Below are 105,652 nucleotides of genomic sequence, written 5' to 3' on the forward strand. Positions count from 1 at the left end.
GGCGGTCCCCGGGGTCCCTGAGCTTTTAGGTACCCTAAATAATCAGTTGCTACTGTATAAGAATGCATAACTTCGGCATTTTTTCGAGAGAGATTCTCTCATTTTAGGGTTTTTTTTTGCACGGCATTTTTGCTGTTAACTTGGTTCATTCAGTACGTACTACATGCTGGTTTTGAGTTCTTTGAACTTTCATCAGTCAAAAAATACAAAGTGGTGTCCAGAAGAGAAAATTTAAAATTCAGAAAAAACAAACTTAAAGACATTTTAAAGAAAGTGCGAAAATTTAGGGACATTTTTAATTTCTGAGAAACCTAACGTAAGTAACAAAAGTTTTGAGAAAAAGTTTAGGAAGCCAAATTTAATTTTATTTAAATTTCAAAAACCACCCAGAAAAGTGCTAATTTCTTAATTAATTATTATTAAGTGGAAAACAGATAAAGATCCGCTATCTTCAATACGACGCAAAATTGTCTTCATAGGTCTTAACAGCCTTTGAATGGTTTCCACGTCAATTTCTCTAATTTTCTGGTAGAATCTTCTTCTTAATTGTACTTCTAAATTGGCTTCCCAGTCGTTGTTGTAAACCTTTCTACTTAGTATTGCCAGTGACTATGTATTTAAAAGACCGGCAACCCCGTATCCTTATGCGTACCAGTGAGTTAATATTGGCGGTCAGATGGCGCCCCAAAATGCGACAAAAGCCCTCTAACCTTCAATGGTTGTTACTAATACCATTTTACGGGTTGTTGTCTGAGCTTGTACAACACAACTACTGTAAGTGAATCGCTCTTGCAGCCGTTTTAGTTTGAAATTTAACAAGTCGGACGGCGCGGAAAATTACTGACACTTTGCGACTCGAATCAAATAAGGGTGTGGGGACCAAAAATCTGCGCAAGTTTCAAACTAGCATAACTTTATTATTGAATGACGAATTAAAAATGCAACTGTTAACATTTATAAAACAACTGTATAGAGTACGATCTGCAACATATCTACTTGCTTCACAAATTTTTGTTTTAACACGGCGCGGCGCATTAAATTTGTGAAAGCCAATATTTTTTTCTGCCAAATTTTCAGCAATACACACTGCTTAATTCTATATGTGTGAAGGGTTCCTACCCTACATTTTTCACACAAATTCCACTTTAGATTTCTTCAAAAGCGTTCAATTGGTCGCAGTTGAGGGACGTTCGGAACATTTATGTCCTTAGGAATAAACTGAAAATTTATATAAGTCATTTATGCATCAATAACGTTGGCAGTGTAATGATTCAGAATTTTTTTTTAATTTTTGCTTTTGTTCCAATTTTTGTTTTTCTGAACATTTGGGAATTGATTTTCGCTTTGCAAATATGATTTTATTCTCCCTTAGTAACGTACTTTTTGCCGATTTTAAATTTCTGTCCAAAATTTCTAAATGGCATTCCAAGTTTACCGTGGTTAGTGAGTATGGATGTTAAAAATAGGACACACTATTTACACTATTATATTACTAAATTACTAGTTATAATGTTCCAATACATGGTTACTGCCGTGGTTCTGACTGATTAAGGCTTCTCTCCTCTTCTGGGCCATTTTTGTTGCTGGAATTCCACTTCTTGTCTGTCTTTCTATCGAATTACCATTCTCTAGAGTTATAATTTGTCCTTTTTGATATCCCCATTTGGAAAAAGTGATTAAATGTGAAGGGCTTTTTTAAATGCATACGGTCTGTATAAAATTCGGCAAACACATTTTGGCAATTATTTTCATTCGAGTGTTCCATTTTCGCACAAAATATTAAACTTCTAGTAGAATTAGCGATAACAATTTTTGATAAGTCGTCGCCTGGGAACATGTCTGATCCACAGACCAGAGCGCGCTCATGCCAATGTCGATTCTAAGCGTTCAGAATTGAAAAAAGAAATTGAAAAGTTCCCAAAACTGATAATGTTGAAAAAATTGAGAAATCGGAAAATCTATAAATCGAAAAATTTTAAAAATCGAAAAACCACGATGGCAAAATTAAAACTTGAAAAATTCAAATATCGAAAAATTGTAAAATCGAGAAGTCTAAATATAAAGAAATAAAAAAAATTAAAATTTAAAAACAGAGAAATTGAATAATTCGAAACATCGAAAAATTGGAAAATTGAAAAATTAAAAAAAAGTGGAAAATCGAAAAATTAAAATGTAGGAACAACCGTTCCCACAAAATCAGGTGTTCTACCTGAGCGCATTCATAATCTTTCTATAAATGTAAATACGTTCTATCTTTCGTCTACCTGCCCTACGCTCCTACATATAGTGAACCAAGAGCTATAAGGTTATATGGCCATCATAAAATCATCCCATTGTGTCGAAGTTAAGTTGTTTACAATAGAAAAGGTTTTAGGGTCGTAAATAACGTGTCCACTGCAGCTCGACCGGCTCTTGTGGTTTCGTTCAGGGGCGGCTTTCACTAAATATGAAAATCCACCACTCCACTATTTCTTTACTACCTGCAACCACTGAGGGTTCCGAAATAACCACTCGCTTTGAAGGCCGGCCCTGTTAAATATGAGCAAGAAATGTTTAGAAGATGATTTATTGCCAACCGGTAAGCTTAGTGCGAACCACACAAAGGGGGTATTTATTTGCCGTCAACTACTTTTATGATGGCCATATAACCTTATAACTCTTGGTTCACTATACTTTCTCTTTCCGTTTCTAGAATTTTCTAAACTCTTTCTTTACCTACTACCACCTATTTGAAACCGAGCCTACCTGTCGACCATTCAAACACCCTTCGATCTTCTTCTCCCTGGCACTCTCAAACAGTAAAAGGAACTAAATAAAATCTGAAAACCGTAACCGTCGCTTTTTCTAAAAATCACCAACGATACCCACAAAAAAAATGGAAAATCGAAACATTAAAAAAAAAACGGAAAATCGAAAAATAAAAAAAATGGAAAATCAGAAATTTAAAAATTCCAAAAATTGAAAAATAGAGATAGAAGAACTGAAAAGTCGAGAAATCGAAAAACCTAATATTTTAAAAACTGAAAACTAAAAGTTTAAAAAACGAAAAATTGAAAATTCAAACAGTAAAAAGTCGAAAAACTGAAAAATCACAAAATTGAACAAAATATTCAAAAATTAGGAAGTTAAAGAATTGAAAAATTGAGAAATCAAAAATTCAAAAAGCAAAGTCGAAAAAAGTAGATTAATTGAGGAATCGGAAATCTGAAAATTCTGAAACGTCAAAATTTGAAAAATTAAAAAATATTGAAGAACTGAAAAATCGGAAAGCCTAAAATTTAAAACATTGAAGAATTAAAATATCGTAAAATTGAAAAATGGAGAAATCTAAAAATCAAAAAATAAAAAAAAATAAAAATGGAAAAATCGAAAATATAAAAATCGAAAAACTAAAAAATCAACACATCGAGAAATCAAAACTCGAAAACTAAAAAAAATTGGAAAACTGAAAAATCGAATAATATAAAAATCTAAACACAGAAAAACCGAAAAATCGAAAAGTAAAAATCAAAAACCGACAAATCGAAACATCGAAAAATTCAAAAACTGAGACATCGAGAAATCGAAAAATCAAAAGATGGAGAAATCGAGGAGTCGAAAAGTCGACAAGTCGAAAAATCGAAAAATTGAGAAACCGAAATAGGCCAAAATCGACAAATCGAAAAGTTAAAAATGGAAAAATTGATAATTCGGGATCTCAAAAATTGAAAAATCGAAAATTTAAAAATTGGGAAAATAAAAAAATTAAAATATAGAACAACTGAGAACTCGAGAAATCGAAAAATCTAGAATTTTAAAAATGAAAAATTACAATATCGAGAAGTTGAAAAATTGAGAAATCGAAATATAAAACGGTCGAAAAGCTGAAAAATAATAAAAATAACATAATAACTATATCTACTATAATGGCCGTTCATTTTTTTATTTAAATAAAGGATTAAATTCATCCGCATACACCAGGCATCCTCCAAAAATTGAGATTTACTGGCATGTTGTCAACATGTGCTTATCATAACAATAATAATTAAAGAAAAGCTGAAATTTGGTTAAAATTGGACAAAAACCTTTCACCAGTCCACCGTTCATTTGGGGATGGGCTATTTTGCTTTAACGTAATCGCACTGGCCACAAGTCTGATGAGTTGGTGTTCGTCCAGACTACTGTTAACGTAGTTCACAAGAAAAAAGGAGGGAGAGCCACTATCCACTATTACGTTTGTGGATGAAGTGAAGTGAGGGGTAAGACGGAGCATTAGCCCCGCACTTGTCCATAAGGTTGCCTCTCTTTTAACTCTATACTCACTGGTATTGCCCAAAATGTTTCTATTGGTCCTGCTGGGGGCACATTGGAGAAATTATCTTTATTAGGTACAAAATTTATATTATTTATTTCTAAGCAATTCCTGGCCAGCTTGCTAAATATGGCCAAAATATTACATTGTTGTTATTATGATGTTCCCTTATAAAATCTAGTAATTTTGATAGGCATTGTTGTGTATACACATCTGCATTGACCTCTAACACGAGTAACACGGCCAATGAATGGTACTAAAACGCCAGCCGGAGATATAGCACATCAAACTAAAATGTTATTTTCAAACTTTGCCTTCAATTTAAATTTTACATTATTTGTAGTTTCTTCTATATTGTCTGTATAAAATCCATCGTTACGTTCCATCTCTGAATTGGCAAACGTAAAATATTTTTCTTCACCCGGCACAACCACACGATTGCACAGAAAATGATGAATTCTCAATACCCGGCAACATCTGAGAATTCTCTGCGATGCTGTATGTTTTGGACATTTAGCTCTTTTGCGGTATTTTAAGTTGTTTTTGGCTATTCCTCTAGAAACCGTTATATGGGAAACTCTTAAACAATCGATCCAATCTTCTTATTGATGTTCCAGTCTCTTGTCTCAGAATTTCTTTTTAATTTTATTTCACTGAAAATTCATGGCTGGTTACTTTTTGGCAAATTAAAACCAGATGGTATTCGCAATTCAATTTTGTACGACACTGTTTAAGTGTTAGCGTTAACAGCATTTTAAAGTAAAAAAAATATTTGTGATTTTTCTCAAAACTTTTGTTACGTACTAGCGGTGAAAATGTCTTAAAATTGGAAAATCTTACTAAAAGTAAAGACGACTACAGTTACGACTAATATAACCGAGTGCATATATATATATTTTGGAAAATTTTAATTGTATCTATTGATAAATTAAATTCTTAGATAAAAATAATGATATACATACATTTAGATGTGAGTTTTCAAGTATCTTTCCGATGGTACTACATACCTTATTTATAAAGCTAAGTCCCAATATATCCTTGAATACTAAAATATCTACCAACCCAGTTTTGGAAGTAAAAATTGGCATTTGACTCCAGAAAAAATATATTTCGAAGTTTTGTTTTGGTAGAAAAAATTAACAGAAAATGCGTTTCATATTATGTTGGTTTTGAAAAAATATTTTGTTGCAATTGTTTCATATCTGCTGAAAAAACACAATGAGGATCATCTTTCACAAAAATGGACATTTAAATAAAGCTTTAAACGAACATGAAAATTTAAAATACCACAGCCATGCTACTTCGGCTGCATTAAGAAGCACTTTTGGTAGTACTAATAATAATAGAAGTATTAATTTAACCAAATTTTGTAATAAAAACATTATTTTCTCTAAAAATTTATTTGAATTAAAAAAAAAAATACCATTCGAAGGGGGCCCGACTTCCGACAATAGTTTTCGCCGGGGGCCCTGAAACACGCCAGGCCGACACTGTATAGGTACAACTCATTTCATAGAAAGTTACCATTTCCTCCATTCAAAGAAATGCACCGCTCTTTGTTCTGATTGGCTGAAAAATTTAGCATAACGCAAGCGCACTGTAATCTCTCTGACAGAATGACGCGGCGTCTCCCTGAACTTGCGTTTTGCGTTTGTTGCTGTTGTGGCGTGGTGGTTGTTTGTGGAGAAGTTGCATGGTAGTGACCGGGCGCCATTTGCAAAGCTTTGATATAAACCGCCGTTAATTTATTTAAAACCATTTCAAAACCGTAAAAAGAAGGGAGAAAATCATTGTTGGAGTGTTCCACATTAAAAAAAAAATATTAACTGATCAAAATGTAAACTGAACATTTTGTTCACGTGAACGTCGTGACTACCGGTACACTTGAAAATATCTGAAGAAATCCCGGTCATCTGTCTTCGAGGTAAATACATTTAGTTAACCTATGACTCGCAATGGCTATTTATGTTTATATATTTTTTTAAAGTGAAGTAGTTTTACTGTAATTTTATGTGATGCACTATGGTATCTCCTGCACCTACATATAGAGTACGTGCAGGTCGTAAACTGTGCTAAATAATTGGAGACATCGCATCGTTGGCTAAGATTCCTCAATAATTACTAGCCTGGTTTTAGTATCCTACATTATTTTAATCAAAGTTTGCTATCTCGTCCATTTTCGTTAAACTACCCAAACTTCGCAGGGGTCACAATTCACCAACATGTATCTGTACAACATCACCCTACAAAGAGCCACGGCGATAACCCACGCCATCCATGGCAACTTCTCTGGGACAAAGATGCAAGAAATTGTCATTTCACGTGGCAAGAGTTTAGAAGTTCTGCGACCTGATCCAAACACTGGCAAAGTGCACACTCTTCTAACTGTAGAAATTTTTGGAGTAATTCGCTCATTAATGTCATTTCGTCTAACTGGAGGAACCAAAGATTATGTAATAGTCGGATCTGATTCTGGAAGAATAGTCATCCTGGAGTATATCCCCACAAAAAATGCATTTGAGAAAGTCCACCAAGAAACATTTGGTAAATCAGGCGTCAGACGCATCGTACCTGGCCAATATTTGGCCACAGATCCTCGAGGAAGAGCTGTAATGATTGGAGCAGTTGAAAAACAAAAGTTAGCCTACATCTTGAACAGAGATGCTCAAGCCAGGTTAACAATTTCTTCTCCACTTGAAGCCCATAAAAGTAACACTCTTGTATACCACATGGTTGGAGTGGATGTTGGTTATGACAACCCCATGTTTGCCTGTCTAGAAATTGACTATGAAGAAGCCGACTCAGATCCAACAGGAGAAGCAGCACAGAAAACTCAACAAACTTTGACCTTCTATGAGCTTGATCTTGGTGTAAATCACGTGGTACGCAAGTACTCAGAACCTTTGGAAGAACACGCAAATTTTCTGGTGACTGTACCTGGTGGAGATGATGGCCCTTCTGGAGTACTTATTTGTTCTGAGAACTATCTCACTTATAAGAATTTGGGAGATCAGCATGATATTCGATGCCCTATTCCTAGGAGGAGGAATGATTTGGATGACCCTGAAAGAGGAATGATATTTGTGTGTTCAGCCACGCATAAAACAAAATCCATGTTTTTTTTCCTTGCCCAGACTGAGCAAGGTGACATCTTTAAAATCACTCTCGAGACTGATGAAGACATGGTAACTGAAATCAAATTGAAATATTTTGATACAGTGCCTGTAGCAGCTGCAATGTGTGTACTAAAAACTGGGTTTCTCTTTGTTGCTTCAGAATTTGGAAATCAGTAAGTATGAAGTAGCTCTAAAACTAAATGAAACTATTTTTGCATATTTTAGTTACTTGTATCAGATTGCTCACCTTGGTGACGATGACGACGAATTGGAATTCAGCTCAGCTATGCCGTTGGAGGAAGGAGATACGTTCTTCTTTGCACCTCGTTCCCTGCGGAATTTGGTACTCGTTGATGAAATGGAGTCACTGTCGCCAATATTATCCTGTCGAGTTGCTGACTTGGCAGGAGAGGATACGCCACAACTGTACATGTTGTGTGGCAGAGGCCCAAGGTCGTCATTGCGTGTCTTGAGACATGGTCTGGAGGTGTCTGAGATGGCTGTTTCTGAACTTCCAGGCAATCCGAATGCTGTGTGGACCGTCAAGCGGCGAAGTGACGGTAAGTGTATTTTTTCTTTTTTTATTTGATGAAATTCATGAGAATGAATTTCTAATAAAGCCTGGTGGTTGATTATTTTTCAACACCAGTGCTTTTTATTTCAGATGGCGAGGCGTTGCTTGTTGTCCTATACCACATATAAGGTGAGTAAGACGGAAAAGAAGAGACAAAATTCAAATGAACATGATGAAATCTTGTCCGTGTTTCAACTGATGCGTTGTGATTATACTTATAGACTGATTTATTTTTTTTAATCAACTACTCTATAAAAGTAGTGCAAATCCTGTAATGTGTGGTTATTTGTTACAGATGAATATGATGCTTATATTATTGTGTCTTTCGTTAACGCCACTTTGGTACTGTCAATCGGGGAAACGGTTGAAGAAGTGACAGACAGTGGTTTCTTGGGAACTACGCCAACCTTATCTTGCTCTGCTCTCAGTGATGATGCTTTAGTGCAGGTACAATTGAGTACTTTTAAGTGACATTTCGTTATCATGGCTGTATTATAATGATGTGCAGAAATGAGGGAAAAATGTCAAAAAGTAACGCATTTTCATAGTACCATTAATAACATTTTATTACTGGATTTCCCACAAATGCTACATTTCTATATTTTACGATGATTTTCTTGAATTGTAACGTTTTCTCGTTTTAGGTATATCCTGGAGGCATCAGACATATTTGTTCTGATAAACGTGTGAACGAGTGGAAGGCTCCAGGAAAGAAAATGATTGTAAAATGTGCTGTTAACCAACGGCAAGTCGTTATTGCGCTTTCTGGAGGTGAATTGGCCTATTTTGAGATGGATCCGGTAATTATTATTTTTTTAATATTTTGTTAACAGGCACAGTAATTCTGTTCAGACGGATCACCTATTGAATGTCTGTTTTTCTTATTGTGCTAGATTATTCCTGCTTGTCGCCTCCGCTGCATTTCCGTGGTGCAATGGAGTGAATCAAGTAGGCACATGTATTTCCAAACTTTAACGTGGCTTGAAGCACGGCCAACTGTATTAATACATATGGCCATCCCAATTCGTATAAAAAGTTGATTCTTTGACGTTTCCAAAATCGTTAATCAGGCAACGACATCTGTTGAGTACAATTATGAACTTGGTTGGCAAATAATTGTCAAAATGACGTTTTAAAATATCACGTTTTTCTGAAAGTGTAGATAATGGCACAAGAACATTAATGATATTACTCATATTATTTAGTTTTGAAATAAGATAGATATATTTTTAAAAAACGAAAATTATTTAACAAAAAGGAAGGTACATATTCATAATTTTAAAACTTTTCTGCTGGTAGGTTTGTTACAGATCGTTATTTTCTTCAACCAGTCTGTTTGTTCCAAACAAATATTATCAATAACTGGTTTCACTGTTGCTCGAATAATTATATCACAAACTCTTGATTTATGTTCCAAGCAACAAAATAATGGATTTTGGTCCAAAGAAGGATGGAGCAGATTACATATTTGTTGACATGTCTTTTTAGAGTTTAAAAACGGTGGTATTAGAAAGTTTTTTAAAAAGGGTAACATTTAGATTCAGTTATTTGAAGACAAATCGTGAAAAATATTTTAGATTCGTAATCTGCCAAAAATTATCTATAAGCCAACTATTTTCCGTTGGATCAGATCGTCTTTTAACTGTTTCATACAAAAAATTTTTGGAAATTACAAAAAAATGTCTTCAACTAATTTTCTGAAATAGTTGAAAACTAGTTGAAAATGTCAAAAGTGCGAAAATCAGTTTTATCTTAGCAGATACTAGCCCCGCCCACCCACCCTCTATTTTCTTGGAAGGTATGTGATTTGCCAAAATCAGTATTATCTTAGCAAGTAGTATTTAATTATTGTTTAATCATTTATTTTGCCACTTCAATATACAATATAGTACTTGCTAAGATAATACTGATTTTGGCAAATCACATACCTTCCAAGAAACTAGAGGGCGGGTGGGCGGGGCTAGTACTTCCTAAGATAATACTAATGGTGGCAAATGACATATCCTACAAGGTAAGAGAGGGCGGGTGGGCGGGGCTAATAGTTGCAAAGAAAAAAACTGATTTCAGTAAAAAACATCCCTAAGAAAATACAGGGTGGCTGGGTGGGGCTAGTACTTGCTTAAATAAGGCAATTTTTGGCAAACGACATACTCTTTAAGAGAATGGAGGGTGAGTGGGTGAGCGGGGTTAGTATTTCATGAGGTAAATTTGCGATTAGTATTCTATAAAACTAGAAAGTCAATGTGTTCCTCTCAAATAAAGCCATTTGGAACGGTTTAAAATTTTTTGGAAATGTTGGGAATTTTTGGACTCCTTTTCTCGCATTTCTCAGTTATTTGAAGACAAATCGTGAAAAATATTTTAGATTCGTAATCTGCGAAAAATTATCTATAAGCCAACTATTTTCCGTTGGATCAGATCGTCTTTTAACTGTTACAGACAAAAAATTTTTGGAAATTACAAAAAATGTCTTCAACTAATTTTCTGAAATAGTTGAAAACTAGTTGAAAATGTCAAAAGTGCGAAAATCAGTTTTATCTTAGCAGATACTAGCCCCGCCCACCCACCCTCTATTTTCTTGGAAGGTATGTGATTTGCCAAAATCAGTATTATCTTAGCAAGTAGTATTTAATTATTGTTTAATCATTTATTTTGCCACTTCAATATACAATATAGTACTTGCTAAGATAATACTGATTTTGGCAAATCACATATCTTCCAAGAAACTAGAGGGCGGGTGGGCGGGGCTAGTACTTGCTAAGGTAAGACTAACGGTGGCAAATGACATATCCTACAAGGTAAGAGAGGGCGGGTGGGCGGGGCTAGTTTTTGCGAACAAAAAAACTGATTTTAGTAAATAACATATCCCTAAGAAAATAGAGGGTGGGTGGGTGGGGCTAGTACTTGCTAAGATAAGACAAAATTTGGCAAACGACATACTCTTTAAGAAAATGGAGGGTGAGTGGGTGGGCGGGGCTAGTATTTCATAAGGTAAATTTGCTATTAGTATTCTATAAAACTAGAAACTCAATGTTTTTCTCTGAAATAAAGCCATTTGGAACGGTTTCAAATTTTTTGAAAATTTTGGAGATTTTTGGAGTCCTTTCCTCGCATTTCTCAGTTATTTGAAGATAAATCGTCAAAAAATATTTTATCTATAAGTCAACTACATATTTTCCGGTGGGTCAGATCGTCTTTTAACTGTTTCAGACAAAAATTTTCTGGAAATTACGAAAAATTGTTGTCACTTTTTTCGCTAATTTTCGAAAATAAATGAAAAATAGTTGAAAATGTCAAAAGTGCGAAAATCAGTTTTATCTTATCAAATACTGCTAGCACTGGTTTTCGTGGTTTCACTCAAGAGACTGCACATGCTTTAAAATTTATTGCCAGAAGTACATATTTGTGTGTTAAGTTTTTATTAGAACAAGCAGGCTTTTACTATGTTCTTACGCGTTCCTTTAGCTCCGATGCGGTGGAAGCAACGTTCTCACACGTGAGATTAAAAGGAGGCTCCAATGATGCAACGGATGCCAGAGCGGCAGAATATGCAATGCAGAATTGTTAAATATGTTCCAAATGTTCCAAATCATCTAATGTTTCCAATATAGACTTTGTCAGTACTGCAAAAATCTCGGTTTTGGATCATGATACAAAACAAGACAAAGAAAATTTTGATGTACCTTTGGAATTAAGAACAAAGATTCAAAACCTAAGTAAATTAATTGAACGCTGTGCAAACATTTCATCGGCATCTGTGGCCTTTTTGGCTGGCTACATTTTAAAGAAATTAGACGACAAATTTCATTGCGACAGCTGCCTTGCGCCGCTGTTGTCCAAAGAGGTTCCTGGTCCGCTATTAAGACTCATCCTGTTACAGGATCGAGGTGGATTAACCTATCCCAATGCATATTTCGTAGGCATTGTGAAGGTAGTGGCTGACGTCACTCAAAAAATGTTGCCGTTTTTAAATTCCAAAAAGACATGTCAACAAATGTGTAATCTGCTCCATCCTTCTTTGGACCAAAATCCATTATTTTGTTGCTTGGAACATAAATCAAGAGTTTGTGATATAATTATTCGAGCAACAGTGAAACCAGTTATTGATAATATTTGTTTGGAACAAACAGACTGGTTGAAGAAAATAACGATCTGTAACAAACCTACCAGCAGAAAAGTTTTAAAATTATGAATATGTACCTTCCTTTTTGTTAAATAATTTTCGTTTTTTAAAAATATATCTATCTTATTTCAAAACTAAATAATATGAGTAATATCATTAATGTTCTTGTGCCATTATCTACACTTTCAGAAAAACGTGATATTTTAAAACGTCATTTTGACAATTATTTGCCAACCAAGTTCATAATTGTACTCAACAGATGTCGTTGCCTGATTAACGATTTTGGAAACGTCAAAGAATCAACTTTTTATACGAATTGGGATGGCCATATGTATTAATACAGTTGGCCGTGCTTGAAGTCTTCACAGTAGTATAATTTAAAACACTAATACCAAACGCATTCAAATCTGAATGTAAAAATAGAAAGTATGTAAAGTTTCATGTTTCACTAAATAGACGACCCATATATGCTGCAACAGCGACAGAAGCTTCTTTTATATAATACGTGGTCAAAGAAAACTTTAGTTTACATCAACAAAACTACATCTTACAAAGTTTTTTGTTATTATTGACATTATTAAATTTTTAACTTATAATTCGACGTAGTTTTGCACAAAAAATTATACATATTAATAAAAGCAAAATACAGTGGTTCCATTATAAATAGTTCCTTGTTTCATTGATACAAAAGCAATAAAAATACTAATTTTTGTACTAAGACTATTTTTCCCTAGACCACTTTAACTACAAAATTTTACATCTAAATTGATTATATTGCAACATTAAATTAGTTCATTTCAGTAAATACCACAGAAAACAGAACAATTTCGAAAATGGTTCATCGTTACGGTGGTGAAACATAAGGGATTTTTCACTAATATTAACTTGCTGACTTAAAGCACTTACAGTAAATACTTTAGATTGAAGTTAAATAGTTGTTGGCACCGAATAGAAGAAATTGAAAAGCTCGTTATTTTTTACTAGTGTTCAACATAGTACTAGCTGCAAAATCACGGTTCATGTAATAATAATAATAATACGGTCTTTATTGGCTTAAAAAGTTTTATTTCTTTCTTGATGTATTTATACTTAAAAACATTTTTTTGAGTTTTTAACATTTATGACACCCACCAAAGCTCTTTAAGGTCGGCACCTACATTAATAGCAGCAACGTAGCTAGTGTTCGCTGCAGGCAATGACTAGTGTAGTTTTTGATATCTATTTCTTGAACAATAGGTATAGAGACCTGCAACTTCGGGAAAATCTCAATTTAGCCATATTTGCGTATATACGAGTATAAATTCAACAAATCGTTCTCTCTAGAGGATCTAGGTTTTTCCTGTTTGAATCAAACAGTGCGGTTCCTAAATCGCTAAGATCTTCGGACTTCATTTTTAAAAGTTGCTGCGCCAAAAATGTTAACGGCCGGCGGTGTAAAGAGATGTCTTTGATAAAACTACAATATGAGTAACATAGGTTTTGTTACTTTGTCATAAAATAGTTCTCATCTGATGCTTCAAAAAATTTTATTTTTTAGTATATTTTTTACTGGAGGATAACAGTTCTAAAGTTGCTTTTTCGGCAATCCCTGTACCCATGTATGTAAACGGTACTTAATGATCCACTTTTTGTATTTACTATTTCACTGCATACTATTCACTTCTATAATTTTGAAATTATACCCATTTAAAACACAACTTTACTTCAAATTAAGTTTTCCAATACAAAAAGTTCTTTACTCTTTTGACAGTTTCTACAGTGCTCTAGATAATTCCTAAACGACCCTTTTTTACAAAATGTTTTTTAAAATGCGGTCTTATTCATAAAGTTGTAGAAAAAAAATCTGTGTTGATTTCTGTCGATTTTTACAACGCATCTAGACAGACCGTGCAGTACTTCATCACCACTTTAAATTCAAAGAATTCTTCTATCTTAATATTAAATCGATTACTGAATTAATATTACATCTTTGTAATCGATTCCATCGGACCAAAGGCCACTTTTATGTGTTCTCAACGTTTCATGACCCCTACAGTACGAAAAAAGCAGTATCCCGTGAATGGTATTTTAAAATGATTTGAATGTTACACAAAAATATACTCATACTTGTAGCGTACGGCTCTACTTTGAGTTTTCCCGCTATGCTTTCAAATTTTCGCCAAAACATTTGCAAGTTATAATAACGTTTTATTCCCAACACGGTTTGTACGTCTCCGTGACGCAGTGGGTGTATCGGAGAAAATGGCGACCTGCAGTACTGCGATTATGGGTTCGATGCGGAACTTGGCTTTTTTTTTCCCCTTGCATCGGTATAACCGACTACTTTTCTTTTGTGCTACGACTCGGAATTATCCATCAATTATCAGTCAATTTATTTTATTGAATAAATCAAGAATTGCAAAACTGAATACTTTGAAATCTTGCAAATTAATGAATGAGTCACTTTATTTTAACGATTAAAGCAGGAACGGCTCACTCCACTTTCCTAGAAAATTTTGGGAATACAATATTGTTATTTTTAATATTACGCTGTACCATTCCAAGTTGATATACGTGTCCTTGCAAAAGTGTTGATGTCATCGCTAAATTGTGTTAAGGAAAAACTCAACTCGAAAAAGCTGGAAGATTTTTTTGCTTTTCTTAAGCAAAACTGTGATAAAAAAGACTATATATCTGCTATTATCAAAGATCCAAAAAGACGCTTAAAATTTATCAGAAGAATCTGATCAGATCATAAACTTTATTTTAATATTTTAAAACAAGATCTACAAGTGGTTTCACAGATAACCTACTTTGTTTGAATCAGATATTTGCGAAATTTCAGAGGCCAATATTAGTGAAAAAATTCCACGGACATTTGTGAAACTCCATGAGTTAATCACGAATGAGGTTCTGTTCCAAACCAATTTTTTTTAATAAACTTAAGTGCTATGAAACCATAAATTTTAAAAAATACAGTCTCATTACATTAGTTTTAAACAAAATTAATTTATTTTTGTGATAAACTAAAATCCGTGACTTCTGGGTTTTTGTAAAACATCTTATTCATGTATTTTGTTTGAATTTCTGAATTCAACAAACTTGATTTTGAAAATTGAATATTATGCTTTATTCTTGTGCTGATGCTACTTTAAGTAGACCAAGTAATCAATGTTGTAGAGACATGTTATTTTTCGGTACTTAATACAGGTAAAGTAAGAACATCTACTGAACGGATTTACCATTCTCGTAATTAATAAATGTCACAGATATACAAACTTTAAACTATGTAATTGAATACTATATTTTATAAAAAATAAATCTTGATGGTTTAAATAACAAGATAATATACTATGAAATTAGATGTTGCAAAACTTTTTTTTTTAAATACTGAACCTGCAAAGTAACTTTATTTGTTTAATTTGATTCGTAATGCGACATCCGCGAGTTGCTATAAAGTAGCAGTGATTACAAAAAGAATACGTTGTTTATTCTTACCGTCATATCATTGATTATTACATAGGAAACGAAATCGTCATTTGTATTTAATTATTTAATTTTGAAACCATAAATATTGTGCAACCGAATTAATTTTCATTTCTTTTCTTGATAGACTGGGCAATTACACGAATACAAAGAAAGAAAACGCATGAATTCAGACGTTGTCTGTATGGCATTAGCAAATGTGACCCCTGGTGAACAGTTATCTCTCTTCTTGGCAGTAGGATTAGCGGACAGTACTGTGAGAATAATCTCGTTGGATCCTAGCGATTGTTTAGCCCCACGGTCGATACAAGGTTTACCGGTGTGTGCAGAGTCGTTGTGTATTGTTGAAATGGGTTGCACAGACCGTGACGCCGATAACGCAGCTGCTGCTAGTACTACTAGTACCTTATATTTGAACATTGGTCTACAAAATGGCGCTTTACTGCGTAACGTATTAGATCCTGTCTCTGGAGAACTTTCAGACACGAGAACCCGATATTTGGGTTCAAGACCAGTGAAACTATTCAGAATACGAATGCAACAGTCTGAAGCTGTCTTAGCAATGAGTAGTAGATCGTGGTTGAGCTATTATTACCAAAGTCGATTTTATTTAACTCCCTTATCATACGAAAGTTTGGAGTACGCCTCTGGATTTAGTTCAGAGCAGTGTCCAGAAGGCATTGTTGCAATTTCAACCAACACTTTGAGAATTTTGGCGTTGGAGAAACTGGGTGCCGTTTTCAACCAAGTCTCGTTTCCTTTGGAGTACACTCCAAGGAAATTTATAATTCATCCAGAAAGTAATAATTTGATTATAACCGAAACCGAGCACAACGCATATACTGAAGAAACGAAAAAACAAAGAAGGTTGCAAATGGCTGAGGAAATGAAGGAAGCTGCGGGCGAAGAAGAGCAGGAATTGGCTAAAGAAATGGCTGATGCTTTCTTGAATGAAGATTTACCTGAAAGTGTATTCTCGGCACCGAAAGCTGGACACGGAATGTGGGCTTCTACTTTAAGGATAATGGATCCTGTACAGGGAATTACTCACAAGTTAATAAGATTGGAACAAAACGAGGCAGCGATGTCTAGTGTTTTGGTCAAGTTCCAAAACCAGCCTCAACAAATTCTCTTCTTAATTGTTGGGATTGCAAAAGATTTTCAATTGAATCCCAGGCACTGTAATAGTGGGTACCTGGACACATACAAAATCGATCCAATGGGCCGAGAATTGGAATTTGTTCATCGAACTCCAGTTGACGAAGTCCCTATGGCTCTATGTGCGTACAACGGTCTTTTGCTTGCTGGTGTTGGCAGAATGCTCCGACTGTATGACATGGGGAAGAAAAAACTGCTAAGAAAATGTGAAAACAAGGTAGGTTTTTTACTATTGTATGTATTTTATTTTTTAATTTCAAATGATGAAATAAAACTTGTCTGAATTTGTGTTGATATCCTGCAGTTCTGATTAATTGTTTTTGTCACATTTTTTATCTTGTTGACAACAAAATATTATTTATTTTTTCTATAACGTTGCAGCACATACCTAACGGTATAGTAAACATTCAAGCTATGGGTAAGAGAATTTTCGTTTCGGATGTGCAAGAATCAGTTTTCATGGTTAGATATAAGAGGGCGGAAAATCAGCTGATTATATTTGCTGACGACACGCATCCACGCTGGATTACGTGCACCAATGTACTGGATTACGACACTGTTGCTGTGGCCGACAAATTTGGTAATATTGCCATCATGCGATTACCACCAAATGTCAGCGATGATGTTGAGGAAGATCCCACTGGTCATAAATCATTGTGGGACAGAGGTAGGTTTCACTCTGTAATTCTATAGTTTGTGTGGACATTACGTCAAATTATTTTCATTTCCATTGAAGATAAATTTTTCGCAAATGTCCAAGATTAACGCTTGCTCATAGTACCAGAAAAATTCAGTTTTGAAATTTTTTTGGGTCTCCCACGTAAGCTACATATTAATTAAAAATACATTTCAAGTGTAACAATACGTTTGTTATATTTATTTAGGTCTCCTAAATGGAGCTTCGCAAAAAGCTGACACCATCTCAACATTCCATGTAGGTGAAACTGTCACGTGGTTGCAGAAAGCGACCTTAATTCCTGGAGGGTGGGAGTCTTTGATTTACACAACATTATCAGGAACTGTTGGTGTACTTGTACCGTTTACGTCAAGAGAAGATCACGATTTCTTCCAACATTTAGAAATGCACATGAGAAGTGAAAACCCGCCACTGTGTGGAAGAGATCATATTTCGTACAGAAGTTACTACTATCCTGTTAAGGTAACCAGTTTTTCTGATTGAATTATTAAGTATATGTATATTGTGTGATGATTTTTAACACATGCTAGACTTATGATTAAAAGTGATTAACTTTTATTTTTTCTGAATGTAATTAGTGTTAGTATTTATTTTTGCATATTTTATGGGATTTGTACTAATCAAATGTACGTATGTTTTCAGAATGTAATTGATGGTGATTTGTGTGAGCAATACAATTCGTTAGAACCAGTCAAACAAAAAAGTATAGCATCAGATTTGGATCGCACTCCTGCGGAGGTTTCTAAGAAATTGGAGGATATTCGAACTAGATACGCATTTTAAAGAGTTTGCTTTAATTGTATTATTTATATTTAAATAAAAAATAGATCTTCACCGTTCTAATAATCTTCTACTTTTATTAAAAGCAATCCTAATCTCCACTTTTAACACAAAATACTGCAAATGTTGAGTTATGTATTTAATTGAACTTTATTTTAATTATTCAGTGCTGGCAGTTTGTTCGCGATTAACCCACGTAAAATTCAAGTGAGAAAATATGGAATTAATAATACGAATGAGAATAAATTGAAAACTAGTGCGAATGTGATAATTACAGAGACAAAAGTGGTGGCTTTCATTCGTTTTTACTACAAGTTTTTATTTGGATACTGGTGTACTGTGCTAGTGTCATGAATTTCGCGCTAAGAAAAATAAAACAACTTCGCGAAAGCGCATTTAAAAAAAATAAAGGAATGTAACCCTGGGCTTCGTAGAGAGGTTACGAGTGTTGTGAGTGTAAGCACGTGTTAAATCGGTATGTAATTTTGCTTGCCATAAAAAAAGCAATTGTTTAAACAAAAATGGCTCGCTTTCGACGCCACAGTCCCCTTCAACAAGTATAATTAGTGCAATATCAGTCAGTTTAGTAATGATTTTCTAATCTGAAATGTGTAAAACTATGCCATCAACGCGTCCAACTTTTGTATACACAAGTTATTACAATGATGTCAGAAAAGACCAAGTTGAGTGAAAAAAAACTACGCAGCGTGAGAACGCGTAGCAACAGCGTCGGCGTCACTTCTTGTTTGTTGTTGTGAGTGAGTGTAAACATGTGTTGTAGCTTGTAAGTAAGCGAAGAAAAATGTTGATACCTCGGTGGGATTCGAACCCACGCCTCTCACTTTCCGGGCAAGCATCCAGACCACTAGACCACGAGGCGACTTATCTTTCTTCGCTTACCGACGTGTTATTGTGCCGCCACATAGGTTAAATTTAGTTTGTAATTTTATAAAAAGGCAATTGTTTAAACAAAAATGAATCGCATTCGATGCCACAGTCCGCGCCAACGAGTGTGGATTCGTTGGTAATGCAGTCAATTAGCGATTTTACAATCTGAAACGTTGTGAAGTTTCAGCACGTGTAATTTTTGTTTTGTCATTTGCATATTCGCAATTTATGCTTCTAAGATAATTCAACAATCTTGTAAATGTTCTTTAAAAAACGTGGCGCAAATTCACGTATTTTTTTTGTTTATCACGGTGTGGGGTGATCAGGTGATTGAAACAGTACGTGCGTTTTGGCGTATTTATTTTGATGTTGTCCGTACGGCAGTTGAGGAAAGAGTCTTGGAGTTTGTGAAATTAAAATGAAAAGAAAGGTAGAAAGCGGTGGAAACAGTTGTGTCTAAAGGGTTCTTGGAAGGTATTCGAAATCTGGGAAAGGATAAGTATTACTGAGAAGAGTGAACAAAAGATAGGTTTTACGACATGCAGGTGGACGAAGAGAAAGTTTCGGGGTGATACTGGGAAGTAATTAAATACAGATTATATACAAATGCTATACAATTTTGTGGGACTTGCCAGCCCCCACAATGGTATCTAAAGTTTCTAAATGTTTTTATTGAAGTTATTACGTTATAACACATTTCACAACTTCTCACTTGAGATGAATAATACATACTTCATTTATGACTTTTATACATTTAAACTGATCTTAAACGTTGACCCACTCTGAGAAAAAGGAACTTGAAATTTCCATTCGTTAAATTCATATCCTGGGGAGGATTTTAATTTTAATATGTTCAAGCAGGTTTCATAATTTTTGTGATTTGAATTTGAACTTTATTCTCGAAGTCGCGGCTCAGAGCAAAGCGTTTCCCGATCTTCTAATTTTGATCGTATTCCGTGTGTTTTGTTTGTGTGATTTCAGGTTTCGGTGCATGAGACAGATTATTATTAATGTTACTACACATAATACGAATCAAAATGTTACTGATCCTTAAACTTTCAAATCCTCTAGAAAATTTATACCTATATTCGAGGTTTTCGTTATTGCAACTAAGTAAATAGTGAGATCTTTGAATACCTGGATGGCCTTATGTAGGCACCAATCAAACTGCTTACAACTTATAATCCAGAAAATAATTGCAATAGTCGTAGAAGAGTCGTTTTTAAACTGGTATAGAGAATTTTCTTTTTTTCACAATAGAATGTCAAAAAATTTTACGGTAATCAGTTTAGCACTTGGCGAATATTGTTCTAACAAAGTCGTCAAAAGACATTCACATAGACGGAAACAGAGATCGAGATTTTGGTATCCTAGAAGCTATGTTTGTAGCGCTGAGAAAACGTAAAACTGGGCATTCATCAAATGCTTCCTTGTTAACTTACGTTTGGGAAGGAGAAATCCGGGTTTCAGTACAAAGAGTGACAAATCAGTAAAAGTTCTATATTCAACAGGTAACTCAGACATCTACAAATAATACCACGAAACTTATCCTTTTCCACTTCTTACTATCTTTGACTGCATTTCGGCTTCTTTCCAATCCAGTTTTTGTTGTTTCAAAATACTTCCCTATTCCATGTGTTCCTAGGTCTGCCTCTCTTCCTTTACCCATTATCTAGGCTAGTCATATATTCCCACCACCTCAGTTATTCGTTCTGTCTGTATATACCTGTTGACACTTTCTACTTTTACTCTTTCTCTTATTATTTAATTTTTTATATTATCTATTAGTGATATTTGTTACCCTTTGTAGATATTTCAGTTCAACTGTTCTGTTACCACCCTAATCTCACTTCCGTATTTACAATGTTGGCGGGTATAGATTTTCACAGACAGCTAATTTTGTTTTTGTACATATTATTTTTATTACAAATAAACAACAAATACATAAATAATTGCAGTATTAGTTTGGATGTGGTTTAGACCAATCAACTGTAAGAATAAGGTGATCGTACCCATGCCCATTAAGCATAGCAATAGCCTTAGCAGCATCATTTCTAAATTTAAAGTGAATATAAGCAAATCCTTTACAATAACCAGCTTGTTTATCTTTGGCCAAATACAACTTCTGTATGGGACCAAATGGTTTAACCAGATCCTCTAAATCAGTTTCCGTTGTAGATTCACTGAGATTAGTAATTCGAATAGCCGTCGCATCATCCCGTCTCGCCATACTGAGATTATCGCTTCTTTTAGCAGCCCCGTCGCGCATGCTTGGTGGAACATACTTAGATCCGCCTGCCTTACTGGTGTCCGTTCCAGTTGGAGGTCCCCCAATTGCGGGACCTTTTTTATCGTCAGGCACTTTTCCTCCTGCCAACATCGTGTCCTTCCAGGGACACTTGGAGGTCCAGTGATCGCCGCTGCACGTTCTACATTTCACAACGTTCTTGTCTCCGAGGGCTAGAATTTTCACGTTAGCACGGTCAACCACAAAAAAAAATAGTTACCTTTAAGTTTATCAAGTCCTTCGTCCTCCTGCTTGTTGTCCTCTTCCTTACTCGTGATATACTGCATATACACGTCTTCCGCTACGATGGTCGTAGCAGGGTTCGGTCCAGGTTTGTCGTTTGCGCTTTCGCCGAATTTTTTCCAAGTTTTGCGTACGGCGATCGACTTGGAGACGACGCGCTTCTCGATTTTGTACGTACGGACGATTTTGGTTTTTTTGTCGTCGTCGTTGTAAGAGTATTCGGTGATTACTTTGAGGCCGTTATCGTATGCTTCTGTAGGGGGTGGCAGCGAACCACCCTCTAATTCGACTTCGTCAGCCCAACTGGACTTCACTTCTTCAGCCGCGGGCATTTTACGGAAATTTTAGACTACTTTTATGGTAAAATATGGTGCGACTTTTACACACGTTTTCGAACTAACCATGAACTAACCTGTTTTGGTTAAAAATCAGTCTGTCACTTTTTGACGCTTGACAGATGCCAACTCATGTCAAAGTCCCTAAATCTACTACTAATTTAGGGACTTTGAACTTATTCCAACTGTCACGTGGTCACTTATCAAGAAAAATCAGTTAATAATTTAAATTATAAATTTTGGAATATAATGAACTTTTGACATAGGCGTCGCTTGTAGGGATACCCTGAGTTCAGACTCCCCTACGTATTATTAAACCGCTCTTACACATTTATATCAATGAAGAATTGCAAATATCTGATTATTATCTTTCCTAGCCGTGCATATCATGTAAATAATAATGCCCACTGAAAGCCGAATAAAAGAATTAGAAAATTCCATTTCAAAAAATTGTGTTTATATTACACTTAGCTTTTCACTTCACAGCGAAAAGATAAAAAAGAACTTACATAAACAAAAATGTTAAAATGTGTGCATTAATTCATTGACATTCTGCACATTAAAAAAACGACTTTTTAATAAAATATTTATTTATATTTTAATACAAAGGAAATTCTTCAATGGAGTAGCCTAACCCAGCCATGTGTTTTGTTTTACTGAGAGGTTTGCCCTTTTTCAGTTCGCGTAGTAATGAAGCACTGTGTTGTAAATCATCTGAGCAATTTAGTTCTTCTTTAATATGATCCTTAAAAGACGTCAAAATTTCATTCACTTTTTCGTCCTTAGTTAACAAAAGTCTTTGATAATTAGCATCTAGCAAAATACACATCCACCCAATCAATTTTGCTTCTGTTTCTAGGTAAGTAAGCAATGGTAAAGGGTGACCATCTTCAGAGAACAAAAAGTAAATATATTCTAATAAAAGTATAACGTCATCTATATTCAAACTGGAGCGCAGCTCAAAAAAAATTAAAGTTTCATTGAAAGGTCTGCAAAGTATCATATCTAAGATTTCAGACCTCTCTTCCGGTTGTAATTTGTGTGGAAAACTTTTGACAGAACTCATTGTATTTTTCTTAAAAGATTCAGGTTTTAAGTTTAAAATTAATTTAAGTACCTTGACTAATGCACTTTCAGGGATGTCATCAAAATACTTAATTGCTTGTTTAAGTACCTCAGTATTTTTATCTTCCATACACTCTTGAAGAAGAGTATCAAAAATGATACTTTTACTCAATCCTTGAGACATATACTCTTGAAGTTTTGTTTGTATTAAATCTGGCATATCGTCCTCTTTGTCATTTACATCTTTTCCCCAACTTACACATTGCACTTTGTGTACAATTGCAATATCAGGATCAAAGTTTTCTTCAATAACTTTATGACTACCAACGAGAGCTGCCAATTGTTCCATATCTAAATTAAATGGAACAACAGCAAGATTTTGTCCCACAGGAAACAACAAATTTCCATTGACGCACCAAATTTTGGCTCCATTTGTAAATAACTTAAATAACTGTCTTGTTTGCACTACTTTAAACTGAACGTTGTAGATAACAAGCAGTGCTCCTTCTTCATCTGAATTACATCCATACATGGCTATGTAGTTTTGATCTAAACTGATCATAGAGACGTAGTTCTTACAAGAAACGGACTCAATAGCTGTGAACAATTCGCCAAAATCTAGCGTGTCTTCTTTTAATTCAGTGGAATAAATGCGGCTATCACTCCCTAAAACAACACACTAGTTTAAACAGAAAAAAACATATTTCTTTAAACTTACACACAGAAAAAAAATTCACTGAAGCTTGATGCACGTGAAAAGCGTATCCAACCAATTCGTTGTCCTTTTGAAGAGAAACTTTATAAAATTTATTTTGTTCATTTAAACCATCAAATCTTGTCCAATGTAAAGCATGGATTTCATCTGATTTAACTATTAAACCAACATATGTGCTTTCATTAAAACTCGTGTATAACACATCAACTATATAGCACGATTCTGATTCAATAACTTTAGTAGGCACAAGATCCTTTCTATTTTCTATAGCTTTTTGCAATGGATAAATTGCACCACTTTTAAAAACAATAAAACATTCGTCATTACATTTAAAAATTGTGTGAATTTGTTGGTTAAACTGTAACATAATTAAGTTAAGTTTGATATTTTACACTGTAACAACATACATACCTTTAATTTTTTTAACTTATCCAAAAATTCTTCATTGCCATTCCACTGTCGAACAAAACTATCATTAAAAGCTGCTACATATTGTGACTGTTGCTTATCGTAAATTATTGGAGAACTAAATTTATCTTTTGTTCTCCAACTACATAGTTGTTTTTGATCTGAAAGCTATTAAACTTTTATATAAAATTGTAAAATACATGCAACTAAACTAACCTTAAATTTGATGGCTATGTTTTTACCCAAAGTCACAATCACAACTCCATTTTCTTCGTCTTCAGATATCCCTAACAGACTTCGGTGATCTATTAGGGGGCACAAACCATAATAAGCACCCAATTTTGCCATTACTGGAGATATTTACAGAAATAAATAACACATGTTAAAATTGAGGTTATAGCAATGACACACCTCCACTGTCAAAACAAAATCAGCATTCTTAAACTTTCCATTAGATGTCGCCTACTCTGAACCATTTTTTGAGATGCATTTTTTACAAATAAAATTTATACAGAAATTAGTACATATAATAAACATTTTTGTAGCTAAACTCCTATGAAGAAAAGTACAAAATTTCGTGTAATATTATAAATTTCTCATATCTGGTTACACAGCTGCAACAATTGGCTTCAAGATTTGTTCAAAAATTGTTAAAAAAGCTGCCTTGCGTAAGCTCCTTGATGTAAGTGTCCATGTAACTGTCCGAAACTGTTTATGCTTTGTCTAAATTAGTAAAAAATTTTGATATTGTGATTCAAAAAGAAAACAGAGAGAGCACTTCATCAACATCAAGTTCATGGGCGTTTTATTGATCATAAATTTTAACTTGGCGCCACGTGACGTCACACAATGTCCTTGGCTTAAAGAGGATAGAACTCTTGATGGACTATCCTCTTTATGGGAATTTACGCGATGTCCAAAAAGTTCCAAAAAGAAATAAACAGACAAGTGACAAGTGAAAGTGTTAAGAGTAAACGTAACGAGTTAAAAGTTGATGAAAATTCAGCGCTTGAGGTAACGGTTGGCTTCGTAAATGTCAAACGGTGGAATCTTCTCAAAGCTTCATTTTCATGTGAAACTAATCAAAGTTTTGCCACAAAATTATTAGATTTAGCACAGGATTACTTAAGTAGGTGAGTTTCAGTCTTGTTAAACAAACCTTTTCTTATATTTCCACGAAAATTGAAATTTATTTTCCACCAAACTCTTGGGCGACATATTTGGAGGCGGGGCTTATTTGACAAATCAATAATAACAACACGTGGGTTTTGTTTACAATTTTTGATTTTCTTGTCTGTCAACAGAGAAGCTGCAGTATTTTTTCAGCAATTAATAAAAAAGTGTGTAGTAACCCTATTTTTTTAGATCCGCGTGTAAAACTCAAGATGACAAGAACAGTCACAAAAGGGAGGACAATGAATCTGCAAGTCCAAACAAACGTAGAAAGAACGAAACGAAAAAGGATAAGAAAGAAGTTTTCATAACAAATGAAGAAACCGTTGTCAGAAATAGTATGGACAAAAGTGCTAGTGAACAACATATTCAGGTACACACAGAAAACATAATGTCTTCACAGATAGCATCTGAACTTCAAATAACCCCAACACATAGTGCTAACGTTCAAAATTATGATCTAAATAACAAGGACATGAGTAACAAATCTGTACTCAACACAGAGCAGAAAGAAGAGAAAGTTAAAAAGAAAAAATCAACGAGTATTGAAAAGCCTCCAAGGAAAGAAAAATCAACAGAAACGAAGAAGAGAGTGGACCATGACATTAGGAAAGCTCCTGAACTTGGGTTACAAACTGATAATAAAATAGATGCACCTAAAACAGTTCAAGAAACCACTGATGTATCTAGCAGAGTTGCAATAAAAATTAAGCTGTGTCAAAACTGCAATACTCACCACATTCAAGATCAGTGCCCTTTAAGTTATCCAAATTTTATTATACCTGACGCTGTTGATTTAAACACTTGGCAAAATAAATATGAAAACTTATATGCAGATCAAACAGAGATTGTCAAATCTGAAAAAGAAAGTGACCATAGAAGTGAAGATGTAAATAAGTTTGTGTTCGCCAGAGCTTCTTTGCCCAATTTTTTACAGTTAATAGACACTAACACTGACCATGGTTTAGGAGTATTTGCAAAAATTGAAATTCAGGAATTTACTCAATTTGGACCTCTTGTTGGAAAAGTAGTGAAAGAAGTAGATATCTCAGAAGATTCAAATATGAGAGACATTTGGGAAATTTGCGACGAAAACGGCGGTAATATTTATTTTAATACTGAAAATTTGGAAATATCAAATTGGATGAGATACGTAAGACCCGCTGCAGCCAGAGATGATAAAAATATTACAGTAATAACAAAAAAAGACGTGTTTTATTTCATTACGACAAAGCTGATTAAAAATGGGGAAGAGTTGTTATATTGGCAAGATTCTACAGTGACAACAAATAAAAAGAAAATGGAAAAAACTTGTAAGATATACATACAATTTATTATACTGTACCTACATGTAATTTTATTGTAGCTTGTGGTGGTTGTAACATGACATTCGCTCACCCTCTCTACTACAGAACTCATTGCTCAGTATTCCATGACATTCGCTATAGTCTGACAATTCGCAAGTACCACTGCAAAGTCTGTGGTGCCGCTGTCTTAGGAAAAGAAAACATTATGAAACACGCCGCAGAACTTCACAATGGACAAGGAGCCTACCAATGCCAGTTTTGTAAAAAGGTAAAACTCAAACTACAGTGGTTCAATAATTACCTAGGAACATTTCAGTTTTTCCTAAGACTTAATTACCTAGAAATGCATCGTACCTACGGATGTTCCGCTAACCCGCACAGATCTAGACCTTTATGTGATTTTTGTGGAAGAAAGTTTTGTCAACCTCAGAAGCTGAAAGTTCATATAAAACGAATGCATAGCGGTATGCAATGACTTGTCTTTTGTAATAAATACATTAATTGTTCATTATCATATTGTTGCTAGATTTCGCAGAAGTTTTAAAAGAATTTCAATGTAAAAATTGCTTGAAAATTTTGGGCTCCAGAGCAGCTTTACAAAGACACTTGAAAGAGGTTCACCAGAAGCAAGTAGATGGCGCTTGTTCGTGTATTCGTTGTGGTAAACATTTTCAAAATAAATCAAACTTAAAAATACACATGTTGACACACAGTGGCATTAAGCCCTTTAAGTATGTTTTTTGCATTCGAATAAAGAACTTTATAGTTATGTTATTATTAATTTTAGGTGTGTTGTGAAAAGTTGTAATGCTGCATTTACCACAAAACAATGTCTGCAGTTTCATTATAAGAAGGTCCACAGTTTTACAGAAGACTTAATGCCTAAAATAGAACGAAGCATCGACTACACTTTTGAAGCCTACAGCGGATTGGAAGACGATGAAAAAAATAAAAATGATCCTTCGGGTATTCAACATAACGAATCAAACACGGCCACTTTAGATGAAGACAGTGAAGGGGACGAAACAAGTAAGAATTGTGAAATTTGTGGTAGCAAGTTATATGTGGCTGAGAAATTACAAAAATTACAATATAGTTTCCGTTTTTCTGCTCTTAATAAGAATAACTTTATTCAACAAAAGATTACAAACTAAACACATTTAAAAAACTCACACAAAAATTTTAACGTATAAAACTTTTCAATAACATTACATTTTTGACATTTATTAAAATAGCTGCAGATTTAAATATGAACAAAAACTAAAGACTAAAGCGAATCAAAGTCATAGATACGGTTACGGGATCGATGGCTCCGATCAAGACAATTGAGCTCTGGTGATGATTGAATTAATTATTGAAACTGCAAACAAATGTTCGATCTTTAAATAACAAAGAATCTGCATGATGTTAAATTATGCCACACTCTACACTCTGTCAAGAATTTCAAGCAATAAGAATTTACTTGAGGTTAAATTGTGCATTAATTCAATCAAAATCAAAATTATAGTTCGAGAATAAATGTTCCAATTCAAGGTGCGACAAAATATTTAATTAGGCTCATACGAAAATAATACATTAATATAAGGCAAAATAAATATAAAATACACTTCTCATTTCGACTGCACAATGATGTTATTTAACTAATGATAATTCTCAAGGTCCTTTCTCTCGAAATTGATCAACATTTACGAATAGTTTAAATGCTATATAATAGAATTCCTTAAATTTTGGCAAGATGTTTCTGTCTTCGTTCGACGCAGTGTATTTACGCAATATACGTTTCCACCTCTAAGATGCTAAGAAGTGTGTGAATACAGTGTGTCGGTTGAAGACAGAAACAGAAACATACCAGATGTCGTACCGTTTTACAACACCTATCCAAAATTAAAAGAATTCTAATGTAGATGAACTAAGTATTATAATATAAATTTGAGTGAGAAGTTATAACGTGTGGATAATTTAATAACTTTAAGGATAAATGTCCAGTATTTGAGATATATGGCTAATTTAAAATAAGTTAAGCCTGAATAAGTGAATTTCCGCTACATGTTGTTGTATGATTTCAATTAAATTGTATTGGAACCAGGACCAGTAAAAATCTTAACATGAACTGTGAATCAACAAGGCATTGACGAATTCGCCAAAGTTTCAGATTAGAAAATCGTTAATTAATTGGACTTACACTAATTATGCTCGTTGGAAGAGAAACGTGGCGTCGAATGCGATTCATTTTTTTGTTTGAATAATTTCCCTTTTATGGAATTATAGACCAAATAGATGTACCCTTAATTTTAACCTGTGTTCTCATTGTGTCCAGTAAACAAGAAGTGGCCAAAATATCCTTCTGCGCTGCATTCCAACTCCCCTATCACAAACCGAAAGTTACATTCCTCTATAAAAGCATGGTTGCCTACATTATAGAATGCTTTTTCTTATTTTTACTTCCTGAGCGTAACTATAAGAAAGTATTGGAATAGGGTCCATCCGACGAATCTGTACTTTTAGATTTTCTCGACATTTCATGACCCCAAGAATACGAAAAAGTAGGTCTCCCGTTTCCGTCTGTCTGTTGTCTGTCGTCTGCCGTGTGTATCCATTTTTATTAGACAGATAATCTCAGAAACTACTGGACCAATTGTTGTCAAATTTTGTATATACATATATTAGGAATATCGTGTAAATGGTAAAACGCAAACCAGAATTTGAATAATCATTCTCACTATCAAATTTACTTGTGGTGTATGAATCCGTGTTCAGTTATTATCCTACATATCCAGATTTTTGGGAAAAAATCAAAATTTTGCAACATTTTGAAACGTGACTTTGCAGTTACAAAATCAAATGCTCTGAAATCTTGCAAAAGTTCTAAGGTTATCGTAATCATGGTAAATCATTAAACAAAATGTATTTATCCCCTCCCAAAAAATTCATAACGTCATCTCAAAATTTTGTCGAATAAATCATCCCTGAATGCATACTTTTTAGAATTCTTACACAGAGTTACCCAAAAAAAATTAATAAATGATGCACTGTATGTTATTGATTAAACCAACAATAATAAATTGGTATACACGTCCTTGCAAAAATGTTAATGACGTCATCACATATTTTGTTATTTAAAAATTCGTTTGAAACACGCGTAGCACCCTTCTTTATTTTTACTTTAACACTACATGCATATCTTTATTTTAAGTTATAAGGGTTATATCGCGCGAAATCAAACTGGAATAAATTTGCAAAATTAAACCTTACCATTTTTCGAAAGATCTGGATTTATTTATTGTGTTGTACTTTAGGGGCGAGGGAAGTTCTGTCGAAATAACTTTCGACCAATTTTATATTTTTCAAACGCACTTTCGCAATGTTGTTTTTACTTCCGGAGCGTAAGCTAAGGAGGATTAAAGACGTTTTTTGTTAACCACATCTTACATTATTTTGTAAAATTTAATTCGCGTTATATTGTTACGTTGATCGGTGAATAAAATCAGCGTGGGTTAAACTCAACAATTTTATTTTTTAATAACTCCAATTTACACAACTAACTATACAGAAATTGTGTACAAAATAATTCCGATGCAACTTCACTGGGTTTTCCCGTCACTCGTTGGACTCGACTTGTTAACTGAATTCAGCTCTCGTCTGTACTGCACTAACTGCTCCCGACGGTGGTTCCCATTTAAACAGCCGCGCGGTTCTTCTCGAAGGTCTCCGCCACCGCTTTTAGGCTTATTCTCGAACACTCGTCACAGAAAATGAGTCATCGTCGCCGTATATACTAGAACCCATAGGCGCCGTACCGGGGCAGCGTATGGGTTTATTTCGTAACAATATGAGACAGCTAAGATTTAAAAAAGTATAGCTAATATTTAAACTTATAGTTTAAACTAAACGTTTGTACAAAAATCCCTTAAAATGAAAAAAAAAGATTTATTAAATGTTGTTTTGGAATTGTATTTTTCAAAAATTTTTAACAAATTACATTTACACCACCATTTTGAATCGCATTTTATAAATCGCGAGATTTAAACCAGTAAATTAAGTTTTAGAATCCTCGTCACATTTTTTGTAATTTATAAAATTTATATTTGTTTTTGGAAGTAGTTTGTTCAACAAGATTTTAAAGTGAACTACTTCTTTCGTCTTGAAACGATCTCTGTTAATTGAACACAAATTCCATAAATTGATCACAAATAACATAACAATATTAACATACTTCAAAAATCCAATACAGAGCGTATTTATGCACAATTTTACTTTCATTAAACAAAATGACTTCTTTAAACATGTATATTTAATTTTTACAATCAATTTTGTACATTATAAAAAAATGTAGCCAATAATATGTGTTCATTTTTTTTCTAGGCATGGACAGCAAAAACGTAGATGACCCACCCATGGTCGAATCCCCCACGCAAGTACAAGAAGAGTGTTCTCCGGAACCCAATCCCAGAGCATCCCCTCCTATCGAAACCTACAATATGAATACCGTAACTACCACCATGAAAATTCTAACCAAAGGATCTAAAAAATGGATAGGCGACCAACCACTTCAACCGTTAAAACCTGATCTTTACCAAATTGATCACCGATTGAAGGACGATCTTCCAACAGTCCAACTTCAAGTACCAGAAACTCAAGCCTACGATCGTACAAAAATGAATCCAACGAACTTAAATGATTTCACTCGGCATGAAGCGTCCAACGCCAGTCTTCTGGTGGAGGCAGCCTTAGATTCTGTTTGCAGCGAACCAAACATTGACATAGATGTCAGTACTACACCTCATTGTACCGATGCTCTTGTCAACAATTTGTACACATTAGCACCATCTGATAGTCTGCCGGATGTGACATACAGTGAAACTGTTTGCATAAATGAACCTCGAGACATAAATTTGATTTCACCGTCGGTAAATGATCATATTTCAGTCACCGACGAGCTGAATGACGAGTTAAGACACAATCAGAACATGGGGATGGATTATTCTGGATTCCACCAAGAAGATTTTAGTCCTGGAAATAGTCCAGAAATGCATCCAAGAGCAAATTTTGTACGAAATTATATAAATACTTTGTCTCCACATAACCAGACTTATGGGCAACCGAAGAATTTGTCTCCGGTGCCAGTACCAAGTCCACCGAGGTACGATTTCGGTCATACTGTTCCTACTGATCATTTATCGTCGGATGATAGTAACGGCATGGCGGCCCAAAATCTCAGTTTGCATTCTAAGCACGATATTCAGTTAGATTTGTCAGTTTATAAGTCTCCGTACAAAGTCGATGGCCCAAGTTTTTCGGATAGAAAAGACTTCAGGATTAAATTTGATGACCTTGACAAAAACAAGGTGTATAATTTGGGTATGGATGCTAATAACAAAAATTACGTAGACGAAGATAATAATCCACTTGATGGCGAACAAGTGGAAGCAATAAATCAGAACGATCTTTCAAGCAATATTCAAGTAGTTGATATGAAAGATAAAGAGAATGAAGAAAGTGAAAGGAATGGCAAATACCCCGATGATTTCTCTACCGACATCCGTGGGAAGTTTGATATAGATCTAGATCTTCGCTTGAAAACGTATGATGTTGAAAGTGAAAATCTAAGAGCTAGAGGTTTATATGAGTCTACGAACGATCTCGAGTTTCGAAATAAAACTTATGATGCAATAGACAACATGGAAAGTCGCAACAAAGCCTACGATGGTACTATGGAATCGGACTTCCGAACTGATCGTAATTTTGAACCGCTCGTATTAAATTCATCAGAACTTCAAGGTTTGGACATGTCAGCTAGAAGTTTCCATAACTACTCCAACATCAACAGATACCATCACTTATACCCTGACGTAGATAGGGTGGATTTGCGATTGAATTACAGTCCACCAGCGCCGTCTTATACACACGCTGATATTCTGCGTGTAGTTTCTCTAGACTTAACACCTCCAGGGCGTCATAGCGTGGATCTAAGTCTTCGTACTCACCCTTTACATCAAATAGCCAACTCTAGACTCTTATCCGAGCATGCAATTCAAACTACTCAGCATCGTTTACTGGATCAAAGCAGGCTTTTGAGTTCCGACTTAAGTGGAAGAATTCTTTCAGATCACACAACAAATCGAATTTTGTCGAATAACGATCAGCTTACGAGTAATCATTTGCTAACTGCTGATCAAAGATTGTTGAATGATGAGTCACGAATTATTTCGGAGCAGCCGCGACTGCTAGAGCAGAGCCGCCTTATCGGAGACGGAAGAATTTTAGCACCAACAACACCAAGTGGAGCCGTCTCACCAATTCCCGCGTTTAGCGGATATTCGGTTTCACAGAGTCCTTATCATCCAACACCTTTAGCTCCTAGACCGCATGTTTCTTCACCAACACCCACACCTTACCATCACTATTCAACCTATTATTAGCATGGAACTGTACTGAAATTTGTGATGCTGCAAGCAGTTTATGTGTGTCGTAATTTTCGTATGATATTAAATTATTTGTTGAATATTATGTAGGCAATGATACAATTGTTATTTTAATATTGTTATACTAGTCACAATGAAAATTTTTTGTGCCAAATTATTTATTCTACTTTTAGCCTAATTGTTGTTGTCTTTACACCATTCGTGTTTATCATGTAATAATAAGAGAATAAATTTTTTATGGAGACTAATCGTTTCTAATAGACTTCTCGTCTTATTTAAATATTCGCGCCAATGGGTACGATGCATTTCTCCCCCTTCCACTACCTAAATCAATAACAACTAATGCTATTCGCTGATTCGCTGTCTTATCGCGGACGCCATCTTTGGTGAATTGTGATGCCGAGTGAGATCTTTGTTATTGTATAAATTGTTCATGAAAAACTGTGAATTAGTTGAATTCTTTTACTGATAAACAAGAAATTTCGCAATAAAATGAGAGGTCGTTCCGGAAGACGGTAAGTTTAATTTTAGTTAATGCATAGTTTCGTATGTGCCAATTGTTGGAGAAGGTGAATGTTGTTACAAGAATAGTAACTGCAGTTTAATGTTTATTTATGCATTGTATGACGCATAACAGTGCCAAAAAAGTTATATGAAAAGTTCCGCAAATAAGCCTTCCAATTATAAAGGTCAGTAAATAACAAGCAAATGTCTACCAATTCTTTCGGAGTGGCACCAATTTAACTCTTGGTTCTTATTTTGGTTATTTTGGCTTGAGTCTAGTCTCAAACTTATCCGTAATAATGAAGAAAATACTAAAGATAATAACAATTTGAAATTAATACAATTAGTACTAAAAAACCCGCTCACAAATAGTAACTGGGATTGTAAACAAGAACTGTTGCCAAATAGAGCGAAATCGAAAGTAGCCTACCAATTCACTGGCTAACTTACAAAAACATGACACATCAGAATAAACAAATTCTATTTTTCTGCAGAAAATGCAGTAGAATTTATTGATAGTGTAAACAGTGAAGGGTCCTTGTATAAAGCACCAGCAAGGCTAAATATGTTTGTAGTAATAGAACAAATAAACACCGTATGGGATGCCCTACGCGGAATGCATATCGATTTCGGGTGTTCTTTTTTTATTGTCGTGTTTACAGTTGTGTATGTTAAGAGGGATGGTGAGACTACGTAACGACGTTTAAGATTTACAATTTTTTTGGTGAACATATACAATGTCAATATTTCAAGATTCTGATGCAGTAGCGGAACGAGAAGAGGAAAGTGACTTCACACTAGAGTTTTATAAAATGTTTTCCCAAAAAGACTCTTATACGTAAATGCGACAACGGTCCTCTGTATATACTTTAATATGCATCTGTCAAAGGCATATTTCAGTTTGGACAAAAAACAAAATATTGTTTTGAAGAAAACCCCATTAATTATTGATAATGTGTTTTCACAAATATCCGTGTAATTTTTTCAAATATCGACACAGATATTTGATTCAAATATAACGGGTAATCATAATGTTTTCAGATTAGAGTTGGCCATGGAAATATTTGTCATGTCTTTGATTAAACTGAAAAAGTCATGCATAACCTTTTACAGTTTAATCAAAGACGTGACAAATATTTCCATGGCCAACTCGAACCTGAAAACCTTTTGATCACTCTTTAGATGATGCACCAAAATTCAATATACCAGTTTATTCAGATGATTTTACTTCCCGAGCGTAAGCAAAGGTAGTATATAATCGAGTCCGTCGACCGACTCTCTACTTTTACATTTTCTCGACCTTTCATGACCTCTAGAAGACGAAGAAATAGGTCTCCCGTTTCCGCCTGTCTGTCCGTTTGTCTGCCGTCCCGGATTTTTATTAGACAGATAATCTCCGAAAGTACTGGACCGATAGTTGTGAAATTTTGTATTTATACAGCGTGTTATTGAAAGGTACGTGTTAGAGCCTCTGGCGGGGACCTGTTTCACCCCTCCCCACCCGTAAGGGTGGGAGCCAGAGCCACCCCCACCTTGGAACACAGGGTAGCATTCATTCTTAATTCTTAACTCATTCATACACATTCAATTCTCAATTCTCAATTCGTAACTAACATTCAACTATCTCGACCGCACGGTCACATAATATTCTATTCTTATCATTCTTATTTATCATAACACTTGTCACTAGCAATATACATTTATCTTACTGTTCGCTGGTCTTTATTCATTTATACAAACTTCGACATGGTCCTTCGAGCCGGATTAGCGACAGAATAACAGTGGTAGTGATAAGTGTAATTCTCAACATATCATTCATCGGCTGGAATTCAGCAAAGTATTTATCAAAACATCACCTAGAAATCATCCGCGCAGTGTTCAACTATCGGTGACGACCGCGAGTGCTGTGCAAAATCCTCAAGTATCATTCAGCGTCAGCCAAGATAATTCTATCCAGGAATCCAGGATTCCAGGTAAGCTTTAATTCTGTTTGGTTGGTGTAATACATTATTCTCGTACTCAAGATGGTGGTAATCCAAGACAATACTTTTGTTAAATTTTCAATTCTTCTCAGCGAAATAGATTCACATTCTAATTTTATATCAAATGTTGCAAATCATCAAAAAAGAGGCCACTTAAAGCGTCGATATGAAGACGTACAGCGAATTTATTCAGAATTACAAATGCTGGTAGTTCAGCAAAAATCCGAAACAATGGTAGTCCCGAATGACACGAGTAACACGGAAACGATCAAGCCTATAATTTATAATATCCGAGACGTGCTAAATTATATTCAAAAAATATCCGAATTATATAATGTTCTCATTGAAAAAACTAATCCATTGTGTACTTTCTCGAATTCATGTAAGATAAACACTAACGTACCAACCACGGATCTGGAAAAAACTTGTCAAAATTTAAAGCCTTTAAAGGTACACAAATTAAGAAATGGAGAACCCATCAAAATTCACAAAACCCATTTCAATGCTCTACGTAAATTGCGGTTCACTATTGGTAAAAAATCCCCTCTTGATTCCGTTATTTCAAAAACTCATAGTATAATATCAAATCGTTCAAAATTTCCAAATTCAACACCGAATGAAGATAAAAATCATCCTGTTAATGATTGTTACAAGTCCGAAGGCGTATCTCAAATTAATTTAGATAAAACTTCTAATGCAGAGTCATCTACCGCACTAGACAAAGTAAAAAGTCTTACAGTTAATTCGAAAAACTGTGACTTATTGTTAGTTTGTAATCAATTTAAATGTAGATCGCAATGTTTATGTAAATCCGTAGACTCGAATATTAAAGACAATGCGTCAAACGTAGTAATACTCGACAAGAAAAAACATTCCGAAAATGCCATACCCAAAATAATAAGTCATTTCAGTAAAAACCCACCGGTGCTTCAAAATACCGCGCTGGGGTTGATTCTTAGCGGCAATTTTGCGTATTTAAAAAACAATACTTCCCATCATCACAAAATTAGTTCAGCCCAAATTATTTCTCGGTTTTTGGAAGTTGAAACCGTCAAAACCGGAAGCAGGTCATTAAGCAAAGGGTTTAAAAGCGATCTTTGTGCAACCCCTTTTCAGTATACTACCACAGGCCATTCACCCGATGGCTATTTCATGGTCAAACACCCCTTTTCGAAAAATCAGCCGCAATTAGAGAATTTTGCAGAAATGCACCCAAACTGGCTATTATCAGTCGAGAAAAGGTTGGGCCATTCCACAGTCCCTTATTTCGAAAATCTACCTAAATTAGGAAATTCCCCAGAACTCGCTCTCCAACTATTATTGTTAGCAGAGGGACGTGATCATAAACATAACGAGGGTTTTATTGTCTCTCAAAGGAAGTACCTAGACCTTGTGCACCTGAAGGTACTTAACGAAAATTCGTTAAATAATTCCATTTACCTGCAACACAATTATGTTTTAAATCTTTACATTTCTGCCACTAAACTCTGCGTGGTTGCTGACCGTTTAAATCTTAGTTCAAAAAGTTTAAATATGAATAGCCGGAAGTATAACGAAATTACTGATAAAAACCATCTTGAGGGCGAGGGCGTGTATGCGCTCACTGTCAGGGTTAAAGCCGTCCTGAATTCGCGCCTTTCGAAGCCTCTGTCCAGCGACCGCAATAATTTGGTCGCATTTATACCTGGCCAATGCCTCTTTCGGCCAGCCATCAACTGGTCCCTCAGGAAAAAACCACGCCGTCGTTCCCATCAACAGGCCATCCCTTGGCACCTCATCCACGCTTACCATCAACACTTCTGGAAGTCGTGGTACCTCGAATATTTGACCACACTGAAAGGCAGGTTAGGGTGGCAAAGGCCATCTTCCAACGTTCCAGGAATGGCAAGATGGGTCCTCGTGAAGGAGGAGAAATTTCCGCGTCTACAGTGGCGGTTAGGACGCGGCCCTCCAACATCATTTTGGAAAGGAAGTGGTGGTGTGTGTAGTGTCGGTGAAGTGCAAAAGATAATTTCGCAATCGCATGCATTATCATTCTATTTAACCATATTGCATACATCTTGTCAATTTGTTATATACATCTCATTGTTGATTTATTTTACTATGTTCTATGTATTCATATTTGTACCATTGTTATATTCATTCGCCATATTATTCACTCATCGTATTATTCATTGATTTGGTACATTATAATTGTTGTAAATTTACTTTTAGGTATATTGTAAATAATGTGTATTCGCTGATATTGTACCAATGTAATTTGTCTTAGATATCTTTTTTTTAAAGTTTAATGCATTTCTTCAGGTTCATTGCTTTCTGTAACAATGTCCACCCAATTCATGTAATTTCATCTGTATTTAACATTACTAAATCATGTTTTCATTCTAATGTTCTATATAGTTTATTTTTGGTCTTAAAACAATGTAATTGTTTCAAGGCGGGGGGTATGTTAGAGCCTCTGGCGGGGACCTGTTTCACCCCTCCCCACCCGTAAGGGTGGGAGCCAGAGCCACCCCCACCTTGGAACACAGGGTAGCATTCATTCTTAATTCTTAACTCATTCATACACATTCAATTCTCAATTCTCAATTCGTAACTAACATTCAACTATCTCGACCGCACGGTCACATAATATTCTATTCTTATCATTCTTATTTATCATAACACTTGTCACTAGCAATATACATTTATCTTACTGTTCGCTGGTCTTTATTCATTTATACAAACTTCGACAGTACGTACAAAATAAAATCGGCAATTGGTCTCAAAGTATGAGTGCTAAAAGTTAAAAAAAGTTCAGGTAAAAGCGTTCTCCTTTTAGAGATAAAAATTATTAAAATTTATGTCCAAATTCGTTGTTCGCCTCTGATAAAAAGATCATCTCCCGTTTCTATAGCAGCATATTCTTGATAACAGTTTTATTGTTACAGTTCGTAGGATATACTAAAATAAATTAATTTTACCTATTTATCTTTCAGTAGCGTCTAAAAAGGTTGGATAAGGGTTAATTTTCCTCTTATTATTTTTTATAACAAAATAAGTTTGTCAGACTTCTTTGACTTCGCGAAGAACTGTCAATTTTGTTGTATATATGTACGTACCTTTCAATAACACCCTGTATTAGGAATATCATGTAGATGGTAAAACGCTAACCAAAATTTGGTTAATCATCCCCACCAATGTGATGACGTCACTTCAAAATTGTACATAGTAAATGGGTTTTAAATTATATAAAATAACATAGTCCTACACATGTAGTTTATGACTCCGAATTGCGTTTTTACCCGAAACGTCCAGATTTTTTGAAAAAAAATCAAAATTATGAAACAACATTTTAGAATTTAATTTGGAATCTGCAAAACCGAATGATTTGAAATCTTGCAGATGATTTACAGTTATGATAAGCATGATAAATTTTTATTCAAAATATATTTACTTATCCCCTTCAAACAATTGATGACGTCACCTCAAAAGTTTGCCGAATAAATCATATCTAAAATGTACAAAATATGATGAGTCTGTACTTGTGATTTATCATTCCATTCGTATTTTTTGGATTTGCATATACAGGGTGACTCAAAAAAATTAATGAATGGGTGAATTTCTTTAATTGATTTAATATGGAACTACAAAACCGAATGCTTTGAAATCTTGGAGATGTTTTACAGTTATCATTTAAAAATTAAATTTTTAGTCAAAATATATTTCCTCATCAAAAATTTTGCTGAATAAATCCTATCTTAAATGTGCAAAGTATGATGAGACAATACTTGTAATTTATCATTACATTAATATTTTTTGTATTTGCATATACAGGGTGACCCAAAAAAATTAATGAAGGGGTGAATTTATTTAATTGATTTAATCAGGAACTACAAAACCGAATGCTATGAAATCTTGGAGATGTTTTACAGTTATCATAAGCATGGTAAATTTTTATTCAAAATGTATTTGCTCATCCCCCCTAAAAAATTGGGACGTGACACCAAAATTTTGCAGAATATGTCCTTTCTAATCAAAATATGATTTGCCTGTACTTGTGATTTATCATTCCATTCATATTTTTTAGATTTGCTTAACAGGTCGCTCAAAAAAATTAATGAATGAGTCAATTTATTTTATTGATTAAATCAGGAATAGTTCACTCAAAAATTTGGAGATACAGCACTGTTATTATTAGTATTACATTGCACCAATCCAATTTGATAGACACAAAATTTTGTAAAGTAAAAACTCGTGTGAAACATAGGCGTAGCACGCTTATTTACATTTACTTTAACATTACAGACGTGCATTTGTTTTGTTGGGCTGACTAGGTTCCGTGAATGTGGTATAGACTAGTTATAATCAACCAATTGTGAATTAGACCATCAAAAATTAAAATAAAATCCAATGTTTTTTAATAATATAACATAATAAATCGAAGCAATAAAAAAGTTGGGCGACCATCGGTATTGTTTGCAGTTTCTCTGTTGACTCTCACGTGTACAATCTCAACAAGTGTTACCGCTTGTTGTCTTAAATTAAGAATGCTTATAGAATTATAGATAAATGATTTTGAGTCGCCTCTGCTAATAGACGCGGCATACGTTAGTAAACTGTTTCGTTATTCTATTGATTATTACTCATACATACGTACCGAAAAGATTGATATAAATGAAACACAAACATGTGCTGTGTAACACTGTATTTACTTGTTGACAGTTCGGAGTCTATGTACAAAGTGGAAGTGGTTAAATTCGGAAGAGGGGCCGGAAGAGATACATTGCAGGTAGAAGAGAAAGTTGGGGACGCTTTTGACAAGGGTTGGTGGGTAAAACCCTAACCCGAACATGGTCCGGCGCCTTGAAAGAACTAACTTTTAACATGAGAAAGTATAACAATTGCAAATATGAAATACATAATACGTGTTTATATGATAAGTGCATAGATTGACAACGAAATAGAGTACAGAACACAGAAAAAACAGGGGTAAATTTAGACACTGCACATTTGTTTATGTCGGAAGCACACACAGTTTAGTCACTTGCCGGTTAATCACATCATGCGCGGTTCTCACTGTCACTACGCGAATGGGGCCATGTAGACCGGGATGAACAGTAGTAACGCGTCCCAGTGGTCCTAACAAGCGGGGGTGTGTGGTCTTTCTTAATGACCACCAAATCGCCCACCTTAAGCTGTGGCTGGCCTTGGTCTATTTTGGGCGATGATGAAGTTGACCCATATGTTCTGCTGTCCCCCGTTTCCAGAATTACTGAGTGCCGCTGACTTGTTGCCACCTGGAGAGTCGGTTCGTTGAGATCGTGGTGACGTTATCCTCTGGAATAACAGTTAATGACTGGGTATTAAAGGAGTCAGGTCATTTGGATCTTTGGACATGGCGGTTAACGGGTGCGAATTCAAACACGTTTCGACTTGTATTTGCAACGTCTGCATTTCTTGCAAATTAAATAAAAATGCACCAGTAACGCGCTTCAACTGACTTTTCGCAGATTTGACCGTTGCTTCCCAGATATTCCCCATATGTGGTGTGGAAGGCGGAATGAAATGAAAATTGATGTGGTTAGTTGTCAAATCATTCAGCAAATTTGTATTCGTTTGGCTAAAGTGACACATAAAAGCACGGGATCATCCCACCACAAAGTTTTTTGGTATCGTCTGTCTTTGGGTTGAAATAAAATTTGATGATACATGTTACAAATGTCCGCTGTAAAAGCGACCTCATGCGTCCTAGATTGAATTATTGAATCGGAAATGTCGTTTTGTACTTTTGGCCCTGTACTCAGACAAGCATTTATGCTTTTTCCGAATGATGGTTTGGCTGACCCGTCAAATACTACGCGAATTTTATTAGTGACCCCGTCATTTTTGAAAACCGCGTGGTGAGGCAAAAGGTAATAGGGTTCACTTTCGATTCTATGCTCTGTCAATGGACCTAGTAAACGCATATGACCCAAATTAATGTATTCTTTTATAAAATCGTGATAATTTATTTTTAACATGACATTTTTTGCGAACTTTCGTTCCAGTGAGTTGAACCGTTTGAGCGCGATTTCTTTCGAATTCCCCAAGTTTGGTAACAATTCGTTAAATGTTAATCTGACTTGAAATCGTCCGTTGGATAATTGAGTGGCATTGTTAATAAAATAGTTCTCATGTTGTATTTCAAGAGCTGTGAGCGGCTTATCATCGTTTGAATAACTTTCAAGTTTCCAGAACTTTTCAACCTGGTTTTCTAAATTGACATTATTGACCGCGCAATGTAGATTTTGACGAGTGTTACTGGTGGGGCATCCATGCAATGGCCCTCCTACAATCCAACCTAATTAAGTTTTTTGTAATATTAAGCCATGCCCTATTGTTTGAATTTGACCTACACATAACAGTTGCCAAAATAATCCAGCTCCGATTAACAGATCGATTGGCTGTGACAAATTGAAATTAGGATCAGCAAGTTTTACCCCTTTAGGTATGTCCAGCTTATCTTTAGAAAAGGTACGGTTAGGTATGTTCTTCGAAATTTTTGGGATTATCAGACAATTTAAAGCTGTTGTAAATGAGTAATGCAACGACTCGATCTGTACCTGAACCTTTTGTCTGGCGGTCGTATTTGAACATTGAATACCTGCTACGACCACATTTGCATTTAGTGTACTTAAGTACACTAAATGCAAATTTGTTGGTGGCGGCTTCAGTAATAAAATGCGATTCTGAACCCACGTCTAACAAAGCCCGGAATTTTTGAAATTTGTTTTTACAATCCTTTATTAGAATTATTGCTGTAGACAAAACGGCTTGTGGAAAAAAGGTGGATGAGCAATAAACTCCACTGGTACTAGAATGGTTTTCGTTTGAATGGGAGGGTTGATCACTATGTAAAAGTGTATTATGTTTCAATAGGCATAATTTACATGACATAGATTTACAGCTATCGGACGTATGCGATGATTTGAGACAATTTTGACATAATCTCAACCTATCTACCTGAGACCTTCTTTCCGAAACACTGAGTTTTAAAAAGGTAACACAGTTGTATATTAAATGAGATTTTTTACAAAAATAACAAGTGGATTGTGTACTATTGCGATTTACTGCCGCTGTAAATGTAGACACCTTTTGTGGGGGCCTTGAAAATGATTTTGGTTCTTATTTGATTATTATTATACGTATTGTTAGCTTTAAATTGAGATTTATTCAACTCCATCGATTCCATCAAATGACACCGTTGCGTCAAGTAATCAATTAACTGTTTTTTAGTTGGTAATTCGTTCGTAGTCAAAGGTTCTTCCCAACCCCTGCGGCTGATAAAGTCTAATTTGGATGTTAATAAATAAATAAGTAAGACGTCTGATGGATTTATTTCGATATCAAAAGATTTTAAAGCTTCAAGATTTGTGTTAAAAGTATCTAATAACTGTCGCATTGAACTGGGGGAATCTTTAATGACTTGAGGTAGATTAAACAAATTGGTCACGTGGTGCTGCATATTGTAAAATGGTAGCCGTTCAGTATAAATTCCGCTAAACGGTTTAATAACAATCGGGAGCAATTGCACCGATGGTGACGGTGTACCCCTAGGTGCGTTACCTTGCGGTGCTGGTGAAGATGTGTCAACGCGTTTTCGAAATAAAGTTTTATTCTAGCGTGTTCTAAATCGAGGGTACCGTCATTAAGGGCCGGTTTATCAATGCGCAGTTAAGTTAAAGTAACTGGCAGTTAAAGCTTGTCTGTGAGTTAACCTGTTTATCATTACCCGCTAGCTCAAAACTGGTGGTCAAAGTGCCTGATAAATTAACTGACAGTTCAAACTGTCAGTTAAAACGTTATCTACCAGTTAGTGGCAACATAACCTAACAAATCCAAATAAATCTGTTATGAATTTAACAATATTTTGATGAGGACTTATGTTGTGCCACAAATTAACAGAGAAAAGATGAGAAAAACACTTATTATTAGCTGATTATTTTCCAGGTCTAATGTAGGTACCAAAAATTAAAAACCTATCTAATAATATCGCGAGATCGAAAAAGAAATTAATCGAAGTAGGCCATGCACGACAAGCCGTTTGCCGTAATCACGGTGGTAGGGTAATTTAATTTTTTTTATTAAATGTCAAATTGACAGTTTAAAATTAGAATAATGACGCCTACTTTTAAAACACATAAGAATGATTTAAAATCACTGTTTTCCAATTTTGTCTAAAATTTATCCCATTTCTGAAGATTCTAATAACAAAAAAGCTTTAATTTCGTTTGATAACAGTGCAAATTACTTTTGTCAACGTGACGATTAATAAAAAATTATTTTAAACTAAGACAAACGTCTTTTTGTGCATGGCCAACTTTGACTAATTTCTTTTTCGATCTCTCTGTATTTATTTATAGGTGTACCTACTTGTTTCATTTTTAATTTCCAATACTTTTTTTCTAATGCTAAATTTTGCTTTTTCATGATTGATCACGTGAAACGCGATATACAATCGTTGAATACCGAATGCGGATCGAATCTGATGGAACTTTCAAGGTCGGGGTAGTTTTGAACTGACCAATCACAACTCATTTCCAGTGGGGTGAGCGTTACCAACTTAAGAGAGTAACAGCTAAACTTCGAGCTACGAAACTGGAAGAAACATCGTGCATTGATAAACACTTTACCTCCGTTAACTGCTAGTTACCCTTATCTGACAGTTACTTAACAGACACTTTTAACTGAGCATTGATAAACCGGCCCTAAGAGCTTCATTCTGAGAATGGATTTCGTCAAACTGAGCCTTAATACGTACAAAATCGCGCAATCTTACTGTCAGTCGAGAAGCGGATGTACTTAAGATTGTTTGTTTCAAACCACAACTTAAAACGCGATATTTCGTCGTGAATGCGATCTCTTTTTAAGAGTAAAATTTGTAAATTTGCTGCATCCTCTGGTGTAGGATTTGAGTCCGAAAATGTTTCGGCATTGTCTTCGCCTTCCGCGCCTGCCATGTGTGGAGTCTCGAAAGTTTGCGAACGCGTCATAACCATTTGAAAAACCGATCAATTGAAATACGTAAAATTGGTACAGACGGTACAGTTCGGGCAAGGTAAATGGTACTTGCCAATGAAATTTAAATAAAATGACGTGCAATTACGGTCGAATGCGTGCTTAACCGGAAGTAGATAAAGAAAAGGAAAAGTTGGAACCCACTCACCGCAATAAGGCCCTCTGGCACCTGGGACGGCTGGACTGATTCGCTGCCCTCCTGTCCGGTAGGGAACTTCCAATGGCTGGATCCCGTCTCCCGATGCAGGCGTCGAAAATTGCCAATACCGTGACAAGATCACTTGGAGCCTTGAATGAATTGACTGGATGGGCTGAATGGGCTGCTTTCCTGCTCGGTAGGGAACTCCGATGGCCGGTAGATCACGTCTCCCGATACAGGCGTCGAAAAATGGCACCACCGCGTTTTATTGTTGAATTCACAGCACTGGATCACACATGTGGAGAGATCCGGCTCGAAGGACCAATGTTGGATGTATGATTATTACTCATACATACGTACCGAAAAGATTGATATAAATGAAACACAAACATGTGCTGTGTAACATTGTATTTACTTGTTGTTGACAGTTCAGAGTCAATGTACAAAGTGGTTAAATTCGGAAGAGATACATTGCAGGTAGAAGAGAAAGTTGGGGACGCTTTTGACAAGGATTGGTGGGTAAAACCCTAACCCGAACATAAATCAATATTCAAGACGACCCAATTCATTTTCCCGAAAATTTGGAAATACAGTACTTTTATTTTTAGTATTACACTACATCTATCCAAACTGATATACGTGTTCTTGCAAAAATGTTGATGACGTCATCGCAAAATTGTTTTAAATTGCCCCGCTACAAAAATGTAATGAGAAAAAAACGATAATAGACATGCAGTCGTCATGTTTCCGACAGCGAGGGAAGTACTGTCTAAACTCTTTAGACCAATTTTTTTTATTGGTAGGATAAAGTTTACTTGCACTCGAATATCCTATTTAATATTTAGTGCGTTACTAAGACGCAAACAGCAAAACATTTGCAGATGCAATATAATTGAGACCGTTATTAACATAGTATAGCACATTGGTATAGCACATTTAAGTGTAAAATATACTTTTTTCCAGATGAAGGTAAATTTAAGTCTAGAATTTAGAACGCAAGCAGAAACAAATCATTCCCTGTGCTATTAAAAACCGAATGCTGAAAATTAAGTTCTATAGTCATACTATTAGATATGTAATGTCAATTCATTGATTATGTAATGATGAGGTCAAATGTTCCTGATCTCGCTCCAGTTTATTTTTACTTCCCGAGCGTAAGCTTTCCACAGGTCTGAGAACACCATACGATTTTTTATTTTAATAGATATAGGCGTTGCCATAAAACATACAATTTTCAGAATTAACTTTCGTAATAAATTATCTAAGAACCTTGGTTTGTTTGATTTGATTATGCTTCGAGGACGAGGGAAGTTCTGTCTGGATGATTTTAGCCCTATTCCGTATTTTCGTTCCTTCATTTGCCATAGCACAAGTAAATATAGATGTGTATGTGCTGTTTGCTACGGATGTCAATCAGTAAATGAGCCCCTACACATGAATTTATATTCGGGAATATTAAAAATCGGTCAAATTTATAATTTTGTGGCTTTTCTATAAAAATGTCAACATGTTATCATTAAGTGTTATTTATGAATGCCAGACTAGCTGGGACAGTAAATTAGATAGGCTGAATTTACATTTTATAATTTCGTCAACTACTATCGTGCAAAACGAACGCGTGTCAGAAATAAGTAGAAAAAAAAGGCACGTGTTAAATTTTTACCACACTGATCAACTGAGAGCGGCTTTTTGTAAATTTGGAACTAAAATCTAATCAAATAGTTTGATGTAAGGCACTATCAACAATATGTAGCTTTATATAATGCTATTTATACAGGATGTTTCATCTCCAACAATTTATTAAAATTACTTCAGAACTACTGCAAAATTGCATCTCTATAGAGGCATCACGTAAACTGATCATAATACCTTTAATTTCACCTGAAATAAAAGTGACTTCTTTTTCATTGGACAAATCGGTTGAAATGATGCACTCTATAGATACAGAACGTGCAACTATATAATGTTTGAATCTTTCTCTCGTCAAGGTCCAGAAGTCGTGACCGTCGGCGGTCTCGAAGTCGCGATCGTGGATACAGCGGTGGCGGACGTAGAAACACAGCCGGTGCAAATTTACGAAAGCCTCGCTGGGATTTAAGCCGTCTTGAACCATTTAAAAAGGATTTTTATGTACCACATCCAAACGTAACAAACCGTCCAAGTTATGAAGTCGAAGAATGGCGAAGGAGTAAAGAAATATCGCTTAAAGGAAAGTGTATACCTGATTTGGTGTTTACATTTGATGAGGCGGGATTCCCTGATTATGTCATGTCAGAAATACGAAAAATGGGATTTAAACATCCAACACCTATACAGTCCCAAGGTTGGCCCATTGCCTTGTCGGGTCGAGATATGGTCGGCATTGCTTCGACAGGTTCAGGAAAGACATTATCGTACATACTTCCAGCGATTGTTCACATTAATCATCAACCAAGATTGTTGCGAGGTGACGGACCTATTGCGTTGGTGTTGGCACCCACGAGAGAATTGGCCCAGCAGATTCAACAGGTATGTACTACTTTGAGAGCGTCTTAACTAATAAACGACTTCAGATTTTTTTAATGTTAATTAGAATTTGTAAAAAATATGTTTGGGTACAGTAGACACAAATTACATTAGACTGATTTTTATAGGTAGCTACAGATTTTGGACGTTCTTCCAAAATTCGAAATACATGTGTGTTCGGAGGTGCCCCTAAGGGACCTCAAGCAAACGATTTAATGGACGGTGTTGAAATTGTGATAGCAACTCCAGGCCGGTTGATCGATTTTTTAGAAAGCAATAGAACGAATTTAAGGCGTTGTACCTACTTAGTTTTGGACGAAGCCGATAGAATGCTTGACATGGGTTTTGAGCCCCAGATACGCAAAATAATTGAACAGATTCGACCAGATCGACAAACTTTGATGTGGTCAGCTACGTGGCCAAAAGAAGTTCAAGCATTAGCTGCTGAATTTTTAAAAGACTACATTCAAATTAATGTAGGTTCTTTGCAATTATCTGCAAATCATAATATTCTTCAAATCATTGATGTATGTCAAGAATATGAGAAAGAAACCAAGCTGAGTACTTTACTTAAGGAGATTATGGCTGAGAAGGAAAATAAAACGATAATTTTTATTGAAACTAAAAAGAGAGTGGATGATATTACGAGGAAAATGAAGCGGGACGGGTAAGGTTAAGCGATCTGTGTTTTTAAATTTCGTAATTCTTTAGTTGCAGATGGCCAGCGGTATGCATACATGGGGATAAATCTCAACAAGAACGAGATTGGGTATTACAAGGTAAGGTATTAAACATTTTTTATGTATTTCATAGTGATATATCTATACTGAGTGGTCCACATTTTCTTTAGCACATAACACGTAGCTTTTCAGTGGTATCAGATAAAAGTACAAGTTTTATGTTTATTGAACTGCATACAAAGTGTCTATCAAATCCCATCAAAACTGAAAGTTTTATATGCACGGGTATTTTTTTTTTTTACAAGAGTCATAAATTCGATGCGGTGCTACAAATAATTCTTTACAAAAGTTTACAGACTATGTATTTAATAGTATACAAGTTGTCAAAGTAACTCATTTAAAAATAATAACAAAAAAAGAATAATCGACTAAATTAAATTTAATTATTGTTTGCGATTTTTGATCGCACTTGATCAGTTATTTGGACAGAGCAGGAACGACTATAATTTTATAGATGTTTAAGTTACTTTGAAATCGAAGTAAATATTTGATGTATAGTATTTGTGATTTTACATCATGCATGTGCCATTGATTATTGTAAGAGTTTAGTTGCAAAAAGCGGTCTTAGGGCCGGTTTATAGAACAGCGAGTTAAATATTTAATCCTCGATTAGTTTAACAGAGAATTAAAATGTGGAATATGAGCCCGTGATTGGTTAAAATATGCCCGTTGCCTCGCAACGGACCTCAGTTAAAAGTTAATCGCGAATTAACTTTAACTTCGCTTTCTATAAATCGGGTCTTAAAGTAATATATTTTTTTTTTTTATTAGGATGGTTTTATAACTTATAAACGCATCAATATATACAATGCACAACTTCGTAAGATCGAGTTATAAATATTTACGGAGCCGTGAACAGTTATGAAAGTATGTAATATCGTCATGACTCAGCTTAAAAAAAAACACGACATCCTATTCTGAACAAAAAACGGCTGATCAAAAGATTGTTGTCATCTAAAGAAATCATAGAGGGACAATCAGAACGAAAACTGCCATCACGTGAGTTGCGCAGTGAAGCAAGTTATGTGGTAGAGTCCATTCGTAGCTCTTGGGGGATGGAAACAGAGACTTTAAATATGCATATACATATACATATTTAAAGTTTCTAGATGGAAACATAAGATCGTAGGGTCCTTAATTTATCTTACTGTCTTCGTGTGTCTGGTAGCGGCGTCTCGTGTCTTTTTGTGTTTCTTTGCGTTTTATCGTTATTATTGTTCTTAGTGAGTACCTACTAATAAATAAAATACAAGAGCACTGTTTTTAAACATGTTATTTAAAGAAAATATCGCATTTTCTTTTACTTTTATTTACAGCGAAGTAGAAATGTTTACTTTGAAAATTGGCAAAGGCAGACCTTTGCGTTCACAGACTAGAGAATTAATAGCTAGAGTGATTGATTTTATGAAAAGAGAAGCTGAGGAGGCAATCGCTATTCCGATAGCTAATTTTAGAGTGGGAGTTATGGCAACCGCAGGAATATCTAGAAATGCATTTGTTAGTTTTTCTAAAGAAAATGAAGTAGTTAACTCTGGAGAGAAAGCATTGTTTACAACACCTAAAAAAATGAAAGACTTGTGTGCTGCCAATTGGCGTCTCCAAAAATCGCTACAGTATTGATACTGTTTTATCTCTGGTTAATAGAATAACAGCTAATTTACTGTTGAAAAACATAAATGTTCATCATCGTCATATGATTTAAGTAAACTATTCGATTCTGTTGCGCATACTATACTTATTAAGAAATTAAATCACTGTGGTTTCCGTGGTCTACCTTGATTTATGACGTATTAATGTGTGTACTGTAGTAATTCTCCATTTTAGACTAGTTAAAGTAGTGCGTAGTTTACTCCAAGGTCTGTTTCAGAGTCGCTATTTATTTCTAATTTTTAACAATGATCGTCACATGCTACCTTGATTACACCATATTGACTGGCGGTACTACAATGTTATAGTTTAGGAAATATCGTTGTACCCTATAAAATTTTATTGACAATAACGAGACCGACAGTAGTACAATGGTGAGAAATATTTATGGCTTACACGAGTCCACCCGAATTTGTTCGTGAGTAAGGATGGTCCCTGTCCGGACCTGGATTATTCTGCTTTCTAACATCTGCGGATTACCGCCACGCGACAACTTTAAATTGTAAATATCTCTTGCCATTGTACTACTGTCCGTCTCGTTATTGTCAATAAAATTTTATAGGGTACAACGATATTTCCTAAACTATAAATGAAATGGCAAAAATGTGGTATTGATATTTAAATGTGCTGGTGTAAAATATTCCTTGTTTCAATAAAAAAATTAAACACTATTTTTTTTTATTATTGTTGTTGATGTTCTTTTTTTTATTATTATTATTATTGGACCTCCTTTATTCAGTCTTTTCGGACTTAGCTGTTAATATATCTGATTCCCAATGCTATATGCATATAAATAATTACGAAAATAACACCAGTGTGCGTGTTTTAGCTCGAAAATTTTACGATTTGAGCTCATAAGTCGATGAAATAAACGTTAAATTTGTATTTCTCTCTACTTGTGGCATATTTTAACACCTTGTTTTTTTTTCAGATTTTAGGTCGGGTAAAGCCCCGATTTTGGTGGCTACCGACGTGGCTGCGCGAGGTTTAGGTATGTGACGAGAATAGCAGATTTGCTTGTTTATTTTTATAATTTCTTTTTGATTTACAAACGTGTGTGGCAGGCTAATAGCATTAAGATGTCGTTTTGTTTGCATTTTTGTTTGTTTATGTTCGACAAATAAATGTGGAGCTTTGATATTAGCCTGTTGACCAGTGTGCATGGGACAATGATCAGCAATAGCGATTATAAAATGGCCACTACTCTTTTTTCCAGAGGCACAAGCGTGTTAATGACAGAATCATTGTCATTGTGGCTGTGCCTCTCAATCGGACGACGGTCAATGTGCGCTCAGGCGGCCATGTTGGAGTCTGTGGTCTAGGACTGCCGGCTATAACCTGGTCGTGGGCGGGCCTACCCGACAACGCTGCCCTACGCCGGACTCAGATTTGGGTTGGCTTGGCTGCGAGGCGCAGTGTCCGTCTGACACTCGCTCCAGGTCTTGAGACTTGGGGGCATCTGTGACCTGGGCTCGTGGTCCTTACTGTGCTGACATTGAATTGAAAAGATGCACTATTTTGGTATGCATTTTATACAGACACCATTCAAACCAATTTCAGATTTTGATGCCAAATTTCTTTTCATTCATAGGTAGGATATATGTGTTTGTATTATTTATTTATTTATTTTAAATTACATATACTGATCACACAACTGTGGTATATTCGTTCATTTCATACGCGTTGTTGTTATTGTTGTTGCCTTTACTTTTTCATACGTCATTACCAGCAAGAAAAGTCAGTGTATAAAGCTGCAGCCCATTTGACATATCCATTTGTACAGCAGATAATTATGAAAGTGTATAGGAATGAGCTTCTGCTTAAAATGTCATAGTCAGGTTTATTTTTTATTTGTAAACAATACATACTTAAACTCAGACTTTAATTAAAAGTTGTCGAAAAGAGTTGAAAAACACTTCATGTAATTAAATACTGCGTTGATGAACTTCCATGGAAGTGCTTCTTGGATGGAATTATATGTGTATCGGCAGAACATTTTCCTCTGCGCTTTAATGTAGGTAGACCTCTAAGTAAAAAATGTATTATAATTTTAATTAGGAATAAAATTACTGCATTAGTAATGTTCTAAATAAATAAACTATAACGTAGGTTTTCTGGTATGTATTATAATGCATTGTAAAGTTTTCTAGATGGTGTGTATCTTTAAAATCTTTATTTATTACACATCTTCTGGAAATCTTGACTAAATTGTATAGAAGCTGTACTTGCAGTACTCGCCATAAAAACAGAGGCAACAACAATCCTAGCTATATCATATTGATAATAATATCGATTTTACAGATGTAGAAGACGTAAAATTTGTTATCAATTTTGACTACCCGTCCAATTCTGAGGATTACGTGCACCGCATAGGTCGCACAGGCCGTTCTCAACGAACAGGAACAGCCTATACGTTTTTCACTCCAGCCAATGCAAATAAGGCAGCTGATTTAGTATCAGTTCTTAAGGAAGCCAAACAAGTAATTAATCCAAAACTCCAAGAGATGGCCGACAATCGCAATTGGAGTTCCAATGGCAGTTCCGGTCGAGGTACGTTATTAAATCTTATTTTTGGAATAAAACAAAATAGTGAAGTACATTGTTGTATTGGTATTTATTATAGGGCGAAACCGGTGGGGTAGAGGAAGGGGCCACCAACAACAATCTCACAGATCTCTGACACGATCAAGATCACGATCGCCTCGCAGGAGCAGACGAGATCGAAGCAGATCTAGAGACAGAAGTCGGCGAAAGAAGTCTCGTAGTATTAGTAGAGATCGAAGCCCTCCTCCTCGATCAAACAAAACCGCAGTCGTCGTACCACAGCCTCCACCACAACCTCTACTGTCGTATCAAAATATCCCTCCCCCTGTACCATTCGGAAGTTACTCCCTGAGCAACGGGTCAATGTTCTTCAATGCTCCACCACCGCCACCACCTACACAAGGTGTTGCGGGAATGTATTTTCCTTACGCACCACCACCTCCAGCGCCACGTTAAGGTTTGCCTTTTTCGTAGGTCTACCTGATGTTACGAATTATTTCTTTTTTTAGGATTCAGAGGATGGTTGATCTGTTCCGGTTTCCTTGTTGGTTGAGTAATCTCATTTTCTTAAATTTTGTACATACGAGTGATTATTTTATTGAAATATTTATTTTAATTAAAGTAAGTCTAATTATCTTGACAATTCCTGTAAAAAGTTATTATAAATTTAATATTTATTATGCCATTTATTTGCTTGTGGTATACAAAATGTTTATTTCGTACTTTTCCAGCAATAAAGTCAACGTTTTAGTTACGTATAGTTTTATTTAAAATAGTGAGCAGCATAATTCGTGGTGGTAGGAGGTTCTGGAAATACAGTTCTGAGTGAGATGACGCATTATGTTGCTTACCCGTTATTAATTTTGAAGGATCATGCTTGGTACAAATCAGACCTAGGTGAAATATTTTGAACCTATTACACAAGAGTAGATCAATAACTAAAATGATCAGTTGTGTGACCAACCATTCATCCTCGTAAAAGAGGCAGCCAGCTAGACGGCCCGATTCAGATTGGCGCAAGTCCAATAATACAGATTAACATTCACACGAACAATGACAATGAGGAAAAACTACATTTGGGGACGGACCCGTTACTACTTCCGCCGCTCGATGCCGTGCGTTTGTTTCGGTTAAAGTTAAAATCTCCTGAATTGTGAAGCAAAATTTAATTATGCTAGATACATTGAGTTCACAAAAATTACATCGTGAATCGAATTCACATATCACTAAATGCTGTTTCGAGGCATTGCTTTTTTCCATGCGCGAAATTTAATTTTCAAACTGATACAACCATAGTGGTTATTTTTAATGTTAGTGTTAAATAATCCTAACTATAATGTATAAATAGACAAAAAAATAATGAAATAAAATATTTGTAATATAATTAATTCAGAACATGTATTTATCAGATATTGCATTCTTAACGTAACTATTTCCCCACAAAGGTTTTTGATAATAATATTTATTGCCACCTACGTTCCCACTTGTTGATAACCAAGTACCGTATTCCACCTACACTCTCAAACTTATTGATAACCATGATAATTTTTATATTGACTTAGCGGCGTTTTTAATAAAAACCGAAAAAACAATGTTTCTTTTTAAGACTAAGCCACCGCAAAACTATAACGTATTTTGCCGTATAAAAAGCTGACAGTGAAGCAAATATTATGGCCTATCCAAGTATAATCTTAATTTTTTTGTTAATTAGGTACTTTTAGTCAAAGCAAAACTTAAGTAGCGCAGTTTTGTAAATGCGTACAATCCAACATCCTCTTTTGTCATTTATGCTTTACTTTTGCTACCGGTATATTCCAAAAAGCATACGTACGTAAAAAGCTTAACATATCTAGAGTTCTAGAGACCAACTTTTGAAGGACATCCGTTATCAAAATATGTATATACTTGCTCAAAATAAATAGGTATTTGTTTAGGGGTAGTTCTGATTTTCAAATTACGAATGTTTCCCCCGTCAAATATATATAATATACTTGATCGCTTCATTCACTTCCTAGTGGACTGCCAAGCCGGAAAACCTGCTCATCCCACGAGGGAGTGGGTAGCGCAGTTCGGAACGGAATTTCGAAAAATGGCTGGATAATTGGTAGTGCAATTGGCAGATGAACTTCAACTCGTTGATTTTGCTATTATTGATAGACGAAGTCCTGTCACGTGTTAAGTTTAGAACAAATCACAGAACTATCCGCATCGACATCTCTTTATGGAGGTGACCGCATTCATCTGAAATTTGTACTCCCCAAGTACTGATGATTACTTACTTAAAAGAATTACTGAAACAGCAAAGCAAACAAATTTTCAGTTCAACTAACATCGAGGATTTTTCACCGATTTTTCTTCCAAAAAAACTGTATTGTATTCAGATGTGATTACCTCGGCTATCCCGGCACATACTGTGCCCATACCGCATGTTATAAATTAAAAGTACGAAATAAACAGAAATACAAAAATTTACACCATCAACACAGTTAAGTCATAATTGACTATATCCTTCACTTTTATCCAACATGTGGGTGATGTATATCGTTTAATAAAATGTGCAGAACCCTAACATTGTCATCGCTCGCCACGGTGTCGCCGCAACTCTATATGTAGATTAGATAAAATAAAGTGAACCTCTAAACCCTCTAAACAGCTGACTGACAAGTTTACCGAACTGAATAATTCTTTTCTATGTGGTCCAACCCATAAAAATTGACACAGAAACCCAATCCGATGTGCCATATGCCTGACAAACACACAACCTCAAAAAAAATCCCACACCCGGACAACCTTCATTGGATTTTCGATTTAACATTTGTTAAAAATTTAGCTGAACCCTGAACCATGCTAAACAGTGTGCTTCTCTAGAATGGAGAGTTGCCTATCTGTGGCAATTTTTATGACCTGGAACAAAGCGCCTTTCAGCGGCGTTCAGATAGTTTTCCCAGTAATTCGGTTTTATGATAGTACTCCATTGTGTCAAAGTTAACTTTCCTAACAATAGATTACTCCTGCCGGTGATGAGACAGTCATAAATAAGGATTTAACCATGACATTACCATTATACTGTATAAAGGCTAAAACCTTATTTATGACTGTCCCATCACGGGCAGTAGTAATCTATCATTAAGAAAGTTAACTTTTACAAATCATAAAACCGAATTAGAACTGGGGAAACTATACATTTGTCGTCAATCAGCAAACTAAACACTCCTAAAATAACAAATGATCTAAATTTATAACAGGTACCTACTAAAATGATACAATTGCTTTCTTATTTAGTAACTTTTTTTATAAAAAAAAAATATGTTTATACTTAGCATTCGATCTATTTTGATAAAAAGTAAGTATATTTGTCTATAACAACGAGCAGACGGCAGTAGGTAGCTAATTTGTTTTACGTCATTTTTTCAGTGTAGGTCAAAGAAATAGTTTTAGCTAGGAATCCGGCCCGGCTTCGCACGGATAGTATTAAGTATGTATGTCCGGATCGTTTGTCTGGCGTAACGAAATTGTATATGTGTTTTATTGAACTTATTTATTATTACCCAAATGTACTGAAATAAGTCAATTATCTTCTAAAATCCACTCAAACAAAAATACGTAATTAATAAAACCTATATTTACAAAACAATTTTTTTAGAGATCTATCGAATAATAATGCACGACAGACAACACTGTTTAACAAAACAGATATGCAGCCTCCGATATTCTAACGATTTAGACAGCCAGTCAAGGTTTGAGATGGCATGATTTTTTCCGACTAATATAATTTAATAAATAAATAATAGTAGGTACTTTTTATTTTAATTAATTTGTTAAACACAAATTTTTGGCATATTCTTGATTTATACATTATTGCTGGTATTGCATTGTTTTTTTTTAAGTCTTGTTTATTTTTTGCCTGAGTATGTGAACGTTCTAATAAATTTTTCGTCTATGAGCATAAGTATATACTAAGATCACTTTAAATACATACTAATAATATTTTAAAACTTTAGTCAAAAAACTCAATCCGATGAAGTCTGAAATCATAAATACAATACAGGTACGACCGTCTGCTTGGGGCAACACAGGAAATTCTGTAGGCATGCGACATGGCTTACAAGGACCCTAATGCGAAAAGCCGATTCGGCATTGTCAACCAAATAATCCTAATTAAGTCATTTTATTAGTATGCTTTTAAGGTGATCTTACAATACATCTACTTCTACCAGTGGCGGCTCGTCATATGAGGCAAGTGAGGCGGCGCCTCACAGCATATATCTTAAGAACAGATTGATTTAATTTATAATTAAAAAAGAGCTTTCAATGCATTTTTAGTTACAAAAATATGTTGAAATGGTAAATATGTAGATTATTTTTTATTTTTTACACTTTCTGCGGACATTTTCCGTTGAATACTGTACGATTTATGCCCCGAATTCTTTAACTGAAGCGGCCAGAGCGTCGGTTCACTTGAGCCAATGAAGCCCAATCACAGACACGGATTTCCATGACTCAGCTGCTATACTCCTATACATGAATTCGCTCGGAACTGAGGCGATATCTTCGATGCTTCTCGGCCAATTTCGGCGGACCCATTAAACCATTTTCCCATTTATTTTACAGAATGGAAGGGATGCAGGGTGCGTGGGTAATTAGCATTAACGTGAATAAAAGTCCAGGAGTTGGTGTTTCGTATTTTTGTCTCTTTCGTAGGTACAGGGTACAGGTGAGTGAAAAATGAATCCCGAGTACGATATTGTCATGTTGCTTCTTGAAACGCCGTTTTCACGACGAACCGAGTTAAAACGTCGGTAAATTTTGCTAAATATCGAACAGTCAAAACCGTTAACTTCCATTGATAAGCGACAATGTCATCAGTACTCCAGGTCTTTTAAACCAGCCTGGTACGAAACATAAACGGCTCTGCCGTAGCCGTAATATTTATGCTGAAAGTCTATATTGTTGGCCGTGTCTACTCTTAGGCAATGTAAAAAACACATGGACGACGTCTCCGGGATATAACGATTTAAAGGATTTCATTCGAATTACAAAGTTACACAAAAGTTCCAAAGTACACATTAAAAATTTCATGGGCTTAAAAGATTTAGAAAGGAACATAACTATTGCCGAATCCCTCCAAGAAAGTGCTAGTTTAAACAAAATGTTGACTTGTAAAAACATTGTTGATTAAATGTGTTATGGGTGTTAATATTATTATTACTATTATTAGGACCCACTACTGACTGGGAAATGAACGGTATTCAGGCAAGACTTCTATCATTACTAACTACTAAGACCAAGTAATACGCATTAATCACATTAATTTAATTAATTTTATTATTGATAATATTATTGTCAAACTTCTATCATCGCCTCACCATATCAGACAGTCACGAGCCGCCACTGACTTCTACATAATCCCGATGTAAATATTTCCTACAATGTAGGTACCTACCTATATAATTAACATATGCTTTACTTTTATATATGGTCCTAAGATGACTGATTTATTTTATAATAATCTAATTTCAATTTGGGATTTATTCGTCAAAATTTTGACACGACGTAATTATTTTTTGTACACATGTTTGGATTAAAATTTCACCATGCTTATGGTAACTTTAAAACATCTGCAAGATTTCAAAGCATTCGGTTTTACAGATTCAAAATTCATTTGCAAAATATTGTTGTAGAATTTTAATTTTTAATTGGATTTATTGTACTGTACTTCAAGCGAAGGAAGTTCTGTTGAAATAACCTTAAGACGCGTGATCTAATAATAATTAATTTTCTATATGCATTAACTGAGATATTATTTGGCTCTACTAGGTAAACTAGTTACTTTTACCGTGTGTATGAAAAATATAACGCAGGTAAACGTGATATAAAGTGTAGATAGTTAAAAAACGACTCGAAAATAAAAGCAAGAAGAGGTCACGAACAGAACTTTAACAACAAATATATCAAGAATCCTAAAAAATATATCACAATGTAATTGAAATTTAAATATGAAAAAGATGTAAAAATTTTACATACCTGAAGGATATCAGAGCAAAGAGAAAGTACTATCTATTCATTCCATACAGGAAAAACCCAGTTTTTATTTATGCATATTTATAATATTTATCGAAATGAAATTTATCGTATTGTGAGAATTACCACACAATTTGCGCTTAGTCAGTCTTCACTCCTGCATTGGACATATCGCGTAACATTTAATCATATTGAACAGAGTGTAATGACTAATGAAATATGCATTAATGAGCTAAGGCGTCTGCAAATTTAAAATCATTATATACATAAAATTATACTGAGTTTCCATAAGAATTAATTTTGTAAGGTGATTCCGGTTGCAAGGCTTCAGGACCCTCAATTGTAAAAAAAAAGTATTTAAAAATTGAGATGAAATCAAATGATCCTAAACGTGCGGTTCGTGCATGAAATGTGTAATTAGATTTTTTAAAATAGCAAAATTTAAAAAGAGGAGAAAAACCAGTTCAAAATTTCGTCAGGCTAATTCTTAGAAACAATCGCTGAAGACTACTATACGTATTACTTTTTAAAGACTTTTTTAAAAATGCTGTCGAAATTTTGATATTTAAATTTAAACTGCGCTCAAAGAGTGTATTAACTTATAAATGTTTATACGTAAATATACATAATTACATATACATACAAAAATGTCTCTGTCGAACAGTAGTGTGGAAATATCTTTCTTTCTAATATATTGTTACGTTGTACGGGCGAATAAAATCGGCGTATGTAAAAACTCAACAATTTATTTCTTACTCGAATTTACACAAATAACTATTGCACCGATTATGTACAAAATAACTCCGGCGTAGCTTGTCTGGACCCAACTAGCTGAATAATTCGTTCCCGGCAGTCGCCTGTATTTATATTTCCTTCTGGAAGTCGGCGATGGGGATCTTTCTGGATTGCCGTTCGCGACTTCCGTTTCCAGGCGTTTCTTTAGTGCTCCGCCGGCCGCTGAAAAGTCATCTCCGTATATACTAGAATAAATACACACATACTAGAAGAACCATAGGCGTCGTACCGGGGCGGCGTATGGGTTTATTTCGTAACAATATAAAATTCTCGTGTCATAGTGTTTGTAACCAAACTCCTCCGAAACGGCTTGACCGATTTTTATGAAATTTTTTGGGTATATTCGGTAGGTCTGAGAATAGGTCGTAAACTATTTTTTATACCCCTAAGTGATAAGGGTGGCCCAACCAAAGAATGTTTTGTTTATTTTTTGGACAAAATTTTGTATTTTTATTTTTTTAAGATTTGGCATCAAAAAATACATATAAGCCTAAATTTTCACTCTTCTATCACCAACCCTCATTTTTTAATAACGATATTAGTATCTTTACTTTCATCCACAGATGCGCAATAGGGTTGCAAGACGTCTGTTGAATATTATTGTCGTACGATAAATTTTTATGTATAATTTATAATTTCATTTAATTAAGTATAATAATTTATTTATTTATTTATTTATTTTCATTTAATTTATTATTTAACTACCAAAATATTCACTAAAAATAATTTATATGGCAAAAAAACGTTTGCCGGGTTAGCTAGTATATTATAGATGAACATGGTGTGTCGTGATTTAACCTAACACTGTATGTATACGAGTGGACCGGACACTTGTCGTCTACTGCGGAGTTTTAGTACTTTTATTGATATGTTTTTTTTTTGTTTTAATACTTCCAGTCTAATAGTGTTTTCGTTAAATTTCATTTCTAAATTTTATCAAAAATTACGGTTGTAAATTTTAATCGGTCATAATCTCAGAGATCAACATGGGGCGGAAACGGAAACATACACTTCCGTATACGGTAAGCTATGAAAGTGAAGAAAACATGAAACTAGATGGGTGTTTATTCAAATTATTTAACGCTAGTCGCGGGTAGTCAAAATAGGAGAATTTGGATAGTATTTGGTTAACGAGTCCTGTCCCAACTTCGTAAAGACATTATTTACTGTTCAAAAGAGTTCTGATAGCAACGAATGTGAAATTGTTAGTAGCAGGTATTTTAAAAATATACAGAACTGGGATTACTGTACCTAGATGTAAAAGCCAGAAGTCTCAAGTATTTTAAAACTGCAGGGTTCATGCTTTCATGAAATATAGTGTTTGCCATTTCTATTGAGACATCACCTAATGATTTTGCCTAAAATTTAGAAATTTGTATCAGCTTTCGATTAACTGATAAAAAGTAATACATAATTTTAAAATTAATAAAAGGCCCTTTAATTTGGGACTTGAATGTGTCAAATTTTTTTCAGGACGTGGTAAATCTAAGTGTTCTCTCGGTTTTGGAACTTACGTAAAGACGTCTCCAGTGGAAATGAATTGTCACCTAAAAACATGATTATTCATCAATCTCATTTCTTCCAAATTCTTTCATTAACCTTCACATACAAAACCCAGAGGACAGAACGGATAAACTGTGTAGTTTCTATGTCCTTGCTCCCCACCCAAAAGGAAACGTGGACCTTGGCACCACACACGATAATAATAATAGGTACGTCATGAAATACAAAAACATTGTTTTTCGACGCATGCTGGTACACAGAAAGATCTAATTTTCTAAAAAATGGTTTTGTTTTGGGTAGTGTTTGTTAATAATCCGGAAACGGACATTGTCTCTATTGATTGATGGGTGTAAAATATGGGATGGGGTCGTTTCGTTTGAACCTGTATCTTTCAAAACTGTGCGAACAATTTTTTTCAACACAACAAAAGATAGCAGCTAATTCGTAATTTTTCTCAAGTTACTACCGAGAGCATAATAAAAATACAATCAAAGGCAGCCATGGATTTTTAAAGATTTGCCTTTGCTACAATTTTCTTGTATTCGGATAATAATGGTTCGAGCTTAAAATGTTTTTTTCCGTTGAACACAAAAACATTTTAATGGCAACATACTTCAGAGATGGACAAATCTTCAAAAATATTTTTATTTAATGTCTACCTTATGTATGTCTCCATAAAATATTGTAATACAGATCTTAAAAATAACAAAAGTGGAATAACGTGACAACATCGTGTCGGAATTTCAAAAATGAAATGTGGTTATAAACACAAGAAGAGCTCAGGCAGATTATGTAAAAATATATAGGTATATGATTTGAAAAAAACCAAATGGTATGTTATACATGGTATGCCTTAAAAACGGAACGCTCTCTATGGCTGAAAATAATTTGAGTGTATGGGCCTTAATGAACCGTATAACTTTTAGTCTTTGACTTTTTTCTCACCCTGTATATTTCGTTTACCATCCACCTCATTATCCTGTTCTCTAATTTTTTTTACTTATAAATGCGCTGTAAGCTAAAGATGGTTATTGAAATTGTTCCGATTTTCGTTATAAGTAAAGTTTGTTGATTTTGTAGTTTTTTTTTTTTTTTTAAACAGTAAAGATAATAATAATGTTAAATGTATCTATAATTTAAAACAAAAGTTCTTCACTACTTTTATGGTTATTAGGAAATCAGTCTTTGGAATGTGTGTTCATTTTTCCTTATCTAGTTATCGATCCATTCAGTCATTGTTTACGTTTCAACATGTGATTGTATACTTGTATGGTCGCTGCGCAAGAAGAAATTTATTGATGTTTTCGCTCTTGTGCGGTGGGTGTTAGCCTTGAACTGCAAAAACACATGTAGGGAAAATCGGGGCAAAATGATAACCCCGGGTAAAGTTTAAAACAGCTTATTATTATCCAAATCGTTGATTTTTTAGGAAAGATGGAAATTTAGGTTTCCATTTTTTTGTGCTTTGTTTTATAATGATTTACCTTTATATTTTTGGACTTTTTATCGAAACTATTTTATGCGTAGATGTACTATTTGAAAGCTACCAGAAAACCAGGCTTTCCATAAAATTGTGTACTTTTCATGAATTTGTTACTTTGAATACTTCTGTTATTTCTGATGATACTATAGCCCGGAATCCGCTTACCGAACAGATGGACTGATCACGTGCGCTTCACGTGCCTATAAAGTGAGGGTCCAAGCTTAGGTACATGACATCAAACAAGCACGACGTCAGCAAGACAGAAGTAACAATGAAAGCTTTGGCTGACTTCGGCGCAAAGGCCAGGTATAATCTGTTGAGCTATGTGAAAACGCTCCTGTCCAAATCAGCTGCCGACATTTCTCGACCAATAATATTAGTTTTCAAAGATTACGTACTTTCCATTTGTTCGGTAAGCGGAATATAAAAATTAAGGTTATATTAAATGCACAGAATTTAACAGTTTTACCGTAATTATAGTAGTAATATTTTGTTGTGTCTCTTGTTGGTACACCTATTGATTCATATTAAAAGGTCTAAGATTTTTACATAAAATTTGTAAAAAAATTATCCCTATTATTGTTATGTAGTTGTCGAAAATGAAATATGTACTTTAAATTCAGAACGCAACAATCAGGCAATTACTGTCAACAATTTTGTCACAAATATGAATTACATAAATAATTGAGCTGAAAGGCGACAATCTTGTGGGTACATCGGGGTTCGAGCTTCGAAAGAATTATACGACAGGATATCTAGTGTTAAAATGATCGTAAATTCAAATGATAAAATTTACATTTGTGTTGTAAATTTCAACTTTTAATAACATTATATTGTGTTATTTATACATATTTATTAATTAACTATATATAACAACAATACAAAAGAATACATAGCTACATAAACAAAGAAATTAATCAATTAATACTTAGCAGTGTAATAAATTAATAATAAAGTTTACAAAAGAGTTCGTGTTTTTTAAACGAGGAAATCTGCTTAAGGAATCATATTATCTACCTAAGTTAAGTTGTGAATTATCTATCATGGTAATGCAAGATAAATTAAAACGAAACTTTGCCTCGTATGCGAAAATCTTGGATATCTTGACTAACATCAGAAATTGACAGAACAATTAATTAGTTAGTGGTCGCCGAAGCTTTAATAGTTTTGTGGAACCTTCTGATATTAAATTTAATTCACACCCACTGGCTAAGGGTGCTTTAACAATATGTTTTTTACTAAAATTGTAAGAAATTTTGGCTTGCGCTGTCAGCAAAATGTAGCTACTAAAATACTAGAATTTATAAGAATTTAGTTCAACTATTATCTATTCACTAAACATAAATGACATAAGAATAAAAGAAGGTTGGTATAATAACAAATCTCCCTAGGTATATTAAATAAATGTTTAAACCCTTAAACATATGTCAATTTAAATATTTTCATAAGTTCTCCGCGATGGAATGCGTATGAATTTTTTATTGTTTTTTTTGTCTGAGCCAATTGTGAATTGTTGCCCAGCAAGACAAGAACTCTCCTGATCTTCCCAACTATGCAATATGCATACTAGCAGCTAGAATATTTATGGTTTTTAAAGTATCAAATTTTATTCGTCTTCCATGTAACCAGTCCCTCATGATTTCGAAATGTGTGTAATAAAAAAATGGGGAATAGCTCACAAGAAGGTTTATTGTACTGTGTAAAGTTCACGTTCCTAAGCGATAAGAATGTCTAGAAAAAAATATTTGAAATTAAATATAAGTTGTCATACACGTCACTGGTGGTGTTTCTTGACCTACCGTAAATACTATTCAATAAATGTCACAGAACGACTAGAATTAAGACCCCAAAAAGCGTCGCACTGATAAGCAACGTGCAAAAAACATGATCAGGGCCAGTCATGTATCAGTTGGTTGCCGTCGTGTGTTCGGTTAACGTCTTTGACGATGGTGAATTTTTCCAATTCAGAGCGTGTCGACATAGTAATGCTTTATGGTGTGGCTGATGGAAAGAACAAGGCCTACATCCATACCACGTTCAAATAGTGCAAGCTTTGGAACCCGCTGATTTTCCACGTTGTGTAATTTACTGCGAATGGTTGTTACAGCAATATTGTGAACGCTCTAACTTTTTAAATACCATTCTGTTTACGGATAAAGCAGGATTCACCTGCAATGCTGTTTTCAACATCCACAACACTAACATTTGGTCCGATGAAAGTCCAGACGGTCGTGAAGAAGTATGTTGTACGGTTCTCAATAAGTGTGTGGACCTTATGTTTTACCAATGGGGCTAAACGCGGGACAGTACTTCAAGTTTTTAAACAATGTGGTGCCTCTAAGTAAACGAGTTGGCATGTGGTACTTGCATGATGGAGCACCATCACATTTTTTCAGGTCAGTAACTGAATGGTTAAATAACCATTTTCCTAACCAGTGGGTCCGTAGAAACGGCCCATAGTTTGACCTCCACGTTCACCCGATCTCAACCCGTGTGATTTTTGTCTCAAGGGTTGAATGAAACAGTTAGTTTATGGAAATCAACAATGTCCAGAAACTATCTAAGAGCTTCAGCCGCTACAGTTCGTGGAACTCCCGAAGTTTTTTTACGTATCCGTGCAAACATGTTGCGGCGTCCTGAAGCCTGTATTGTTAGTCAAGGACAACATTTTCAACATTTATTAAAAAAGGTAGTAGCATTTTAGGTTGCTCTTATTTTTGTTCTAATAAACAATGTGGAATCATTATGACAAGGACCATATATCTGAATAAAAACTCGATCATCATGAAGCATTACCAAAAATCGGGCCACCATTTTTTGCTACAACTAACAATCTTTCGCATTGACCTTTAACATTGAATGAATGAATACATGAATGAACGAATGATAATCAGCAAAAAGTCGGTTTTACTTTTAAATGAAATTGAAAGTGTTTACATCGTTTTTATTCGAACGTTTTTCCACATGGTGTTTAAAAGGTGGATCAGTGGCATCGCTTCGAGGGTGGTTCATGGGAGTTTGGCCCCATTCGACTTTTCATTTATTTTTTCTATATTTTCACATTACTACGGTACGTGATGCCGTGGTTACAATTATTGCATACATATATTTCGAAATCACTCTGTATAATATATGGGCCGTTTTTTGGAAACAGTTTATCATATATTCTTTTTAATTTTGGTGAAATTGTTCATCATGAACAGGAAATTATGAAAATGTCGGAACGCAGTTTACACCACTGTTTTCATATTACAAAACTTTATACTTAAATCGTGGGAGAAACATTGTCGATTTTTTTGTTCGAAATGAGATACAGTACAACGCAACTCCTTCGACACAACCTGCTTTTACTGTATTTCATTTCCGACAAAGTCGTCAATGTTTTTTTACAATTAAGAGTTTTGTAAGCTGAAAAATGTGAGAGATACGTGATGAAAAAGTTGACCGAAATTTTAAAAAGATAATAAATACATTGTTAAAAAAACGGCCCTTGCTTATATAGAGAAAGTTGCGGGTAGGTTATCTTTAATAAGAGATATTACATTCTGAAAATTTGCTAAAAATTTAACCGCAAACTTGCTACCGGAAACTTGAAATATGGCGTGAAAATAGCATCTTTTTAAATGTAATGTCAGAAAAGTATGAGTAACTTTAAAAGACGAAAAAACTTTACAGCCCCTTTGTAGAGTGTATTTAGAACTGGCTACATGTAGGACAAATCAAAAATTACACACTGATAGTTCATTTACACCATTTATTAACAAAATCTTCTTGAAGGTATTACAATTAGTGTGCTAAAATACGGGATAACTGAAAGGAACTGAAACGGACTGTATCGAATTGTCTCCAGAATGATGTGTTGCTAGTATTTTACGTACTCGGTTTACAAATAGAAAATCACTGCCGATAAATAAATACAAATAAGACTTTATACCGAGCACGAGATGCACGAAATGGGTGAGACATGATAATATAATCTATTTAAGTCTAAACTGCGTGAATAGAAATGAAAAAATAACAAAACAAAATTTGGGATAGGTACATAACAACATAACACATCTAAACACTGAATCTTGAATCTGCGTTTACTTCAAGAGATAAGAAAATGACTATTTGTGTAAACGTTACTAAACCGTTGATTTGTTTTGGGTACAAAAAGTACCAAAAAAAAAATACAAATCTTAGTTGTAACCTTGTCCTAATTATCCCTCCGCTACATGCACTCAATGCAGTTCTTCTACGACGCACCCAGTTCAGGCTCGAGTACTGTAATTTCCCCTTCTCCTCCTACTCCGCCCTTCCCTACCCATTCGGTTTTCCCTCGTTGTAATACCTGCTTGTGCTTTGATGTGGGTTGCTGTTGTCGAAGTTGTAGCTGTTAGTTCTTCCATTTTTATTTTGTCTTGTGAAAGTTGCATAACATTAAGCGTTGTATGAGTTGACCCTTCTGAATTACGACTGCATCTAGTGTGCGTAATTAGTGTGTGTATTTAACAACAAGTGTAAATAAACGGTGGTATCGGCAAAGCATCCAGACATCGACATTCGATGTTATTGTGTATTTAAAACCCCAGTATTTATTGGAGTGTAGCGGCGTTGTCAACTATTTTAACCCTCAAAGGCTCAAAGGTTTCAGTTTGTAAGTATATATTTGCATAGAATTTTAACGGTGTATTATTATCTTTAATTGTTTTACTATCTACAGAGGAATTAATTACTTCGTTTTCTTCGAAATCTAATGTCGTCATTGGTACGATTATACTGTCTGTATACGGGAATCACATTATCCAAACACGTTTTTTTGTTGTTGCCGGCGTGTTTTAAGTGATTTTTAACCTACGTCGAATCAATGCCACTTTTTTGTTTACTCTTACAGTGTAGTGGCCTACTGCAACAATTTGACCCCCAGTTTACACAGTTATGATTAAAATGTGTTGAATATTTGTGTATAATTAGTTTAGCTGACCACATAATGGAATATAAATAACTTCACCGAGTGCCGACTGTTATCTAGGGCATACAATTTTATACAGGGTTTGGAAATAAACTTGTTGGGGATTACATCGCCGAATCGAGCCGTGTCGTTTTGACCGATGAACCAAAATATGTAATTTCTAATTTGAAGGGCCAGGCTAATTAGTCTTTCATCCACAAATAAATAGTCCCCACTGCCTGAAACCAAACACTGTTTTCATATACATAATTAAATATGTAATGTTATCCACCCTAAAAAGACAAGACTACATTGCCTTTGATTATACACGAACATGTTGACACACTTTTAACTGTTTAAACGCGAATGGCTTTTTAAAAAGAGTACATTTGTTCCTATAAATTTTAGAAAATTTGTCAATTGAATATTCGCTATTTAGCTTCCCAAAATGAGTAGAATGTAGATCCAAACGAAGATAAGCATAGTTCGTCCTCATCATTTATGAAGTGCGTTTATTTTGAAGTTCATCACTTGTTGTGACCTGTTGCATTAAAGAAACTCCCCTGTCATATAGGGGAAAGTACTACACTTTGATATGTCTAAAATTTTGTCTTTGTGAACTCCCTCGAAATTGAAGTTGCTAAAATGTCATCTCAAATGTGACTGAAAACAGTGTCGTAGAGCAGAAAATTTGACTTTTATATGTTATTGTAGCACCGGCTGAAGCGGCGATAACGCCAAGGAGACGTCTTGATGTTGATAACAGTGCATTCTGCACATATTCTACGGTATCTGAAATGCTTTATACCAATTATTATCGATGATTTAGCAAAATCAAAATTGTTGACTGTGACATTCTCCAAAATAACATACGACACTGTTTTGTTAAAAGGTGAGAGTGACATTGTCAAATTTGATAGAAAACCTAATTTAGGCTGTGCAAATTTTTAAATTTTCAAATAAAAAATGTCTAAGTAGGTTTAAAATAATGGTATTGACATTCTGTATTTGACAGTTAGTTGATCGCAACTGTCAAACTGAACAAGGAAGATTTTGGTGTTGCCAACATTGTTATTTTAAAAGTAAATTTCATGACTTAGTAGAGGATTTTTTTTTGATCATATGGCATGATAATTATGTAACAGTTACAATATCAAATTGTCACCCCCATTTCAAAAATAATGGCTGATTTAATAAACGCTACTTTTGAAATAATAAAATTCCAACTCCCTTTCTGTTTATACAGTAGCGGTCATTTCTACGGAACCACTCGATAAAAAGTCAAGTTGGTAGCCCTGTCATCTAGTACTTTACGCCGAACGCGGTTGGTAGCGGTAGTTGATATGGCAATCGAAACTAGCACAACACAAATGTTTCGGTTGCCCTCAGCTATGCCGCACCATATCCCGTGCAGACTGTATGTTCTGTTCATCTATTTATTAAAATAAAATATCCACATTGACAATGGGGCCATCTAACCTGTCAAATTTTTGACACATATGTTTTCCCCCAGAAACCCGTCAAGGTCACTTACACCAAACAAATTTTGAAAATTTACACTAGGGAGTGGTTCTATAGAAAAGATCGCGACTTTAGGTATCGAGTGACTATTAATCTTTGTGTTTTTTTGTCAGGTTGGCAGCCTGTTCAACATTTTATACCATTACCTGTTAAATTAAAATTTTTGCCATCTGTTTGTAAGGCGCGCTCATGTTAAAATTGACAACTGTAAATTTACATATTAGCGTTGCTGCTGCTAATTTACTTCAGTCATTAATAGTCACCCCGTAGTTACTAATATGTATCACTTGTTGCCACGTATGATTTGGTGGACTTAAAAAATAGCAATTTTTCAAATTATCAAAATAATATCATAGTTACCGATTTTGACACTCTTGTGAAGAATTTATAAAATATTAAAGTTTGCTGAAAAATATTGAGTGTGTTCTTTAAAATAGGAATACAAAAGATCTATTTATTTATAATGCTCAAAAGGTCTCGCAGGCGTAATAAAATTTGCATATTTTTTTTTTATATTTATTTTCTATGTCTTCTGTATATTTATCTGTCTATAATAAATCTGTGGACCACCCGCGTCCATTCGCTTCTGTTCACAACCTTTGTTGTCCAATTTTGAATCCTTATACCTTTCAGATCGTCTTGCACCTTTTCCAACGTAGCATCCTTTTCTTCTTGTACCGATTGGACGCCTTCGCAACACTAACATTTTTCCACTAGCTAATCTTTCTATCTATGTGTCCTAGCCATCGTATTCGTAGAGCCCATACAAATGCAGTAATACTGGGTTTATTGTATAGGTCTCTCTTTAGGTAGCTTTTAGTTCATTCTTATCGCATAGCCACTCTATGTGAGGCTCTTGTCTCCATAGATGACTCTTGGAATTTTTTATTCCCATCTCTAATCCATCTTCTTCCGTTTTGTTCAGCACCCAGGTTTTGTAGGAATATTGTTACTGTAGGTCTTATTACGAACTTCTGTGTTATTTTTACTTTTGTGGAGGCATTTTGATTTTATGAAGGTTCTTACATTTGTTAACTTTTTCGAATTCGTACTCCTCGCCATTGGTCCATGGAATTATGAGTTCTTTTTCTTTGTTTTTTGTGTCTCCTGTAACATGTACTTGTGCTTTGTTTTTGTACCTCTGCATTTATTCTTTCCGTATTTTTTCCAGTTCTTTTCTTGTGTTATAAGTATCCGATCGTCAGCAACCACTAAACACTGTGTTCGCTCTTAAATATTATTTTGTCTGTTTTTAGCTTGTTGTTTTTCAATACCAAATTAAACAGTACAGTAGACATGGGTTTCCTTGCCTAAGTGCTCGTGTCACCATGAAATCAGCTCATTGGGGACACCTTACTTCATCATTGCCTGGTACATTTTTTCTCTGTTTATTTGGTCGTATTCCTGTTTAAAAAGGCAGTACAGGGTTATTTTGTGTTCGTAACAGGTAGCTTATATTTTTTTCAGCGTGAGGATCTGCTCCGTTGTAGACCTATTCCTACGAAAATCAGCTTGATACTCCTGCAATACCTATATTTTCCGTGCAGTAGTTCAGTCTTTCTCTTTGGAATCTTGCTAGTGGCTTAGAACAGGTATTTGGTAATGTAACCTCTGTAGTTTTCATCGACTAATTTATTGTCTTTTTTATTTTATAATGAGCATCTATGGGCTTTTGACCAGTTTTATCGGGATTTTCTCTTCTTCCCACACGCGGTTTGTCACTTCTAACAACTTTTCTTGCATCTGTATGCCTCCTGCCTTCAACAATTCCGCATAAATTTCTTTCACTTTTGGGTTTTTGTTATTCTTCGACTCCTTAATAGTCTTCAGTACCTCTTCTTTCCTTGGTCTATTTAGTTATTTCGTCTTCTTCAATAGTTTTGTCTTCTCTTTACTTCCATTCAACAATTTCTGCATTCGGCCATCACTTCATCAGGTTCAGTTCTTATTAGTGTTTCTTTGATTTAATGAATCGATTTTTACTTTGTAGTCCCCTTTCATTTTTTTTACTTTTTTACCTCTACCTTTCTTTTTCAATTTTTCTCTTACTAACTTGTACGCTTGCACCTTGATCTCATTTTTTTCATATACGGTGATTGAGAAAAAAGTCGTTTAAGCAACCATTGAAATTTAATGCTAAAAAAATTATGCTGGTGTTTCTTGTTCGATTTGACAGTTACGATCAAATAGCTGCCAAATCAAGGGTGAAATACAGAATCTTCACAACATACCAGCATTGCTGCCAATAATTCGGAATTGCCAACACAAAAGTTTGCTTCAATCATTATTTTAAAAATAAATTTCATGACTACACGGCTTCTTCGATCATATGGTATTATACAAAAATTTAGGATTCGATTATACATATAGGATCATACTAAAAACCTACGTTTTTTAATTGTTTCAGCTATTTGATTAAATGAATGTGAAGCTGACCTCAAATGAAAGCTTACACTTTTCGTCAGGGTGTTAACCTTATAAAAACCTTCATGCTTACTTATAAAGAATGAATAAACACTGAAATTTTAGCATAAATTTAATAAATGTAACAGTTGTTTACAACAACAAAAATAATGCACTCGATGAATCACAGTAGATTTCCTGTGCCCTTATCAAGTCATAATTGTTTTTTTTTAGAAAATTTTTATTCAGAAAACTTAAAAACCGTACATATGTTCTACTACAACAATTACTGTAAGCATGGTGGCTACTGAACGCTCGTCACCTGATTTTTTGTGTCATCAATCAGCTAATAATTTTTGATAAAGATCAGAGAAAGTTTACTGAAATATGTATATTAATTATATGGTGATAACAGATCCAACAAATCCCTTCTATTTATAGTCAGCGTTAATGAAAAATTTCCCCCAGGCTTTTTTTGCAAAAACTGTTATACTTTGGATTATTGATATCTTTTATATAAATGTCATCTTATTATTTGCACATTAGATATTGTAATGAAAAATTACATAAAAAAACAAATAATTGTAAATCATTTCATATTAAGGCTGGCGTCCGTTTCGGTTGCGCCCTATACTAAATACATTGAAAACATCGTCGTGGTTTCCGGAGTTGCAATTTAAAAATACGAGATATATCGTTTTAAAAAAAATATATCTCGAAGTAACAAACTTCAGTCCAGGGGGCCTCCATATTTATATCTAGTATGCAGTTTTTACAAAAAAAAAAAAAAAAATATAAAGTTGATCAACTTTTACATCACATTTTAACCGGCACATTGATGCATTTTTTGACGAAGTGCTGAAGTTGTTTGCATTCTGAGATAGGAGGTCCCCTGGGGAAAAGTATCAGCTTTCTTTTGATACCATTTATAATCCTAAAAAATCCACGACTGAGGTAAATAACTCGCGAAAAGTCAGAATCTATTGCAACGAGAAATCGGCCTTAAACGAGCTGTGATTCGGTAGCAGAAGACGGGTTTACTTAGATTCTGATTTGGTTGCAGACTTCAGTATTTTTAAAATGCAATTCCGGAAACTAGGACGATGTTTTCAATGTATTTAGTATTGGGCGAAACCGAACCAGACGCCAGCCTTAACTAGGTTAATCGGCCGCTATAGGATCATCTTATCCAGTAATGGTCTTTTAGATTTAATCAGCTATGAAATACAGTGTGATGTTAGAAGTTTTTGGGATAACAAATATATTAATTCTATTTGCACTTGCAATTTCAGCAGTCTCTGTCTTATTACTTTCTTGTAAAATTTCCAAATTAAATCTTGCAATTCAGTGTTTGATTTAATTAATCAGTTGTCCTGTCTAAGTTTTCTTTATGCCATTTAGTTTGAAATTTTAGCCGTATTTTCGGATAGTAAAACGCAAAACGTTCATGCAAAGCATTGCAATATAATAATGAATGAACATACTTTGTAAACTATTGATGAGCAGTATCGCAAAAAAAACCACAATACCGCAGTAATTCCATTTCCGTTTCATTGTGGTTCTACTAGTAAAAAATACCGCAGCTAATAATAACTGCAATACTTTCTTGTCAGTAGATATTATATCAACTATTCTTTTGAAATACAAGGTGTTGCATTATTCTTTTTTCAAGAATGAAAATCTTAAATTTAACAATTTAGCTCAACTTGGTTGAAAGTTATTTAGACAGAACTATCCTCCCAACAAGCCCAGTTCTTTTTAAGTAAATTATAAAATTTTATTTTGCAAACTTTATTGCTAATAAAAAACAATAAGGCGTCATCTAGTTTTTAGTGGGAATGAAGAGATCAATTTCCAAAGGACAGTGTAACACTAATATTCACAGTACACGTATACTATGTTCCCAGAATTTCGGAAAAAAGAGATAAGCCAATTTTGATCAGTCAATAAAACAATTTGTTTCATGCACTAATTTTTTGAGACATCCCGTGTAAAAGTATGATACGTTATTAAACCAAAAATAAAGAAACACTAAATTTCAAACTAGGTCTTTGTTACTAAGTGCAGTAGCCAGTTTTGGATAGACTAAAATTTTGAGGCGACATCATCAAATTGCTCGTCGAGATGAGCAAATAAATCCTGGTTAGCGTTTAAACATCTACACAAAAGTTTTAAAATACATTAAAAAAATTGGAGGTCGGTATCACCATTCGTCGGATATACGAATAGAATCGGGAAATAAAACTGGGTGCACTATTAAACCACAAATGAAAAAGCTTTGTTGTGTTGTACATCACGGATTTTCTTTTTTTTTTGTGGAGAGTGAGTAGAGAAACAGTTGGTCCGTGTTTTATCATTTACACAACAGTTTTTAAAAACTTAAAATTTCAGAAAAAATTTAGGTACAGGTGTTAACGGACAAAAGAATCGTTGGTATTTCACTTCACCTTCACCCAAAAACAGTGACTGGTAATGAACTTGTTTCGTAATACCGTCACAGTGTGTATTGTACTTTAGTATACCGGTAAATTTTAATCGATTTATGGTTTCACAGAGAAAAGCAGCGCTGTGATTTGAGTACATTCACTACAAAAGAACGTAAGCTGTTAATTGTGTCTTCCAATAAAACACAAAAAGTCAATGTTCACTATTTGGGTGAACTGAATGCACACAACAAATTTATACGGATTTTAATAATAAGTGAAATAAATACACACGATTGGTTTGAAGATGTTTTCCACGCTTGAATACCGTGTGATTTTTTTTTTTAATTTTTGCTCTAGTCGACCATAACGTGTACGTGAAATTCAAACGATTGACATAAACGTAATGACCAACTAGAGGAGAAATTTAAAAAATCACCCGTTATTACTGTTGATAAAAGTCGTTTCAATAATCAAAACAATACCACAAATTCAGAGCGAAGTGGGTTATCTGACACGTGAAAGAGCCGTCATTATTTAAATGACAAATAATAGTGATATTTATATTATAGTAATAGCCGATTATTAAGTGGCGTATTTTCCAGTACACGTTGGAATGAAGATGTGGGTAATTGTTTAACGTCATTGTCATTAGCATTACTGAAGGTACCTGCAAGCAGTTGTGTAAAATAGTTCTTGATCTCTTGCTCAATTAGCCTAATGCTTGAGCGATATTTTTGAATGTGGGTATATTATAATTGCAAAACACAATATTAATTAATTTCAAACTAATAAACATAATATATACGGATATACTTTCTTAGATAAGAAGTGTCGGTATGCCGTGATACCAAGCACATAAGTTAATTATATACAGTGTTTATGGCGTGTATGGGAAAACCGAACTCTCCTTTTTAATTACCGCGCTAAACTTGAAGAAATTTGTAGAGTTCGATGAAAGCTTAGTCGGGTGCAGTTTATGTTTTTGTCTGCTGATGATTTTATTGTTTACATTTACGATTTTATTACATTACAATACCATCATATAATACGCGCAGCCATTTCAGGAATATTTCAGTGGATTGTTTAACTTGATGAAAGTATACTTTTCCAGGTGTAATGGTGATACTGTGTATTGATTAGCACGACTATTGGAATGACGTCTACTGCAAATGCAACAAAATGCAAAGAATTTTCTAGCTGCCGGAGAGTTTACTGACATATAACAATAAAATAAACACGCAACGTCAATAAATTTATTGTCGTTGGATCACTGTGACAAGGGTCTGTTGTATATTATTATTATTACAGAGGCATACAATGTCTTAAAAGTGGAACCGTTAAAATTTGGAAAAGTATATTTGAGCATTTCCTGTGTATTGTTGTTCGCGTTTCAGGGGTTGGTCAGTGGCGTCCCTTAAAAATTTTGCGTCTGTGATTAATGATTATAAAACGTTGGTGGCCAGTTTGAGCAGCTCATCATAACGATGTGTTTGACAAATTAAGTTTGCTGGTATACCAACTGCTTGCTGTGAAATAAGTTCAGTGCCTATAAAATCAGTCTTTATTATTTTTTTTTATTTTCATGAAGTGAGAATTTTTAATTTAAAACAAGTCCAACCTTGTCGTTCTTGTATTCACATAGAATGTTACACCGCAGCGTTATTTCGAAAAATGTGGTTAAATTATTTCATAATTATGAACGCTTTTAACTGTACTTTTAAAAATATGAAGTTTTATATTATACACGGATTACATAATTACATTTTCTTTAAATGCTAATGGTATTTAAAACAATGTAGATTAAATAATCACTTAGGGGTGATGAAACCTATTTGGTTCAACCGAATTCATATTTCATACCGTTTACGAGGTCCTCAGTAACTCGAAATTAAAAATTCATCACTCTGTCCTATAAATCATTTCATACTACTACATATAAACGAAATTTGTTTGGTACTTAATGCAATTAAAAACAAATAGAATAATTACCGCCTCGCTGACAGTAAGAGGTGCTCAGACGCTACGTAGGCAACTATTTTAAGTAGGTATGAAGATAAGCAGAAGTAAAGTTTGTTTAATTTGATTGGATGAAGAGAAAATAAAACGCATCAAAATGTACTTATGTTTTCGTAATAAAATACACTGACCGGCAAAAAAACCGGCCGCCCTGAAAAATTTCGCAAAACCAAACTTTACTGCATCTTTATATTTGTTTTTTTTTTCAACGTGTCGGTGTGTCTCTTAAAAAGTAAAAAATCTCAATAACTATCAACTTAAAACACAGAAAATATTTAACAAAAAAGAAAGAGAACAAAAACAGATTAATATGCCCTAATACTATACAGTGGTTCTATTTGAAAAAAAAAACCTAAATTATTGATATTTGATAACTTTTATAATTTAAAACTTTGACACATTCATTATTTTTTTCTACATTCTGTATAAAAAATTCTGAAAAATATAAATATATTGTTAAAACACAAACAACACTGCTGTTCGAAGCATATTTTTAACAGATATTTATTTATTACATTTTTGCAAAGACGTCATTAGCCTTCTGAAGGGTATGAATAAATAAACTTAATCGTTTTTCTGCAATCATTAAATCAATGTTAATAAGTTAAAGTTTTAATTGTAAGGTAAATTGTAAAGTTGACTACATTATTAAGTTTTTGGGAGGGTGAAGAAATTAATTTTAATGAACGATTTATTCACGATAACAGAATTTCAAGGTAATCGCTCCATTAGCTTCGGAGATTCCTTTGCAATAAATCGTCAACAGACAGAAGTAGGCGACAGACAGACGGAAAGCGGTGACCTACTTTTTCATAATCTGGGATCTACGAAACGTCGACAAATCATGGAATTAACAATTCGTGACACGGAGCTTCTAGTAATATGTACTTCCCCGGCTTACGCTACATGAGTAAAAATGTGTTAACGTTGAACATATTCTAATCTGTTTACATGGGCATTATTAATGTGACCTGCTGATCTGCTTTAGATGATTTGGTTGTTTGTGGTATCGGGGTGTTGGCTTCCTGGGCACCGCGACGGTGCCAACTTCTCGCGTGGTTACAGTTCACGTGACGTGCTAATTCTTGGAACAAAAAACGTCATTCTCTGATCCCAATTACACGTTTTTATCAAAATTAAATGAAGAAAATTGGCTCGTCCACTAATTGGAGGCGTTTCGATCGTTAATTCAAATGACAAACAACTCATAGCTAAAAATGTTGGCAGTTGGCAAAATAAAGAGAAGGCAATGTAAAAAAATCTTGGTATTTCTCAAATAATTCATTCCCGCAAAAAAAATCTGTGATGTGCCTGACAATATTTTTAAGTAAATCTAATTTTGTGCATGCAACGTAACATGCTCATGTACACCTATATAATAAACTAAATATGGGTAAGTAATAGAAACTAAGTAATGTAAACAAAGATTGAGTAGCAATTAAAAAAATATATATAATTGAAAGATAAAAGAATAATACTAATAACGAAATATTAAATTAAATCAACTAAATTCAGAAACCGAATACTCCTTCCACTACCTTAAATGACAACAGAAAATATCAATATTAAAATGGCTTTCTAATCTACTTAACAATGAATATAGAACATACATGGGATCTTTTCTCCCTATATTTTTATGAGTAGTATTGCAATAAAAAGTGACTACACGTGTCCCGCATTTAAACCTGGAATGAAGAAGTTCAATTTATTAAGTAATTCAATACAGTTTACTGAATTATGGACTAATTAATAGATAAATACGATTACATTAATGGCTCGTCAACAAGATAGAGATATTAGGTCAAACTTTTCCAATATGACCTTCTTTGAACAATTTGATTGTAGGCCATCTTTTTTCCTCAACAAAGAACAAATATTTTAAAAATCTACGTTGGACCGACTCAAGCATTACATTTTATAATTGTTATCAATAATTATAGTAGGGGAACCAGGCAAGAGCGCAATATCCAAGTCTAGATCTAAGTAATGTAAAATAACGTATTTTCAATGGTTCAGTATTACTAAATTCTTTACAATTTCGCATAATGAAACCTAATAATTTTCTGACACTAGCCACAAGACTTTCCATTTGAATCTTGAAATTGAGTTGAAAGTCATAGTCATCCCTAGATCTTTTACAGTTATACATCTTTCTAAGCTACTCCCTTTAATACCTATGATAATCAGGCAAAATAATATTACATCTTAAGGTGATGTTATCGGTTTAGTTTTCAGTGAATTTACAATAGATTTTGTTTCACAAATACTAAACAACTAGTTGGAATCTGATCCCAATTTTTTTTTACAATATCTTTGATATGCTATTAGTGTCCGGAACTTATAAAATTGGAGAAAAAATGACCTGTTTTGCTCTAATAAAATCGCAAATATGCTCAAAATCACACTAATATTAGGTTCGACTGTGCCGACCATAGTTATAAAATTCACATTAAAGTAAGTCATGGACATTCTTTGAAGTGTTTACTATGATATTTCAAAAAGAAAAAAAAAAGTTCGATTGATAAAACTTCATAATTTTGGTTTAAAACTGATCATGTTTGAAGCTTTATTTTATCCGTTCCATTTGCTGTCTCTTACTGCGGTCTCTCTCGGATTGGGGTATAACACCCACCGAACGTTCTTGGACCGATGGGATAATTTATTACTTCCGACATCTTTTCGGTGACAAATTTAATCTTTGCATAAACTTACTTCAGTGTAGTTAGTGAACTCCTTGTGACCATTGAAATATATAAAGAGTAAATTTTGAAATGGGACGAAAGTCGAAGATTCCACTTTCAAAGCCACGAAAAAGTCGAAAAAACTTTTATCAGAATTATTATGTCAAAAACCTACTAAAACTACAGACAAAAAATACAGTTTAATCATCATTTGATTAGTTTTACTATTATTATGCTTTTATTTCCTAATCTCTGTACATATAAATATTATTGTTTTTTAGACCCGCCGCTGTTTTTATACACTTACATAAAGTGTAAGTCAATGTTACTAATAGAAATTTTATTATTGTTACTTTATATAATAACCAATGCTATTACTTCTCAGCTTTTTGTCAAAGATCAAAGTGTATTACCTGAAAGAATTTTATTTTGTCGAATAAAAGATTACCATAAACCTTATAATTAGGCCGATAACCATTCAGTATACACAGGTAGTTTCTATACCTCTTTAGTTTGAACTTAGCCGATACTAACCAGCTGGGAACCAGTTATAATTGAAATATGTAAACCAAATAATTGAAGTACTTAGTTTTAAGTAAAACAATTGGGTATATTTATAAATATGCATAAATAAAAACGAAACAAATTATTGGTCCCTAGTTTATTTTATAATTTGCATTACATCATGACATATAGGTACGTATACTGATGCAGAAATTGGTGATTTTCTCGTTGCATTTCAGTATAGGGACACACTCAGTAGAACCATTTGGACACTTAAAATTGATTTTGTTTTATTTGCCACAAATCTTTTTAAGTGTTGCGAAAGTGATTGTTTTGTGTCCGAAAAATAACTGCATTTATAATTATTCGGCTGAGTGCTTTTTTTTGTTGTAAATCAATCAGTTTCCCAATTAGATTATAATTGCTTGGACTTATTATTTGTTATCTTAATTCTTCGAAGTTCATTTTTGTACACATTCAGATTTTTACTTTTTATTCATTTCTTGTGGTCATTTTTATAAATTCGTATATGAAAATTGAACTGTTGACGAACGAAAATCGAACAATAATACACGACAAGCGGGTGCCGAACTGTTACCAGAGATTATGGGTGTCATAAATTACACCCCAGCTTTCCTGAGTTTCAACCAGCGTACCACTACTTCTCGTCTTTATTTTTCTACACGCAAACTTCTTGTGAAGACAATAACACGGCAAAATTAAAAATTCGACAGTTTTCTTTTAGCAAACATCCCCTTAAAGAATCTTACATTTCTTAATATTGAGCAGCAAATCGGTTTCTTTGTATCACTGATCTAAACAGTTGGTGTCATCCTGTAACAGCAGGCAATCATTTTAATATCATCAATTTTACGATAAATTTTAATGTCGACAGCGAACATCAAAATCTCAGAATGGCACAAGTAATAATTAATAACTCCATTAACGGAAAACGAAGAAAATTGAGCCTAAAATAGATCCATGGGGAACGCCAAAAGTTAAGAAATATTTACAAATTACAAGTACATACAAAGTTATGTTTTGTTTCGACCATAAGATACTTCGCAAAAGTTAATTTCATAGTAACAATTTGCCTCGCTTGTTATATTTTAGTTTAAATAGGAGTTTTTTTTTTTTGTGAGGTATTTAAACCTATAAAAATATACAGACTCTCACATTGAAACAATACAACCATGTCAAATGGGACAGCCTGTATTTTTTAAAGTAATTTGAAATTCTAGCAATAAATAATCAGCCTGTGGAATGAGTTTCTTTCTCAACAGCGTACGGGAATGCGTAATCTTGTCCCATATGATCGTTTGGACACTCCCTTGTACTTATCAAAACGGATATAACACGGAATGCTATCTTGCTTGCTTTCAAGTACAGGAAACATATTCACGAACACTACTAAGATTATTTGAACTGGATAACTTACTTACCTTCAGAAACAATTTGTTTTTTCAAAATAGTGATTTATTTTTTGATTTTTCTTTTATTTTTACTTCTGTCTGTGTGTCGACTTTGGCGATGTTTATTAGATAATTTCCGAAACTACTGGATCGATTGTTAGCAAATTGAATATGTATTTTTGAAGTATCATGTAGAGGGAACCAAAATTTGTTTAATCATCCCTGCCAACAATGTGATGATGTCACCGCAAAACTGTATAGTAAATGTTATTTAAATTTTAGAAAAACTCCTACACTGGTGGTTTATGAGTAAGTCTTATCTAAAATATGCATATGACTCTATAGTTGTCGTTTATCAATGCATTTATATGTATTTTTTAGAATTACTTAAAGAGGATGACTCAAAAAAATTAATGAATGAGGCAGTCAATTTTATTGATCAAATACAGAACGGTTTACTTCATTTTCCCAAAAATTTTGAGTATATAATACTGTTGTTATTAGTATTACATTGCACGTATCTAAATTGATAGACGTGTCTTTGATAAAATATTAATGACACATACATTTATTTGAACCTGCAGGGGTTATCATAAAAATAAAATTCGAAAATTAAATTTTACGTTTTTTCTAGAAACTGTATTTATTTGCCTGCACTTTAGATCAATTTCTTAAATCAATGCTATTTGCAATTGCATCAAGAAATTATTGAAAACGTGATTTTGTTGAATTTATAAGGAGCCGATAATCGATGCCACGTAAATAAATTTATAGAGGTTATTCAACTGTGGTAAACCTTACATGTATTTGATTTGACCCCTTTTGCACATGTCGGGTTTCCCCAAATGAATCATACTCTTACTTTTTTTGTAAGTGTGTAAACAGGAATTCCCTTTGGGGGATTTGCATTTCTTTGGAATGAATCGAACACTTGCTTGCTACGAATTAAATTTGTTTATCATTATCAGAAATGTAAATTTGATATTAAAATTACTAGCAATAAATTATGATTACTTGTGGTTTTTCTTAAAAACTTCCGATTTAGAAATAAGTGGATCGAAGTCATCACGTGGAAATGTGTGTGGTTAGTTTATTCCTGCTGTATTTGAAAACTGTCATTGCGTAAGCGGAAGATTAAAAAAATCTCGACGGGTAGCTCTTGAAGTATTTTTGCAACATGGATTTCTAACATATAACCGGATTTTGAAAAAGACGTTTGTACACTTATATATGTACAATGTCAAGATGTTAATCTCTTTGTGTGCATAATATCTCGACAAGCTGATCTATTTATAGATGTCCGGAGTTAAAATACGTGCTTTTTAACCAGCAGGAATGGTAGGTTCGCCGATCTCGCGTTTTTATTACTACATATGTTATACCTTTTGGAAAAGAAATAGGACAAAGTACGAATTATACGTTTTCAAAAGTCTTCTTTAGACGATAACTGGCATCACTTCTAAGAATCCCTGTGGATGATTTCCTCGTAGTTTGCTGGTTTAAAATCACGTAATCATTTATCTGATGGCTGTAATTAATGGCAAAGGGTTTGTTTTGAAAGAACCAGATCCAGCACTTAACCAAACATTGACATTAACAACATTGTATATTTCCTGAAGGCGTATTTTAGTATTTTAAATTTTATAGAAATTCCATTTTCCAAATTGAATGGTTATCCTTGGTTACCATAGTGTCCTTTTGTGATTTTTCCATGTTTGTTAAATTAAACGCCAACGCCATGTAGAATATGGTGTATAAAACTATATTACTGTGCAGAAACATTTATGTACTTCCGCTTTTATTTGATAAGTAGTTATTTTTTTGAAGTATGCATTGCGCAGTAGTTAGTCAAAACAAGATTGTGTTTAAAACGTATATGTAGGCATAAAAGAGATCAGGTCAAGTGATAAAATTTCTTTTAGAGTCTTCCATGTCTGTTTTAAACAATTATTATGTACGTAATCAATCAATCAAATAAATTAGTTTTGACTAGATCTATGAATGAATAACTAGAAAAAAAGCTGCACTTTTCACAGAATTTCGCTTCGGCGCCATGTATAGACTGGTCCTTGAAATTTATAATAGCATTACATCACAACTGTATTAAATAATATTTCCGGACTGGAGTTGATTTTATCCAAATTAAACATTATTATACCTTTTACTATATCCACAAAAATTTAGCTAGTCTGCTTGATGAACATTGTAATTATTAGTTGCACTCTTAGAACAACATGTAGTGAATGCTGTTGATTTACGAGTTCATAACGTGGATGCTATTTCTTTTGTATATTTCTTAGGAATTAATTTTCTCTTTTAAGTTGGTGACTGTATGTCTGTCCGTTCACCCGTCTCTCCCCTGTAAGTGATTTTATTAGACAGATCATTTTCGGTACTGCAGAATCATTTATTGTAAAAATTGGGGTGCACTTATGATTATCGTGTAGATGGTATGTACAACAATAAACAAAATTTATCTGGTTCTTAACATCTGTAGCGATACGGTCATAAAGATTATGTTAATATTTTTATTTCTCATTATTTCATTATTTTAGTAAATTTTGTCAGTAACAATAAAATTATCAGTTGATGTAGGCAAGCAAGTATTTCTTTCCAATATACCAGTTTTGATGGCCCTTGTTATCAATACTTTTTTGTGGTAATTTAATGAAAGAAAAATATGTATAGACAACCAACAATATAATGAAACGCGAAATGAACGTATGTTTTGTGACAGGAGGCAAAATATAAATAACTTTTAGAAACAAAATCCGGCAGCCATGGATATTTGAAGATTCCTCTGGTCAGATTAGTAAATCACTTTTTTTTCAACATACCGCGTGATTAAAAATGACTGAGTCTGTTAATAGTCTGTTGGCAGTCCTAGATTTTTAGTTGAAATTGGTATCATGATATTTTCTATAATTTGCCAAACAATTATTTCCGTTATGCCAACATAAACGCAAGAAAAGTTCACATTTTTATTTAAAAAGTACTGCCAACAGATTCGGTCATTTCTGATCACGCGTTAAATTTTTTGGCCAGTCACGTGACTTTATGCTCTTCGATACTGTTATTCGAACACCAAAAGCTATAAAAGAAAACTAAACGAATTGCAAAAAAATCGGTTCTTAGTTTTTCAACTGACAAAAATTAGATAAGAGCACTAAATTAAAAATATCTTTGCTGATAATTATGGGATTTCTTGATTTTTATCTGGAATTAAAGCAACAGCTAACTGAAACACGTGCGAATACTGATTTTTTTTTTAAATGCGGTAGATACGTGAGAGTTGATAATTAAATATGTAGGAGTGAGTGTCTTCTTTCGATAACATAAATGGGAGTAATTTAAACTTGAGAAACAACAGTGGTGGCATAAGAGGATTTAAACACAGAATTTTAGATTATTCATCTTATGACAATAATTTCTACTCATTATGTGAAGGTTAAACCGTTAAACGTATAATTTATTTTGATCACAAGCAAATGTATGTGGCACTTTTAAATGTAGATATTTCAACATATTTTTACTTCCTGAGCGTAAGCTAAAAATAGGTATCTCGTTTCTCACGTCTGTCTATCTATCCATCTGTCCGTCCCTTCGTCCGTCCGCCTGTCGTCTCTGTCGATTTCTGACAGATAATGTTCGAAACTACCGGACCGATTGCTGTCAAATTTTATATGTGTATATGAATATGATAACAATTTGCAATTTAATTTCGAATTTACCAAATGCTTTGAAATCTGACAGACGTTTTAAAGGTACCGTAAGCATGACAAATTTTTAATCAAAATATATTTGTTTATCTCTATATAAAATTCGGAAAATTAAATTTCAGAAGTATTGTTTTTTCAAAAGACTGTATTTGTTCCAGTGTACTTCACTTACTTTCAGTCGTGAGTGGCTTTGTATGCATAAACATATATTATTTTAAAACTGTTAGATATTGATATTATGCATATCTATGTTTTGAGGTTATTTGGTATCCAGCTGGAAGTCACCCAATTCACAATGAATGGGCACTCTGGACTGAAAGACTTTGAACGGTTTAGTTTAGCTTTACCGATAAAGAAATTGTTTCTTTTATTTTAATTTAAAATCGACATAAGAATTTAACTTGGTTTTTAAAAATTTTATTCGTTCCAACGGTTTACATTATTATGTAATTAATATGTACTTTTCTTTTAAAGGTGGAGAAATAAATCAAATCTACAATGGGAGCTGCAGCTTCCAATCAGACACGCCAAATGAAGGAACCTCTCGAAGTAAGTATTTATACTTAAAGTATGCATAATCGAATTTCAGTACTAAAGCTACGTCTAACAGTATATACAGGGTGTTAATAAATTATTTACATATATTTTTGGTCCAGAAGTTGAGTTTATCATCTTTTAGAGGACACTAGAGATGTACCGACTGTAGGTCTGGCCGACTAACCGACTAGCCGATTGTTCGGCCAGTAAAAACCGACTAGTCGGCCGACTGTTCGGCTTTGCTAAAACCGGTTTATAAATGCGACAGAGAGTGTGTTTTTGTTTTCTATTTCTCTGACTATATTAAAAATTTGTTTTATTTTAATAAAAGGAATAACTAAAGTTCCTTTGTTTTCCAAAAAATGTGTTAAATTTGTTTGGATAATTTTAACATTTAATTTTTTTGTAGTAACTCAGTACAAAAATAAAGAATAACGCAATTTAGGACCAGTTTACACAATATTTTAACTGAGATTAAGTTGATCGCGCATTTAACAAGGCCATTAGCGACGTCTCATTGGCGTAGAGTCGGTCACATGGTACTTTAACGCGGTGTTAAAAATTAAATCGCAATTACATATTTAATTGAGGTTCTGTACACCGGGTTTAATTGTTTTATATACTATTTTAATTTTAATAAAAAAAGCCGACCGATCGGCTGTTTAGCCGACCAGTCGCCGACTGCCGGCCGACGATGAAAAACGGCCGAATAGTCGGCTTATCCGACCGGTCGGCCACTAGTCGGTACATCCCTAGAGTACACATTTTTCTGTATCCTTTGTGATTTAAAGAGATAAGCGTTAAAATTTGACTCAAAGTTTGACAGCTAATTGACAGATTAATAATTTAGCAAAAAGTTAATGAAGCGGCACATTAATGTATGAATTTCATAGTCCACTATATGTAAATCATTTATTAAAACCCTGTACTTTCGTGTAGAAAAGTCGGAAAGTTTGTTGCTATTTTTAAACGTAAGATTTTATTATAGATTCTGAAGTGGGAACAAAATATAACGTGTTTTATTAAAGAAAATTATAATTTCGACATTTCCAACTAAACTAGAAAATTGAAAATGACATCAGTAAATTCTTTTATTCTAACAACACATGAAGTTATTTTTTTTTTTAAAAAGATAAATAATAATTCTGGGACTCTTTGGGTACCCGTATGGTATGTCTAGAAATACATATTTTTTGATAAGCCCTTGCTAGTTTGCTACTGATGCTTATAAAAGTACTCGAATACCTGCTCGTCCGGGGTTGGTTTCAAGGATGATATATGTAATTCATAAAAAAAATGAAATGCTTTGCCTGATGGCATTTATACCCCACTGTGCAAGCAACCAAAAAAATTGATTAACCCGGTTTCCAAATATTTTTATAAATACTATATATTTAATTACCGCGTGGTATCGATTGTCAGCACTGGACGATCTTTCACGAATCGATACTTTCTCAGCGGTCAACAGCTATCACATTAATTTGGTATTTAAATTGATTTTAAATCGACAAATTCTCAAACTCCAAACTTGGAACTATTCGAACTCCCATTATTTCATTTCCATGTCGAAACAATTATGTATTCTAACGATAATATCTAGTCACCGTTCTGTATAGCAGTCAAGGCTTCGAAGAATGCAATATCAATTTCATTCATGGTGTAAAGTTCATGAATTTTTGAAACTGAATGAATAGTGATTCATGTTTATTATATAGGTGCTCAAAAAAAGGCGCACGTTCAGGGATGCTTATAGATAAAAGTTAATTTAAAAAGTCTCTGATGATGTAGCCCTTCAAAGTAAAATTTTTATTTTCGATACTTCATCATATTTGAATTTACTATTGTTAAACCTCCGGTACGACCCCTATGGGTTTTCTCGAGGGCTATCTAATATGTACGGAAGTCGCAAAGGGTACTCCAGAAAAACCTCGATCGCGGAATATCTAGAAAGGAAGTATGGGTTTAAATAGAGTGGGAACGGTTTTGTTATTTTGTACATAATCGCTGTGTCGTGTAAATTTGTGGTACTGAGCAATGAGTTGAGTTTTACCCACGGCAATTTTTAATTACTCGATCATCGTAACAGTATTTTGTGTTGGTTCATTATAGAAAATAATTCTGGAAGTATCTTGTCTGTATCCATCGTTCTCTTTATTTTAAAATATAAAAAAAACTTCAAAATAGTTGAGGATGAATCTGACAACAGTGGATAATTTTTCACGTTTTTCAATCAATCTATTTAAATCGATATTTTATTTTTGTAAATGAATGTCAAGTTGATTTGATAATTTTTTAATGGTGTTTCTCGAACTTGGTCTTGTGAACTTAATACTGTAACGTTGAGTTGGTGCGCCATTTTTTGAACATCCTATACCTGCATATTGTTACATGTTATTGATCTTTCTTTTCTGAATCGAATTTCTAATTTCACTACTCTTTGAAATTTGTTTTGTAGATATTTGTCTGCTTAGCGACAGTGAAAAAAAAAAACGACACACCATAAACGCGGTATACGAACGAATATATTCATCTTCTGAACAATTCGTTTGCTTTTGTAACATATTATTCTGTTTATTGTTTAATCTGTCACAATGCCGCCAGTGGCGTGTATGACTATGCAATTTGTACTGCACTAATTAAAAAAAATATCGTAATACTGAAGAAATTAAAACGCTTATTATGAACAAATTGAAATACTTAGTCTAAATTTTCCACGCAGGGGCAAAAGTCTTTAATAACAAATCGTTATTCAGCATGGTTTACAACAGAAGATATCAAGTCAAGTAGTTTTCCATGATTATTAAAAGTATTATGGCGTTTAAACGGGAAATATTCTGTTGTTTACTAAACCCAGGAAGATTAAAATCCACAGGAAGACTTCAGTCATTGGGAAAAATATTAGATGGTACTTTGACAGTGGTAATGTAGAAAGTAACTTGCAGTAATTTTCATATAAAATGTTAGTGTATCATTTGAATTAGTGCAATAGATGGGAATTATAGCGTTTGTGCACTTTATTTCAATTAATGAAATGAACGCTGTTAACAACACTTGGTGTATGCTTTTACTCAGTCCAAGGTTTTTACAGCTTCCACCCAAACAAGAAGATTAGGAGGTACAAATAAGTGCACATAATCAAGAATAAATTATACACCGAGAATAAATTATACACCTGCACTCGGTTGTCACAAGGCAATAAGTTGAGACTAATTTGAAATTCCATAGCGAAGGAGTTTGTATGTTGGAAATAGATACAGGTCATTTTGTTTGTACACCTTCGTTTGGATTTAAAATGAAATCACCATAAATTATAATTTACTACTTTTTTTATATATTGATTCATACATTTTACATTCTATATTTGTCGACTTACTGATTTCAAAATTCATTAATTATGCAAAGATGGTACAATAATACATTCCGGTTGACCTTACCGTCATTGATATTACGTAATTTTAATTGGATATATTCAAATACGTATCTGTTATAACGTGCAGCCTATCATTTCAATACGAACCCAAAAATGCTCGGAAATAAAAAACTGACAGTCATAAGCTTTTTGAATTCGAAAAGTATCCAAAAATCTCCAAAAAACAGACGTCCAATACGGTTTTAAATCAAATTTTGTATTTTTTTACTGCACTTATATGTATCAAAAATGAATTTTATTTTGATCAAAAGGAAAGTAAATCAGTTTTTATTGATTTTAAATATTTATCATGTGTAGTAAGCAAACATGAACGTATTGTTGTGTATTACTGATGTTAGCCTTTGTGATAAATAGAATGTTATGACGCCATGTCGGTTACTGATTCAAAACTCAATCACAGTGTTTTTACAAAATATAGGTAGAGTAAAGACTGATTGTAATGATCTTGTTTTGTATCAACGAGATCTAAAAGAAACATCTTCCATTTTTAAATTTGCGTTATTAAAAAATATAGAATATCTTTTTCTCAATTCTTTTGTATTGCATTGTTACGTAGTTAGGTATATTGATTTTCGTACAATATAAAGCCTAATTAACATGTTGAATTATTATGGTGATTACGTAAAACTTTTTTTTTCAGATTGGAGAATTTCGAAAACTTCAAGCACCGACCGACCAATATGTAATTCCCGAAGTACCCGTAAAGAGACAAGTGACTGATTTTAAATTTACAATAACATTTGCAGTTTTAATAGTTGCATTGGTAAGTAAAATGAAGTATGTAGTGTACAGTACAGTATGAACAAAGTTATAATGTCAATCTTTAATACACAGTATTAGTGGTTTTTTAGTAATTTTTCAAATTTGTCTAATAATGAAAAATATGGTAAACGAGTCACACAAAGTAAACTATGTGGTCTTGACCTATACATCGATTTTAGTAACCCAATCTAGGTTTATCTTTATCTCATTATGATGGAGGTCCCATAAAATTCGCCCGTTATTGATTATGCTATTAAAAACTTGATTGATGTTCCAGAAAATAATGCAGGAATTTTTGTTATTAAAAAACAAATTAAGTAAATTATGGCAACATTGGAAATTTATTTTAAATAGTAGGTATTAACTTTTCGTGCGTCAATGTAGTTTTGAATCATTAAACGCTAAAGACGTAAACAAACAGTCAAGACTAAAGTTATGCGGCTGTGCGCACCAGAAAATAAATTTATTTTCAACTATACAGAGTGCTTAATTTTTGAGGCGCAACATACAAGTTATTATTGTAACTATTATTATTTTAATAGAACTCCCTATATATTTTTACTTGTCCAAATTGACATCTTCCTCGGCTTTAAAAGGATACATATTTTGTTTGTGTTTTGTTTTCTGTCGCGGTGTTGTTTTAACTTTGCTGATTTTTGTAGCACTACAAAGGCGCACAAAAACTGAGATCCGTATTTTCAGCTAAATAGACAAAAGAATATAAATAAGAAAAACTGTAAAATACAGGGTGTTCAATTTGAAATTCGAAAAAAGTTATTGTGGATATTGGAAAATTAAATATTTTAGAATTTTTTTATACACTGTATGTATACTAAAACCCAATTTGATTGAATTTTACTGGATTATAAGGAAACGCATACATTTGTTTATCCATAAAATATGTTACCACATGATAAAAATAACACTATTGCGATTTCTACGCTCAGAACATATCTATCTGTTTATACCCTCGTAAAACTTATGACGTCATCTCAGAATTTTGCTGAATAAATGCTACCTAAAATGTACAAAATATTATGCTTCTGCACTGGTGACTTATCACTGCATATTTTTTAGAATTGTTTCTACATGTGTCTCAGAAATATATATTTATCTGAAATTTTGGGGAAATAGTGCAGTTGTTAAATATTACACTGTACTTATCCAAATTGGTACATTTGTCTCTAATAAAAGGTTGATTACGTTATAAGAAAATTTTATTATAAAAAACTTATTTGAAACATACACATAACATACCTGTTTATTTGCAATTTCATAATCCACTTCCTTTTTATGTTAGACTTATAGGTATATAAAAAATTCAAGAAAATTGGGATAACTTGATCACCAACGCAACAATATTTAAAAAATAAAATATGCAGTAAAGCGTAAGTAGATTAGGATAAGTGCACGCGTTAAAATCACAATGCTATAGTTGAAAATAGTTTTATTTCTAATACTCGTCGTCGTATAATTTTAGTTTTGAATATTTTTGTTTATCTTTATGAAATAACAATTAACGAGGTATCGAGCGCCCACTTAGTGACTCACCTTGTATATTCAGGGTCTACCAACAGCCTGACGTCCAATGACTCCGCATTCCTCGAGAATCATAGGAAAACTATTTTGACGTCTGATAAAATTAGTTTAAGGTTACAGCTTAGTGTGTTTTATTTGAAAACTACTTACCTTACGTACATTTTTGCAGATTTAGATTCCTTGTTGAAATTACTCGTTAAAAAGGATAAGAATAAATATTATACAACAATTTTTTAACAAACTTGAATATTTATATAAAATGATGCTCTATTTAAAAATTGGAAACTCTGTTCCATTGAAATTAAAGATGTAGTTTAATCAATTTTAACCTTTTTGTACGGAGTGGTTAAATTTGCAAATTCTCAATTTTTCATATCATTCCAAGGGAGCACGCTGTATATTTTCGAGCACAGTTGTAAATAAGCTTTCTTTTGATACCACCTGTGTGAGATTTATCTTTATAGTCTTCTTGAAATTACGACATAAACCCCATTGCTCTTGTATCAAAAGAAACTTTACGTAGGGATAATTACAAATGTTATAAATAATACAGGGCATTTCATTTGAGAAACACGAGAAAATTGAGAATTTGTAAATTTTAAACCTTGTGTATAAATAAATCGACAAATGTTTAAATGTTGGTATGTACATACAGAGAATTGTTGATATCGACCACCTTCTACATATTTACGAGAATGAGATGACTTGATGACAAAATATATCTTCGAATATTTATATATGTTTTTGAGACTTTCCATTACGTTACTATAAAAAAATATTTTGAAATACAAGATTTATTTATATATCATAATTTATCATAGTTAAGGTTCTGTAATCCATAAGTTAAAATTTTCAGGAAAAATCATACATTTTCGTATTTTACAACCTGAGAAATGCTAACGTAACATGAAATTAGACATTCTAACTATTGAAGTAGTTTTTGTCTTTGTAGTTGAACAGCTTGCAAAATATTTTAATTTCGAACCGCGTGCATTCAGCATACCATGTTCTAAATTTCAGATCGCTGGTAAAACATATTTAACAAAAAAGCAAAAGTACGGTTTTGCAATAGTATTTGCAAAAATTTTACGTACAGTGTATTTATTGTATTTTTGTCCGTAGGTTCCATTTTTGATATATACATTTGTGCACTCTGATATCAATCGATTTGTACGTGGTTTTGACAAATGCGGCAATATATGTGGAAGAAACAACACTCACGTGGACGGTATCGACTGTTCTGGAAAGGACCAAAGCAAACTTCCGTAAGTTTAAGCCCAGCATATTTCAAATGTAAGTGAAACTACCTTTTTTTTATAGATTATTGAAATATACTAAAACTAATGTAGACGTCGGAAGATACTACACAGAGGACGACATGTTAAATTACGAATGCGCCGAAAGCTGTGATACTAATCAATAGTAAGATATTAAAAACTATTATCTCTGTACATATAGCGAAACGAATCGAACTTCTTTAACATATATCGTACACTATGCGATTTCATAGCCTGCGATAAATGTTTTAAACGAAATTAATGAAAATTGAAAAGTTTTACTAGTCAAAATCACTTGACTTAAGGAAGTTCACTGTAGTTGCATACTTCTGATATAGATTTTCTCAGAATCGGCATAATTTGACCATTTTTTTTAGTGTCATAATACTCAACCGATGCTTTCCAGCTGAAGATAATAACGAATCACAAGAATTTGCAGCGGTAATAACGCACTTACTTCAGTCATATGAATATGTTATATTATATTTTATATTTTTAGGAACTAACTTCAGACATTAACAAATCTGCAGGGTACATTGTGGCGTTATGCTTAATAGGATTAGGTAAACAAATAACTTACCATGTTGGCGTTTCTAGTTTTAGATTAATTTTAGGATTTTCTGTGGGAATGCTTTTCTTGTTCCGTTACTTTGTGGCAGTCGTCGTATGGGTAATACTTATCGGTTCAATTGTTGGGTTTATAATTTTAACAATTGTGATGTGGTATGTAAATTGCAACTTTTTTTTGACACTGTGTTTATTTTATTGTAATTTTTAGGGTCGTTCATAGCAATGCGGATTCCTCAAATAAACAATTTTGGCAGTACATGGCCATTTTCTTTACCATTTTATCCGTTGTGTTCGTGATCATGCTAATATGTATGTTCAAGCGGATAAAACTAGTAATTCGTCTTTTTAAGGAAGCTATTCAAGTTATCTTTGGTATCCCGTTAATTTTGTTTGAACCTTTGCTGGTAAGTATTCATAATTGTAAACGCCTAATGTTAATTGTAACTGGCAGACAATGAAAATATGTTTGTCAAATGTACGGTTGTTTACATCGTAATTTTTATACATTGGGTAAAACAAGTTAACAACATAATTTCATGATTATGTAACAAACAACGCGGTTTCTAAAAGCATCCGCAGCAAACGTTTATTTTTGTTTTGATAAATTATTTTTAACCGCTTGGTGAAATAACTCATCACATTTCGAAATATGTACTAACATTCATCAAATGAAAACTCCTCCGCATTTGTTGGTGTTATACAGCGCTGCAAACTTAATTATTTAAATCAATTAATTTTAAAAAATTGAATCACCCTGTATAAAAGTCTTACAATGTAATGAATTTTGAAATTAAAATTGCTTATTGTGAACTCGAACAAAAAATCGTTGACGCGTTTCTAATCTAATTTTTTTTTGCAGACCCTTCTAGCAAGCACAATTTTACTTATTATTTTGGTTTTCTTTTTAATCATTTTTGCAACAACTGGAACTCTCCAACTTGTGAACAGCGACTTGTACGAATATGTTCCCAATGGCGTAATGATTTTCACGTGGTTCTTTCATATAGTTATTTGCTTGTGGATGGCTCAATTTATTGTAGGTTGCCAACACATGGTAATTTCTGGTGCTGTTTCAGCATATTACTTTTCAAGGTAAGTAAACTACTTAGTTCTCACGAATAGTTTTTTAATGTAGCGATTTTCAGGGATAAATCAACTTTGACATCTCCTATCTATAACAGTTTTTATAATTTGATAAGATACCATTTAGGCACTGTCGCGTTTGGCTCTTTGATTATAACAATTATTGCCATTATAAAAGCCTTAATACGTAGTTTGGTCAATAGTCGGCAAGCGAAGGTTTTGATAGATTGTTGTTTAGGAGCTATTGAGGACTTCCTAAAATATCTTTCCAAAAATGCCTACATTCAAACCGGTAATTGTAGATTTTTTTAAAGACAATTTTTGTACTTATTGATGTTAATTTAAAGCTATGCATGGACAACCCTTTTATATATCCGGGAAACGAGCAGTGCGACTGTTATGGACAAACGCTCTTAGTACAATCGCTGTCAATTCTGTGGGAGATTTCGTAATGAACATGGCGAAGGTGTTGATAGTAGTATGTACCGTTGGAGTTGGAATTTTGATTCGAGATAGTTCCATCACTCACTTCTGGGCTGCCATTGTGATTAGCGCAATAGTTACTGGAATTATAGCTGATTGTTTCTTCGCCGTTTTCGAGGTACGTATTAAGTCGGTTTCATAGTGTCTGTTTATTAAAAAAAAAAACTTTTAGACTGCTGTTGATACCATCTTCTTGTGTTTCTGCGAAGACCGTTGCATGAATGATGGCATGGATCGTCCATACTACATGACTACAAATCTCATGCAGTACATAGAAGATGCCAAGAAAACTGTCAAAGATAAGGATCGACAATAAGCTCTAAATGTTACAAGCACCAATATTTATTGCTACTGTTTTCATGTTTTCAATCTCAAATATGTACGTCTGTTACTACGTGTGTTTACTAGTTGTAGGTTAACAAAGATGTTAGAAACATTGATTTTGATATAAGAGTCACTTATTTTTCACACTTTTAAGAATTTTTGATTTTCAGATATTAGTTATTTTTGATAAAAGTGTTTTTGCGTAACGTGCAGACCTAGCTTATTTTTTCAGTCCCGTCGAAGTTCAACGGACATACAGTTTCTGATATCTTATGAAAATGCAAGACTGGAGTGGAACACAAAATCAAATTTATTTAAGGATTCACTAATGTTAAGAGGAGTAGGATAAATGTTTTATTTTTTTATTATAATCGAATAAGCTTTTAGTGTTAAAATTAAAAAGTTCAATAAAATATAATTGTATGAAAATTACCAATAAACGCAGAAGTTGTACAAAAAAAAGTGTTTTCTGAGCATTTATATTGGCATATATCGTGTGTGTTGAATTGTTTAACATCTCATCTAATTTTAATGAAAGGCCAAGGATTGTATAGTTTCCCCAGTTCTAATTCTGTTTTAACTTTCTTAACAATAGTGTTGTACGGGTGATTAAAATCGGTATGGGTTAAACTCTACAATTTTATTTATGTACAAAATAATTCCGACGCAGCTGGGTTTTCTCGACACTCGTTGGACTCGGCTTGTTAAATGAATGGGACTGAATAATAATAATCGTTCCAGACGGTGGCCTCTATTTAAACCTATATGTTTCTGTCGATGAATCGAGAACACTGCTTCGAGATTTTCTGGTTTGCCCATCGCGACTTTCGCTTCCAGGCTTTCCTTTAGGGATCGCCGGCCGCCGTCCTCGATGATGAGTCATCATTGCCGTACATACGAGAAAGCTCTCAACGAGCCATAGGCGTCGTACCGGGGCGGCGTATGGATTTATTTCGTAACAATAGATTAATACTGCCGGTGATGGGACAGTCCTAAATAAGGTGTGATAACCCAAACATCCCGCCTTAAATTGACATATGAAAAAAGAAATTGAAAGCCTGCGAAAAATTTAAAAATTCAAAATTTGGCCTTGGCTTTGATCGTGTGACCAAATGGAACCCTACGTTGAGTTTTTGAAAAATGGCGGGATGCGCTCAGATGCAAATGGTGGACCCCAAGGTTGGAAAAGTATCACTAAATAAAACAAAATTTATGAAGGGCACAAAATTATTTATTCCTCCACTGACAAAAAAAAAAGAAAAAAGCTACGTGCGAGGGTGACTCGTGTCAATGCTCGTGACTTACCCTCAGGCTGCCCAATGGGAGCCGAATCGCAATCGCTGTTCAGCTCAAAAAAAAAACTTTGAATGACTTGAAATGAAATCAAATTAAACGTTCTAAATCAATGCAAATATTTGAATATTACAAATTTAATAAAAACAAAGCAAAATCTGAATTAAAGTAACTGGATGCAAATACACAAGTTATTACAGACGTGTGGCGGCAAATTTAAAATTATGGCAGTCGACAAGAACACAACAAAAATACCTATAGGGGCCTTCTAACACAAGCGGAGTTTGGGGCTCCGGTCGTGGCTGTTTCCCCCACCATGTGATTCTATCTGTCGCAAGCCTGCCTCAAATCATCTCTCTATTACGGACTTGCCGTGAGGCAGGTCATTACGGTCGCAAACTAGCATTTGGGTCTCGACTATTGGGCGCAAATCGACAGCGTTACAATACGTTATCTCGACCGCCCCTGAATTCTATTCTAACCTGCATCTTTTGTGCAGGTGACGCGATAAATCTCGCCAGCTCGACTAGGAACCGCGCACTCCGCTTCTGCCACGTTTTCTGTGTTATTTAACCTCAATTCCATTTTAAATGTTCAACTTCTATGCCTCTGATATTAACGACAACTGAACAAGTCTTAAAGTTTCAAAAGAACAATTAAAAACATTTAAGTTCGCCATATAATCTTGTGAAATTTTAAACAACAAATAATTGTTATTTGAGATTAAGATTGGACATCAGATAATTTATATGATGAAAACATTCATTAACAAAATATTTACAAACAAAAAAAAACTAGCAAAGATTTGTAAAACAAAGATCTGGTGTGAAATAAACTTGTGCAAATAAAAATATTGCGTGAGGTGAAAACTGTAGTGCATGAAAGTTTACGTTCAATTTAAAATTATACAAGAAAAAAAATTACTGAGGTTAAAATTGTGAGATAGAGAAATATTGTATGAGGTGGAAATTGCAAAGCTAACAAATTTACATGAGATTAATATTTGCCACACTTTATTAACGATCCAAACAAAGAGTTTACATTATGTTAAATTATGTCTTGATCCAAGTGATTGGTTACTTAAAATAATTAACTTTGATAGTTTATCGTGAACTGGTTACCCCAACAAAACACAATAAATAAACACAGAAATATCCAGTCATCGTTGCAAGGAAAAAGCGTCCCGGTAATGTAAATTTTAGCGTTGCGAGGAAATACCTCGGTGATGTTATCATTAACGTTGCAAGGAAATGCCTCGGTGATGAAATCAATCTTTAACGTTGCGAGGAAATACCTCGGTGATGTAATGATGATAACGATGATAACTGTCTAAAGGAAGAAATAATCCCCCCCCCCGGCAGTTCACGAAAATAATGAAACTATTAGCAATCTTGTGTGAAGAATTAAGAAGTGTTATAATGTAACACTTAAGTATTAGCATCCAGAAACTTATTCATAATTACGCAAAGGGTGTTATCCTGACAAAGTGAATTTCATGAAATCTCCTAGTAAATGTCTGTCTAAGCAAATCCAATGTCTGTTAAATTGTGTTAGAACTGTTAAATTGTGTTAGAACCAGTTAACGATTAAAATCCTAACCTGATCTGTGTATTAACAAACAATAAAACAAATTTACAGCACGTAAATTAACACTTTTTCCGACTAGAAAGCCGCAAGAATTAGCTGCGCGTGTTGGGGAAAACTGGGCGCCATCGTTACGATTAATTTTCGTTAAACAAAGGCTTCCTCTTTTTGATTAACTACCAAACCAACTAATTTAACCTAGCTAACTTACAGCGTCCTTTTCATCATGCTCACACAACACCGAACCAAACAATAATAACGCTTTCACCATGCTCCCGTCATGCCGCCGTCTTGTCTACTCTACCGCCCTCTAACTAAAGCATCCCCTAGGGAGCGACCAACTACCAACAAAGCGCTAACGTGCACACGGTTGCCTATGTTTAACGATTTTTTTTGATTGAATTTTTCTTCTCAAACTCAAATTATTATTCAAATGTGATTTTGCGCCGCTGTTGATTAAATTTAGCGCGATTCAAATTCGGTCACCACAAAGGATTTAACTATTATACAGTATAATGGTAACAGCATGGTTAAATTAACTTTTACACAATGGGGTACTATCATAAAACCGAATTAGAACTGGGGAAACTATACACTGTCTTCTATTATCTGGAAATGGTGTAACGAAAACAAAGAAAAACAGTGATTTATTTTAATATACATGAATATGGTCATATCTTTTCATAAATATTTTTCAAAGTCATTGTGCGAATGCAAATTTTCTGCCAAAATTATAAATCTGGAAAAATTTTAAAACCCGCGAAAAATTCAAAATTTACCAACAAAACAAATCAACAAAAATGGAACACTCTACGTGGGTGTTTTTGGTTGAATACGTTTAAATCAAGTGTTGTTTCCGATTTTTATTAGCAGCATTCCATCAGGTGAAGAGATTTGAAGAGGACAGTGTATCAGAACTATAATAAAAATTAAATCCCACTAAAGGTACTATAACACTGTTACGTTGAACGGGTGATTCAAATTGGCGTAGGTAAAACTCAACAATTTATTCCTTAATACCTAGAATTTACACGACTAATAAATAACTATTACAGCGATTATGTACATAGACTTGTATTTATGCGAACGCCGCCTTCGATGAGTCATCCCGGCGTACGGCTAGAAAACTCTCGACGGCCATAGGCGTCGTACCGGGGCGGCGTAAGGATGTATTTCGTAACAATACCAACGATACTAAACTAGTAATACTCAAGTTACTAGGATGATGTGCAGATTTAAACTATGGCAGACAGGCAAGAAAAGATCTGGCTGAGTGAAAATAATCTACGCATCATGGGAGTGCATAGCGACAACGGTGCGAAGGATGTCTCCTCGTGAAGACATATTTGCCCCAACTAAAGTCACAACACGAGATTCAAACACTCACATTCCTGTAGCTTACTTCCATATTCGCTAATGACGCAGCTGGTTAGATTCTTGGTCTGCTAAGTTTGAAAATCCGTTATTGCAGATAAACATTGACGTGAAAACGACAAGGAGACAAAAGCTTTCAATTTGAGTGTGTGGTCCTGTCACTTCGCCATCATCATGGAATCACGTGTTTTTATTTCGGTTAGAGTTAAAAATTTCTTGAATTTTGACGATAGCAAAATGAGTATTATAGTTACAAGAAAGGAAACAAACAAAAATTAAATTATACCAGACTCTTACTAACAATTTTAAGCAACAAGAATTTACATGATTAAATCAAAATGAATTCATTAATACTACATCATAGTGTCAACTAATCCAAATAACAGATAAAACGAAGCACATATCATAGATAATAATAGATTACTACTTAGATTCTCTCTACTAACTAACCTTGAGCACGTATGAAATAAACACAGGAAGATGCATATTTAATACAAAATGAAAATAATAATTCGAGAAATTAATTCAAGATGTAAAGAAATATGTAACACATCCGTATAATACAAAAATAAACATAAAATACACCTGTCATTTCGAGTCCATGACAATATTAATTTAACCGATGATGATAATTTTCAAAGTTCTTTGTCTCAAAATGGATCAAGGTTTAAGATTAGTTTAAATGTCATAAATGAACCACTATAGAGTTATGAAGTGTAAATCATGTAGGAACTTAATAATTTAAATTAAAAACATCCAGAACTTTTAAATATATCGTGATAAACAAAAGAGTTAAACCTGAATAAGTGAGTTTCCTGCCACGTGTTTTATATGGACATTTACATTATTACAGTTAAATTGTATCAGAACCATGATGGACAGTAAAAATTACCATGAACTGCGAATTTACAAACACCAAAACAAAACATGTTGCTGGAATATTGAAAGTTTTACATTTCAGATTAGGAAATTATTAATAAACTGAATAATATCTGTTTATTAGTGTAATCACCAATCACACTCGTTGGCGGAATAGCATCGATTGCGATTCATTTTTATTTAATCAATTACTCTTTTGTGAAATTACAAACAAAATTTTACATATCCATTCATTCCAATCTCCCCACCCTAATTTGGTGGTTTTAAAATTTAAAACATGCGTAGTTGCCTATGTTATGGAATGATTTGTTTTATTTTTAATTTTTCAAATACGGTTTCGTGGTGTTTTTTATTAGCTCGAAAAATTTCAAATTCGGGACACAACATAATTTGGATCTACGTTTTTATTTGACACCTTAGAGGAAAGTGATTAGGAATGGGTCACAGGAGAAGGGGCTGTTTGGTTTTATTCGATTCAAGTTGAGACTTATAGCATTGTTTAAGTCTATATTGAGTGCATTTTTAGCCATTGCTACGATATAAGTCTGAGAGACGGTATTATCTCAACTCAAAAACAGTCTCATTTTTCGAAAAAATGATTAATCTTATCTCAAATTTGTAAAAATTATTGCTTATCGCCACGTTCATATTTTTACATACCTAAGCTAATTAGGTAAAGTGTCGTAACATAAGAGGGTTCATCCGGCGAACGACCAATTTCATGTTTTCTGGACATTTCATTTTTATGCCTTCTATAATCTGTTCGCTATATTAATAAGCAAATAATCTACGAAACAACTAGACCGATTGTTGTGAAGTTTTAGATATATTTTATGAATATTATGTATGGTAAAACTCTAATCAAAAAATTTATTATCTGATCATTCCCACCCACAGTTTGATGATGTCATCTCCACATTTTGTAAAATTATTTTTATAGAATTACATACTTGTATACTCGTGGGTTATGAAAAACCTCACTTGAAAGATGCGCATAAGTATCCTGATATGGACTTGAGGAAGGTTCAATGGGCCCAAAAGCCGACGCTAAGTGCCGGCTGGCTATGGTCAGCCCCCATAACATTAGAAATCCAGAAATACAGAATCTAGATTAGAGACCATTTTTTTGGTTGTAAATTAGAAGTCATGGTTGCATTAAACATTCCTCGACTGACAATGTACTTGGCGGTACTTTTAGTTTAAGTTTAATAAAAAAAAACTTTTTAACGGAAGGTACATAATTCTCAGAAATGTTGGCGATAATATTGTACAAAGATAATTGAGGTGTTCATAGAAATGTTTGCCTCGTCAAATATCTGCGTCAGAAATGAAACCACGTAAGTTTTCACTGACGGCATGAAATAATGTCAAGATGTTGTTTTCATACGCACCTAGATGCATAATACGTAGAGTTAAGTAGTGACATCCTGGATAAGATAAGGAAGTTACAAACGAAAATCAATTTCGATAATACAACTGAGATTAATATAACAGTTACAGGAATTTTCACTTCAAGCATTGTGATAAGTCTGTATGAATAGCATGATGTGAGTAGATAAGTGTATGTACGGGCTTTTAAACGAAACTTCACCCTGAATTGCACATATCATATTTGTTAGTGCAAGAAGAAGTGCAGAATCTATTGAGTGCTGTTATAGTGTAGTATTTATAATAATTACTATGGCTAGTCCTACAAAACCTATTGTTGTAGAAAAAGTGAGTTATATAAGCATTAAATAATTGTTATGAATATTTATTTAATATTGTTATTGTGGTTCATAAGCTTTTAAATTACACTTCAACATATCCAAAACCTCCAGTTCCACCTACTTTCACTACTGACAATAATTCAAACTGTCGTTTTTGTCTACAACACGATATTATTATTTTTTTTAAGAAGTTACTTAGTTTACTTGTGTAGTTTATGCAGAACGTGACTACTCGGAAATTGACACGTCCCAGTCACAAAAAAATTAATTAGTTGAATACATTTTGATGCCATATTTTTCTTTACCTCATAGTTAAAGGTCGTTTTCTTAATCTTTACATTCCACTAGCGACAGACATATAACATTTAAATATTTACGTATTTTTAAAATCAATATTGTTTAGTCACATTGTTGTTAAAAAAGTATATTAAAATAAAATTTCCAATAGATTCCCCATTATGATGTGATAAATATCAGAAAACTTTGACTTAACAATATATGGATATTAAAGAAAAACCAATATACAACTAATACATATTTAATAAATAAACACCGAAAGATGTATGTAGAATGACATAGAAACATCAGACATTTTTCATAATTCGTCTGCCGATTTTTTTACGAACTGTAGATGCTTTAATCTCTTCAGAATCTCTCATATAGATACAAGTAAAATGAACTGCTTATAAACCACAGCCAGTTGAACGCCAGGTATACAACAAGACTTAAATTGAAGTAAGGTATCTGTTTTCGAGTTTAGGTTTTTAACTTTTCAAGAGTGCAAAATTTTACTGGATACGTTGATAAAACGTTTTTTGCTATAGAATTTATAAATAATAATTGTTTACAAATTATATAAATAAATTCTAAGTTGTATCATTCCTTTCTAGATATCTACATTTCGAAGAAGCCAAGTTCCTCTTGAAGTTTGCACCTTGCCTGAAATCCCTCAAAAACGAAAAAGCACTGATGCGGCATTTCTTGTGTCGTTTGGAATTTGTGTTGTTGTTTTGGTAACTTTACTTACTATTACAAATTACTTACTTTTGTGTGTTGTTCCTATCTCTACAAAAAGTTAAGATCTTGAGAAAGATTAAAGGCTCAAAGACCATGCAAGAAATATAAGAAATAAGCGATAAGATATATACAAGAAATACAAATTTTCAGTACGTAAAATTGGATGTAACAATCCACAATACTGAACCAGCAAAAGATATTTCTTATTCTTTATTTCTTGCATTGTGCTTGATCGACAATTTGTCAAGTTTATCTACTGAAATTAAAAGAAAAATCGAGTTTAAAAATAGAACTAGGAAAAATAAGTTATAATATAATTTGACACGACACGACGTGTTCACAGTGTTTAAGATGTTCAAGTTTAAATATTTTTTTATCATTTCTAAAATTACATATAAGTACTTATCCCTGAAGATTAACTTAACAATGTTCTGGATTATGGAATTTTTGAAACATAAGTTAAACTGGGGATTAATTTGTTTTCTTGAACAAACTTAGATCAATACAGTTTTGATGAGTCAAAAAATATTTACAATAATTCACGGAAACTGGGTGATGAGATGCGGACATAGGCGTGCGTGTCTTGAGTTGCAAGATTTCAAGGCCGGGCGTTTACGTTGATAATTTTTATTATGAAAATTGCTTTATGGGTTGCCACGACCATGGTAGAAGGAGACATGGTATAGGCATACGCATCGGGTGTGACGTCAAGTGGGGTGAAATTAGCGCGAAATTTAAAATACAATTCGTTATCCGACAACTAATTGACGTATTGGACAGAGCAATGACAACTCAAGCTGAAATTCCCTAGACTTCTCTAGCGAAGCTCACAAGAATCACAAGGTCGTTGATGCCACCTAACGTCACAAATGGATGCGCAGGCCATTTTTAAATTGGTACATCGGATGCCTATACCATGTCTCCTTGTACCATGGCCACGACCTCGAAATAAAGTATGGGGAAATCAAAAATTGCCTACAAAATCACCAAAGCACTAAATAAATGAATGTTTAAAATGATTTATTCTTAATAATTATTCTAATTTAATATTACTTTTAATTTTAATTTTATTACAATTTAATAATTTCAATTCCAGCTGTCGTTAATGATCTATGCTTTATGTAATTCGAATATGGACAGATTTATACATGGCTACGACAAATGTGGCAATGTATGTGGCTCAAAAAATGAAAAAGTAGATGATATTTATTGTTCAGGTCAAGACATGTCCAATAAACCGTAAGTAATTTTAACAACTCTGGGTATTTTAGTTACGTTTGCAAGTGAAATAATAAAATATTGTTGGGATACTATTTTTTTTTTTAGATTCTTGACATATGAAAGGACTATGATCTATGACTCTTATTATGGCCTCTATGAATATGTATATACACCTAATATATGTGTCGACAAATGTAACAGCAGGTAAGAAACAAAACTTCAAAAAACTTAGTTTTTAAGTCAAAATAATATCAGAAGTGACGTCAAGGTATTTATTTAATAAAGATTTTCAAGCTAATAGCTTGAACACATCAAAATGATTTTCAATCGGACTATATTTTGTTCACACATTCTAAACATAGGCTATATTTTATATTAGGGTGTCATTAACTTTTTTTTCAAAAATTCTGGGAAAATAAAGTTCAGAAAATTATACGCTTGCATATTTTTCAGTTACGAAACAAGATTTCATCGATGTTTTCCGGAAGGAGGCGACATAGAATTCTTTCCTGTAAGAAATTGAATATATAAGTGTAATAATTTCTAAATTAAGAAAATGTTATAGGATATGGTCGATGCAGTTCAAAAAGAATCGGATAGTCTGGCAGGCTTATGTTTGATTGGATTAGGTAAACAACGTTTAAATACCTACTTAAACCCATATGGTTATGCGACAAATGATGATATTCATATTCATGTTTTAGGTTTATCAATTGTGGCTTTACTGTTATTCCGCTATTTTGTCAAACAATTCGTTTGGACTATGTTAATTGGTATTATACTATTATGGTTTGCAATTACTGGCGGCATTTGGTAAGACAGTTTTTGTCTTTTAATTCTTTTTTGACCTTCTCTCGTATTTAGGTATCTATACAGCGACGCTACTGGTGAAGCGAGTTCTTCTTTGTTATATGTTGGTATAATTTTTACAATAGTAGGAATTGTCTTCGCGTTATGTATTTTGGTACTCATCGCTAGAATCAAGTTAGTAATATTTTTTTTCGAAGAAGCTGCCCGGATTGTATTTGCAATGCCTTTACTCTTGTTAGAACCTGCCTTAGTATGTATTGATATCACTAATAATACTAATATTAACGTGCCCATTTCAGACTTTTCTTTCAAATTTTCTAGTTATGGCAATATTCGTATACACATTTTTATTAATGGCAACTTCGGGTAGTCTACAAAAAGATCCATTAAACTATGACAGATACGAATATATTCTTAATGGTGCTACGATTTTTGTTTTGTGTTGGAGTGTAATTATGATGATATGGACGCTTCTGTTCAATTTAGCATGTCAGCAAATGGTTATATCAGGTGCTGTAGCTACTTACTACTTTGCCAGGTAAACAATTTATATTCATTATTTTATTATTATTATTCAACTCGTTTTAATTTCAGAGACAAAGTAATAGTCGTGTCTCCAATTTACAACAGCTTCTACAATTTAATTCGTTACCATCTTGGTACAGTGGCATTTGGTTCACTTCTTATAACAATAATTACTGTGCTGAAAACCATAATCAGAGGACTGGCAAGTCAGAATGGCTGCTTGCGTCTTTTATATATCTGCTTTAAACCTTTAGAAGACTTACTAAAATATATGACCTCAATGGGGTACATCGAAACTGGTAAGAAAAAAAATTTTACTTTTAGAATTCTAAAAAATCTACCTATAAATTTGTTAGACAATAAAAATTACAAGTAGGAAAAACAACTACAAAAAAACAAGCTCATTATTTAAAGAGTTCTCATATTTTCAGCTATTCATGGACAGCCGCTTTGCCGATCAAGTATTCGTGCCATTAATCTGATCATTTCAAACTTATTAAGTGCCATAGCGATGAATTCGATTGGAAATTTTGTGTTTTTTATGGCTAAACTAGTAGTGGTTGTGATAACTGTCGTCATTGGTATATTAATGAACGTAAGTTATTTTACCTACGCTAAATTGTTATCAATAACCAATTTTGTCATTTAGTTGTCGGTAGTTACTATCGTATTTGGAGGCTTAGTTGCTTGGATCTGCGTTCACAGTTTTTTTGTGGTTTTTGAGGTAAGCAGAATAGTGTACATGTAGGTACAGATTAGAGAAGAGTGAAATTTACTTTTATGAGCTATATTAAACTAATATCCTGTATAGTTCTACATTTAACAATAGTACGATATTATACCTACACATTTATGTATTTCAGATTGCTGTTGATACCATTTTTCTTTGTTATTGTGAAGATCAGTGCTTAAATGATGGTAATGTGAACGCGTATTATACAACAATAGAACTTCACAATCAAATTAAGAAAGCACAAGCACTTACTTTAGCTCTCGAAAACGCAAAACAGAAGTAAGTAACTTCTACGAATCAGACATTCTTCTTATTTTTAAACATTAAATTTTAGGAAAAAGGCCAAAAAGTAGGATAACATACCTACACGTTTAGGTACCTTCATCAAATTTAATGTGCTTTAATTAAATGAAACTCATTTATTATGTTTTTAATAAATATGTCTAATAAATATTTTTCTTTTCATTCACTCTTTAGAAAATTCCTATGTCAATGAATATACAGTGTAAATTTAAATTCAGTGACTTGATAATTACATTCAGCCGTTCTATTGTGCCGTGATTTTCGAACTAGTCCCCTAATGGTTAATTGTTGAACACACCAGTACAACATAGTTGATAGATGCCTCATTTTGCATACTGCTCGAACCAAGAACGCCCTGAGGTACATCATGGATAATATATTCTTTCATAGCTTCACATCCTACAAAATCCTACTTTTCAACAAGACAATACCCTAAACACGTATTGCTAGAGTTACTGTCGATCGTTTTGAAGAAGCTGAAGTCAATCTTCTCTCTTCAAGGTCTCCTGACCTATCCCCAATCGAAAATCTATGGGACATGAAAGACAGGAGGGTACGCAATTTACCCCGTCCTCCACAGACTCCGGAAGGACTTAAACACTAAGTACGGTGACACAAGTTGGAAGCAGCCCCGT

At 33.8% G+C, this 105,652-nt stretch overlaps 7 protein-coding genes across 12 annotated transcripts; 5 read left to right on the top strand and 2 right to left on the bottom strand.

Moving 5' to 3' along the window:
- Positions 1–5,929: 5,929 nt before the first annotated feature.
- LOC135134808 (splicing factor 3B subunit 3) lies at positions 5,930–18,270 on the top strand. 3 transcript variants are annotated; one of them, XM_064063640.1, is made up of 9 exons: positions 5,932–6,215; positions 6,496–7,580; positions 7,633–7,967; positions 8,277–8,428; positions 8,626–8,781; positions 15,697–16,944; positions 17,109–17,394; positions 17,612–17,886; positions 18,067–18,270. In XM_064063640.1, the coding sequence occupies exons 2-9, from the start codon at positions 6,514–6,516 to the stop codon at positions 18,205–18,207; spliced, it is 3,660 nt and encodes a 1,219-aa protein (XP_063919710.1). In that variant the 5' UTR covers positions 5,932–6,215; positions 6,496–6,513; the 3' UTR covers positions 18,208–18,270. The 3 variants fall into 3 exon arrangements, 2 of the variants coding, with proteins under 2 accessions (XP_063919711.1, XP_063919710.1); XR_010281385.1 differs by lacking the exons at positions 15,697–16,944; positions 17,109–17,394; positions 17,612–17,886; positions 18,067–18,270 and adding an exon at positions 8,028–8,110 and having other exon boundaries at positions 5,930–6,215; positions 8,626–8,715; XM_064063641.1 differs by lacking the exons at positions 8,626–8,781; positions 15,697–16,944; positions 17,109–17,394; positions 17,612–17,886; positions 18,067–18,270 and adding an exon at positions 8,072–8,110 and having other exon boundaries at positions 5,930–6,215; positions 8,277–8,366.
- Positions 18,271–20,578: 2,308 nt separating this feature from the next.
- LOC135135225 (eukaryotic translation initiation factor 3 subunit G-like) lies at positions 20,579–22,069 on the bottom strand. Its single transcript, XM_064064246.1, has 2 exons — positions 21,600–22,069; positions 20,579–21,552 (listed from the first exon to the last, which is right to left on the bottom strand). Exons 1-2 carry the CDS (start codon positions 21,952–21,954, stop codon positions 21,053–21,055), a joined length of 855 nt encoding a protein of 284 aa, XP_063920316.1. The 5' UTR covers positions 21,955–22,069; the 3' UTR covers positions 20,579–21,052.
- A 460-nt stretch (positions 22,070–22,529) lies between these two features.
- LOC135135666 (nucleolar protein 11) lies at positions 22,530–24,996 on the bottom strand. The gene is made up of 4 exons (XM_064064801.1): positions 24,362–24,996; positions 24,149–24,313; positions 23,741–24,095; positions 22,530–23,688 (listed from the first exon to the last, which is right to left on the bottom strand). The coding sequence occupies exons 1-4, from the start codon at positions 24,491–24,493 to the stop codon at positions 22,556–22,558; spliced, it is 1,785 nt and encodes a 594-aa protein (XP_063920871.1). The 5' UTR covers positions 24,494–24,996; the 3' UTR covers positions 22,530–22,555.
- Positions 24,982–33,311, top strand: LOC135135662 (uncharacterized protein). The gene is made up of 7 exons (XM_064064793.1): positions 24,982–25,278; positions 25,511–26,631; positions 26,685–26,893; positions 26,942–27,089; positions 27,152–27,356; positions 27,413–27,654; positions 30,988–33,311. The coding sequence occupies exons 1-7, from the start codon at positions 25,043–25,045 to the stop codon at positions 33,042–33,044; spliced, it is 4,218 nt and encodes a 1,405-aa protein (XP_063920863.1). The 5' UTR covers positions 24,982–25,042; the 3' UTR covers positions 33,045–33,311.
- A 102-nt stretch (positions 33,312–33,413) lies between these two features.
- Positions 33,414–52,901, top strand: LOC135135665 (uncharacterized). Of its 2 annotated transcripts, none has more exons than XM_064064799.1 (8): positions 33,414–33,562; positions 46,700–47,219; positions 47,345–47,883; positions 47,928–47,995; positions 50,535–50,594; positions 51,905–52,153; positions 52,227–52,604; positions 52,657–52,901. In XM_064064799.1, the coding sequence occupies exons 1-7, from the start codon at positions 33,540–33,542 to the stop codon at positions 52,601–52,603; spliced, it is 1,836 nt and encodes a 611-aa protein (XP_063920869.1). In that variant the 5' UTR covers positions 33,414–33,539; the 3' UTR covers position 52,604; positions 52,657–52,901. The 2 variants fall into 2 exon arrangements, with proteins under 2 accessions (XP_063920869.1, XP_063920870.1); XM_064064800.1 differs by having other exon boundaries at positions 47,934–47,995.
- A 13,305-nt stretch (positions 52,902–66,206) lies between these two features.
- On the top strand, positions 66,207–94,025 carry LOC135135065 (choline transporter-like protein 1). Its single transcript, XM_064064011.1, has 13 exons — positions 66,207–66,588; positions 84,039–84,113; positions 88,172–88,294; positions 90,955–91,097; positions 91,153–91,254; positions 91,487–91,550; positions 91,609–91,672; positions 91,724–91,832; positions 91,888–92,083; positions 92,539–92,771; positions 92,825–93,054; positions 93,110–93,363; positions 93,418–94,025. The coding sequence occupies exons 2-13, from the start codon at positions 84,063–84,065 to the stop codon at positions 93,559–93,561; spliced, it is 1,713 nt and encodes a 570-aa protein (XP_063920081.1). The 5' UTR covers positions 66,207–66,588; positions 84,039–84,062; the 3' UTR covers positions 93,562–94,025.
- A 6,092-nt stretch (positions 94,026–100,117) lies between these two features.
- Positions 100,118–105,165, top strand: LOC135135227 (choline transporter-like protein 1). Of its 3 annotated transcripts, none has more exons than XM_064064250.1 (14): positions 100,118–100,246; positions 101,299–101,421; positions 102,522–102,664; positions 102,752–102,850; positions 103,100–103,157; positions 103,212–103,275; positions 103,351–103,459; positions 103,511–103,706; positions 103,756–103,994; positions 104,051–104,280; positions 104,413–104,576; positions 104,631–104,705; positions 104,845–104,993; positions 105,049–105,165. In XM_064064250.1, the coding sequence occupies exons 3-14, from the start codon at positions 102,531–102,533 to the stop codon at positions 105,065–105,067; spliced, it is 1,536 nt and encodes a 511-aa protein (XP_063920320.1). In that variant the 5' UTR covers positions 100,118–100,246; positions 101,299–101,421; positions 102,522–102,530; the 3' UTR covers positions 105,068–105,165. The 3 variants fall into 3 exon arrangements, with proteins under 3 accessions (XP_063920320.1, XP_063920318.1, XP_063920319.1); XM_064064248.1 differs by lacking the exon at positions 100,118–100,246 and adding an exon at positions 100,253–100,415; XM_064064249.1 differs by lacking the exons at positions 100,118–100,246; positions 105,049–105,165 and adding an exon at positions 100,253–100,415 and having other exon boundaries at positions 104,845–104,997.
- The last annotated feature ends 487 nt before the right edge of the window (positions 105,166–105,652 follow it).

Source organism: Zophobas morio, unplaced genomic scaffold (assembly GCF_036711695.1).
Source record: "Zophobas morio isolate AGI-343-1 ecotype UQ-CSIRO unplaced genomic scaffold, CSIRO_AGI_Zmor_V1 ptg000024l, whole genome shotgun sequence".
Taxonomy (NCBI): Eukaryota; Metazoa; Arthropoda; class Insecta; order Coleoptera; family Tenebrionidae; genus Zophobas; species Zophobas morio.

What these genes read in the sequence shown, in the direction of transcription:
- LOC135135666 (XM_064064801.1), bottom strand. Translation starts at nt 24,493, where the DNA reads ATGGCAAAATTGGGTGCTTATTATGGTTTGTGCCCCCTAATAGATCAC. An exon ending in ATAAGTTAAAAAAATTAAAG is followed by an intron (nt 24,096 to 24,148) that starts GTATGTATGTTG and finishes ATTATGTTACAG; the next exon opens with TTTAACCAACAAATTCACAC. An exon ending in AGTGAATTTTTTTTCTGTGT is followed by an intron (nt 23,689 to 23,740) that starts GTAAGTTTAAAG and finishes GTGTTGTTTTAG; the next exon opens with GGAGTGATAGCCGCATTTAT.
- LOC135134808 (XM_064063640.1), top strand. Translation starts at nt 6,514, where the DNA reads ATGTATCTGTACAACATCACCCTACAAAGAGCCACGGCGATAACCCAC. An exon ending in GTGATGATGCTTTAGTGCAG is followed by an intron (nt 8,429 to 8,625) that starts GTACAATTGAGT and finishes TTCTCGTTTTAG; the next exon opens with GTATATCCTGGAGGCATCAG. An exon ending in TAAGAAAATGTGAAAACAAG is followed by an intron (nt 16,945 to 17,108) that starts GTAGGTTTTTTA and finishes ATAACGTTGCAG; the next exon opens with CACATACCTAACGGTATAGT.
- LOC135135225 (XM_064064246.1), bottom strand. Translation starts at nt 21,954, where the DNA reads ATGCCCGCGGCTGAAGAAGTGAAGTCCAGTTGGGCTGACGAAGTCGAA. An exon ending in AGGACTTGATAAACTTAAAG is followed by an intron (nt 21,553 to 21,599) that starts GTAACTATTTTT and finishes TGAAAATTCTAG; the next exon opens with CCCTCGGAGACAAGAACGTT.
- LOC135135227 (XM_064064248.1), top strand. Translation starts at nt 100,380, where the DNA reads ATGGCTAGTCCTACAAAACCTATTGTTGTAGAAAAA. An exon ending in GCTACTTACTACTTTGCCAG is followed by an intron (nt 103,995 to 104,050) that starts GTAAACAATTTA and finishes TTTTAATTTCAG; the next exon opens with AGACAAAGTAATAGTCGTGT. An exon ending in AATGGGGTACATCGAAACTG is followed by an intron (nt 104,281 to 104,412) that starts GTAAGAAAAAAA and finishes TCATATTTTCAG; the next exon opens with CTATTCATGGACAGCCGCTT.
- LOC135135065 (XM_064064011.1), top strand. Translation starts at nt 84,063, where the DNA reads ATGGGAGCTGCAGCTTCCAATCAGACACGCCAAATGAAGGAACCTCTC. An exon ending in AAGGACCAAAGCAAACTTCC is followed by an intron (nt 91,098 to 91,152) that starts GTAAGTTTAAGC and finishes TTTTTTTTATAG; the next exon opens with ATTATTGAAATATACTAAAA. An exon ending in ATTTTAACAATTGTGATGTG is followed by an intron (nt 91,833 to 91,887) that starts GTATGTAAATTG and finishes TGTAATTTTTAG; the next exon opens with GGTCGTTCATAGCAATGCGG.
- LOC135135665 (XM_064064799.1), top strand. Translation starts at nt 33,540, where the DNA reads ATGAGAGGTCGTTCCGGAAGACG. An exon ending in ACGAGATTGGGTATTACAAG is followed by an intron (nt 47,996 to 50,534) that starts GTAAGGTATTAA and finishes TTTTTTTTTCAG; the next exon opens with ATTTTAGGTCGGGTAAAGCC. An exon ending in CGTGGCTGCGCGAGGTTTAG is followed by an intron (nt 50,595 to 51,904) that starts GTATGTGACGAG and finishes TCGATTTTACAG; the next exon opens with ATGTAGAAGACGTAAAATTT.
- LOC135135662 (XM_064064793.1), top strand. Translation starts at nt 25,043, where the DNA reads ATGGGAATTTACGCGATGTCCAAAAAGTTCCAAAAAGAAATAAACAGA. An exon ending in AGTGGCATTAAGCCCTTTAA is followed by an intron (nt 27,357 to 27,412) that starts GTATGTTTTTTG and finishes TATTAATTTTAG; the next exon opens with GTGTGTTGTGAAAAGTTGTA. An exon ending in CAGTGAAGGGGACGAAACAA is followed by an intron (nt 27,655 to 30,987) that starts GTAAGAATTGTG and finishes TTTTTTTTCTAG; the next exon opens with GCATGGACAGCAAAAACGTA.